The 144,179-nt window shown below is 46.2% G+C and overlaps 1 protein-coding gene across 2 annotated transcripts; it reads right to left on the bottom strand.

The window, feature by feature from the left end:
• Window positions 1–35,328: 35,328 nt before the first annotated feature.
• On the bottom strand, window positions 35,329–115,751 carry TCF20 (transcription factor 20). Of its 2 annotated transcripts, none has more exons than XM_066596211.1 (6): window positions 115,551–115,751; window positions 69,521–74,921; window positions 47,209–47,302; window positions 45,495–45,544; window positions 42,926–43,015; window positions 35,329–36,354 (listed from the first exon to the last, which is right to left on the bottom strand). In XM_066596211.1, exons 2-5 carry the CDS (start codon window positions 74,900–74,902, stop codon window positions 42,968–42,970), a joined length of 5,574 nt encoding a protein of 1,857 aa, XP_066452308.1. In that variant the 5' UTR covers window positions 74,903–74,921; window positions 115,551–115,751; the 3' UTR covers window positions 35,329–36,354; window positions 42,926–42,967. The 2 variants fall into 2 exon arrangements, with proteins under 2 accessions (XP_066452308.1, XP_066452309.1); XM_066596212.1 differs by lacking the exon at window positions 115,551–115,751 and adding an exon at window positions 84,149–84,205.
• Window positions 115,752–144,179: the final 28,428 nt, after the last annotated feature.

Here is a 144,179-nt window from a genome sequence, read left to right as displayed (position 1 = left end):
TTATATAAGGCACTTTTCAGGCCTCACATGGAATACTGCGTACAGTTCTGGTCACCGGTGCTCAGGAAAGATGTCACAGTGCTTGAGGGGATTCAAAGAAGGGCAACTAAACTAATACATGGAATGACGGGACTGGAATACCCAGAGAGGCTATCCAAATTGGGATTATTCACCCTGGAAAAAACACGGCTAAGAGGTGATCAAATAACCATGTATAAGTACATGAGGGGACAATACAAGGATCTCTCCCAAGATCTGTTTACACCCAGGACCGCGATGGTAACAAGAGGACATCCGCTACGATTAGAGGAAAGTAGGTTTCATCACCAACATAGAAGGGGATTCTTTACTGTAAGAGCAGTTAGACTGTGGAACTCTCTGCCGGAGGAAGTGGTGATGGCAAAATCCATAGAAGAGTTTAAAAGGGGAGTTGATGTCTTTCTGGAGAGGAAGGACATTTTAGGATACAAGTCTTAGGTTAATTGTCAATCCGGGTATACAGGCAGGTAGGAACTATTAGGGGTTGATCCAGGGAACAGTCTGACTGCCATTAGGGAGTCGGGAAGGAATTTTTTCCCCAAAAGGGCTAAATTGGTTTCTGCCCTTGGGGTTTTTTGCCTTCCTCTTGATCAACACAGGAGGATAGACAGGCTGGACTAGATGGACATTGTCTTCATTCAGCTTTACATACTATGTTACTATGTTACTATGGTTTGGCTTTGGACCAGATCCTGAGGAAATACCTGAGGATTCCCATTCTTCCCCCTTTAACCTTACTAATCGGTAAGTGGGCATTACTTAGGAAGTAGTTCCAGTACTGTGGCAACTAATGCTACTAGAGGCTTATAGTGCAGTACCCATACTGCTCAGGAACCGGCGTCAGGCTCTCACACAGGAACACAATGTAGAGATACATCAAGAAATGACTTTTCCCACAAAGAACTGTGTAGTACGCACTCAGAATCCTCTTGGATGGAGATAAAGAAGTGTTTTTGTGAAGTAGAAATGGAGAGTGGTGGTTGTGGGGGATTCCCTATTGAGAGGAACAGGGGCTGCTGTCCGCAGACCTGACACTTCACGAGAGTTGTGCTGTCTTCCAGATGCACAAATCAAAGATATGTCCGATAGGCTATCAAGACTCTTCAGTTCTACTGACAACTTCTCATTCCTACTAATACATGTAAGGACAAATGTACTGCAAAAAAGGACCATGAAACCATCTGCAAAGACTTTGAAGACCTCGGCAGGAAAGTGAAAGAACTAGGAGCACAAGTATTTTTCTAATCCATCCTCCCAGTGGATGACCAAGGAATAAGGAGATGATACAGGATTCTAGAGGTGAACAACCAGCTACATCAATGGTGCCGTCAGCAAAGATTTGTATTTCTAGACCATGGAGTGAATTACCTATTAGATGGACTCCTCGCTAGAGACGGGTTGTACTTTACAAAGACAGATAAGCAAATATTTGGCAGGCGCCTTACTACACTCAACAGGAGAGCTTTAAACTACATCAATCTAGGAAGGGAAGTGAAAGGCCAGGTAAAATATGCAGCTAATGAATATAATTGAGAACCTTGCTATTAGAAGTGAAAAGGAAGAACAAAGTAAAAAAAATCAGAAGGAAAGTAAAGTAGAGGAGCAAAAGACACCGATCACAAACTAAAATGTTCTTACACAAATGCACAGAACATGGGAAACAAACAAGGGAAATTGGATCTCCTAACACAGGAAGAGAAATAATAATAAACTTTATTTATATAGTGCCAACATATTCCACAGAGCTTACAAAATAGGGGGAAAAGAAACAAAACCACGGTTACATGTAGTCATTAATTGATGGAAACATTAGGGGTGAGGGGCCGGCTCCAATGAGCTTACATACTACAAATAATCGTGTGATACAGAAGGTAAAGGGGCTTGAGATGTGCAAGGTATGGTGAGGGGGAGAGTTTGACAATGGTCAAATTGAGCCGAATAGTCGCCAAATTGGTTTGACTGCAGGGGATGGTTGCTTGCAGCTAGCAGAGATTGCAATCAGTGGGACAGGGAGCATGTTGTCAGGCGGAATGAAGAGGGGTTTGGTTTAGGAGATATGGTATGCATCCCTGAAGAGGTGCTTTTTTAGAATACGCCTGAAATTTTGTGTGACAGGGATTGCCCAGATAGTTTGAGGTAGTGTGTTCCAGAGAACTAGTGCTACTCTGGAGTAGTCTTGGCGGCGGGAATGAGAGGTTTGAATTCAAAGAACACTTAATCTGATTACATAAGTGGAGCGGAGGGCACGGGCTGGGTGGTAGATTGAGATGGGGGATGCAATATTAGGTGGCGTGGTGCTATTGTGAGCTTTGTGGATGAGGGTAGTGAGTTTGAATAGAATTCTGTATTTGACGAGCAGAAATATGATGTCATAGGCATAACAGAAACTTGGTCGGATGATAAACATGATTGGAATACAAGGCTTGAAGGATACAACCTTTTTATAAGAAACATACCTACTAAAAGAGGCGGAGGTGTTGCATTGTATGGTAGGAAAGCATACATTTTCACAGAGATTCAAGCTTTAGAGAATGGTAGTTCTGTAGAAACTCTTTGGGTAAGAATACAAGGAGAGAACAACTGAAATGACACCATTATAGGCATTTACTATAGGCTGCTTGGACAAGCAGAAGATATTGATGAACTCTTTCTGCACCAGATGGTTAAAGGAGATGTCTCGAGGAAGCAGTAAATTTTTTTTTTTGCCCAGTCCCCCCCATTAAACACACATTACTAAGCCCCCCTGTAAATGACATTTCTAGCTGGTTCGTACTTACCGTTCCAGCGTTTCAGCAAGTTATAAAAGTTTCCTCAAGATGGCCGCCGGCTCTTTCCCCGTCGCTCGCTGCAGCCCGACGTGCGCGCTCCCGAGACGCCGCCAGCTGTGTCTCCATGGCAACCGGACGCATCGCAGCCGCCGACCAGACGCCCCGCAGCCGCCGACCAGACAGCAGGTAACCGGCGCTAGCCCCCGGCTCCCCAGCGCTAGCTCCCCCGGCGCAGCGACAGCTCCCCCGGCGCAGCGACAGCCCCCCCCGGCCTAGCGCTAGCTCCCCCGGCGCAGCGACAGCCCCCCCCATCGCAGCGACAGCCCCCCCCGGCCTAGCGCTAGCTCCCCCGGCCTAGCGACAGCCCCCCCGGCCTAGCGACAGCCCCCCCCATCGCAGCGACAGCCCCCCCCATCGCAGCGACAGCCCCCCCGGCCTAGCGCTAGCTCCCCCGGCGCAGCGACAGCCCCCCCGGCCTAGCGACAGCCCCCCCCATCGCAGCGACAGCCCCCCCGGCCTAGCGCTAGCTCCCCCGGCGCAGCGACAGCCCCCCCCGGCCTAGCGACAGCCCCCCCCATCGCAGCGACAGCCCCCCCCGGCCTAGCGCTAGCTCCCCCGGCGCAGCGACAGCCCCCCCGGCCTAGCGCTAGCTCCCCCGGCGCAGCGACAGCCCCCCCGGCCTAGCGACAGCCCCCCCCGGCGCAGCGGCAGCCCCCCCCCGACCCATCACTTACCTGGGACGCTTCTCGGGGCTGCTGGGCTGGGCTGGTCTTCTCCGCTGGGCAGCTCCAGTTTCTGCACCTTCCTCTAACAGAGGATGGTGCAGAATGGCCGCTTCAGCGCGCTCCCGAGCAGTGACAGCTCGTCTGCGCATGCGCAGAAGAGCTGTAGCGGGGAGCACACTGAAGCGGCTCGTGCTGAATGGAGAAGACCGGACTGCGCAAGCGCGTCTAAAAAAGCAAGCTGCCAGCGAATTTAGACGGAACCATGGAGACGAGGACGCTAGCAACGGAGCAGGTAAGTGGAATAACTTCTGTATGGCTCATATTTAATGCACAATGTACATTACAAAGTGCATTAATATGGCCATACGGAAGTGTATAACCCCACTTGGTTTCGCGAGACCACCCCTTTAAGCTCTCAAAAAAACATGACAGTGATCATGGGAGATTTTACCTATCCAGACATTTGTTGGGAATCTCTCTCAGGCAAAGGTAATGGATAAAACAAATTCTAATCTCTTGCTGAAAGGGGGTAGGAAGGATCCAGTGGATGGATATTATTAAGAAAGAAATGTCCAAGAAGGTTGGGAAATATTGCAAAATGAGATTGTCAAAACACAATCATTAACAATCCCTAAAAGAAGGTAGGATGGGAATTATTTAAAGAGACCAGGATGGATGAACACAGAATGTACACACATGCTAAAAACGAGAGAAAAAAATATGTTTAGCAAATGGAAATAGGCGGGAAATATCTAAGGAATATAATGCAGTCTGCAGAAACTGTAGGGCAAGTGTCAGAAAAGCTAAAGCTAATAATGAATTGAGGCTTGCAAGAGAGGCCAAAAGCAATAAAAAAAATTGGGGGTATATCAAAAGCAAAAGAAAAGTCAAAGATGCTATAGGATTATATTATATATTACTGCATGAAAATGGTGAATTGGTTAAAAATGATGTTGATACAGCCGACTTTTAAATTCCTATTTTGTATCTGATTTCCCTCAGAAAGTAAATGTAACATCAACTGATTTTCCCTGTGCTATTGGGAAAATAAAAGAATGCAGGCTATCTATAAGTAGAGAGATGGTGCGGGAACACTTTGATAGCTTAAATGAATTCAAGTCTCCAGGTTCAGATAAATTACATCCTAGGATACTGAAGAAAGCAGCGGAGGTAATTGCTCAACCACTCAGCATAATCTTTGAAAATTCAAGGAGAACAGGAGAAGTCCCAGTAGATTGGAAATGGACAAATGTTGTCCCTATTTTCAAAAAAGGGAAGAAGGTGGACCCAGGCAACTACAGGCCTTTGAGCCTGACTTCTATAATCAGGAAATGTCCTTGAACAAACTATTAAACAGCATGTATGCAAGTACTTGGATTAGAATGGAGTAATTAACCAGAGCCAGCATGGGTTTTTAACAAACAGTCATGCGAGACTAATGTAATTTCCTTCTATGACAGAATCACCGACTGGGTTGATCAGGAAAATGTGGTAGATATAGTGTATTTTGACTTTAATAAAGTATTTGACAAAGTATCTCATACCATACTTTTTGAAAAAAATGACCAAATATGGGATTGACAAGTCATTGGTTAGGTGGATTAATAACTGGCTGAGTGATCATACTCAGAGTGGTCATAAACGACTGCACTTCCAATTGGAAGAATGTGTCAAGTGGGGTACCACAGGGCTCTGTCCTGGGCCTAGTGTTGGTGAACAATTTTATAAATGATCTGGAGGGGGGAATTGAGGGGAATGTGATCAAATTTGCCAATGACACAAAAGCTAGGAGGGATAGCTAACACTTAAAGAGAGAGAGAGGATTCAAAAAGATCTAGACAAGCTTGAACAATGAGCGGTGACTAACAGAATGGTAGTTAGCATGGAGAAATGTAAGGTCCTACATCTGGGCAGGAAAAATCAAAAAAATAACATACTGAATGGGAGGAATTGAGCTAAGCAGCACATGTGAAAAAGACTTGGGTATACTAATAGATCACAGACTAAACATGAGTCCGCAGTGTGATGCAGCAGTAAAAAAGGCAAACAAAATTCTGGGATGTGTTAAGTAAAGCATAGAGTCTAGATCACGTGAGGTAATTATGCCCTGTATTGTTCCTTAGTCAGACCTAATCTGGGCACCCCAATTTCAAAAAGACATAGACAAACTAAAGCAAGATCAGAGAATAGCTACCAGGTTTGTGAGCAGTTTGCAAATCATGTCCTATGAGGAACAGTTAAAGAATCTGGGAATGTGTAGCTTGCAAAAAAAAAAGAAGACTGAGAGAAGACTTCATAGCTGTCTACAAATATCTGAAGGGCTGTCACAATGCAGAGGGATCAGCCCTATTCTGAAAGAGAAGAGATACAGATTAGATATTATAAACAACTTTTTGACAGTGAGAGTGATCAATAAGTGGAACAGGTTGCCATGGGAGGTGGTGAGTTCTCCTTCAATGGAAGTCTTCAAACAGAGGCTAGACAGACATCCACCTGGGATGTTTTAGGGAATCCTGCATTGAGCAGGGGGTTGGATTCTTTGATTCTAGGAACAGGAGTGTAGTCTGACAATTCGGGTCAGGGCAAGCAACAAACTTTATTATGAGGAACATGTCAGAGGTCAGGCCAAAGAACAGGTTCAGCACAGTGAATCAGGCCAGATGTTAGGGCAGGAAGCAGACAGAAACATGGTCAGTATAATGAGCCAGGGTCAGGAGCGGAGACAGGAATGTAGTCAGAATAAGTCAAATTTCAAGAACCAGAGCATCAAAACAAACATGTAAGTGCACCTTGAGCAGCTAAAAATACTAAAACACCTTGATAAAAGTCAGAGATGTCCTGGGATTGGCAGAGGAGTGAGATGTTGAGTGGCCCTTTAGGCCTCCTGCACACAGGCAGAAATTTAGCAGCAGGATTCTCCACAAATATTTCCGCCCGTTCCCGCCTGCATAGGATTGCATTGCAAAACACAATCCTGTGCACACAGTCGCGATTTGTCTGCGTGAAAACTCGCACGGAAAACAAATGGCGGCATGTTCTATTTCTGTGCGGGTCTCGCAGAGGCGTCTCTGCGCATGCCCCAGCTGGCCAGCAGCCGGCGCATAGCAGGATACGGAAGACGCCGGGAGCGGGTGAGCCGCAGGCCTCTGCAGGGGCACGGGTCCGCATCCCGCTGCAAAATTCTCACAGCAGAATCCGACCCGGCCATCTGCAGGCGGCCATAAAGAGAACAATCAGGAGCACATGTGCCCTTCAGACTGCTGTTATAACAGCCACATATTGTAACAGCACCCCCTCCTTATGCCTCTTCTTGGATCCATAGCCGCTGAAACTTCTTCAGTAGTAAGGGGGCATTGAAGTTTTCAAAGTGTTCTCAACAATTCTCCTTAGCTGAAATCCCTCCATTCCACCAAATAAAATGCTTTTCTGCTCACCTTTTTTTACATCCAGAATTCATTTTACCTCATATTCTTAATCAGTTTCAACAGATACAGCAGGAGATGGCAACTGCTTTTAGAAGCAACTCAGGATGGAAGCTTGAGTAGAGATAAATGGAATGATTTGGGTATCCTCCAAGATGTTGGTAGTTGGAGGTTATGTTTTATTGGCTTTATCTGCTTTACTATCTGGAATTGGCCCAGGAATAGAGGTGCAAACTTGATGAGGGTAGCCATAAGTGAAAACCAGACTCTCTCTGGTAGACAAGTTGATATCTGCATCTCTCTTCAGCCAATCTTCTCATGTGGGATAAAGCTTGGGTAAAAGAATCCTTAGTCTTCTCCTATATATGAAGAAATTTACAGACAGTGGACATTGCGGCAATAAACTAAAGATGCTGAGGATGGTATCCAGGGGTGCTAACAGTATACAATGTAAAATGGAGAAAGTGTGGTAGCTTCATTAGTGTAGTTGTTCATATAGAACGCAGCAGAGAGTATGAAAGTTGCCCAATTGTCTTGTCGAGAGGTAGCAAGATATCTGAGGAAGGTTTCCAGATTTTGATTTGCTCCCTCCACTTGAACATTTATTTACAGATGATAAACAGAAGAAAATTCTTGTTTTACCTCAAGTAGGCCTGATACAGTCCTCCAAAATCCTGAGGTAATTGAATACATCGAACGAACACAATGTGTAGAAATAAACTATGGTATTTGAAATGTGTTCAATGAATAATTGTGCCAGGTGAAAAGCAGAAGGCAAACCTGTGAAAAGTATAAAATGCGTCATCTTAGAAAACCTGTCAGCCATGACTCAAATCACCAAACATCCTAAAGAGGGAAATCCATTTAAAAAATCTATGAGTATATGAAGCCAGGGAGATTCTTAAACAGGTAGAAGTATGAGAAGACTGACAAGTTGTTGCGGTGAAGGTTTATTGCCAGCATATACTTGGCAAGAAGACACAAAATCCTTGGCATATTGGGTTAAGGTAGGCCTTCAGTACCGGCATGAAACAAGGTTTGCAGTTCTGCAAACCCCAGGATGACTAGCAAGCTTGGTACAATGTCTCCAAGTTAAAATTCTACGTCTCTGTTTGGAGGAAACAAAATGTTTTGCCAGGCATGAGGTCTCACAGTCGAAGAGTGTTAGCAGCTACAAGCTTGTTAGACTCAGTGAAAAAGTGTGGCTATTAGTAGGGAATTGATAACATTAAAAGACCTTGACAATGTGTCAGCTGTGATATTTCTTTTGACACACTGGAAATGTAGGCAGAAATCAAATCTGGTGAAGTGCGTATTGCATTGTGAAGCAATGAGCTGTTTGAAGATACGCAAGATTCTTGTGGTTGCTATAAATGTGTATGGGAAAAGCAGATCCCTCTAGCAGGTGGCACCATTCTTCAAGGGCCAGTTTCACGGCTAGTAACTCCCGAATGGTGATAGAATAATTATTTTTTGACAGAGAGAACAGCTTAGAGAATAAAAGCACAAGGGATATTTTTCCCTTTGCAAGATCTTTTCATAAGAATGCGTTCACCTCAAGATGAAAGGGCTTGGATGTATTTCGTCGATGGACTACTGATGTAGAACAAAATGTTGTCTTAAGATCTTGAAAAGCCCTCTCTGCCTCCTGCGACCAGACCTTAGGGTTGGCGTCACTTTCAGTTAGAGCAGATATGGGAGCTGTAAGAGTGGAGAAGAAGGGTATAAAATGCTGATAGTAATTTGCAAAACCTAGAAATCATTGTATGTCTTTCACACATTGGGGTTTGGGCCAATCTAGGACTGCGGACAACTCAGGATCCATACTTAGGCTAGTAGTAGAAATTATATAAATCAAGAATGAAAGAGAGGACTTTTCAAAGAGGCATTTCTGCAACGACCTTTGAAAGGTTGAAACGTCGCAGCGTTTTTACTTTTGGAGGAAGGAAAGGAGTTTTCACTTTTTTCTATGAAAAGTTCCGGTGTGCTGATTTCACCTTATTGGACTATATGGTAACTATATCTATGGGTCATTAATAGAGATGAGCGAGCACCAAAATACTCGGGTGCTCGTTACTCGGAACGAACTTTTCGCGATGCTCGAGGGTTCGTTTCGAATAACGAACCCCATTGAAGTCAATGGGCGACCCGAGCATTTTTGTATTTCGCCGATGCTCGCTAAGGTTTTCATGTGTGAAAATCTGGGCAATTCAAGAAAGTGATGGGAACGACACAGCAACGGATAGGGCAGACGAGGGGCTACGTGTTGGGCTGCATCTCAAGTTCACAGGTCCCACTATTAAGCCACAATAGCGGCAAGAGTGGGCCCCCCCCCCCCTCCCAACAATTTTTACTTCTGAAAAGCCCTCATTAGCAATGCATACCTTAGCTAAGCACCACACTACCTCCAACAAAGCACAATCACTGCCTGCATGACACTCCACTGCCACTTCTCCTGGGTTACATGCTGACCAACCGCCCCCCCCCCCCCCCCACAGCGCACACCAAAGTGTCCCTGCGCAGTCTTCAGCTGCCCTCATGCCACACCACCCTCATGTCTATTTAGAAGTGCGTCTGCCATGACGAGGAACCGCAGGCACACACTGCAGAGGGGTTGGCACGGCTAGGCAGCGACCCTCTTTAAAAGTGGTGGGGCGATAGCCCACAATGCTGTACAGAAGCAATGAGAAATAGAATCCTGTGCCACCGCCATCAGGAGCTGCACACGTGGGCATAGCAATGGGGAACCTATGTGCCACACACTATTCATTCTGTCAAGGTGTCTCTGCATGCCCCAGTCAGACGTCAGACTGGTAATATGTACCTTAACAGTAACCGCGTTGGTGGTAATGTGGTGGTGACTGTGGACCTAGTAGCGCGGTTTTATTTTGTTGGTTTTCGGAATGTGGCCAGGATTAAGTGGGCCGTGGCGGGGGGGGGGGGGGGGCTCTCTTGTAGTGTCGGTAAAGGTGAAATTCTTGGACTGCCACCAGACGAACCAATGCAAAGGCATTTGCCAAGAATGTTTTCCCTGTTGGAGGAGGAGGGGGATGTTTTTGAGGCACTACGTGTCCTCTCCACGTGTCCGTGGTTATATGCACCTTAACAGTAACCGCGTTGGTGGTAATGTGGTGGTGACTGCGGACCTAGTAGCGCGGTTTTATTTTGTTGGTTTTCGGAATGTGGCCAGGATTAAGTGGGCCGTGGCGGGGGGATGGTGGGGGGGCTCTCTTGTAGTGTCGGTAAAGGTGAAATTCTTGGACTGCCACCAGACGAACCAATGCAAAGGCATTTGCCAAGAATGTTTTCCCTGTTGGAGGAGGAGGGGGATGTTTTTGAGGCACTACGTGTCCTCTCCACGTGTCCGTGGTTATATGCACCTTAACAGTAACCGCGTTGGTGGGAAATGGCCTCGCCGCCATCATGTCTTTGGGAAGCCTCTGTTTCCACACCCCAGAGACATACCATTAGCAGCGGTATAGGCAGAGCCCAGAATTCGTAACATTTCTGCCGTAGCATTAGGACAGGCCCCACTAACATATCACTAGCAGCATTATAGCGGGAGCGCAGTCTTCGTTCCATGTCAGCAATAGTAGCACTCAAGACAGGCCCCAGTAACAATTCCGAAGCAGCATTATAGCGGGAGCGCAGTCTTCGTTCCATGTCAGCAATAGTAGCACTCAACACAGGCCCCAGTAACAATTCCGAAGCAGCGGTATAGCGGGAGCGCAGTCTTCGTTCCATGTCAGCAATAGTAGCACTCAAGACAGGCCCCAGTAACAATTCCGAAGCAGCAGTATAGCGGGAGCGCAGTCTTCGTTCCATGTCAGCAATAGTAGCACTCAAGACAGGCCCCAGTAATAATTCCGAAGCAGCAGTATAGTGGGAGCGCAGTCTTAGTTCCATTTCAGTAGCTGCAGTATAGCCAAGGCCCAAGTTACATTTATGTAGCTAAAGTGTAGGCCAACCACACACACACTTCTGTACCATGAGTGCAGGCGAAGAACATACAAATTGCTATGATTACACTGTAGGTGAGGGCCCCAAAAAATTGGTGTACCAACAGTACTAATGTACCTCAGTAAAAATTGGCCATGCTCAACCAAGATGGCAGGTGAAACCCATTAATCGCTTTGGTTAATGTGGCTTAAGTGGTAACTAGGCCTGGAGGCAGCCCAGTTTAACGAAAAATTGGTTCAAGTTAAAGGGGTTGTCCCGAGGCAGCAAGTGGGTCTATACACTTCTGTATGGCCATAATAATGCACTTTGTAATATACATTGTGCATTAATTATGAGCCATACAGAAGTTATAAAAAGTTTTTTACTTACCTGCTCCGTTGCTAGCGTCCTCGTCTCCATGGTGCCGACTAATTTTTGGCCTCCGATGGCCAAATTAGCCGCGCTTGCGCAGTCCGGGTCTTCTGCAGTCTTCTATGGGGCCGCTCGTGCCAGAGAGCGGCTCCGTGTAGCTCCGCCCCGTCACGTGCCGATTCCAGCCAATCAGGAGGCTGGAATCGGCAGTGGACCGCACAGAAGAGCTGCGGTCCACGAAGACAGAGGATCCCGGCGGCCATCTTCAGCGGTAAGTATTGAAGTCACCGGAGCGCGGGGATTAAGGTAAGCGCTCCGGTAAGCTTCCTTTACTTCCCTGCATCGGGGTTGTCTCGCGCCTCGGGGGGGGGGGTTGAAAAAAAAAAAAACCCGTTTCGGCGCGGGACATCTCCTTTAAAGTTTCAACGCTTTTAAGAGCATTGAAACATATAAAAATTGTTTAGAAAAATTAGATGAGTGAGCCTTGTGGCCCTAAGAAAAATTGCCCGTTCAGCGTGATTACGTGAGGTTTCAGGAGGAGGAGCAGGAGGAGGAGGAGGAATATTAGACACAGATTGATGAAGCAGAAATGTCCCCGTTTTGGATGGTGAGAGAGAACGTAGCTTTCATCCGCGGGTGCAGCCTACGTATTGCTTAGGTATCGCTGCTGTCCGCTGGTGGAGAAGAGAAGTCTGGGGAAATCCAGGCTTTGTTCATCTTGATGAGTGTTAGCCTGTCGGCACTGTCGGTTGACAGGCGGGTACGCTTATCTGTGATGATTCCCCCAGCCGCACTAAACACCCTCTCCGACAAGACGCTAGCCGCAGGACAAGCAAGCACCTCCAGGGCATACAGCGCTAGTTCAGGCCACGTGTCCAGCTTCGACACCCAGTAGTTGTAGGGGGCAGAGGCGTCACCGAGGATGGTCGTGCGATCGGCTACGTACTCCCTCACCATCCTTTTACAGTGCTCCCGCCGACTCAGCCTTGACTGGGGAGCGGTGACACAGTCTTGCTGGGGAGCCATAAAGCTGGCCAGGCCCTTAAAGACTGTTGCACTGTCTGGGCTGTACATGCTGCTCGATCTACGCACCTCCCCTGCTACCTGGCCCTCGGAACTGCGCCTTCTGCCACTAGCGCTGTCGGATGGGAATTTTACCATCAGCTTGTCCGCCAGGGTCCTGTGGTATAGCAACACTCTCGAACCCCTTTCCTCTTCGGGAATGAGACTGGGAAGGTTCTCCTTATAGCGTGGGTCGAGCAGTGTGTACACCCAGTAATCCGTAGTGGCCAGAATGCGTTGAATGCGAGGGTCACGAGAAAGGCATCCTAACATGAAGTCAGCCATGTGTGCCAGGGTACCTGTACGCAACACATGGCTGTCCGCACTAGGAAGATCACTTTCAGGATCCTCCTCCTCCTCCTCCTCCTCCTCCTCAGGCCATACACGCTGAAATGATGACAGGCAAGCAGCATGGGTACCGTCAGCAGTGGGCCAAGCTGTCTCTTCCCCCTCATCCTCCTCATCCTCCTCCTCCTCCTCCTCCTGAACGCGCTGAGATATAGACAGGAGGGTGCTCTGACTATCCAGCGACATACTGTCTTCCCCCGGCTCTGTTTCCGAGCGCAAATCGGCTGCCTTTATGGTTTGCAGGGAACTTCTCAAGATGCATAGCAGAGGAATGGTGACGCTAATGATTGCAGCATCGCCGCTCACCACCTGGGTAGACTGATCAAAGTTTCGAAGGACCTGGCAGATGTCTGCCAACCAGGCCCACTCTTCTGAAAAGAATTGAGGAGGCTGACTCCCACTGCGCCGCCCATGTTGGAGTTGGTATTCCACTATAGCTCTACGCTGCTCATAGAGCCTAGCCAACATGTGGAGCGTAGAGTTCCACCGTGTGGGCACGTCGCACAGCAGTCGGTGCACTGGCAGATTAAAGCGATGTTGCAGGGTGGCAGCGTCCGTGTGGGACTTGCGGAAATGTGCGCAGAGCCGGCGCACCTTTACGAGCAGGTCTGACAAGCGTGGGTAGCTTTTCAGAAAGCGCTGAACCACCAAATTAAAGATGTGGGCCAGGCATGGCACGTGCGTGAGGCTGCCGAGCTGCAGAGCCGCCACCAGGTTACGGCCGTTGTCACACACGACCATGCCCGGTTGGAGGCTCAGCGGCGCAAGCCAACGGTCGGTCTGCTCTGTCAGACCCTGCAGCAGTTCGTGGGCCGTGTGCCTCCTATCTCCTAAGCTGAGTAGTTTCAGCACGGCCTGCTGACGCTTGCCCACCGCTGTGCTGCCACGCCGCGCGACACCGACTGCTGGCGACGTCCTGCTGCTGCTGACACATCTAGATTGCGAGACAGAGGTTGAGGAGGAGGAGGAGGAGGGTGCTTTAGTGGACGAAGGATACACCGCCGAACATACCACCACCGAGCTGGGGCCCGCAATTCTGGGGGTGGGTAGGACGTGAGCGGTTCCAGGCTCTGACTCTGTCCCAGCCTCCTCTAAATTCACCCAATGTGCCGTCAGGGAGATGTAGTGGCCCTGCCCGCCTGTGCTTGTCCACGTGTCCGTAGTTAAGTGGACCTTGCCACTAACCGCATTGGTGAGGGCGCGTACAATGTTGCGGGAGACGTGGTCGTGCAGGGCTGGGACGGCACATCGGGAAAAGTAGTGGCGACTGGGAACTGAGTAGCGCGGGGCCGCCGCCGCCATCATAGCTTTGAAGGACTCCGTTTCCACAACCCTATACGACAGCATCTCAAGGCTGATAAATTTGGCTATGTGGACGGTTAACGATTGAGCGTGTGGGTGCGTGGCGGCGTACTTGCGCTTGCGCTCCAACACTTGCGCTAGCGACGGCTGGACTGTGCGGTGCGAGACATTGCTGGATGGGGCCGAGGACAGCGGAGGTGAGGGTGTGGGTGCAGGCCATGAGACGGTTGTGCCTGTGTCCTGAGAGGGAGGTTGGATCTCAGTGGCAGGTTGGGGCACAGGGGGAGAGGCAGCGGTGCAAACCGGAGGCGGTGAACGGCCTTCGTCCCTACTTGTGGGATGCTTGGCCATCATATGTCTGCGCATGCTGGTGGTGGTGAGGCTGTTGGTGGTGGCTCCCCGGCTGATCTTGGCGCGACAAAGGTTGCACACCACTGTTCGTCGGTCGTCAGGCGTCTCTGTGAAAAACTGCCAGACCTTAGAGCACCTCGGCCTCTGCAGGGTGGCATGGCGTGAGGGTGTGCTTTGGGAAACACTTGGTGGATTAGTCGGTCTGGCCCTGCCTCTACCCCTGGCCACCGCACTGCCTCTTGCAACCTGCCCTGCTGATGCCCTTGCCTCCCCCTCTGAAGACCTGTCCTGAGTAGGCGTTGCACACCAGGTGGGGTCAGTCACCTCATCGTCCTGCTGCTCTTCCTCCGAATCCTCTGTGCGCTGCTCCCTTGGACTTACTGCCCTTACTACTACCTCACTGCAAGACAACTGTGTCTCATCGTCATCGTCCTCCTCACCCACAGAAAGTTCTTGAGACAGTTGGCGGAAGTCCCCAGCCTCTTCCCCCGGACCCCGGGAACTTTCGAATGGTTGGGCATCAGTGACGATAAACTCCTCTGGTGGGAGAGGAACCACTGCTGCCCAATCTGAGCAGGGGCCCGAGAACAGTTCCTGGGAGTGTTCCCGCTCCTGAGCATGTGTCATTGTAGTGGAGTGAGGAGGCTGGGAGGAAGGAGGAGCAGCGACAGAGGATTCGGATTTGCAGCAGTGGACGGCGCAGAACTGTGGCTGGACGATAGGTTGCTCGAAGCACTTTCTGCCATCCAGGACAGGACCTGCTCACACTGCTCATTTTCTAATAAAGGTCTCCCGCGTGGACCCATTAATTGGGCGATGAATGTGGGGACGCCAGAAACGTGCCTCTCTCCTAATCGCGCAGCAGTCGGCTGCGACACACCTGGATCAGGAGCTCGGCCTGTGCCCACACCCTCACTTGGGCCTACGCGTCCTCGGCCACGTCCACGTCCACGTCCTCTAGGCTTACCCCTACCCCTCAGCATGCTGTATTACCAGTGATTTGATTTCCCAGGCAGGAAATAAATTGGCGCAAGCCTGCAGGCCAAATATAATGTTTTCGCTTTTTTGCAAAGGGAAGGCCCCACTGCGTATATTCAATGAACAATAACTTTTAGAACTGTAGTGTGGCCCTGAAAAAGTCACACACAACTTTAGTGTAGCAGAGTTATTAACTCTAGCAGAGCAGGTATTTGCCAGTCAGGAAAGACAATGGCGCAAGCCTGCAGTAAACCGTAGCTGGTTGCGTCTGATTTTTGTACGTTGTCCACGCAGCACACACGTACACGGAGACCTTAGGACTGACACAGGCAGGCCAAATATAATTTCTTTTCCTTTTTTGCAAAGGGAAGGACCCACTGCGTATATTCAATGAACAATAATTTTTAGAACTGTAGTGTGGCCCTGAAAAAGTCACACACAACTTTAGTGTAGCAGAGTTATTAACTCTAGCAGAGCAGGTATTTGCCAGTCAGGAAAGACAATGGCGCAAGCCTGCAGTAAACCGTAGCTGGTTGCGTCTGATTTTTGTACGTTGTCCACGCAGCACACACGTACACGGAGACCTTAGGACTGACACAGGCAGGCCAAATATAATTTCTTTTCCTTTTTGCAAAGGGAAGGACCCACTGTGTATATTCAATGAACAATAACTTTTAGAACTGTAGTGTGGCCCTGAAAAAGTCACACACAACTTTAGTGTAGCAGAGTTATTAACTCTAGCAGAGCAGGTATTTGCCAGTCAGGAAAGACAATGGCGCAAGCCTGCAGTAAACCGTAGCTGGTTGCGTCTGATTTTTGTACGTTGTCCACGCAGCACACACGTACACGGAGACCTTAGGACTGACACAGGCAGGCCAAATATAATTTCTTTTCCTTTTTTGCAAAGGGAAGGACCCACTGCGTATATTCAATGAACAATAACTTTTAGAACTGTAGTGTGGCCCTGAAAAAGTCACACACAACTTTAGTGTAGCAGAGTTATTAACTCTAGCAGAGCAGGTATTTGCCAGTCAGGAAAGACAATGGCGCAAGCCTGCAGTAAACCGTAGCTGGTTGCGTCTGATTTTTGTACGTTGTCCACGCAGCACACACGTACACGGAGACCTTAGGACTGACACAGGCAGGCCAAATATAATTTCTTTTCCTTTTTTGCAAAGGGAAGGACCCACTGCGTATATTCAATGAACAATAACTGTGTTGTGGCCCTGCCTACACAATTCTGTCCCTGTAGTATCAATGGAGGGTGCAATGCTCTGCACAGACGATTTTTAGAAAAAAAAATTATGCAACACTACTAACAGCAGCCAGCACAGTACTGCACACGCTTAAATTTGGCCCTAGAAAGGACCGTTGAGGTTCTTGAAGGCTACACTCACTCCTAACACTCTCCCTGCCTATGCACCACTTCTGTCCCTAATGCCGGGTGCAATGCTCTGCACTGCCAATTTTGAGGAAAAAAAACAAAAAAACACTGCTAGCAGCAGCCTGCACACAGGTAGATGTGGCCCTAAGAAGGACCTTTGGGGTTCTTGAAGCCTACACTGACTCCTAACGCTCTCCCTACAGCAGCTCCAGCACGATAGTACTTTCCCTCAGCTAACTCACAAGGCATGTGTGGCGAGCCGCGGGAGGGGCCGACTTTTATACTCGGGTGACATCTGATCGCCCCAGCCACTCACAGCAGGGGGGTGGTATAGGGCTTGAACGTCACAGGGGGAAGTTGTAATGCCTTCCCTGTCTTTCAATTGGCCAGAAAAGCGCGCTAACGTCTCAGAGAGGAAACTGAAAGTAACCAGAACACCGCGTGGTGCTCGTTACGAGTAACGAGCATCCCGAACACCCTAATATTCGCACGAATATCAAGCTCGGACGAGTACGTTTGCTCATCTCTAGTCATTAAGTCCAGACCTGATTGATTGAAACTTGCACCACGTTTTAAGGCTCCCCCGCACGGTGGTTATATTGGTTGTACTGCTGCCCATCATCTTCTCATCTGCATTTCTGCAACTAATAAGTTGCATACAGTTGGCATACAGTTCTTTGGCACGTAATCACTGTAACACTTCTCTAACATGCTTTCAGTGGGAAAGCAGATGAGAAGAGAAAACTAGGATATCATCTAGACAATCATTAAAGAGACCTAGGTGAGCAGCAAAACCGCCATAGATATGTGCGCCACACATACAGAGGTATAAGCCGCACTGACTAAGCAGTGGATTGCCCTGCATTAAAAGTGTGCCACACTGGCATGTCAGCCTGGACTCCTCCAGCATCGATAGCAAACCGCATGCATAAAAAACAACACACACTGATAAATGCGGGTGTTAGTTAATACTTTAGGCCCAAAACCCGTAAGATGGTGTGCCACGGCAAGGCCATCGCGCATACACCGTAACCAACACTCTCCCACAATAAACTACAAAACGCTCAAATCACAAAGGTGAGAAAAAAATGCTTAAAGACATAAGTGCGGGTTATACCCCTGTTTGTGTGGAGCACATATCTATGGCTGTCTTCCTCATATCAGTTCTTATGGTGCAAGCTGGGTCTGTTGGCAGCCACCCCTCCCCCACCATGGGTTGAGTTGAGTGACTGATCAATCAGCAGCCACCTGAACATTTTTGCTCCTCTACATAGCAATCTTGCTTGCTGCATGCTACCAGGTTAAACGGCGGTTGAGCCTTTCCTGCAGTGTATCTCTTGTATCTGGCCTCTTTTTCTGTGAGTTATGTACTGTGGTCAAGATAAACCAAATTTCAAGAACTGAAGAATTAGAACAAATGTGTAAGCACACCTTGAGCAGACCAAATAGACTAAAATACTCAGGCACCCACAATAGTTAGTGGATGTCTAATATAGCCAGAGATGTTGGAGCTGAACAGCTGCATATTGTAACACATGTTCATTGTCTTGTTGTCATTTTTAACTCTGATCTTTCCTTTGCACCCTACATTCAATCACTTGCACGATCATGTCACATTTCCAGAATCTGCCCTTTTCTTACTGGATACATCAAAATCCTCATTGTTGCCCCGATTTATTTTTGGCTTGATTACTGCAACTCGCTACTGATAGATCTTCCCCCTCACTGAACTCTCCCCTCTCCAACAATGCCTTCACCCAGCGCCCATCACTTTATTGGTTGCTCATCCACTATAGAATACAATTGAAACTCATTACTGTCTTCCATAAAGCTCTCCTGTAATGAAATTGGAATGCTCGGAATCCTTGGAATGCTAAGGTGGGTAGTCACATGACACCTGAGATCACAGGCAAGCATGGTCTGGGACAACAAAATGAAGCGGGACATAGGCTGATAGAATTTTGCCAGGACAACTCACGTGCATAACAAACACTCTCTTTCAAAAAACAACCTAAAAGACAGTTTTATACATGGACTTCACCACATGGTCAACATCGAAATCAGATTGACTAAATCCTTTGCAGCCAAAGGTTGCGGACATTCATTCACTCGGTGAAAACAAGACTTGGAGCTGACTGTAGTTCAGATCACGCACTTTTTCTTGCACAGTTTAGAATCAGGCTAAAGAGAATAAGGAAGACACACTGATCAGTTAGATATGATCTCACTAACATTCCTAATGAATATGCAGTGGGGCTGAGGAATAGATTTAGTTGGCTAGATTTAACAGATAGGGTCCCAGAAGAACTTTGGACAGGAGTTTGCAACATTGCTTAGGAGGCAACAAAGAACATCCCAAAGAAAAAGAAAACCAAGAAGGCAAGATGGTTGTCTGCTGAGACACTGGAAGTAGCCCAAGAAAGAAGGAAAGCAAAAGGAAACCGTGATAGACGGAGATATGCCAAATTAAACGTACAATTCCAAAGGTTATAGAAGGAATAAGGAACTATTTCTAAACAAGCAACGCATGGAAGTGGAAGAAGACAATAGAATAGGAAGGACAAAAAAATTCTTTCTGAAAATTAGAAACCTAGAAGGTAAATTTCAGGCAAAAATGGGTATGATCAAAAACAAAGATGGCAAGGAAGATCTGTATAGGAAGGATAATATCGAGGATAGCTTTGACAGTGTGGTGAATTAGAACCAGAAATCCTAACGAGTGAGGTTGAATGGGCCTTAAGAAGCATTGCTAATAACAAGGCAACAGGAGACAAAGGCATCCCAGTTGAACTGTTTAAAATCTTGAAAGATGATGCTGTCAAGGTAATGCATGCCATATGCCAACAAATATGGAAAACACAAGAATGGCCATCAGATTGGAAAAAATCAACTTATATCCCCATACCAAAGAAAAGGAAACACTAAAGAATGCTCCAACTATTGCACAGTGGCCCTTCCCTCACATGCCAGTATAGTAATGCTCATGATCCTGGAAGGTAGACTCTAGCAATTCATGGAGCGAGAGTTGCCAGATGTACAAGCCAGGTTCAGAAAAGGCAGAGGAACTAGAGACCAAATTGCCAATATTCAAGGGATAATGGAGGCAGGCAGGGAATTTCAGAAAATCATCCATTTCCGTTTTATTGATTAATCTAAAGCCTAACTGTGTGGATCATAATAAACTGTGGCAAGTTCTTGATGGTATGGGGATACCGAGTCATGCCTCCTGAGGGATCTGTATAACGACCAAGTAGCAACGATAAGAACAGACCAAGGAACAAAAGATAGGTTTAAGATTGGGAAAGGAGTCCGGCAGGGGTGTATTCTCTCACCCTACCTATTCAGCTTGTATGCAGAGCATATCATGCGACGAGCGGGGCTTGATGAATCCAGGGCTGGAGTTAAAATCACTGGAAGAATCATTAAAGGGGTTGTCCCGCGCCGAACCGTTTTTTTTTTTTTTCAACCCCCCCCCCGTTCGGCGCGAGACAACCCCGATGCAGGGACGTACAGAAAGCTCACCGGAGCGCTTACCTTAATCCCCGCGCTCCGGTGACTTCTATACTTACCTGTGAAGATGGCCGCCGGGATCCTCTGCCTCCGTGGACCGCAGCTCTTCTGTGCGGTCCATTGCCGATTCCAGCCTCCTGATTGGCTGGAATCGGCACGTGACGGGGCGGAGCTACACGGAGCTACACGGAGCCCCATAGAGAACAGGAGAAGACCTGGACTGCGCAAGCGCGGCTAATTTGGCCATCGGAGGGCGAAAATTAGTCGGCACCATGGAGACGAGGACGCTAGCAACGGAGCAGGTAAGTAAAAAACTTTTTATAACTTCTGTATGGCTCATAATTAATGCACAATGTATATTACAAAGTGCATTAATATGGCCATACAGAAGTGTATAGACCCACTTGCTGCCGCGGGACAACCCCTTTAACAATCTTAGATATGCAGATGATACATCTTTCATGGTTGAAAGTGAGGAGGAGCTGAGGAGCCTTATTACCAAGGTGAAAGAAGAAAGTGCAAAAGCTGGGTTGCAGTTAAACATTAAAAAAAACAAGATTATCACAAGCAGATTGATTGACAACTGGCAAGTACAGGGAGAAAGTGTGGGAGCAGTGACAGACTTCATATTTCTAGGCGCAAAGATTACTGCAGACACGGACTGCAGCCAGGAAATCAGAAGACGTTTACTTCTTGGGAAGGGAGCAATGACCAATCTCAATAAAATAGTTAAGAGCAGAGACATCACACTGACAACGAAGGTCCGCATGGTATTCCGCATAGTAACCTATGGATGTGAGAGCTGGACCATAAGGAAGGCTGAGCGTAGGAAAATAGACGCTTTTGTACTGTGATGTTGGAGGAAAATGCTGAGAGTGCCTTGGACCGCAAGAAGATGAAACCAGTCCATAGTCCGGTAAAAAAGCCAGACTGCTCACTGAAAGGAAAGATATTAATGGCAAAACTAAAGTACTTTGGCCACATAATGAGAAGACAGGATACCTTGGAGAAGATGCTGATGTTGGGGAAAGTGGAAGGCAAAAAGAAAAGGGGACAACCAAGGGGAAGATGGATGGATGATATCCTTCAGGTGATGGACTGGACCGTGGTGGAGTTGGGGGTGGCGACAGCCAACAGGAGGCTCTGGTGTGGGCTGGTCCACGAGGTCACGAAGAGTCGGAAGTGACTGATCAGGAAGCCATCTTGTATAACTCTTTCATTTACATTCATTTCTCCTTTAAATAAAATGAGACTAATTACTAATATTAGATAGTTACTTAAAAAGCCTTGAGTGAACAGCCAAGGCCAGAGCTGTAGCTAATAGCTATGAAGCATCCAGACCCTCCAGCATGTCAAGAGGATTTGTTTCTTGCTGCTCACGAATGTTTCTAAATATTCATACTAAACATTTTATTGTTATACATTCCTGTACGCGTGTTCCAAGAATCTAATCATATATGTTCCCACTAAGCCGGCGTGCATTTGTTTGGGATTTTAGATGTTAAATTCTTTACCTTGCATCTTCATATTAGTGTTTATGTTATATGAATCAATGGTAATAAATGAATTATAATAAATTTGAATTGTTGTAATTGAGGCAAGTGCCCCTATAAAAACTGCTGCCTGTCAATAAAAGATGGATAACTTTTGATCACATCAAGTCGTGTTTGTGGCTTATCAGTTATTTCCGGGCCCGAATATACTTCTAACTGAATTTGGAGGCCAGAGGCATACCACATAGCAAATAGATTTATTTGCACTAACAACCTTAAACCCTTCCAATCCAATTTGTATCCTGGTTTTCCTAGGGGGCTTACTCTTTTTCTGACGTTAACAATGGCGCTATCAGCTGGTTAAAGCCAGTACTGCATGAGGTGACAGATTGGGTAGGCTCCGACAGCAGAGAGGCTGGCAATATACAGTAAGAGAACCCCGACGGACGTATTCCAACATCGGAGCTGTACAGCCTTAAATCATAATGTCTTTAGACGTCAGACAGTGGATTGGAAAGGGTTAAAGGGGTTGTCTCACGGCAGCAAGTGGGCTTATACACTTCTGTATGGCCATATTAATGCACTTTGTAATGTACATCGTGCATTAAATATGAGCCATACAGAAGTTATTCACTTACCTGCTCCGTTGCTAGCGTCCCCGTCGCCATGGATCCGTCTAATTCTGATGTCTTCTTGCTTTTTTAGACGCGCTTGCGCTGTGCGGTCTTCTCCCCTTCTGCGTGGTCCAGGTACGAGCGGCGTTCTGGCTCCGCCCCCTTCTACGCATCATCGCGTAGCTCCGCCCGGTCACGTGTGCCGATTCCAGCCAATCAGGAGGCTGGAATCGGCAATGGAACGCACAGAGCCCATGGGAGAAAACCGCAGTGCATCCCTGGGAAAGGACCGGTGGCCATCTTGGGAGAAGATTTTTTAAAGTCCTTATTTCGTCGGATCGGTAAGTAGCAAGCGGCTTAAAAACCGCTTTACTTTGCTATTTTATGCCAGGGGGGTGACAGGGGGAATGGGGTAAGGTAAAATTTTGAGGTTTGCCGTGAGACAACCCCTTTAATGCACTCTATATATGTACTTTTATAGATATTGGATGGTTAATGGCTAATACATCTTTCTATATAGAACCCTATTTACATGGACTATTATGTAGAACAAGCACTTGTACCTTCGTCTCACCAGTATATTCTCATAGATTGTAAGCTCTTGCGAGCAGAGCCCTCACCCTTATTCAAATTGTTTATTGGTCTAATACTGTATGTAATGTCTTATTTTATCTGTTCATGTTCCCTCTGATTTGTAAAGTGCAGCAGAATATGTTGACACTATATAAACATTATCATCATCATCACCTCTTTCTACCAGGTTTTCGCTACCTATGTTTGTCTAGGTCACGTAAAAAAATATATTAGGCTGCTTTCACACCTCCATTCAGGCTCAATTCAGGGTTTCTTTCTCTGCTCCGTTTTTATAGGAGAGAAACAAATAAAACATCATTTTTTTCCCAATTGATTTCACTGGGCTTCTAAAAAAAGGAAGCAAAGTGAAAGGTTTCAGTTTACTTCCATTCCATTAGATTTTCGTTTTTGGATGAGAAAATAGCGCAGTTATTTTTACACCCCAAAAAGCGGAAACCATCAACACCTGTATTACATTGCTGGACTTCGTATTCCAAAATAATGTGTTAATATGGAGCAGGGATCTCTATTGCAGCTATAATAGCCTCCACTCTTCTGGGAAGATTTTCTACATGAATTTGGAGTATATAGCCGAAAAAAACATTTTAGGTCCAACAAGGCGGTATGGGTTGCAATAGGTGTTCTAATTCATCCCAAAGGTTTTTGATGGGGTTGAAATCAGGACACTGTGTAAGCCACGTGAGTTCCTCCACACTAGACTAGTCACACCATGTGTTTAAGGACTTCCCTTTGGTCACAAGCACAATCATGCTAGAACAGAAAAACTCTTGCAAAACTGGAAAATCTTGCAAGTCCAAAATTTCACAAACTGACTCATGGCAAAAGTAATCTGATCAGAGCAGAACTACATTGTGCCTGGCTATGCTGTGTTTATGTTTGTAATCTATCCATAATTTGGTCGGGAGACCTTGGAGCATCACTAGATTTGGTTATTTTTGGTAGTATGCATCTGATTGCTAGCTCCTGTTGGTAAGTGATGGGATGACACAACTGGCAGCTCCTGTTCAAATTGCTGAACTCCATCTGGTATTTCATTTCCAGCTTATTTAGAATGGTGCTCTGTCTGCACAATCCAGCCAGATGAGAGTTCGTAGCCACATTAAATGCTTTTTGTTTCCACGTAGTCCAGTCGTAACAGCAAGCAGGTTGCCGTCTGACCTCTGTAGGGACAAGAAGAAGGAGAGATTAAAAGCACCTTCCCCAACGATGTACCTCCAGTGTTTTTCCTATCGTACTGTAGGTCCCTTAGCGTGATCCCGCTCTACATTGAGTGGTAAAGCAAGCAGAAGAACGCTAATCCGATGCAGGATCGCTCAGAGAACACGTGACAAGTTAAACGCTGTGCTCAAACGTTTGCTTCTGCGCACATTCCAGTGAGTGTGCGCCACATGAAGCGTGAGCTTCAGTAAATGAAGATACTACTTGCTGTAATCTTGTATCCTGGAGGCAGTATTCAACCATGCCCAGGTATCATATTTAAGCATGCTTGTTCTTAGGAATCTGGTGCTGCTACTCCTAGCCTACAACTGAACCTCCTTCATGGTCAGCTATGGCTAACCAATCTCAATAAGAGCCATAGATGGCTATGAAGGTGATTCAGAAACCCAGCAAACCGTGAGTAGTCCTTCTGGATGAGTGCTAAAACGTATTCGTTAGTATAGTAATACATGAGTTTGCCATTTCAGGGTGACAAAGAAACTGAGAGGTCCAAACCTGACACCAAGAGGAAAGATAGGAAATGTGTTCTGTGTGCCAAAAAACTTGAGTAAAACTATAAAAAGCAGTTATGTGTAGCATGTACTGTCAACATAGTAGAAGAGGAACAGACTAGCCTGATGAATAAGGTGCATGATCAGAGAGGACGTACAGGCTTCAATCTCAAAACTTTCCTCTACTCTCACTCGAGCCCCTCCAGACCAGCTAAAAGCCCCCATGTGCTAGAACCTTCTAGTTAGGATTCGGAGGATTCCTTTTAAGATCTATTGGATGGGGAACCAACGGGCAGAGAGGGTCCACCGATTATTGATGAGGATAAGAAATATCACTTTTTCTCAGATGACATGGAGGAAAAGTAAAGCAGTGAGAGAAACCATGAGAGTGGAAGAAGTTCAGCAGCCGAGATCCATTCAGGATGAAGTGTTCGGGGGCCTTATATCCTGTTGCAGAAAGGTGTTTCTTGTGAATGAAACAGCTATTATTGATAGGTAAGATGAGGCAGGAAAAAGGCTGTCTATCTTTCGGGAGTTTAAAGATGGACTTCTTTTTTCTCCAGAGGATGTCAAGATGTGGGAGAAGATCCCTAAAAATCGATATTCAGATATTACAAGGTTGTTAGAAAACCTCCCTGCCATTTGAAGACTCCTCACAACTTAGAAAGCCCATGGATAGGAAGATTGATATCCTATTGGTAGGAACTTTCCCCTGAATCCTAAACCAAAATCCAGACAATGGGTCCCCGTCCCTGAGGTTATTTAGATAGGGAAAGAGTTCTCATGTTTTATTATTGTTTTGACACAGTTTGTGTGTTTATGTGCAAAATCTGCGGGTTCTGGTTCCAGCACATCCTGGGTGGACATGACAACCAGATCCACAATTCCACTAATTAACATAAATTATGTCAGATCTACAAATGACTTAAAGGATGCTTATTATCACATTCCCATAGATCTAATATACTGAAAGTACCTGAGATTCGCAGTCACATTGGGCTCAGAAATCCTCCCCTTTTAGTTTGTATGTCTACCCTTTGGTAAATACTCTAGGGGGAGTGGAAATACCAAAGTAGTAATGGAAATGGTGGCCCATCTAAGAGAAACAGGAATAAATATTACTGCTTATCCTGATTACTTCCTCCAAGTGGTGGCAAGCACTTTTTACGAGTATATACCTAGACCAAATAATGAGCCTCTTCTATAAACTAGGCTGGATAGTTAATTTTCAAAACCCTAACCTTTTCTCCACTACCCAGAAAATGTTCACGGGGGTCATCTTGTACTCAGAATCTGGGTACTCCTTTCTTCCTCATAGCAAGAGAAAGGAATATTATTCACTCTATAGCGGCCTTCGCTGCAGAAAGAAACGTGACAGTAAGAGGGGCGAAGAACATCCTGGGACTGATGACCTCTTGCATGCAAATGGTTGCATGGGTGCAGTTCAGTCGTAGGCCCCTACAGAATTCTATTCTGTCCATATGGATTAGGAACTCATCTTCACTAAATATGAAATTCATTCTATCCCATCAGGTCAAAATATCTCTTTCCTGGTGGTTGTCACATGCTAATCTTAGCAAAGTGGTATAGTAATTCCTCTCCCATTTTGTATCAATAATGACAGATGCAAGTCGGACAGGCTGGGAAGCTTAGGTAGCGGAACACCTGGGAATCAAATATCAGTTCCCAGTCCTCCAATTACAGAGAATTAAGAGCAATTTGGGAGGCACTTTTTCAAGCAAAATAGTTGCTTTAGGGAAAACACATTTAAAATTTTCTCTTACAATATAATGGGCAATGTTGTTTATTTGCCATCAGGCGGCAACAGACATCCAGATATATGCCCTTAGTGCCTTCTTTGCTATCCGTTTGGCAGAACATAGATGGACTCAAAGATTTATGAAAGAAGCGAATAGGCTTCCTTAGGTAATATATTCCCTCCTGGGACTTAAACCTAGCACTAGTCTCTGCAGTTCCCCTTTCGAGCCTTTGGAGACCTTATCAATCAAAATGCTCACTCTGAAAGTCATATTTCTGGTAGCAGTGACATCAACTAGAAGGGTTAAGGGCCATTTACATGGGCCGATTAGTGAGCAAAATTCATTCAAACGAACGAAAATGTGATAATAGTTATGTCTAAATGCAAAGCCATTGTGCACTATTTGTTGCCTGTTAATTTGTCACTCATGGTCAACCAGCATAAAAGTCACCACTGGTTCGCTCACTTACATCATTTAAACGCTCCTTGCTTAGTGTTTCACATAGAATGTGAAGCACTGAGTGAGAAGTTAGCGACAAGTGAGCAAATTCTAGCAATTCACCCGCCTTTAACCCCTTGAGTGGCACGCCCGGAAATTTTCCGGGACGAGCTCCACTGCTCATAGTGACATAGCCCGGAAGATTTCCGGGCTATGTATCACTATGGGAGCTGCAGAGCACATTGCCACAAGCTGTGGCAGTGTGCTCTGCCTGCACAGACCCACACAGAACAGTGCAAGGGCTTTGAAAAACCAGCAGAAGATATTGCCGATATGTCGGCAACCTCCTGCTTTGTTTACAGGTTGCCATAGAGACCATCGGCTTGTCAGAAGCAAGCCGATGGTCTCTGTGGCAGGGAGAGCTTGGTGCTTGGCTGTCAGAGGACAGCTAAGTACTAGCTCTTACAGCAGAGATCAGAGAAAACCTCCGATCTCTGCTGTGTTAACCCTTTACATGCTGCAGTCTATGTGACTGCAGCATGTAAAGGGCTGTCACTGCAGCATGTAAAGGGCTGTCACCATCAGACCCCTGGAATGTGATCAGGGGTCCTGATGGGTCCCTGTGGAAGTCCCCTAAAGGGACAAAAAAAAAAAAAAAAAAAAAAGGTTAAAAAATTATAAAAAAAAATAATAAAAACACTTGTCTCCCTTTACTTTGTAAAAAAATCAAAAATACAATCACACATGTGGTATCCATGCGTCGTAATGACCCAGAGAAGGAAGTTAATACATTATTTAACCCCTTAATGACATGGCCCCTTTTTTTCTTTTTTCCCCATTTCTTTTTTTCCTCCCCCCTGTTTAAAAAAATCACAACTTGTCCCGCAAAAAACAAGCCCTTATATGGCCATGTCAATGGAAAAATGAAAAAGTTATGGCTCTTGAGACGCAACTGCAAAATTAGTTGAAATTCAATGATTAGACCATTTTAAAAACCTGCCCTGGTGGGCACGACAGGGTGGTAGGAAACCCGCCACTCAAGGGGTTAAAGATCATTTAGATGACAGTTGTCCAGTGTAAATGAGGCACAAGTGAGACCCAGGCCCTTTCTTGTAAGAATCGCTATGTATCAGTTAGATGACAGGATAGTCCATAGGTTACATTCCTCCTTTCTTCCTTAAGTTGTTTGCACCTTGCATAGGGAGCAGGACATAATTCTTCCTTCCTTTTATCAAAATCCTAGGAATAACAGAAGACTTTCATAAATTAAATGTGAAAAGAGCCATGCTAGCCTATTTACTGGCATCAAAACTGTCCAAAAGGGATAACTTGTTATTCAATTCCAAGGTCATAATAAAGGGAAAGTGGCCTCAAAGGACTCCCATCACCAGATGGATGAAAATGGCAATCCAGGATGCTTATAGAGCTCAAGAAGTATCTCCTCCAGAAGGTCTTAAAAGCTCATTTGACAAGGGCCCTTTTATCATCTTGGGCTGAAAGAGCCAAAGCCTCTGCAGAGCACATATGCAGGGCAGTCACTTGGACTAACATCCATACCTTCACAAGACATTATCAAGTAGATTTACATGCCAGTAGAAAACCGGCCTTTGGACGGAAAGTCTTTGAAGCTATAATGCCCCCTGGAGACTGTTATATGGTAGTGCTCCATGTGTGCCGTCATGGACAACATGGAATGTAGGAAGTATGTCCTACAGTTAATTCAATTTCCACAAGTCCATCATGACACCAGTTCTACTAACCCATCCTTAAAATTGTTGTCTTATAATACATGTGACATAACATGGTATGAACTATTTCTGTTACTAAATGAAGTCTATATCAGTTTTAGTTATTAGAAGTCACAGGACGGGTACTGTTGTAGCTTGTCTCCACAGGAACTAGGGGTGGAGACATAGGTTGGCCTGGCTCACTGACAGGGGGTGCCCTGACATGTGAATTGGCTGCATCGCTCCTGGCTGACAGGGGAGCGTTCGCAGCAGTTCACAGAGAATGATATCATGCCGTGTGAGTGTTCTGCCCCGGCACACACCCCCACCCCATACATCTGCTGCTGATCCTGTGCCCCCCGATCAGCCGGCCCCACTGTCAGTTTCCGCCCCGCCCAACACTTGCTGCTCCTGTCCCCCCTGATCAGCCAGTCCCGCTGGCAGTATCACCCCCAGGCAACACCTGCTGCTCCTGTCTGCCCTTAATCAGGGGGCACCGCTGGCAATCTCACCCCGCCAGCACCTGCTGCTCCTGTCCGCCCTCGATCAGCCGGACCCTCTGGCAGTGTCCTGAGTGTGCTCTGTCCAATGCTGTGACTGTGCGCTCGGCCTCATCGGCAATGCAGGCGGCCGGCAGCACAGCACTTTAGCCACTACGCTGCAAGGGAGCTGGCAGTGGAACACTTACACGAACCAGGAGGGTAACGCAGCCAGAGACCTGCATCTGTCAATCCACTGCTTGGGCCATCTCCTGGCTCTTCCCTGCATCAGCCAATCAACATGTGTCGGCGGTCCCCTGTCAGTGAGCCAGGCCAACCCATGTCTCCACCCCTAGTCCCGGTGGAGACTAGATACAACAGTACCCGCTGGAGGTGGGTGAGGGAGGTGCTTTTAATCTCTCCTTCTTCCTGCCCCTACAGAGGTCAGAGGGCAACCTTCATGTGTGCAGTAATGATGGACTCGTGGAAATTGAGTTAACGGTAGAACATAATTCCTATATTCTCAGTGTTGTGGATTTACTGCACCAAGAAAAGGCCCAGTCTCTCTCCTGCTTTTTCCACTCTATTCATTATTTTCTTTAGTCCAAGACAATAATACATGTAAAGTTACTGAGCTCTTCAGTAGTACACATACTGCTAACGATGTTTGTCTATGGAGAGTGCATAGGCTGTGTGCTTTATTTTATGCACCTGGCAGTAATAGATGTGGCTGAAACACCTGAACTCAATTAGTATATAACCTATGTGGACAGGCCTACTAAGTGGATAAAGGTTATATACTAAGTGAATAAAACTAAGTGTCTAGATATATTTTGGAATCTAAAATCTTTCGCTATTTGCTTTAACAGCTAAAAATATTAACAGGATGGAACATAGGTTCTTATTGGACTACACCTCACCAGAGCTTAGATACGTGGGGGAGTTACACAAAAAGTAGATTTTTTTAATACACATTTATAACCTCTGGATTATCCCCTGGAAGCTGAATTGTAGCAGCTGCTATCATATAGGAAATCAGTCATTTTGAGCATAACAGTGTGGTCTGGTTTGCTTTGGGACTAAAAAGGTAAACGCCAATCAAATAAAGATTTACAGGTTAAGGCCCATTTAGACACAACGATTATCGCTCAAAAGGTGTCTTGAGCGATAATCGTTGAGTGCATTGCACAGCAAGATGATCGCTCCAACGTTGAAACAATAGTACCAGCTGTATCATACTTTGCATTCCTGATAAGGCTGATCGTTGTCATTCAGCATGCTGAAAGATCAGCGATGGCTTAACGAAAACTGCACGATGTCAGTGCAGTTAGACACAACGATTATCGCACAAAAGACGGCTTTCAAGCGAATTTTGAACGATAATCGCATCTAAATGGGCCTTTGCGCACTGAAAATAATCCAGTGAACTAAATTACTGGTTGCTCATCTCCCTTGTCTTAACCCTCCTACATATTCAATATATTCCCCAAGGATTCCTTCCTATTTGGTCTCCTCTTATCACCTGGACAGTGATTGACATTTGGGAAATAAATGACCCTCATTGACATGTTTAGGGTCTTTCACAGAGTCCAGAATTTGGCTACAACATGCACCGCAAAATGCAGCAGAAATGCACACAGAAATCTACATGCAGATGGATGTTGATCCGGAATTACTAGTAGAATAAAGCAATTTTAAATTCTGCTTTAAAATCCACAAAGATGCTGCAGGATTTTGGTGCAGAATTTGCCGAGTGATGTGGACATATTCTGCCCGTGTGAAAAGACCCTTTGTGTTTAGTATTATTCAGTCCCTTCTCATCTCACTTTAGAAAAGCAAGTAAAGACTAATAGACTCAAAAATATCAGAAGGGAAAATTTTTTGTGCAAAGGCAAGGCCATGCAAAGATACAGCTGTAGAATACTGAAAGCGTGTCCAGTATGGAGACCATTTATCAATATACAGTTTTTCCACCCTAGCTGTCAAACATAATAATATGGATGTAAACAATCTGAGGGAGTATTCACACTGCCGATTGAGATGTGCTCAGATATAAAGCATGAAAAGAACACACTGCTTTCATAATGTGTTCATTCACATGAGCAATTTTTCTCTCAGAAAGAGGATTGAGATTGAAAAATTGTTACATATCCTGTCAAAGAATCACGCAGTAATTCCTATGGCTGCTAAAAAAATAAATAAATCACATCGCACTTGCATGTGATTCTTCTGTTTTTTCTATTAAAAGAACACATGAAAATTGCATGTTGCAGAGATGCGATGCAAGGCATTCCTCTTGCAAAACATATACTTGCAGCAGGATTGCAAGTACGATATCAGTCAGAGTTTCTTGAACTGATATTGCATGCACTCGTGTAAATGCCCCCTTAACAGTCTTGGTTCTGTATGCTGCTCACAGAAGAGCTCTTTTGTTGATATTTGCTGACCTCTGGTGGTCATTTTATTCTCATATACAGCTATATGGTTTAAAAAAAAAAAAAATGGTGAGAACTGCTAAAAAATACATTTGTGACTAGTGTTTGCCAGTATAAGGAAAATTGTATTCTTGATCTAACATTCAAGCCCTGGAAATTGTTTATTTACCATAAGAAATCTAACGGATCTGCAAAATGTATTTAATATATTCCCAAGTAACAAAAAATGGAATTACTTCTAGCTAATTGGATTTGCGAGAAGTCTCCACAACATCACACCCGAGATGGCTCCACTTCTGCAAGGGACAGGAAAACCACTTACAGAAGGGCTTTTAATCTCTGGATCACCCACCTTCAGTGAATTACAAAAGAACCAAATGCTAATGAATACAAATAAAATGTAAAGTCTTAGGCCGCCTGCACACGAACGGATTTGCTTTGCGGAATACGTGGTCAGCGCTGGCACCGTTTCCGTAGCAAATATCGCTCATAGCATCCTATGGAGAAAAAAAATAAATCGCTTTTTCCTGCACACTTGCGGAAATGAATTGCGATTTCCGCTAGCGGAGGAAAAATCGTAGCATTCTGTATTCTAGTGAGGTGTCCGCACAGGTGGCTTCTAGAGATGAGCGAACGTACTCGGTAAGGCCGATTTCGCAATCGAGCACCGCGATTTTTGAGTACTTCACTACTCGGGTGAAAAGTACTCAGGGGCGCTGTGTGGCGGGGCGTGGCGTGGTGGAGCGGGGGGTAGCAGCGCGGAGCAGGGGGGAGCTCTTTCTCTCTCCCTCTCCCCCCTGCAACCCCCCGCTCACCCACAGCGCCCCCGAGTACTTTTCACCTTAGTGAAGTACTCGAAAATCGCGATGCTCGATTGCGAAATCGGCCTTACCGAGTACGTTCGCTCATCTCTAGTGGCTTCCACTGAAGTCAATGCAAGCTGTCCAACCCGCAATTAAGATAGCAGTAAGGTTGTGGATTCCGTGTCATCGCCTATCGACAGCGCGGGGGGAAAAAAATACCTGTGTTGTGCATGTTCAATGCTGCCAGGTCCATCTGCAGTGCAGATGAAGAAGAAAGGTACAGAGATGGATTCCACTACGGGCTCCCGCATGCAGAATCTGACCCGTTCGTGTGCAGGTGGCCTTCATATGAAGGTTAAACAAACACAAAAACATAGAAGGGGGTGGCAATTTACGTGCCGTTGGAGACTTTTTGGAAAACCAATTCTTAAAGTGTAATTTCACTTTTCCCCCAGTCATCTGAGAACAAGATCAAACCAGGAAACAATTAAAAAAGAAAAACGGATAGGGAGTAGAGATGAGCGAGCGTACTCACTAAGAACAAATACTCGAGCGAGTATTGCTTTTTGCGAGTACCTGCCCGCTCGTCTCAAAAGATTCGGATGCCGGCGGGGGTGAGCGACGAGTTGCGGAAGTGAGCAAGGGGAGAGAGAGCCCCCTGCCGGCACGCGAATCTTTTGAGACGAGCGGGCAGGTACTCGCAAAAGGCAATACTCGCTTGAGTATTTGCCCTTAGCAGGTACGCTCGCTCATCTCTAATAGGGAGGCTTGATGGAATTTACAGCCAAATGCCAAATCCTGGTTAACAGAAATGTCAACAGTGCTTTGCGAATGCATAGATCCTTCTCCATGTTGCGACTCTGCATTTCTGTTTCGTGTAAGCTGGATCCCTTTTCTTTTGCCAACATGTCACCATAGCACTACGAGCAAACATTTAAACCCTTAAGATACTAGAGCTCAGACCTTTTCTTTTCCCTCTAAGTACATTAGCAGTAAAATACTAAATGTGCTTTTCCTCTGAAGGATTATCGCTTAGATTCCTGCGATCCAGCGAGAAACTGAACAATAATCGTTCAATGTAAATGCATGCCGACTGAACAAAAAGAGAAGACGTTCACGTCTCGTTCAGTTTATGCATGCAGAAAACTAAGCAACATATTGTAATCAGGCAGCACACTTGTGAAGGACTGCCTGTTTACTGTGAATGCAGACGGGCGGCCCAGAACCATCTCCGGCTGCCCCACCTCCATTCATTAGCGATGCTCGTTCCTGTGTAAAAGCCCAGGAACAGTTATAGTTCGAATGAGCTGTCAGGTGTAAAAGTACCCCAACGTCCTCCTCACCAAATCTGGGACACCTGGCTTAGGCTGCCTGTCCACGGGCGCTGCGGTATCCCACGACGGATCTCCGCAGCCTGGGAGGAGGAGTCGGCAGACGGATCTCCGCTGTCAGCCTATCGCTATGATTCTCTGCTCGTGGACAGGGGGGGAAGCGCTTTCCATAGCAATGCTATGAAAAGCTTTAACTGCGTTCCCCACGGACGGATTATTGCCGCGGGGAACACAATGAAAATACGCCCATGGACAGGCAGCCTTAATCTTGTTGAAAACCATCGGATTCATTTTTGCTTTTAGAAGGCCTGAAGCTTTTCATTAATGTGTCAGTTACCTTTTGTGGAGATCATTTTTTTCCTGAATGATCGCATTTCAGCATCCAAGCAGGTGGATGAAGCTTCTCTAGCTATGAAGTTCTGGTTTCTGGAATAGGAGATTTGGGCGCAAATGCAACTGCAGTGAATCCTAGTTGCTCAGTCACATCAATACTGCAAATCAGACCCTTTTTATTGCACCATTGAACTTCTAGAATAATATTGGCTGCATGTCTTATTTTTTTTATATCTCTGGATCATTTTTGCAATCAGGGAATATGAAGAAAGGCATATGCTAGAAGGGATGACCACTTGATTGAAAGAGCATCCACACCAAGGGAGCAGATTTTCCTTTTCTCTTGTTATTTCTAGAGCTCCCTAAGTGATGGATAGAAGAGTGAAGGCCTCTTGTGAGAGAATCCATTCCCTTAAAGTATTGGCCTCAGACTTAGGAAGTATGCTAGTTGATTTTCAGTCTCTGGCTCATAGGGACAGAAGTTCTGCCTTCCTGAATAGTTCTTTGGCTAGGACCTGAAGCAGGAAGTGCCTTTATTTCTCCTACACCTTCAATGAGAGCTACTGCTGTTACCTTGTCTGAGCAGATCTTCAGAAATGTTCCTAATATTTTGCTTTCTTTTGAGCCTCCCAAATTGTTGTCAGCATCCGGAAGTTGGATGATCTGGCTCGTATGTGGAGCCAGGATTCCTGGAAGGAAAGAATCGATGTGGGCTCCCCAGCCCGTGGCACTCGCTTGTGTCATCATTAACACTACTGGATCTGGAACCCACATTATTAATTTGAGACTGTCTGTTAGTTCACCATTGTATAGAAAGCTTGCCTTCTAGGGAGAGAGCCAGAGGCTAATCTAGAAATAGGGACTATTTATCCCAAGCTTTTATAGTAAGTTTCTGTGAATGGGCCTGAGCCCATGGAACAGCTGGAATACATGCAGTTATATACCCTACAAATTGCATGCCTTTTAATTTTCTTGATTTTAAAATCTGTAATTTCTAAAACATGGACTTCTAAGATTTTTCTTCTTCTGGAAATCCTTTAGTCAACACATCCTCTTTTTCACTAATCAGCAAGGCAGTGGAGACTTTTTGTGCATTTGCTTCGTAAGTAGGTCTAAAACAGCCAGAAGGGGGGCAGGGCAGTTCAGGAGATTTCTCTCCTCGCACTCCCCCACCCCTCTCCATTGAGATAACACAGTGGTCATTCACTACTGAACAGCTGTTGTTTAAACTGAGCAATGAGCTCATCGGTGATCTTTTATGCTGTGTAAACGAGCCGCACCTCAGCAAAATGGTGACTAAATCAAATTTGAATAATTGTCCGGCCCTACTTTCATGAAAATCAAATACCTGATTCAAACGTTTTTCTGTCCATACTGACAACGTGTATGCAACACACAGAAAACTGAGAATGTCAAATGATAAAACAACCTTTATTTTTTTGATTAGTTTTTCTTTCTTTTTCTAGAAAAAAAAGTTGACTTCCTCTGTGAAACACCCACCTTCAAATACTAAAGGTTTCATGAAGTGAAACGCACTTGAAGGCACCTCCCACCCCCTCCCTCTCATTTGATCGTATGGTTCAACATACACGAAATATAAAAAAAATATATATATATTTATATAGTCCATAAGTGGTTTATTTTACTTTAAAAATGAAAACGCTCATTGACCAACATGTTTTGCATTCTTACGATTCTAGAACTGTTCAAGAAGTTGTCTAAAATGTATTTTTTAATGTTAAAAAAAATATGAAGTATATACAGCTGTAAAGCAGAGAGAAGGTGTGGTGGGAAACAAATACAATAGTCTGACGTCACTGCATTTGCATATTAAATTCTGGCCAGTTTGTTATATTTTATACAAGATTTACATAAAAGGGCTGCGAACACCGCATCCCACGCAGTTTACATTTGCTGCACAGATTACACAGGCTGTGTACAAACTTTCGATTCATATGTGCATTTGATAGCTGAAAATCCTGCTTTGAAAGAATAGAGCTTAACTGGGTAAAGAAAACAACTTTGTAGAATGTTGAGCAACGGTCAAAGAGTGAACAAAATATTTTTAAAACTGTTTTTCAAAAGTCTTTGTTTAACCATACATCGTTTTTAAAATGATATTTAATCTGAACCATACAAAGATTTTGCGCCTTTCCTCTTCAGATTAAAAATATATTTATATATTTATATACTTTTGTTTAATACTTCCCCCATTAAATTACAGATCCTCTTTCCCGTAACATAGGATGAAGATTGTTGTGGACTGCGAGATCATATTCCTTGATACCACTTGTGTTCTGTATCGTCGGGTCCGTGACAGAAATGCTTTAACTAAATGGGATGAATCCCAAGAGAAGGCAATGTCCACCCATAGAACTGGAACAGATAGTTTTAGTGGACTATGGTGGCAATGATCCCCATTATTTAAAAAGCTTTACCTGAAAGACAAAACAACATTAATTACTAGAAGTCGGTCAATAAATGGAAAATGCAACTGAATAACTTGTTGGCAGGTAATAAACAAGTCTAATGCTGGGTTCCCACGGGTCTGTTACACCGCGGAAATCTCGAGGTTTAGTCGCAGCAAAAAACAGCAAGATTTCTGCAGGATGAGCACAGCTTCAAAACCCGTGGCACTTAGTCGTGTGCTTTGGAGTGGCTTCGCCGCATGCTTTTCTGCTGCGGCCGACTCGCTCAGAGGACAGCGAGGCCGCAACGGGAAAAAAAAAAAGAAATGACATGCTGCGTCACGGGTATACGCGCTGCAGCGCTGGCTTTACCGCAACGATTGGCCACCCCGTGCGGACAAGATGTTTGACAAACCCCGGGATTAGCGGCCGCAGGCAGATCTCCCGCAGGGAAACCCCGTGGCAAATCCGTCCTGTGTGAACCCAGCTTAACAATTGTGGAAGCATTACACATGTACTCATAGGGTTACATCCAACTCTACCAGGAATCCCCAGTCTAAGGTGTGCTGCAACAAAAGCCACATTTGCTGCTGTACCAGGAGGCACATCATTAGTTAAAAACAGCAGGGCGTCCTGGGAAATAAATTTGATCCTCAAATAAAATAAATAGTAAAGCTCTACTAACGGATGTGTTAACCCCCGAACACTCACATGAAAACTGGCAATGCCCATCTCGGGTAAATATAGTTGGCACGTAACTTCATGCCAGAAATGCATTTAACCCACTAGTGATGCAACTAATTTTAGTCTTAAGAACCGCTAGAATCCAGACTAAATGAAATCTATACATTAATGCTAAGTAATCTAAATACAAAGAGGAAATAAAACACATATCCAGACAAATGTATATCAAATCAATAGGATGATTTAATCCCTTAGGTTGAGCTCAGACTGCCTTGAGCGTAAAACCTTGAATGAGTAATGCAGCGTTTTTCTGCTGTGGAGCCGCTGGTGACCCGGCTGATCGCGGGGTATGGCAGCGAAACTGTATATATGAGCCATAGAGAACAATGGGCTCTCACAAAAACAACAGGTGAACTGCACATGGGAGTGTACGTGAGATATGCTGTCATGTGCAGTACAATTTTGCTACCAGACGCAGCGTTAGGCCGGTCTCTGGCGGCTCCTTGGTAAAATGCTGAATGACACACCGACAGCTGTGTGAGCCCGGTCTTTACTGTGGAAGTAGGTTGTTCAGCTGCTGCTGTCTCGTCCTGGTACCAAATATTGCTGTGATCCGGTTTAAAAGGTGCAGTACCATACCCACGCTGCATCACTCTACAGTCGTGCACTCTGCTTCAGAGGCAGATGAACACCGTTGGGGGGCTCTGGTGTATGCTCCAATGCGAAATTCCTGATGGCATCTGCCATATACCGTGATTAGACAAGCATGGCTTGATCGGCGCTCTCTGCGATGGCAGCCCTAGTGGCTTTTTTAGATGGACCCTGGCTGCCATGACAACCGCACAGCAACATGCAATGTTACCGCAGGGGGCCGTACGGTACCCCCGAACATCAGTTTGGGCATTTAAATGCTGCTGTCAGAATCGACGTTGGCATTTAAAGAGTTAACAGCTCCAATGAGCGGCGCGGCTTACAGGAGGTGTTGTTGCAGGTAGGTGCCGGCTGTAAGAAACCCGCGATCCCCCTCCATACACATCCCGAAGCTGCAGGACATAACTCTACGTCCTGTAGAGTTAAGGGGTTAATACAGAATGTGACCAAAAAATGATAAAATGGCACTGAAAAATTCTTAAAAATCTGTTCAACACAAAAATGTGATTTATAAAGAGGATCATTTTCTGACAACATAAAAAATATATAAAATATGAAAACAAAAATCCTATTATTAAAAAAAAAAAAACAATCGGAGTGGTTAGGTCCATTAGAGCAGCCTGATCACAGTACAAGCAAAAACTGTGCAGAGATCATGTTTGCTGTGGTTTCAAAATTGATTGTTAGTTGGCTACATCATTTTGCAAAACTGCACAACCAATAATCAATTTACAAGCTACGTCAACAAGCTGTTCAGCACATTTTATAGCTGTATCGCGGAGGGCCAGAAGCCACGTTGTGCCGTCTTCTCAGATCTGGACTTCACAATGCAGGGGAAAAAAATAAATTAAAAAGTTATGTGAAATTAATTCATTAACTGGACACGGAGAGATGCGAAAACTGTAACTTGCCCCGGGGTGTAGGAAAACCTCACTATACCTCTTCATAGATTTACAGGCAGATTGCTTAGCTGAACAGAATTTCTTTTGGATGGAACTTTTCCACTATTTTTGATATTCATTGCTGAGCTGCCACCTAGTGGTTTTACCCACACTTGGATCTTTTTTGCTAAATGGATCTTTGTTTTCACATTTTTTATTTTACCAATTTAAAGTTAAATGGAACCTGCCACATCCCCACAGCGCTATAAACTAAATTAGGTTCTTTTAGGGGACGGGACAAGGAGCCAGGTGATGTATATTTTATACTCACCTGCTCCATGGATTTAGAGGTGTCCTCCTCTGAGGTCCTAGTGTGCATGGAAATCTGACCCTATACAGAGTCCCGTGCATATGCTCACCCTTGTATAGTGTGCACATAGGACTCTGGAAAGGGTCAGATTTTAGTGCACTGCCGAGACTTCAGAGGGGGACACTGCTGGATTGTGGGAGTGTGTGAGAAACTTACCTCAACCAGCTCCCTGTCACCTCCAACACCAGAAAAGTGTTGACAGAAAAATGTTAAAAGCTATAATTCTTCAGTCAGAAATGACAAATAATCAAGAAGGAAAAAAACTAAAAAAAATTTGTCTGCACGGTGTTAAAAGTTTTCTTATGTTTTGATTCTATAGAAAACCTATGCAATTCCATGGTAAAAAAAACTACAAATAAACCCTGATCCTGCAGTTGTACTCCCATTTGTTCCCAATGTTATGCTAGCATGCATTCAGTGGGTTAGGAAGTAGTAGGGGACACAGCAAAGAATGCAGAATCAGACTACAGCAAAAGGCTTGCTGACTGTTACCATATAGAGACAGAATTCTGCAAAGAGATGTAGAAACAAAAAACTGTAGAAGTTTCCTCTTAACCTATTGCAAAGCTGCTTCATAGATGCATTAAGATAATAAAAAAGGTTTCCAAGTGTAGACATGGCCTTTAGACTAACACACTGGCGAGCGCGATATGGGGGCGTGAATCCCCCCTCCATATCGCACTACCCACCATGTGAAATCCCCATGAATGTGAGGCATTTTCATGGCAAAATAGATTTGCATCACTTTAGGGATAAAGCAAACCTCCTGCCGCGGCTGTCACAACTGCAGCAGAGGATCGCGGAGCTTCTCCCATTGCTTTCAATTGGGCCCAGCATCACGGTGCCATGCAGGAAAACATTGCCAATGTGTAAGACCTCATTCAAAAGAACAGGGTTCATATTTTTGCATCTCGCAATGTACAAATCTCACGCAATTTTGATGCGCGTGTAAAGCTGGCCATAACAGAGATTCAACAGAAAACACTGGGGGTAGGAAAAGCGTGAGGAATCCTTAAGTTATTGTTTGACCTGGCATGCCTCTTACAGTAAATACTTGTATTCCATAAAACAACAACGCTGGAGCATCTGATTTTTAGAACTCTGCATAAGGAGTTATTCCTCTTGAAAAGTTATGAATAAATTGACAACTGGGTGTTACAATTCCCCTTGTCAACAGTCTAGTAGGGTTAGGAGTGATTCAACAGTTTCAGAGTTTATATGGAGATAGCCCACTGACAACAAATTGTCAAATCCAGCGGACAATTACTCATATACACAAAATCCTAAGAAGAGATGCTCCAGCACTGTTATACTATGGGGGAATACAGACATGTACTAAGACAAACATGTCTGAACGCCCCCCCGTTCGGCGCGAAACAACCCCGATGCAGGGGTTAAAAAAGAACACCGGACAGCGCTTACCTTAATCCCCGCGCTCCGGTGACTTCTTACTTACCCGGTGAAGATGGCCGCCGGGATCTTCTACCTTCGTGGACCGCAGCTCTTCTGTGCGGTCCATTGCCGATTCCAGCCTCCTGATTGGCTGGAATCGGCACGTGACGGGGCGGAGCTACACCGAGCCCCATTGAGAAGAGAAGAAGACCCGGACTGCGCAAGCGCGGCTAATTTGGCCATTAGACGGCGAAAATTAGTCGGCTCCATGGGAACGAGGACGCTAGCAACGGAGCAGGTAAGTGAAAAACTTCTTATAACTTCTGTATGGCTCATAATTAATGCACAATGTACATTACAAAGTGCATTAATATGGCCATACAGAAGTGTATAGACCCACTTGCTGCCGCGGGACAACCCCTTTAATAGCTGTCTACAAATATCTTAGGGGCCGTCACAGTGCAGAGGAATCAGTCCTATTCTTATTTGCACAAAGAAAAACTAGAAGCAATGGGCTGAAACTGAAAGGGAGGAGACACAAATTAGATATTAGACAGGGAGGGTGATAAATGAGTGGAACAGGTTGCCACGGGAGGTGGCGAGTTCTCCTTCAATGGAAGTCTTCAGATTCTAGACAGACATCTGTCTGGGATGATTTAGTGATCCTGCATTGAGCAGGGGGTTGGTCCCTTCCAACTCTACCATTCTATGATTCTATCTATGAATTTACAACTGTCATTTTTTAGTGTCTCAGACAGAGATGGAGAGGGAGAAGAGACCAGAGGGCAGAAGAGATTATCTGTGATGCTTCTGTATATATTTCTGCCCCAGCAACAACACAAAAAAAAAAAAAAGTTTTTCAATACATTTTATGTACCCCAAATTAGTTCCTATAAAAACTAGAACTCAGCCCGCGCAATAAAAGCTACAAAAAGTGAAACCAGAAAATTACCGACTGGTAAGTCTTCCTTCTATTGCGATTAGCTTCTATGAGGAGGTAAGTTCTAGACTGAACCAGGGAGAGTCACTGGATCTTATGTATCTAGACTTTTCCTAAGTGTTTGATGCTGCGCCACATAAAAGGTTGGTATATAAAATGAGAATGCTTGGTCTGGGCGAGGATGTGGGTAAGTGGGTAAGTAACTGGTCAGTGATAGGAAGCAGAGGGGCTTATAAATGGTACATACTCTGATTGGGTCACCATAACCACAGGGGCAGTACTGGTCCCTATTCTTTTTAATATATTAATGACCTGGTAGAAGGATTGTGGAGTAAAATATCAATATTTACAGAGGATACAAAACTATGTAAAGAAATTACCACAAGGGAGGACGTGAGGAAATTGCAAGAGGATCTGGATAAGATGGGGGCAGAAAAGTGGCAAATGAGGTTTAACATTGATAAATGTAAGGTTCTGCACATGGGCAGGAACTATATCTCATCATTACACACCAAATGGGAAACACTGGAGAACACTGACATGGGAAAGGACTTGGGATTTTAGTTAACTATAAGCTTAACTGGAGCAACCAGTGTCAGGCAGCTGCTGCCAAGGCAAACCAGATCATGGGATGCATCAAAAGAGGTCTAGGAAAACATGACGAGAACATTGTTCTTCCTCTTTGCAAATCAATGATCAGACCACACATGGGATATTGTGGACAGTTTTGGGCACCGGTACTCAAGAAGGACATATCAGACCTTGAGCGGGTACAAAGGCGGGCAACTAAAGTAATACATAGAATGGGTAGACTACAATACCCAGAGAGATTATCAAAATTATGGTTATTTAGTTTTGGAAAAAATGATGTTTGAGGAACAATCTAATAGCTATATATAAATATATCAGGAGACAATACAGAGATCTATCCCTACTTATAGCCACTTTGTCACGATTCTTAAAATCCTGGCAAAATTTTATTTTTTTTTTAAAACAAAATGGCAGCTTTTCAGTAATTTAAAAACAAAAAATTTAGATCTATCTCTCCATCTCCATCCACCACAAAAATAGGTCATGAAAATGTGCCCTGAAAACCCTATCTTGGTTAACTACCTCCATGCACAGGAGCCAATGTCTACATGAAGTCAGAGTGACTTCTATATTTGGTGGGATCTTAATCGGAATTTTTCTTTTTTAATAACTGGCCCATCTGCATGTCTTGTATATGTAACTCCAGTCTATAGGTAAGAAATCTTGTGAATAAGTAAAAGGTGCAACCACGCTGCCGTATTTAGCCTCGAGTTTTATGTACGGAATACGGAAGCGTGTCACGGCCTGACCGAGTGTATGATGCTCGGAGTTCAGTGGACACACGTCCATATTCTGTTCATAAAAACGTACGCAAAATATGGCAGTGTGGTTATTACCTTAGCACAAAATAATGGCTTCCTATGTGGCAGACATGTAGTTGGGTAAATCCCATATAATAGACATTGAGATTTACAGACAGATCATAGGGCATGGAGATTGGCAAAAAATAGCTGAAATATTAAAAACAATCATTTACTTCATACAGCCACAACAGCAGGATAAAATAAGTGAGAAAAGGGCAAACATTGCATTTGAAATTCTCAAAATTATCAAGTATCCCCTTGCAGAACAGAACACCAACTCACTACCTACCTGTGCTTGAATTGTCTTTTCAACTGTAGGCCACACTTCCCGTCAGCCCTGCTCAGGCTGTTCCGATGACACGGCCTTTATGGTCTTGGTCTAAGAGAAGTAAGGAGAGCAGGTAAGAGGAAACAAGAGCAAAGTCCAACGTGCAGCGACTGCCAGAGGAAATAGTCCTCAAAAACTACGTCAGAAAACACTTCCTTACCAGCAGAACATATAAGGGAAAGACACTAGTAGCACTCCTATACTACACATCACTGGCCTAAGTATAGGGGATGGAGTTTTAGGGAGCCCGTAAGGCCTCTCCTCTCCATATAGGGAGCCCAGTACTATGAATAAAGCATTATAGTTGAGGGCCCCGTTACAGATTTTGCATTGGGGCCCAGAAGCTTCACGTTACGCCTCTGCTACACACCTTCTCAACAGCTTTCCATCAGGCAAATGTTGAGAAGACTTAAAACATTTAAGATTGGATACGCTTTCTTCTTTGCCATGATATTCAATAATTAAAAGCTACTCAGTTTTTTACCCGCACAGGGCTATACTTGTTCATATTACACACTAATAGAACTCAAAATGACTGTGCTACCCTGCACAAGTGTCACATACTACACGGTACCGGTCACTAGAGGGAAGCATTTCATCCCTGCAGCGTGTTCTTGTCTACCAATATGTGCGGGCATGTCCTGTAACCGAGCATCCCTTCATTGTGGCACACAACCTGACTTGTACTCCTACTAGACCCAAGTTAATTTGGGCAGCACCAAGGATCCAAAGTGCACCCCAGTGATGTAAAGCCAAGTTGCTTCTTCTTACTACTAAAAGCCCATTTACACGCAATAATTATTGCTCAAATTTTGCTCAAACAAGCGATCGTTATGTGTAAACGTGAAGCCATTGTGTGTTATTCGTTCACTTGTCCTTTATCACAGAGTTTTAGCCTGCAAAAAAATTGGTTGTTCGTTCGCTAGACAGTAGGTTTAAACAGCAGTCATTCAGTATATAAAACGACTTGCCGGGAGATGAAGGGGATTGTTCGCCCAGCTGAAAACAATGATTCATGCCAGGGTAGACAATGACTTTTTCTTCTAAGTAAAGACCTCCCCCCTAGAGATTCTTCACATAAACACACGCTCACCTGAGCAAAGAACATATACACTGTTTATATAGCTAATGAGGGAAATGACGAGGATTTCAAACGATCATCTTTACATGTAAACGCTCATCACTTCAGAAAAAAACGGCAATTGCATGTAAATGGGCCTTTAGTAACACTTCTAGATCTTCCAGCGACTTAAGCTACAAGGAAAGTTTTGCAAAAACATGAAAAAAATTGTAAATTGGGATGTTAGAGGATAACTAGCCAGTAACCCCTCAATATACATATACTGTGAGGTGCAGAAGGAAGTCCTCTTATCCTCCTGGCAGAACACAACAGCACCCGTGTAGTATTATGTAGTATACGGCTGACACAGTAAGCGGTTGTGTGTCCTGACATAGCAGTATTTACGTTTCAGCAATTGGTAATGCTGTAGTTCTTCTGTATGATTGGACGCACTAGAATTTGGTCCCCAAATACAACAATTAAACTAGCCCTGTGGTTAGTCTAGCTATCCTTGCCTGAGCACTGCATGCTGGGATCACTACACGAGTCCTACTGTCCTGGAGGAGCTCTGACCCAGCCATTACAATTTTCTTCCACTAAAACAGCTTCAAGAACTGTTGTTCACTTTCTGCCCAATATCCCAACTCTACAGAGGTTTATATTGTAGATTTTCAATTTATGTTTTGTGTAAATATACGGTAGATGGTGCTTAACTCAGTGCATTTTAACCCCTTAGTGACATAATTTAAGCCTTAAAGCGACACACTGGTCCTGGATAAACAAAGATGGCTGCATCGCTTTTCTAACTGTGTGTTAGTTGTCTAAGGCCACTTTTATACATCAGTTTTCAGCATTTTGAACGCCACAGTAATCATGGTATAACGCTCCCATTGATTTTCAAGCGCTGTCTGCTCTATTTTTCTGCGTTTAGCGCACCTCATCACATAAAACCTGCTGTCATTTTCACTGTAGCGGAAAACAAAAGTAAAATCGCATGTGTGAGAGCGGCCTAAGACAATGCATGCTGCTCACATGGGCAGTGTCCGTGCAAAACCGCTGACAGTACAGTGTAGGGACAGAATAGCGCAGCTGAAACATACCTTTGTGAAGCGCGTTACTCAGCAGCAGTGATCAGTTGCTCGGATGCGGGTTTCTCCTCAGCTCGGACTGACAACTGCGGCCATCTCCCGGGTGGACACTACAGCAGTCAATCAGAGCTGTGGAGTAGCTCAATAAGAAAGTCCACATCACAGCGCTTGCAAGGGAAAACAGTTACCAGACGTCTTTCAAATGCAAGGATTCATTTACTTTTTCTCTCTGTACTATTGGGTTTTACACATTTTGTTAAGTAAAAGCCATGAGCTGTACAATACTTTAGGTGTTATTAGTTTAGTTATATTGTGTTTGCCACATTGCTAAAGCAGTCTTTCGCAACTGTAATTCACAAAGTGAGGTGGAGCGTTTCCTTACCTTGTGCTTTGGGCACCGTACAGAAAAGTTTTCCTCATTTAGTAAACATTCTGTAAAAGAAAAAAAAAAGTGAACAAAATCAAGATTGCCAGTCATCTGCACTTTTTATTTTCTGAAAACCAGTGTTTTAAATCATGTAGTTATTTTGTAAAAATTGGTGTCTAAAACTGAATATCTGCATCATCGGAATACACTCTTAGGCCCCGTCCACGGGCGTGATTCCGCCGGCGGCAAATCGCTGGCGAATCAAGCTGTCTGAAGCGTTGCTATGGAAAGGGATGGCGCCCTATCCATGAGAGGAGAATCATCGCAATTCTCCGCTCGCGGCCGGCAATTCGCAGCATGCTGCGAATTGCCGTGATTCTCTGCTGTCAGCCTACCTGTCAGATAGGCTGACAGCGGAGATCAGTCTGCCAGCTCCTCCTCCCGGGCAGCAGCTCCCGCAGGGGAGATCCACTACGGGATGCCGCAACGCCTGTGGACAGGCAGCCTTAGGCCGCCTGCATGCAGGTGGGTCGGACCCCAGCTTACCTCTCTGCCGTTGTTCGTTTCTGCTGCAAATGGCGATGCAAATGCACAGTACAGAGGACGCCGCACCGTTGCTATGGCAATGACGCAGCTGCCGTGACCATTCTGCAATGATAATTGCAAAATGGCCACGGGACGGACAGATTCCATTGACTTCAATGGAAGCCGGCTGTGCGTAGCCCGCACAAAATTGCAGCATGCTGTGATTTCTCCCCCGCAATAGATTTCCACTCGCGGGACAGGAGATCGCATATTCACATAGAATGCTATGGGCTGGATTTTCTGCAGAATCCAGAGGTGGAATCCCACTCTGGATTTTGCAATGCAAATCGCCCATGTGGAGGGGGGCTTACTTGCTTGAAAATAACTCTAATAAGGATCTGGTCACTGCGTTAACTATTGGCATACTTTTACTGTGCTACTTCACTCATTTGGATATACTGAGTGCCCTGTATTTAGGATAAGCCCATAAAAGATAGAAAAATGCATTTAGCAAAATCCACAGAACACAGAAAAAACGTGCACGTGCTTCATGCTGATTTTGATGCATTTTCAGAGAAGATTTCATCCCTGCTACATTGATGTGAAATCTGCATATTAATTTACATGCTGCAGATTTTAAAAGGCCTGCACTGCATGTCAATTTCTGTGCATAAACAATTTTGCAGCTTGTGAATGGGATTGCCTGGTATTGTAATTGGCTACAACTGTTACCTGCACACATCCACAGCAAATCCCAGGTGTCAGTGATGCAAAAATATTCACCATGTGTCTAACAATAATGATGCACAGTGGTGGTCTCCGGCCCCCCGCAAGGCTATTCAGGGCTGCATAAAGAATTCAATTATATCACAGATGGAAAAAACTGATTTCAAGCTATAAATGACCCTTCACACGACAGACACCAACAGTGCAGACAAAAGCCACATTGACTTATAAGGTCAATGTGGATTGCAAAAGAAAAACATGACCGTGGAGTCAACGGGGCTGTGCCTGTCAAGCTAAGCATTCAGCCCCGCTGATTTTACAAATTTACAGGTCCTCTTTGCAGTCTGAGCTTGAGCCTTTAGTTCTAACTCCCTCTGCAATGGAAGCTGGTAGGAGGTTGACGATAATATGATTAGCACCGAGTGTATGCTGAATATTAAAACGACTGTTATCTGGCAGTCAGTAATTCTGCCCTTACCTGAGTCCATGGCACATGGGAAGTGATAGCAGCAGACACAACCCTTATTGAAGCAGCCTAGGGTAGCTCCAGGCGCCTGGCAGTGAGCACAGATCTAGGCAACAAGGTAGAAATATGGCACGTTAGCAGGAAATAAATTCCACCAAATAAAAACAAAAAGCATATAGACATCTCATTTTAGCATTGTGTACCACATATCCATTCCCAATAAACTGATATTGGATTTAATTGAATCCAATCTACAAACTGGAAAGAAAAATAAAAAACGTATTCCAGTTCACATAATGCACTTTCTAGAATAGATCTGCTGATCGGTACTCCATCTATGTGTCCTTAGGTTCATAGAGCGGAGTATCTGCCACAAACTGCCTGATCTCTCTCCACTTCATTTGTTGCTGATCATTGTGCAACACAATTGTAACCGATCAGCAGATAGGCGGCTCGCAGTAGCTTTAGTGTGCTGAATTCAAATAGGATATCTTTTTTTTCTGCCATGTAAAGTTTTCCAGTTATGGGGCAAAATGTAATCCAATTGCCGTTGTACTTTATTTTTTGGAAATCTGCCTGTACAATTAATCCAGTCGGCTCGCTATTAACCTTGCTTAATAAAAACAACAAAAGTGTTTGCACAAATATTTCTCAATCACTATTACCCTTACAGTGTTCAGTCAGCGCGCAGGGTGTATGTAAATTTATGTAACACATAGGGTATGTTTCCACGTGGCAGAAATGCTGCGGGTCATCCACCAGTAAGTTGTAATTAATGAACTGTGTTCGTACAGGTCATTGGTTAGACTGGGACTATTTTTCAAAATGTAATAACAATATGGCTGAGCGGTGCAAATGTCTGAGGGACCCAGACAATTTCTGCTATGTCTGCAGACAGTTCACAACGAAGATACAGCGGAGGAAAATTACATCTTTGGTAAAGTGTGCCTATCACAAGTATTTGGGAATAAAGCTCGGTGACCAAGATAAGAAGTGGCACCGCACATCATCTGTGTGTCATGTAACACTCATCTCACACAGGGGCTGGCAGGCAAGAGAACGCCATTCGCCATCCCGATGGAATGGCGAGTACAAGGAGACCACCATACTGACTGGTATTTCTGTAGGACAAATACTAAAGGCTTCTCCAGTAAACAAAAAGATAACATTTTGTATCCAGATATACCTTCTGCAATATAATCTGTGCCTCACGACGCCAGATTACCTATTCCCGATCCAATGGGAGGGTTGCTATTGGCCTCTGGCTGGACAGCATCCCTGGGACTACTATGGTGGTCACTATTACTACTTGGGCCAATATTAGGGACGCTGTTACTACTGGGGACACTATGGGGGTCACTTTTACTAGTCCGACCAATATAGGGTACACTGTTACTACTGTGGCCACTATAGGGTACACTGTTACTACTAGGGCCACAAACTACTGTGGTAGTCACTATTACTACTGTGGCCATTGTGGGGGTCACTATTACTAATGAGGCCACTGTGGAGGTCACTTACTATTGGGGCGCATTCCCATGGACGGAAGCACATTCGTCGTGCAAATGTGATATGCATTTGCACAACCAAAAATCACTTACACCCGCATTTTTCACCTGCTCTGACATGTTTTTAAGAGCACAAACACACAGCATATTTGCAAATGAAAAAAACGTAAATGGGCTCATTGAAATGGCATGCAAAAAAGCCGGTTTCCCGCGTACTCGCTGCATATTTGTGCCGCCCATTAATTTCAATGGCTTATTGCAGTACTACGCCCCAACAAGGTCATGCTGCGTATTTTCTCACACGATTGTACATCATACAAAAAAATACACTCATGTGAACGAACCAATTGAAATTATGCATACACGACATCTCCATAATTTAAGACCATTACAAAGGGAGATACAATCCCAACATGATGGGCGACTTTTGCTGGTTCTTACAGAGGGAAAGTAATAATAATAATCATCATCTTTATTTGTATAGCACCAACTTGTTCCACAGCGCTTTCAAGCATGGGATAAATGCAAACAATACGACAATTACATTGTGAGGTACAATCAGTTTGAAACAAATGGGGTGGGGGAGGTACAGGGGGGGGGGGAGCGAGGCATGCAAACACAGACAGTAGGGGATTTTAGAAAGCAAACGGGGTGGGGCGGTAAAGAGGTATTATGTGATAGGCAGTAGAGGTAGAGGTCGTATGTGATAGGCAGGTTGGAGGGTGTGGGAAGCCATAGGGAGAAGCAGGGAACTAGGTCAGGAGATTTGGTATGCCTCCCTGAAGAGGTGCGTTTTTAAGGCGCGTCTGAAGTTTCGTGCATCGGGAATTGTCCGGATGCCTTGGGGTAGAGTGTTCCAGAGGATGGGTGCTGCTCTGATGAAGTCGAGTAGGCGAGTATGTGAGGTTCATACTAGAGGGGTGTTTAGTTTGAGTGTGTTAGCGGATCAGAGTGAGCGGGTTGGGTGGTGTACTGACAGGAGGGAGGCGATGTATGCTGGCGCAGCGCCATGCAGAGCTTTGTGGGTGAGGTTGAGGAGTTTAAGTTTAGTTCTGCAATGGATGGGCAGCCAATGCAGTCACTGGCATAATGCAGAGGCGTCTGAATAACGACTGGATAGAAAAATGGGCCTAGCTGCTGCATTTAGTATGGATTGGAGTGGAGCGAGTCTGGTGCGGTGGAGGAAGATGAATAGCAAGTTGCAGTAGTTGAGTCGGGAGTGGATGAGGGCAACCACGGCTGTCTTTAGCGTGTCCGTGGTGAGAAACGGATGTTTTTTAGCAATATTTTTGAGGTGCGTGTGGCATGTTTGGGCTATAACTGGCTTTAAAGTTCTGGCTACAAGACTTCAGCTGGGATGGCTTGTTACATTTTACAGCCGGCGCTCGATCATTTACAGCCATTCAGTGAATGACATCACTGAATGGCTGCAATTGGTTTATCGAGCGCCGGTTGTGATTGGCTGGCGCTCCATTCAATCACAGCGCTAACTTACAAAGCGCTGACGGTGGGAGAATTCAAAGCTGAGCAGGGAGATGACAGCGGGGAAAATTCTCAAGCAGCTTGCGGCACCCCATCACGCTGGGGACACAGACGCCGGCTGGGAGGGGAGTATTGAGGGTTTTGGTTTTTTTAACCTAGTATATACTCGAGTCAATAAGTTTTACCAGTTTTTTTGCTTATACTCGGGTCGGCTAATACTCGAGTATATACGGTAATTCTTTGGGTATAAAGGAGGATGACATTTTGGAGGCATTTTTTCTCTATTTTAAAAACCTGCATGCATCTAAATTAAGTGTGGATTGTGAAAATCTCTATGATTATTTGGCTTGGGTATAATTGCCAACTTTGTCTGATAATCAGAGAGTGATATTAGAGGTTCCTCTGACACTGAATGAGTCAAGGGATGCAGTAGCGACACTTCCTACTGATAAGTCAATCAGGTTGGATGGTCTTCCAAATAAATTTGTGAATTGTTACCAGGATATGCTTCTGCCACATTTATTGATGGTGTTTCACGAATCATTGTATGAAGGTATACTACCACCATTAATGAGAGATGCTAGGATTGTCCTAATTCCTAACCTGGGAAGGGATTTGTCTCTTCTCGATTCCTATTGCCCAATATCTCTGACCAGGTGAATAGATTACTTTTAGTAATGACTCATTTAATACATGAGGATCAATCTCGCTTCATGCCAAACAAACCAACTGCTATTAATTTGAGGTTATGCCTGAATCTTCAGGCGGATCATCCAATTTATGGGAGCAGGAATGTTTAATTTTCACTTGATGCTACCAAAGCTTTTAATAACGTTGAATGGAATTATTTGTGGGCTGTTCCTCATAGGATGGGTCCTGGCGAGAAAATTGTGGCAGGGGTTAAACTGCTCTACTCAATGCCAGGGGCAAGAGTGAGGGTAAATGGTCATATTTCGGGACATGTAGTGTTGGAGAGAAGAACAAGGCAGAGGTGTTTATTGTCTTCTCTTTGTCCGTGCAATCGAGCCCCTGGTTGGTTTGGACAATTACCCAGTATAGTTGGATTGCAGTATGGGGAAATTGAGTAATGTATCTCATTATATGCAGATGATCTGTTGCATATGGGGGATGTGAGTAAATCAATGAGCCCTATTATGTCAATTTTTGATATATTTGGTAAAAATGTTGGACTTCACTATTAAAGGCCCATTTAGACACATCGATTATCGATCAAAAGATATCGCTCAAGCAAGTTTTGAACGATAATCGGGTCATTTACAGTGCAAGATGATCGCTCAAGATGAGCGATCACCTTGTGCTGCAAGCGTAGGATGCAGAAGACAAACAGGGTGTCCCCGCTTGTTTTCTGCATCCAGCTGTTTTCTACACGGAGCACCCGTCTGTTATACAGCCGAGTACTCCGTGCGGGGTATGGAGAACTCAGCTGGAACGCTCTGTTCTTCATACCCAGCCTGCGATCAGGGACCGGGATACAGCCTGCGATCAGAGAGCGGGATACAGCTAAAACAATAGTATCAGCTGTATCCCGCTGTGAATCCCTGATAAGGCTCATTGCTGTCTTTCAGCACACTGAAAGACAACTATGAGAGACAGCATAACGAAAACTACACGATGTCAGTGCAGTTACACACAACGTTTATAGCTCAAAAGATGGCTTTTGAGCAAATTTTGAGCATTAATCTTTGTGTCTAAATGAGCCTTAACTGGGGTAAATCTTCCTTTAGATCCCTTGCCGGTGGACTATTCAATGGAACATTGGAAACTACAAATAGTGAAGGAATTCAAATATCTGGGCGTTGTGGTTTCTTCCAAGCCGCAAGACTTTACGTCTGCTAATCTGCTTCCATGGGTACAAAAGTTTGAGAACTAGGTGACGGTCTCCTACAGTCCATAAGTTACAGGAAAACCTTATTGTTAATAATAAACATCTTTATTTGTATAGCGTCAACTTATTCAGCAGCTCTTATTAAAATGGTTCTGATGCCACAACTCCTTTATTTATACACTGCAAAACTCTCTGGTTTGCATTCCACCCCAGTTTTTTTTTTTTTTTTACCCCATATGCTATTTAGGAATTCATTGTGGAATACGAAATCTGCTAGAATTAAATTGGAGACCTTTCAAAGGAATAAATGGTCTGGAGGGTTGGCAATTCCAAATATATGGATATATTTTCTGATGTCTTAATTCCAACAGTTCAAAAGGGTGGAGAGAAATAAATGCGCTGAGGTTGAATGGTACATTAGTTTCTAAAATGACAGGTTGTAGCAGTGAGAAAGGGATGAAAGGAGAAGGAAAGGGATTATATCCGACTATTACATTAAAACTTAAATTAAGCAATAAATTTAAGCAGATATTGCAAATAGATTTATTTAATACTAGCTGATATACCCAGCTTCCCCCGAGTTAATTTGGTACAGGTGTTTACGCGTTTGCACAGAAAATTTTATGAAGTTTATGAATAAAATATATATACACATAGAGGAGCGTTAGATTCTCTTCAGACTGCATGTACCGATGTACCTCTGCAGAATGTGCCACTCCTCACTTTTAAACCTTAAAAGGTAACACCTATTTTTAAACAAATTAAACCCCAGGCTGGAGGTTGCAGCCCCTTCTTAGCCTTGAAGGCATGCTCCATTCCTGCAGTCCACGGCCGCTTCCTTACGTACTTTACAGCCTTTCAGCATATGCACAGAGAGGAGAGGTAGCTTCTCCCCAGCATATGCACGGAGGGGAGAGGTAGCTTCTCCCCAGCATATGCACGGAGGGGAGAGGTAGCTTCTCCCCAGCATATGCACGGAGGGGAGAGGTAGCTTCTCCCCAGCATATGCACGGAGGGGAGAGGTAGCTTCTCCCCAGCATATGCACGGAGGGGAGAGGTAGCTTCTCCCCAGCATATGCACGGAGGGGAGAGGTAGCTTCTCCCCAGCATATGCACGGAGGGGAGAGGTAGCTTCTCCCCAGCATATGCACGGAGGGGAGAGGTAGCTTCTCCCCAGCATATGCACGGAGGGGAGAGGTAGCTTCTCCCCAGCATATGCACGGAGGGGAGAGGTAGCTTCTCCCCAGCATATGCACGGAGGGGAGAGGTAGCTTCTCCCCAGCATATGCACGGAGGGGAGAGGTAGCTTCTCCCCAGCATATGCACGGAGGGGAGAGGTAGCTTCTCCCCAGCATATGCACGGAGGGGAGAGGTAGCTTCTCCCCAGCATATGCACGGAGGGGAGAGGTAGCTTCTCCCCAGCATATGCACGGAGGGGAGAGGTAGCTTCTCCCCAGCATATGCACGGAGGGGAGAGGTAGCTTCTCCCCAGCATATGCACGGAGGGGAGAGGTAGCTTCTCCCCAGCATATGCACGGAGGGGAGAGGTAGCTTCTCCCCAGCATATGCACGGAGGGGAGAGGTAGCTTCTCCCCAGCATATGCACGGAGGGGAGAGGTAGCTTCTCCCCAGCATATGCACGGAGGGGAAAGGTAGCTTCTCCCCAGCATATGCACGGAGGGGAAAGGTAGCTTTAAGTTGGAGGAATTTTCCCCATGAGGGGAGTAATCCTTTTAGAAAAGATACGTTTTGGAGGGTCCTTTTTAGTTTTGAATCATTTTTGAGAGTGTTATGATGTACCCCAGTTACTTTTTCCAGTTCCTTCAGTTATGACACACGTTTGCAGCTCAAGCCGGTCAGTATCTGTGCTTGCAATCTACACTTTGGTGAATGTTCTTGGCTGTTCTGGAGCCACGACGGGTGTAATATCTTATTTATATAGACAGATACTTTCTCACCATTTACAGCAATTCCTAATAAAGGTAATAGAAAAGTGGGAAGATTTCATCCGTATTAATGAAGATAAATGGGCTGCAGTGATGTGTACGATTCCAATGATATTATTTGAAAGTCAATGAATATCACAATTGTATTTTAGGGCATAGAGTTTATCGTACTTCATTTAAGTTTTTTTAACATGGATGTTAGATTTAATGGATATTAAGATTGTGTAAAATTGTGTGAATTTTGGAATGGGGTAGTAGAGATAATTAAAAAATATGTATCTTCTTGATATTGGTCTTAATCCCAGAAATTGTATAATGGTTGATGGGCTTGATGGACATACTCTTTTGGGAATCATTGGTACATTTTGATGGTTGACCCTTGTTTGGCATTAGAACTTCAGGAAGAGCAAACCGTTGGGTAATATTCTGGCACCTTAACGTCCCCACCAATTCAAATCTAAATTTAAAAAGAACAATTGTACTTCCCTTTTATCTACATTAGGATCCTATAAATGCGGCAAAATAAATTGTAAATGCTGTTTGAATATTTGTCATAAAAGAAAATATACTAGACAAGATACTAGACGAGACTAGACAAGATGTCCCACCATTTCACATTAAGCAAATCCCCCCCCCCCCCCCCAAAAAAAAATGCCAATTTAGGGTTCCTCCAGAGGGCTGTGTGTGTATATGTTTTCAATTGCAGATCCGAAAATGTGATTTACCTGCTTGAATGCCCATGCAACCTGCGTTATATTGGATGCACTATCAAATTCATTACGCAATCGTATCAACCATCATAGATTTATTAAAAATCAATTTTTAAAGCACACTGTTTCAAAACACTTTTACACGCATCACAACTCAGATTTTTCACTTCTCAAAATTACCCCAATAGAACAGGTCCCTAGTGGCGAATTTTCTTAACTAAAGGCAAAGGAAAGGTTTTTTATTTTTCATTTTAACACACTAAATCCACATGGTCTCAACGAGATCCTTGAAAAAATGTGAATAAATTTATCATGCGACATAATTTTAAATATAATCTTTTAATTTGTTGTATTATTAGATGCATTTAAATTTGATGCATTGATAAGTTTTGATCTATATTTATAACCATTATTTAAATTATAATTATTCAAATCGATCAGGATCTAGACCTTTCGGTCTTCATCCTGAATAACAAGCTAATTTTAAAATGACGTGAATTATTTTTTATTGACATGCCTCTTAATTTTGATGCATCTAGACAATTGCCCCTTTATATATGTCACTTCATGATACAATGGCTCAATTCATGTAAGGGGGGCACACTAATTCCTTGTTATCATGATAAGCGGAACTATGTGAATATAAGCCTCCAAACTGTGGATCATGTGATAGTCATGTTACCATTTACAAGTCATGTGTCACTATGATAGGTATGGCCACGAGGCTATGCGCTACGCGTCACACATTATGACGCGAGACACAGATCACATGACCATTGCGTCATCACGCCACGCTGTCATGTGATCACGTATCATACGGACCCTCGTAGGATTGCGTCATTATGTTGTCGTCACGTGACCTGAAAGAGCTCCACGATGTGGAGTGCCCCACGTCATCACTTCATCTCCGGCGTGGCCGGATATGACATGGTTGACCCGGAACAGTTTCCATGATGTGGAGCATTCCACCACGTTTTCCTTATGGATCTAATGGTGAACCCCACCTTTAATCACCACAGGCCGGAAATCCGTTTGGCGGCTAACGATCAGGAGAGGATAGGGAATTACCATTATATTTTTTAGTATAGATATACCTTTGTGTGTTAATGTTTTATTGTACTTGAAAAAGGCCTACCTGTGTAAAGGCCGAAACACGTACTGAATTAAAATTGTGGAAACTTTTCTGCTGCCTACTACTATTTACACGCCTACTGGGATTTGGGGTGCCCAAGCAGAGGCACCCCCGTGAAGTAAGTTACGTGCCTATCTCTTATTCCGGGATCAGTAACACCGCCTGAGCACTGAGATTTTCTTTTTGTTTCTTTTGGGAATTCAGAGAGTTTGCATCAGGCAGGGAAGCCAATTACTGACTGTCTGTTGCAGCCTCCCCTTCCCCTTAACTTGTACACCTTACATCATAGAGGAGACCTGGAGCTGACGGAGGAGGACTTGCAGGGAGACCTGTTAAAGGGTCAATCCATTCCAAATTATCACTTTCCATGTCAGATTTTTATGAAATTTGGTAGGATGTAGAGGGCAAAAGTAACTTACAAAGGTTACCATTTTAGCCCTCAGTGGTACACTGTATTCATTCAGTAAAATAAACAGGAGACTAGTTTTCACCTGGACAAACCCTTTAGCTACCACCGTTGTCCCACAGATGTGACCTTCTACAGCCAATGACTGGTTGTAGCAGTCCCATGTCCTGAAACACAGCAACCAGGAGGGACACAGGGATTGTGAAAAAACTTGGGACAACAATCTGTGTGTTATATGTCTCCCCCTCAAAACAAAATTTAATGTACACTTCAGATATTTAAGTTCAAAAGTTTACATCAAGTGACCTTGAAATGACAAATGTAATCAGGAAAGTGTGTGCGCGCCATTAGCTTCAAAACAAGCTCAAGATAAAAATTCTAACAATTGGAAGTTATGATTTTTTTTGTTGACCTGGTAAGCTTAACTTTCACATTTTCTCTGACGTCTGCAACCTGCTGTATGAATACAGGATATCACTGAGGGCTAAAATATTACATCTGTAAGTTACTTTATGTCCTCTACCATCCTACCGAGTTTCATGAAAAACTGAGATTGTTGGGAGCTGTAATGATTTGGCATGGCCCACAAAACTTCTCAGACAACCCCTCTACGTACAAGATATCCTATGGGGCATAATTACCCAAGTGATCTCTATTAAATTATTGTTTATGTACTGTATTTATTGCAAATTCAACTGATAACACTGGCCAACAAAAAATATATTTTGGAATGTTTCCTTAACTTCATGAGTCAAATCTTACTAATTTTGGGGTGAGAAAAACAAATATGACAAAGAAAATTCTTTATTAGTTCTAGTTTCTGTGATATACAAGAGGTGGAAGTATGTAATTTTAACGGATTAAGAGAAAATGATACATTTTAAAATTAGATATAATAACATTGAAAGTGCATGTCAATTTTTTTTTTAATGACCGTGACATTCTAAGAGTTCTAAATTGATGGAAGAATTCCTGGCAGGTGATTTGGTGTGAAGAGAATCATGTGGTGACTTCATGAGATCGTTTTTTTTTTGGCTTGCTTCTTGTGAGTGAGTTCCGGAGCATATCTACACACAGATCAGCAGTAATCCGCAAGCATTGCTTTATTCCAACGGCCCTGATATCTATGTTCCATTATAGAAATATCCTGGTAGAATTTTTCTCCGTGTTCATCACTGACAGCTCCACAACTAGGAGGGAAAAAGTCTAGGTGGGAGTGGAGAAAATGGATTTTAAGGGACATGTTGCATCAGAGTTGATGTTTTTCCAGAAGTACTGTCACCAACTGAGTGTAGTTATCTCTCTTGTTGCCCAAGAATCTATGAATAACTCCCTTTAAGGCTTGCCAAACTTCCTTTTTTCCCCAAAAAAACTTGGTCAAATGCAGGATCCTTTATAAGTTGTTGCATTTGTGGCCCAACAAAAATCCCTTCCTTAACCTTTGCATCACTCAATCTAGGAAATCTGTCTCTTAAGTACTTAAATGCCTGTCCTTCCTGGTCCATATCTTTGATAAGATTTTTCACTTAACCCAGCTTTGTATGAAGGGGTGGAAGAAGAACATCTTTTGGGTCCACGAGAGGCTCAGCAATAACAAGATTTCTTGCAGGCCAGTCCGCTTGAATGTAATGTGATTTCCTATCCCTACTGTCCTACATACATAAAAAGCCACAGTATTTAGTGTACCCCAGTTACATTCCTAAGAGTACAGCGATGACTTTTAGATCGCCACAGATTTTCCACTTGTGTACAGCATATTTGATTGAGTCAAGGAGGGCTGTCATGTTTGCATAAGTCTCCTTCATGTGAACTGTGTGACCAACAGGAACAGAAGGAAGACGGTTGCCATTGTGAAGTAATACAGCCTTCAAACTAAGCTTGAAGGAGTCTATGAATAGCCTCCATTCAGTTCGATCATGGTTCAAATTCAAACATTTCATCAAGCCATTAACGTTGCAGCAAACAACCAAATGGTTTTTCTTAAAAAAAGGAAGCAGATCCCTCTGACGTTCTCTGTACTGTCAGACCCTGCCATCACATTGGAGAAGATTCCATTGCTGTAGTCTTGGCCCTAGAAGTTCCGCCTTCTCCTTTGACAAGTCAAGGTCTTGAATGAGATCACTCAATTCCACTTGACTTAGTCTGTGCGGTGTATCATGTGTTACCTCAAAGTCGGGGTCATGGGATGTGGAAGGCTTGTTGGGTTCTTATTTTTCCACACTTTCTTCATTTTCTACTTCAAGCTCATAATGCTGGGGTGAAGTAGGAACTGGTAAACTATCCCAATGTGGAATACGTCGAATAGCAGATGGAAGATTCGGGTAGTGAACTGCTCCTGTTTTCTTCATTGAAAATCCTGCCTTTATAGGCGGAGTCAAGCAGAAATAGTCATCTGTAGGCTCCCACTAAACCATAGGCACAGCAAAAGCCATAGATCATTTTTTTATTTTTCAGCCATTCTTGTAGTTTAACTGAACAAGAGTTGCAACAAATATGTGGAGCCCATGACTTATCCTGGTCCCCTACCTTCATACCAAAATAATGATGATAGGGAATCTTCACAGGAGGCATCAGATTGCATTTCTGTGACTAAAATGTTATTTCACCACAAATGTAACAAAAATTATTCACTAAATTTACACATTTTCGTGGTATTTTGACATAGCAAATTTTACACTTCAAAAGCACTCCAATACCAGAAATTCTGAAAAAAGTAAAAAAACAGGAACAATATGAAACTCAGTCATAGCAACATTTATTAAAGGGGTTGTCCCGCGAAACAAAGTTGGGGTATACACTTCTGTATGGCCATAATAATGCACTTTGTAATGTACATTGTGCATTAATTATGAGCCATACAGAAGTTATTCACTTACCTGTTCCGTTGCTAGCGTCCTCGTCTCCATGGTGCCGTCTAATTTTCAGCATCTAATCGCCCGATTAGACGCGCTTGCGCAGTCCGGTCTTCTCCGTGTTGAATGGGGCTGCTCGTGCTGGAGAGCGCTCCTGGTAGCTCCGCCCCGTCACGTGTGCCGATTCCAGCCAATCAGGAGGCTGGAATCGGCAATGGACCGCACAGAAGACCTGCGGTCCACCGAGGGTGAAGATCCCGGCGGCCATCTTCGCAAGGTAAGTAAGAAGTCACCGGAGCGCGGGGATTCGGGTAAGTACTATCCGGGTTTTTTTTTCAACACATGCATCGGGTTTGTCTCGCGCCGAACAGGGGGGGGCTATTGAAAAAAAAACGTTTCGGCGCGGGACAACCCCTTTAAGTTTATAACCTACAAACATATGGAGAACGTTGTGTTATGTGAGTTGAGAGGTGTGACAATGCCCTCCAAAAACAATTCCCACAAAATAAAAATGTAAACTCTAAAAAATGACATGTCACCGTATCTCCAAAGCAAGAGCTAATCGGCCATTTTTATGGTGATTTTCGAATACAGCAGATGGAAATACATAAACATACACTAATTTTGAGCCCGAAACAAAATCATCGTTGAGCAGTGTAATCTGTGAAGGCCATCCAACCTGTGCTGTTTTAACTGGCTGGCTATGGTTTTAATATTGCTTGAGTTTACTTTCAGACGGGTGAGCTGACTATACACATCTTTTTTATTTGAAGAGATTAGTAAAAAGTAGTCCCCAAAATTATAGTCACTTTTTTTCAATATGCCATATAATGTGCTGAAAAACATTTAAAAATGCTTAAGTGGTGGGAAAAGGGATAAAATACAATTGCTTCATTGTTCTTTAGGTTTAGTTTTTAGAGGGGCACTAACTTTTTTAGAGAACTTCTGCTCATCTACTAGGTTTGTGTTAGTCTCATCATTTCTGTAATATACTTGCATGAAAATGATTTACGGCGGTAAAGCAACAAGCTTTTAAAGTGGCAGCCATTAAGGGGTTCCTCCCAGCTTCTCTGCAATCCACTGTAGTTAAGAAAAGAGCTTCTGTAGTAAGAAGGAAACAAAGCAGTTTCCTTAGCAACAGAGGGAACCCCACGGCTCCCCAGGCACGCTTTGGGAAGGGTGGAGATTGTAGGGAGGGGTGGGGGGGTTAGTGAAGGGGTCACACCTGTGCTCACAGTCGCCAGGTCGCTGTTGATGTGACAGGAGTAGAGGGGCACCTGGCTGCTATTGATGTATGACGTAATAAGGTGCACATGGTGCTGTTAATTGGGAGTGGGGAGCACAACTCCCGTTTGACTGTGTGGGTCTGCTCTGAATGAAATTATTCCACTGTACATAGGTAATTTAGGGCGGGCTCACATGAGCGTATTTGACTTCCATATTACGCACGTATAATACGTGGTAAATCGTGGCAATTTAAATACATTCATTTTCAGTGTTCCACTCATACTTGCAGATATTTATGTGTGTGTAAAATAATTTTTTTTTTTTAAAAAAAAACGAACGCAGCATGTTCTATTTTACAGCATATTAGGTGTAAACTGTCGCAGAGCCCTATTGTACTTCCTGGGGGTGTACAAAATCACGTTGCGGATGTGCGTCTTTTTTACGCAACGTTACTGAGAGACAATAGAAGGAAAGGAAGAGAAACCAGTGAGCTGCTGTAGGATGGCGTGCGTCAGATACGCTGTCATGCGTAGGCAAAAAATGCGGAAATATGCAGTTACACACCCAGTTAAAACGCTGCGTTTTACCATACGTTCGTGTGAGGCCGACCTAGTATAGTACAGCAAGTCGTATTTCAGTATTATATATTTGTAAAGGAAGTTTCATTTTTGTCTTCTAAATGTTTAGTTTTAGGAGCGTACAGTTAGTTCGTTTTTTTTAATCTGGAGCACCGTACACACCTGGCCTCCTCAGCGCCGTACACACCTGGCGCACTTTCCCGCCCCACCAGAGCACCGTACACCCCTGGCCTCCCTCCTCCCCCCGTCCCTCCAAAGCACCGTACACCCCTGACCTCCTCAGCACAGTACACAGCTGGCCTACTCCCCAGTTCCTCCAGAGCACCGTACACACCCGACCTCCTCAGCACAGTCCACACCTGACCCACTCTCCTCGTCCCTCCAGGAGGACCGTCCACACCTGACCCACTCTACCCGTCCCTCCAGAGGACCGTACACACCTGACCCTCTCTACCCGTCCCTCCAGAGGACCGTACACACCTGACCCTCTCTACCCGTCCCTCCAGAGGACCGTACACACCCGACCCTCTCTACCCGTCCCTCCAGAGGACCGTACACACCTGACCCTCTCTACCCGTCCCTCCAGAGGACCGTACACACCTGACCCTCTACCCGTCCCTCCAGAGGACCGTACACACCTGACCCTCTCTACCCGTCCCTCCAGAGGACCGTACACACCTGACCCTCTCTACCCGTCCCTCCAGAGGACCGTACACACCTGACCCTCTCTACCCGTCCCTCCAGAGGACCGTACACACCTGACCCTCTCTACCCGTCCCTCCAGAGGACCGTACACACCTGACCCTCTCTACCCGTCCCTCCAGAGGACCGTACACACCTGACCCTCTCTACCCGTCCCTCCAGAGGACCGTACACACCTGACCCTCTCTACCCGTCCCTCCAGAGGACCGTACACACCTGACCCACTCTCCCCGTCCCTCCAGAGGACCGTACACACTGGCCCACTCTCCCCGTCCCTCCAGAGGAACGTACACACCTGGCCCACTCTCCCAGTCCCTCCAGAGGAACGTACACACCTGGCCTACTCTTCCTGTCCCTCCAGAGCTCCGTACACACCTGGCCTACTCTTCCCGTACTTCCAGAATGCCATACCCACCCGGCCTACTCTCCCAGTCCCTCCAGAGCGCTGTACCCACCTGACCTACTTTCCAAGTCCCTCAAGAGCGCGGTACCCACCTGTTTTACTTTCCAAGTCCTTTCAGAGCGCGGTACCCACCTGACCTACTCTCCCAGTCCCTTTGATTACAAAAGCATGGCTAAAGACCTGAAGTTGCATCAGTTCATGGTCAGCTTAAATACAAAATCGAGAAAATTCCAAGTAGTTACTACAGTCTTTCCCTGAAAATACGACCTACTCCAATAATAAGCCCTACCCTGATTTTCAGGATGGGGGAGGCTCATATTTCAAGCTTGAAATATAAGCCCTTCCCCAAAAAATAAGCCCTAGCCACACAGCCGCAGTGTTCGGGTCCCTCATGCTTGACTGCGGCGCTCCAGCAGTCATCGGCGCTGAGAGAGCATTCTTTTCCTGGTAATGGGGCTTGAATACCCCACCTCCAGCAAGAGATTACTGTGATTGGATCATGAGCACCATGGCACAGCCAAAACAGAGAAAGTGCTTGTTGAACCAATCAAAGCCATTCAGTGAATAACATTGAATGGCTGCGATTGGTTCATCGAGCGCCGGCTCTGATTGGCTGCGCTCGAGATCCAATCACAGCAATCTTTTGCTGGAAGCGGGGTATTCAAGCCCCATTACCAGGAAGAGAATGCTCTCTCAGCGCTGAGGACTACACGGAGGCCTGTCAGAGCACCGCTGCCCAGGGAGAGGGACCCGTACGGCGCATGCTAGGTGAGTATTAAAAGGGTTCTGTCAGCAAAATAAAAAAAAATTATACCTCACCTCCATCCTGCCTGCATCACTTTACAGTGTAAGCTGTAGAAACAGAAAAGTTGAAAAAACAAAGCATACGCACCTAATTCCAATGTTTTTGATCCCTTCGTTGCTTAGGTGCCTGATGCCCGCATCCTCTTCAGCGGCTCCTGCGCGCTCCCACCGTCCTGGCCACATCTAATCTCTGCCGTCCACGGAGTTGATGGCGAGTGCGCATGTCCGCCGGGAAGGGGGGGACACATGCGCACTCATGTCGACTCTCCCAAGGACGGCAGACGTTAGATGCGGCCAGACCATTCATTGGGCGATGAGTCACTTGTGACGCATCAACCCGACCCGGGTGGCAGTACTTGCCGTCCGGCAGTGGTCGGAGCAGAGGCGGAAGCTGGCACTTTGCCAGCTTCTGCCCTGCGATCGAACAGCTGCCAGAGTGAGAGAAGACCTGCAGGATCCCAGTGACTGGCCCCGTACGGCACAAGAGTATAGTTTTTTTATTTTTCTGACAGAACCCCTTTAAGAGACCCCCTGAAAATAAAACACTGGTCTTTTTTGTGGCAAAAAATAATATAAGACCGTTTATTCTTTTTAGGAAAACACAGTACTCTGCCTAGGATAGGGTATGCTGCCAACATCACTCCAACAATGCTGAAATAGATGAGAAAGAACTCAAGGGAGCAGCAAAAGACCTACAGAAGACTCTAGAAACTGAAAAACCACCATTCATGCGTTCACAATTAGAAAAACAATGAACAAGAACGGTGTTGATGGAGGGACACTGCGAAGGAAGCCACAACTATCCTTAATCATTGCAGCCCATCTCAGTTTGCCTGAAACCACCTGGATTTTTCACAATGCTTCTGGGAAAACAAACATTCTATGGATGGATAAGAGAAAAGTGGAACTTTTTAGTACAAATGCACAGTACTATGTTTGGAGGTAAAAGATAACTGAACACTAAAACCTAATTCCAACTGTGAGGCATGGTGAAGGAAGCATGACGGGGTTAGGACCGCTTAGCGGCCTCAGAGCCTGGATGTCTTGTGATCATTGAGGCAACAATGAATTCTAATGTATATCAAAACATTTACAGAGAAATGTAAGCAGTCCATGATCTCTGGAAGAAATACTAGGCGATGCAACAATACAATGACACAACACACACAAAAAACGTATTTTGCTGACTATAAGGCTGCCTGTCCATGGGCGTTGCAGTATCCAGCAGCGGATCTCTGCCGCGGGAGCTGCCGCCTGAGAGCAGGAGCCAGCAGATGGATCTCCACTGTCAGCCTATCTGACAGATAGGCTGATCACAGAGAATCACGGCAATTCGCAGCACGCTGCGAATTCCTGGCCACAAGCGGAGAATCGCAACGATTTTCCGCTCATGGTCAGGGAAGCAGCGCTTTCCATAGCAACACTAGCTCCAGACAGCGTGATTTGCCGGCGATTTACCACCAGCGAATCATCGCCCGTGGACAGGGGTCCTAAGGCCGCCTGGCAAACAAACTGGTCAGATTCCGCATGGCGGAGCTCGCAGCAGATTTAGACCCCGACCGCTACCAGCGTCTGTGTGTACCTGTCACTTTTCTTTATAATCTGTACTGTGGATGGACCCATTGGTTCGACATCAAGACATACGCAGTGCAGGTTTTTTATGTTTCTTTTTCCAGTGTCCTCGCTAGGCGATGACGCAGAATCCGCGACATGTTAATAGCGGACGACTTCCATTGACTTCAAAAGAAGCCATCCGTGTGGACACCGCACAAAAATAGAGCGTGCTGTGATTTTTCCTCTCTTCACGGAATCGCAAATTAATTATTGCAAGTGTGCAGGAAGCAGTGATTTTCCATAGCATGCTATGAACTGTATTTGCTGCGAAAACCACGGTGCGGACCCCCTATCCGGATTCCGCAATGCATTTTTTTTTAATTAGTCTCCCAAAAAACAGAATAAAACAAACCTACAAGCATCCTGCATTGCCATTGCCGATGATGGCTAACACAAGTGATAAGGCATTGCAGGACAAAAGTCCTGCAATGCCTTATCATAACGATCATAGGTCCTATTGTACAAGTCCCCTATAGGCACACAAGTATAAAAAAAAACAAAAAAAAAACCTTTTTTGTGCTTTTCCCCCATATTCGCATTAAAAAACAAAATTTGTAAAAATTAAAATCCCACATATTTGGCATCGTCGTATCCGTAAGGACACTTACGGATACAATAAGTTGAACATGCTTTTTATCCTGCACGGCATTTTGAGTCCTAAAAAAAAAACAATAAAAGTGATCAAAAAAATCTGTATGTACCCCAAAATGGTACCAATAAAAACTACAGATCATCACGCAAAAAATAAGCCCTCTACAGAGCTCTGTCCATGGAAAAATAAAAAAAAGTTATAGGACTTTGAATGCAGCAATTTAGGGGGAAAAAAAATTCCAAAAGGGGTTTTGCTGCGGAAAAAATAATAAATAAATAAAAGAATCTTGGTATCGTAATCGTACCGACCTGCAGTAAATATGTATTGTATAATTTATGCTTCATGACAGGTTTTTAAAAAAAAAAAAAAAAAAAAAAAAGAAATCTATGGCAGAATTTATGCATTTTGTCTCCCTGCCATCATAAAAAATTAATAAAGTTTTACCATATAGTCCTATGTACCCAAAAATGGCACCAATAAAAACTACAGTTCGCCACATAAAAAACAAGCCCTTATATGGCTGCGTCATCTAAAAAATAAAGTTATGGCTTTTGAAAAATGGAGATGAAAATCGGCCAAAAATCGTTGCTGCCTTATGTCCAAAATAGGCCATGTCCTTAAGGGGTTAATGATCTATCTGCAACATCTTGCCCCATTTAGCAGTGCGACATAACAGAAAAGGAAATTACAAGGCCCCCACCCAGAGAATAAAACCTCTCTTGCTTCAGTGCTTCATGGCTGGTATACATCAGACAAGGAGTGCCACCTTATTGTTTTGCACTGCATTTTGCTGCAAAAGCTCAACACAATTGATTCAACATATTTTAAAATATATGGCGTATGTCCTGAAACCTCTGTGGGTTTTATTCTCTATATGTGCTTGGGATTTTCAAAAGCCTATCCGCATGTACAGTTCGGTACATTGGGCAAATTCACGTGTTTCAGATTAGCCCATCTAAAAGGTGGTGAGGTCATTTGGTATACTTTCAGACACTATCTCTCTTCTAAGGCCTCATGTCCACTGGGTAAATGGAATCCGCAGAGGATTTTGCCCATAGGGAATCATTGCCACCCGCGGGTCCATTAAATTGATTTTTGCACCCGCGGATGGCATTTTAAATAATTTGCGTTTTTCATGCACGGGAGAAAAAACGCGGCATGCTCCATTTGCCGCGGATCGGCAACATTGCTATCACATTGATAGCAATGTGTGCGGATATCTGCATGTAAAAAAAATGCCATTTAAAGCAAATCCGCGGCAGATTCTGCGCAGATTGTATTTTTTGAGTGGACATGAGGCCTTAATCCATGTTCATGTGCAGGAAACAGAAGTGTTGGGGGTGCCATAGATTGCAACATATTACTAAACAGCTAATAAAGTCCAATCGGTTCATGCTTCCTCTGATATGCTTCCATAGGTTCTTCTGGAAATGCCCAACTGCTATCCTCATGCCATTTACTTTGTTCAGTAGGTTATACCACCCCATCGCCTTCCATCTAAACCCACTTATTGCCAGACTGATGGACTGTGGCACATGTGGAACATTCTAGCAAACTGCACCTTCCCGTTTTCCACTCTTTGGCATAAACCCATACTGGTCACCGCCCCGTGACAACTCCCAAGCTTTCCACTGGAGGAGATCCAACTGAATTATATTACCTATCGAACTCTCTCTCCATTTTTGTGTTTATGTTCTTTGAGGACTTTTGCTCAAAATATAATGCTACCCTTGGGCTGAAGCACTGGACCCGAGGTCATAGAGCAGGTGTAAGCCAACCGTACTCCAATATTAATCACCCAGCCTACCACATTGTCAATCACTATATCATTAGATGGGAATACATTCTGAGCTCCTATAATGAAGTGCTGGGCCTTGAACCTGCTGCGACAACTGGGGGATTAGTCCCTCATTGGAATCTTCATCTTCAATCATAAGGCACCTGGCACACACATATATTCACCTCCACACCGAAGTTTCTTTTTAAGTCTTGCTTCTGCCAGCTTCACAGCAAACAGTTCTCCACAGCATTTACATCAACACAGTGAATACAGGGCAAAAATAAATCCTGGTTGTCTGACTTTTCCATACAACACCCCACTCATCAGGCCTAGCACCAAAAAGATCCTAAGCTGTAGAACTGCACAGCGTGCAGCCCTTACGCTGTTGTGCACCACGGTCTTTGCCATACATCTTTCATGGGCCTTTTTGCACAGCCGGTCTCTTCCTACAGCCAGGAGTCTGTCGCTCTTTCAGAATAGGTAACACAACGGAGAGTCTCACAGCTCTATTAAGGAACATAATGGGCCAAAGAAAGCAGAGAAAATCCCTTCTCTACCAACCATTCTCCTGAAATCTGGCACCTTAGTGGCTCAAACACACTACTACAGTGGCTCCTCTGCCACACTGCATATAAGTAGTGACAAGATGGTACATGGTTTTTCCCACTTATTGTCAATGCAGTCACTGGATACTCCAGGGTAATCCCCATCAGTAGGGATTATAATTGTCAAAAGGATATGCTGAAGGGAAAAATGTCAAACTGGCAAAGGCTTCCTCAAGCAAAATCAGCCGCCTGCCAGGGGTGCCAAAATGGAAAGGAGTTTTACATTATGTCACAATCCCTTTAAGATGGACTGCTTCACATCTACTCATTCTAAAACTTTACACGGTCTTCACTCTGGCCACAAAAACAAATAGTAGCAAAGTCCTTTAAAAAAAAGAGACTAGTGTTCCATTTGTGAAGTTCATTTTAGGCCATGTTCACACGTTTAGTTTTACACAGGTTACAATAGCCGGACAGAGGTTCAAAAACAGACAAAACAAAACACTGTCCTTTTGGCTGCCTGCACACGGCCGTATTTGCATTGCGGAATCTGGGGCCAGCACCCACCCCCGGATTCCACAGCAAATACCTTACATAGAATGCTATTGCAAAATACGATTTGGTGTCCACGAGCAGAAATAGATTGCGAGGAGAAATCACAGCATGCTGCAATTCTGTGGCCGCTTCTGCTCGGACAACTTCCATTGAATTCAGTGGAAGCAATCTATCCTGCAGCCCTTCATCAGTGAGCGCTGCAGAAGGGTCGCGGGATCTGCGTCACTGCCTAGCGGCGATGCTTAATGCGCATGTATGACAGCTGGCACATCCACAACACAGTGGCCGCCTGCACACGAAGACACCGGACAGATACACAGGGGCCACCGCCCGGGCACAGGGTTGAATTACGCTGCAGGATGCCACAGACGAAATCCGACCCATTCGTGTGCAGGAGGCCTATAGCTTCCAGTCAGTCAGTATGTAACAACAAAGTATGAAATGGCATTGTAGACTGCACTTATGTGTTTTTAAAGCTTGCATACAGCTGTATTGATTAAAAGTATTTTCTTCTTTTAAACAATGGATCCCAATGAGCAGCAGATGCCACCATATGGCATCTATTTATTGTATATGTTACACACAGGCCATGAAGGTGACATGAACAGAATTTTTAATTAATAGCTCACTAATGTGTTGCAGGATTCCCATACAAGGTTTCTGAAAGGATGGGCTCTTAGCTCTCTAGAAGGTGTAGGCAGAGGTTCTCCATTTAACTGCTATCCCAATTCCTTCATTGCTGCTCACAGCCACAAAACAGTTTCACGTCTTGCCATTTAAAGGGAATCTGTCACCTACTTTTAGACCTGTAAGCTCAGCTTCTGACCGGATAGTAGGCGACCCGTGGAGTGCAGGGATGTGCTATACTCTCCTCTGTCTTGAGCACTGAAAGATGCCACTGCTAAGTGGTACACCTATTACAGAATTAGGGTGAAGTCACACGAACGTATATCGGCTCGGTTTTTACGCTGAGCCGATATACGAAGTCCTAGTGTGCAGGGGGGGGGGGGGGGGGAGGATGGAAGAGCCAAGTGCAGGACTGAGCTCCCGGCCCCCTCTCCGCCCCTCTGCACTATTGTAATGGGAAGAGGTGGGGCAGGGGCGGGGCTAAGTTCCAAGAATTAGCCCCACCCCCGTCCCACCTTTCCCCATTGCAAATAGCGCAGAGGGCCGGAGAGGAGGCAGAGAGGGGGGCGGGAGCTCAGTTCCTGCACTTGGCTCTTCCATCCTCCTCCCCCTGCACAGGAGGACAACGTATTTCGGCTCGGCGTGAAAACCGAGCCGATATACGTTCGTGTGACTTCACCCTTAGAATGGACGAATTACTCAATGCGCTGTGCAACGACAAGAGACAAAAGTATAACACTTATATGCCCGCCCCGGACTCAGTGGTTCACCTACCTTCAGTCCATAAGCTTAGCTTATAAGGCTACAATTATGTGACAGTCTCTTAAAATTTCATAGTTTTATTTCTGTACATGACCATATAGGTGCGTTCAAACACCGCCAATTCGCTGCAGATATGTTGCAAGTTTCACCCCCTCAATTGAATTCAAATTGAAGCGCTGAAATCTGCAACAAAATTTCTAGCAAATAAAATATTGAAACCAAAAACAGTGACTTACTTATTCAGTTCACTTACCATTTCTCTGGCAAGATCAAAAGCCTCCTGCAATCCATACAATCGTCCACAAACAAAGTAGACACCATTGGCCCAAAGGACACATGCCTCATGCATCCAGAATTCATTGCTGTCAAGAGGTAGTTGGGGGATCTGAAATCCTTGATCAGGGACTCCATCTGCATTGACAGACCCACTCGAGTCCAAAGAGACTAGTTCACAAGAATCAGTGGTCTTTCTACGGGAAGGTACAGCATGTCTTGATGAAGTACAGTCTCCTGAACGATTTCGGCGTTTGTAACGGGGGTGTGCAGACAAGCTTCGTTGTTCCCTGGCTTCCTGTGGTTCCTCCTCCTCTTCATCAGAGTCACTCTTAGAGCCATCCAATGTATCTTTATGTCGAACCTTCACTTTTTGGGGGGTTTCTGATGACTTTTTGGGTGGTGGGTTTTTGGATAGAGTTAATGCATATTCCTGCGTATAGAAAGGACCAAATAGGTCTCCAAGATTCTTGTAGTTTGCCCATTTTCCACAGAAACAGCAGACAAGGTGTCCAACTGATGCAGATTCTGTGACAGCTGGGCCCTGTACCATAAAGCTTGAGATTGGAAGAGCTTTACTCTCAGAAGGTTGTGGTGATGTGTTTCTTTGATCTTTTCGTACAGAAGTTACTTTTCTCCATCGCTGTTCTTCCTCTTCAGCATTGATAATGACACAAGCCAAGCCTAACTCCTCCTTGTTTTCTACATGGATATAGGGGTAAAAGGATTTGGTTTTGGTCTCAGTTTTATCAAGTGTTTGACTGGCATACTTTAATTTGATCTCTGGTTCTATGGGAGCCACGATAGGAGCAGCTTGCTTTCCCCTCCTCCTCCTAGTAGTTCCAGGTTGCTTCCTCCTTTCCCTTCGTCTCCTTTTTGGTTTAGGCTCAGACTCTAATCCCTGCTCTGATATGGACTCTGTCTGTTGAGGAGGAAGAGGAGGGGGAAGAGGTTCCAGGCCGGTTTCAATCGGAGACTGAAGCTGCTGCGGGTCCGGCACTGGTTGCTGAATATTCTGCTGCTGAAGCTGCTTTTTCTGTTTGTTGACACTACCAATAGGACGGCCTTTCTTTTTACCAGATGGAAAGTATCCTTTTGGAGGTATTATAGTTTGCTTAGGGGTAACAGCACATGGTGCATTAACTATCTTCTCTTTATCAGGCATTTCACTAGGTTGAAGCGGCGGCAAAGAGCATTTCTGTTCCAAAGCTGGAGAGCTGACCCTAGTCTCCAGATAATGGTTGGACGCTGGCTGTATTAGAGGTCCAGATTCTGAGAGGTCTTTGGTTTCCATAAATTGTTCGTCAATTTCTTTTTTAATCTGTTTGTCATCATTAACAGGCCATGCTTCAAAAGACTTTGGTGAAAGGCTTTGAATTTTTAAATCCTCACTATTAGAAATATCTGGCACAGCATCTACTGCTCTTTCAGCGGTCTCTTCCATGGGACCACCACCGGCTTCACAGCCCCTACCCTTCAAAGATAATATGTCATCAAGTGTTACCGGTTCAACCACACTCTCAGAGCTGCTTGGAGCTACAGTTCGACGAACATTAGGAGATGTTATTTTTTGCACTATGGCTTCCAACTTAAGACCTCTACCTTTGCGGGGAGGGAGAATTTTTGTCTTGGTTGGACTTGAAAGAGTCACTGCTGTAGGGCTCCTCTGCTCATGAGTGGATTTAGATTGTTCCTCTGTAATAGATAGAAATTCATTTTCATTTCTCCTTGGTGATCGAATGTGTGATGTGAGTGCTCTATCAGAACCTTCTTTTGAAGAGGCAATAACAGGACGTGCTTTGTCATCAGACGATTGCCTCTTACTTGGAATGGGTGAGATGAAAGATCGTACTTTCCTTCTCATTATTAAAGGGTTATGGTGTGATCCTTCCTCAGGTCCTGAAGGACGATGAGCATTACACCCAGATTTGGAAAGTTCAGTTGCTTCACTTGGCCTAGGACCATGTGTTTCAGAATCCTTAATTGGGCTGAAAGGCTTTTGATTTGCACTAGCTGGAGATCCAGCTTTCTTTACAGGAGAAGACTGTCGTCCTATGTGCCAACCTGCTGAATCTCCTGGAGGAGCTTTCTGACTATTTCGTTTGAAGTCCCCAACTGTTAGAGTGGAAGTAGTACCTTCACTCATACGTATCTGGCGACTGAAGTCTATATTGCTGGGTTCATGAAATGAACCTGACTGGCTATATGCTAACACTTCACTTTCACTCCTACCAGGACTTCTAACATGATAACTCTCTTGTCTTGGGCTTTTTCTCTGTAAATCCTGACGATGTTGTGATGCTGAAAGTATAGCTTGAGCAGAGCTTCCCAACCACTCTTTGTATTCCTCTTGTTGGTACATATGTCTTTTGTAATGCAACGTAGATGCAAATGATGGATGAGGCTCCCCATAAGAACTTGATCGTGAGTTAGTATGGTAGCCAAGTGCAGAGTTATCAGCATTCTGAAAAAAAGCAGAGTACAGGGCCTCTCTACTTGCTCGCTCTGAAAGACTCATTGTAGGAGTCATGTGATGAATCTCAGATGAGCCACGACTTCTTCCTGGAGACAATTTTAACTTATCACCAATATCTTGAGATTGTGCAGGTGATCTTCCTCGTGATCCTACTCTCCCTGTACCTCTTTTGGGATTAGATGAACGGCCATGTGAGCTGTATTCTTGGTTAGAATCAAATGTCATAGATCGCGGACTAGCATTTCCCCTGGGGGACTCTTTGGAGCTGTATGGAACACACTGCTCTCCTGTTCGTTTTCTGACCATCTTTGTAGATTCCATTTCTTCTCCCTTAGCGACTCCAGTTTGGCTGTTCGACTTTTCCAAAGACAACATTCCACTAGGCAAAATAACAGACTGTCCAGCTCTGCCATCCTGTAATCTTTCTTGACTAGATGCAAGATGATGAGAGCTAGCTGGATCACGTACAAGCTGCCTAAGTGGGGAGATGTCGCAGATAACAGACCTCCTTTCCGAAGGACAACCAATGGGTTCATGGCAGGAAGCTGGAGGTTCTCCCTCAAACTTTCTACTGCTAGGATAATCTGCCAAATTGATTTGTTTTATTTCTGATGTGGGTTTCCTATCCCACTGTCCCCAATGTGAGGATTCTAAATGTGGGGCTAAAGTCTTTCCAAGCATGCTCCGATTAGTTTGGTCATTGACTTGGGTCATGAGAACATTTGGCCTCAACGGTATATCAGGACTTTCAGTAACTGGAGTTTGCTCTTGTGCGTTTCTTATGTATCTTCTTTCTTGTTGATGGTGCCCTTGAAGGACTTCCTGCAAAAGGCTTGGATACTTATCACTTCTTCCTGTCTTCCGCTCACTGTGGCCCCCAAAAGTTCCAGTATCTACATTTTTAGGTTGTTGTGGTAAACTGGATGTATTTCGGGAATTAGATGGTGTTTCCTTGAATCCAAATCCAGCTCCAACAGGAGATTTATCAGGTTCTGTTAGGGGTACATTACCTATTGTAGTAGAGCCAGCATCATTTGCATTAGGTTCTCCATTCTGGGCATTTGGACAAGACTTTGTATCCTCCCCCTTTGCAGTTCCAGGTAATTCAGGCTCTGGTGTTGGATCATCATCAGTAGTAATCAGTGTTGGAGCCTCTTCAACTACTTTCTCGGATCGATTTGCCACAGTTTCTGTTGAAACAATAACTCCAACTGATTTTTCACTTGGCTTAGAAATTTCCTGAAAGGTTTCTGTTGGCTCTGGCGTCGTATTAATATCTTGAATGGTTGTCTTTTCTGAAAGTTCATTCTGCCAAGCATGTACAGGAGAAGACTGTTTTTCTGAAGGAGGTCCCTTATAACCAGCTTCTGAGCTGGTGCTCTGACCACTTAGCTGTCTTACCCGTTCACCTGGATCACCTGAACTACTAGAACAGCTGCCATCCAATGATTCTGCCAATGGCGATTTTAGCTGTTCTTCAGCTTGGGATGAAGTTTCAGAGTTGGCACAGCTGTCAGTTTTTCGAGAAGTCCGTTTACCCCCCTTTTTGTGAGGCGCTAAAGCATCAGAAAGCAACATATGTTGAACTGTATTCGGCAAGTTAGCTACCTGGCTGCTGAGTGCACTAAGACTACTCAGACCTGGATCTGTTAAACGCTTTTCATGTGGACTTTCTACACTATAACCTTTAAAACTTGTGATTTGCGTGTTAGGACTTAACTGTGGCATCATTGGCAATATGCGGTTTCTGGATTGAAGTGAAACATTTCCTTGACCACACTGAATGTTTTCGCCACTGGTCATCAGTGGTGATGGTGTGGAGCTGCAACTTGGAGACTGTACTACAGAAGCAGCTGGAGAAGGATTGGAGATGGGACTAAAGTTCTGCTGGAACTGCATAGGTGACCGTACAGAAACTTCAGATTGATTATATTGTCCAGTCTGGTTTTGAGTAAGTAATTTAGAGGAATTTGAGTACTGCATTAAATGAGAAGGATTCTGCTGCTGCGGTCCCTGACTCCCGCCTTGAGGTATCTTAGCGGCCTCAAAGTTTTTTAAGTGCTGGCTGGTATAACTACTATATGCTTGTTGTGTCCCAAAGGAGGATCCAGACATATGACTCTCAAATGGAGAGCTAGTACCTCCAGGGCTGTAGGCTTCATAGTTTGTTCCCGATTGTCCAAACCTTTGAGGAGGATAGGAACTAGATGATGAACCCGGTGAAGACGGATAATGTTGACCAAACTGCGCCATTCGAAGGGAATATCCAGATGGAGAGTTTAGATTGGCAGAACGTGGAATTTGCTGTAGATGTGAGGTTCCTGTGGATGCAGGTGAACTACCAGGTTGAGAAATAGGCTGATGAGACTGATAAAGTTGATGTCTCAGCTGACTAGGAATATGTGATGAATACTGTCCACCACCTGGAGAGAAGGACCCAGGAAACTCCTGGGAGAATTGAGAAAGACTCGCTGAAGAAGAATGCTGTCCAGCAAATTGGCTGTGGTGACCCTCTCTCCCAAAGTGACTGCTAAAGCCTGTGCTGCTGGTACTGCTATTTCCTTGGGGTGGTCCATAACTTTGTACTGAGCCAGTTATTCGACGTTGCTGCGTCTGACCCCCAGGGGTGCCCGCTTCTTTGTTGCCTAGGTAATAGAAGTCACCTGATTCTTTGCGGAAAGTTTGGTAATTTTGCAGAGTAGAGGTTTCTCCAGGAGGTATAGCAGTTGGAGTAGCTGCCCCACTTCGGCGTCCTCCATAGTTGCCTTGGAAAATTTGAGTCTGCTGTCGGGGGCTGAACTCTTCCACCCTTGAGGTTCCATGAGCTTCTGGTGGATAAGTTGGGGGATTTCCATGGTAGTTACTCTGCTCTCGGAAGGACTGCATGATGCCAAGCTCTCCCTTCCTACAAAAGAAATAAAAGATAAAATATACTTTAGTTACAGCGGCTCATAAAATACATGCCAATACTATTGCAGATTAAAGGTTGCAACAAAATAAGTCAACTACTCAGTATACCACACCCTCACCTCCTGAAACATAGTACTACATTATAAAAACTGCTATGCCCAGAGTTATAAATGTAGTTGTGTGAATGCCATGACATCCATAACCTCGTTATCCAGTCTGAAACGACAAATATTCTCAGTTTTAGTGCTCACTCATAACAGGCATATTGGGGTGCGTATTACATGTGTATTTTTCACGCTCTGAACACAGTTAATTTAAAGGAGATGTCTCGAGGAAGCAGTGAATTTTTTTTTTGCCCAGTCCCCCTAATTAAACATACATTACTAATTACCCCTGTAAATTACTTTCCTAGCTGGTTTCTACTTACCGTTCCAGCGTTTCAGCAACTTATAAAACTTTTTCCCAAGATGGCCGCCAGCTCTTTTCGCATCGCTTGCTGTAGCCCGACGTGCGCGCTCCCGAGACGCTACCAGCTGTGTCTCCATGGCAACCAGACGCCCCGCAGCCGCCAACCGGACCCCTGGAGTGAACACCGCCGACCTGTCACCCACCGCCAGGCACAAGGTAACCGGCGCAGTCCCCCCCCCCCCCATCACAGCCCCCCCGGCCCAGCGACAGCCCCCCCCCCCCCCCCGGCCCAGCGCTAGTTCCCCCATCACAGCGGCAGCCCCCCCGGCCCAGCGCTAGTTCCCTCGGCGCAGCGGCAGCCCCCCCGGCCTAGCGACAGCCTCCCCGGCCTAGCGACAGCCCCCCCCATCGCAGCGGCAGCCCCCCGGCCTAGCGACAGCCCCCCCCCCCCCATCACAGCGGCAGCCCCCCCCGGCCTAGCGCTAGTTCCCCCCCCCCCCCCCCCCGGCGCAGCCCGGCGCAGCGGCAGCCCCCCCGGCCCATCACTTACCAGGACAGCTGGACGGCGGGACAGCTGGGCGGCTTCTCCGGACAGCTCGGCAGCTCTGCACCTTCCTCTAACAGAGGAAGGTACAGAATGGCCGCTCCAGTGCGCTCCCGAGCAGTGACAGCTCGTCTGCGCATGCGCAGAAGAGCTGTAGCGGGGAGCACACTGAAGCGGCTCGTGCTGAATGGAGAAGACCGGACTGCGCAAGCGCGTCTAAAAAAGCAAGCTGCCGGCGAATTTAGACGGAACCATGGAGACGAGGACGCTAGCAACGGAGCAGGTAAGTGGAATAACTTCTGTATGGCTCATATTTAATGCACGATGTATATTACAAAGTGCATTAATATGGCCATACGGAAGTGTATAACCCCACTTTGTTTCGCGAGACCACCCCTTTAACATGCTTATTTTAATCCCCCATTGCTTAAAATGGGCATAATATGCACCAAAATAGGACACTGCTTTTTTTTCTCTCCATGCACATAATACACATGTAAAATAATGCATCTCTGAGTGGCCCAATGTAAATCAACAGGTTTTTCGGAACGCGTATCACACACATGAAAAATACACGTGTAATACGCAGCCCGCATACTGTGTGAGCCCTTAGCTCTCCCTTATTGTCAAGTCTCCACATCACCATAGACTTAAGTTATGGTGGAGTTAAAGGATGCAACAGGGAGCCGGGGATGTATTTTTTTCATACGCTCTCACTCCCACAATCCAGCGCTGTCACCCTCTGAACTGTGCCCGGCATTACAGTCTGCTTCTTTTCAGAGCCCAGTGTGCATGTTCTCCCATAGAAGTCTACAGGAAGGCACGTGCATGTAAGTCTGAAAAGTCCAGAGGGTGCCAGGGCTGGATTGCAGGAGTGAAGGAGTATAAAAATATACATCACGCCGCCTCCCGGTCACGTCCCCTAACAGCAGAACGTAAAGCTATCAGCATTTCCCCTGGAGAACGACTGATAAAATTGATTGTTAAAATCAAGTCAGCTGGATTTTAACGATCAGCAAAAAGTGCCCGAAATGCGGGTGCCCCGCACCCATTTACACGCACCAATTATCACTAAAACGACCGCCAATTAGCAAATTTTTAGTGGTAATCTTCCAGTGTAAATGAGCCTTAACTGCATTCAGGGAAGTCTTAATTTGTACACCTAATTGGTACTTAAGTAGCTGAATTGCTACTTAATGCTTTATGCAAAATGATCGCTCAAAGCTGTCAAACTGTCGTTTGAGCGATTTTTGAGAGATCATCTGCTGGTGTAAATGGGCCCATTAAAAGCCATGGTTTTAGGCTCTGTTCACACTTGCAATTTACATTTCTAAAGCCATTCATGGTACAAGGCATTGCCAGTTGGGGTGCCTCACACCCCCCTCCAACTTATAATAGGGTTGGTCTTGTGCCAGCAGAGATGTGAAAAGCATTGTACTGGGGATGAGGTCCAGCCAACTGCCAGGGTAAACAGATCCAGCAATCAACCAACAAATGGGACCTTTTACGAGGCCATGAAAATCATCATTTGCTGGCAGCACGGGTCTAAACAAGGTAAGTGCTGCCTACAGATGCACACTGAGGACTAGTAACTGTGCTGCCAGCATACGGTGATCTTGGGGTGATTTACACAGGTGATTTTCTCGCACGATTTCTGTGTGTTGTGAGATGCACAGAAATCCCACGGGTAAATAATCCATTACATTAAATAGGCAGCAATGCTGCAAGATGGAAACAGTACAACAGTTCCGGTTTTTGCGTGATTCTGTTTAAGAATTGACCATTCTTCAAAATGGGAGCAAAAGATAACAAAAACACACTGTGTTCGCATGTACATGCAAACATGATGTAATTTTCCTTTTTTACTATTTGAGTAATTAATAAAACACAGTTAATAGGACCATTTCAATGCGTTTAATTCACATAAGACTATTTTGCGCACGCATTTTGTCCACGCAAAAAAATGCTCTACTAAAGCACATATTGAATTAATTACACTAATTACTAGAGATGAGCGAGCCTACTCGCCACGCCCCTTTTTCGCCCGAGTACCGCGATTTTCGAGTACTTTCGTACTCGGGCGAAAAGATTCGGGGGGCGCTGTGGGTGAGTGGGGGGTTGCAGCGGGGAGTGGGGGGGGGGGAGGGAGAGAGAGGGCTCCCCCCTGTTCCCCGCTGCTACCCCCTGCGCCTCCCCCCAAATCTTTTCACTCGAGTACGGAAGTACTCGAAAATCGCGGTGCTCGATCGAGTAAATACTCGAAACGAGTAGGTTCACTCATCTCTACTAATTACCCATTTCAATGAATGGGAGCATGGCTGCATGTTCTTTTTTGCACACGTGCAAAAAAATATAGTAAAACATGCAAATGCACGCAAGTACAAAACGCCCATTGCGCAAATGTGAACGTCAATGCTCTTACGCCCATATACCATGGACCTAAATAAAACTATATATGAACTCACGGCAAAGAGTACAGTCTACACCCCGAGGCTCTGCCTGAACCTATGAGCACGAGCCTCGGATGGAACCATTGGCTTGCTTTGCCATATCATTATGGAAACTAACAGACATGGATGGTTGGTCTTCATTTAAGCAACAGAAGCCAATGGGATCAACAGAGAATCCTTAGAGGGAGGCTGGGATGTTTGGCCCTCGCACTTCACACCAGCGTTCATCCTCGTTCTGGCTTCCCATCCTTCTGTCTCAGATTAGGAGCAGAGACCGAACTTAAAACTGAATTTAACTCTTCCATTGAAATTAACCCTTTAGTGACCACCCTATAGTGTTTCTACGTCCTGCCCTTGCAGGACGTGCATGGAATGAGATCGTGTGGCTATTTCCATGTATACACTGCGGGCTGACTATTTCTTACAGCTGACACCCCAGGGCAACAGCTCCGCCGAGCGGCTCATCGGGGCTGTTAACCCTTTAAATGCCGCTGTCAATTCTGACGGCGGCATTTAAATCCCCCGACCAAAGCTCGGAGGTTCCGTACAGCCTCCTGCGATGAAATCGCCAGGAGCTGTGCGGGTGTCATAGCAGCTGGGGGCCTTCTGAAAGGCCCCAGAGCTGTCATGGCAGATTGCCTATCAAGCTATTCCCGTGTAGTGGCCTGATAGACTGCCTATCAGATTGCAGTATGATGTAATGCTATGGCATTACATCACACTGCAGAAGCAATCAAAGCGTCGCAAGTTGTTGTCCCCTAGGGGGACTAAAAAAAAAAAAAGGAAAAATAATAAAGTTTTACTAATTATTAAATAAAAAGTAATAAAAGTTTTAAAAAATAATAGTCTAAATAATAAAACAAAAATACTCAATGAAAGAATGCAATAAAAAAAAAACGACCAAAAAGTCCTACATATTCCACAATAGTACCAATGCAAACTACAGGACATCACGCAAAAAATGAGCCCTCGCACTACTAGGTCGATGGAAAACTAAAAAAGTTATTGCGCACAGAAGATGGCAGCATAATCGAAAAAATTAAATATCTTTGAAAAAATACAAGTAATACAGCAACAAAAAAAAAAAATCTATATAAGTTTGGTATCGTAGTAATCCTACTGACCAATAGAATGGATAAATAAAGGAGGGACAATTTTTTAAAGCGGAAAGAGGAAGGTGGGCGGCAGAAGACAAGCATGGAAAAAAATAAAGCTTGGTCACTACGGTGTTATAAAATAAATAAAAAAAGCTAAATGGAATGCTTTCAGTTTGCCTTAGGTTTCCGCGTTTTTTAAATTAAATAAATAGTGCTGCAGACTGCGCTATTCCGTTAAAAAGGAAACCTAAACTAATGGAAGTAAAGCGAAAGCCTTCCATTTTTTCTTTTTAAAACCCGTTGAAATCAATGAGGAAAAACTGAAGGTTTTAGTTGTTTTAGGGCTCGTTCACATCAGTGTTAGGGGATTAGGCAATCAGCACCCCCTGGCTCTTATAAGCCCTCTTATGACCCCATTATAGTCAAACAGTCTGTTCGGTTCCAGTTTCTAGCCAGCAGCATTTCAAGGTTGAAATAGCGCAGCTTGCTGCACTACTTTGTTCTGATCGGCCGCCTGCAATCCTATGCAACTGGCGTGAAAACACACGGAAAACAAATCGCGGCATGTTCTATTTCTGTGCGGGTCTTGCAGAGGCCTGCACAGAAATGTCACTCCCAGCGCGCAGGCTCCGCTCTGTGCATGCGCCGGCTGGGCAGCAGCCGGCGCGTGACAGGGCTGTAGCCGCGGGAGCAGGTGAGTGCCGCGCTGGTCCCTGCAGGGACGCGGGTCGGATCCCGCTGCTAGAATTCTCGCAGGGGATCCGACCCGGCCGTCTGCAGGCGGCCTTATCTAGCAGAAATCTGCGATGGAGGTTCTGAATGTAACATCCGATGCTGATGCAAACGAGTCTTTCAGGGCGGCCTCACACTACCATAATTTCCTGGCATATTACGTGTGCATAGTACGGGGTAAATGGAGTCAATGAAAGCATATTGATCACTAATCCATTCCCACTTGCATTGTAGAATTTGTTTTCTTAAATTAAACAAGTGTTCTATTTTAACGCATATAACGCACAATCAAGCCCATTGTTCTCTATGGGAGTATACAAAAACACTGTGCGCATGCAATTACATTACATCTATGCTGAATTATACACAACGTCGCTCAGCAACAGAGCGGGACAATTCAGGGAGAAAAAAAAAAAACAGGAGGACTGCGCATGACAGCGAGTGTGAGACACGCTTTCACGCACATCAAAAATTGCCCCGATATAGGATGAATAGTGCTGTGAAAGAGCCCTAAAAGTACACAGGGCCCATGCACCGGAAGGTGCTCACAGACCACAATTCACCTAGAGTGCTTTGAATATAGAGTACTAGACGTGCTCGGCTGTGGAGTGCTATGGGTGTGGAGTGCAGGGGGTCACATAAGTGCTTGACTGTGGATGTAGAGTGCTGCAGATTATGAAGGTGCTCGGCTGTGGGTGTAGAGTGCGGCGCGTCATGTGGCTCCCGCGGGTGTAGAGTGCGGCGCGTCATGTGGCTCCCGCGGGTGTAGAGTGCGGCGCGTCATGTGGCTCCCGCGGGTGTAGAGTGCGGCGCGTCATGAGGCTCCCGCGGGTGTAGAGTGCGGCGCGTCATGAGGCTCCCGCGGGTGTAGAGTGCGGCGCGTCATGAGGCTCCCGCGGGTGTAGAGTGCGGCGCGTCATGAGGCTCCCGCGGGTGTAGAGTGCGGCGCGTCATGAGGCTCCCGCGGGTGTAGAGTGCGGCGCGTCATGAGGCTCCCGCGGGTGTAGAGTGCGGCGCGTCATGAGGCTCCCGCGGGTGTAGAGTGCGGCGCGTCATGAGGCTCCCGCGGGTGTAGAGTGCGGCGCGTCATGAGGCTCCCGCGGGTGTAGAGTGCGGCGCGTCATGAGGCTCCCGCGGGTGTAGAGTGCGGCGCGTCATGAGGCTCCCGCGGGTGTAGAGTGCGGCGCGTCATGAGGCTCCCGCGGGTGTAGAGTGCGGCGCGTCATGAGGCTCCCGCGGGTGTAGAGTGCGGCGCGTCATGAGGCTCCCGCGGGTGTAGAGTGCGGCGCGTCATGAGGCTCCCGCGGGTGTAGAGTGCGGCGCGTCATGAGGCTCCCGCGGGTGTAGAGTGCGGCGCGTCATGAGGCTCCCGCGGGTGTAGAGTGCGGCGCGTCATGAGGCTCCCGCGGGTGTAGAGTGCGGCGCGTCATGAGGCTCCCGCGGGTGTAGAGTGCGGCGCGTCATGAGGCTCCCGCGGGTGTAGAGTGCGGCGCGTCATGAGGCTCCCGCGGGTGTAGAGTGCGGCGCGTCATGAGGCTCCCGCGGGTGTAGAGTGCGGCGCGTCATGAGGCTCCCGCGGGTGTAGAGTGCGGCACGTCATGAGGCTCCCGCGGGTGTAGAGTGCGGCACGTCATGAGGCTCCCGCGGGTGTAGAGTGCGGCACGTCATGAGGCTCCCGCGGGTGTAGAGTGCGGCACGTCATGAGGCTCCCGCGGGTGTAGAGTGCGGCACGTCATGAGGCTCCCGCGGGTGTAGAGTGCGGCACGTCATGAGGCTCCCGCGGGTGTAGAGTGCGGCACGTCATGAGGCTCCCGCGGGTGTAGAGTGCGGCACGTCATGAGGCTCCCGCGGGTGTAGAGTACGGCACGTCATGAGGCTCCCGCGGGTGTAGAGTGCGGCACGTCATGAGGCTCCCGCGGGTGTAGAGTGCGGCACGTCATGTGGCTCCTCGGGTGTAGAGTGCGGCACGTCATGTGGCTCCTCGGGTGTAGAGTGCGGCACGTCATGTGGCTCCCCGGGTGTAGAGTGCGGCACGTCATGTGGCTCCCCGGGTGTAGAGTGCTGCGGGTCGTATAGAGTGCTCAGGTGTAGAGTGCTGCGGGTGATGTAGAGCAGGGGTCCCCAACTCCAGTCCTCGGGGACCACCAACAGGTCATGTTTTCAGAATATCCTATGGTAAGAACACCTGTGGCAATGTCTGAGGCACCGGCAATAATTACATCACCTGTGCAATACTGAGGAAATCCTGAAAACATGATCTGTTGGGGTCCCTGAGGACTGGAGTTGGGGAACACTGATGTAAAGTGCTGGGGTGTAGAGTGCTGCGGGGGGGGGGGGGGGGGGTCATGCAGGTGCTCGGGTGTAGAGTGCTGCGGGGGGGGGGGGGGGGTCATGCAGGTGCTCGGGTGTAGAGTGCTGCGGGGGTCATGCAGGTGCTCGGGTGTAGAGTGCTGGGGGGGGGCATGCAGGTGCTCGGGTGTAGAGTGCTGCGGGGGTCATGCAGGTGCTCGGGTGTAGAGTGCTGCGGGGTCATGCAGGTGCTCGGGTGTAGAGTGCTGCGGGGGTCATGCAGGTGCTCGGGTGTAGAGTGCTGCGGGGGTCATGCAGGTGCTCGGGTGTAGAGTGCTGCGGGGGTCATGCAGGTGCTCGGGTGTAGAGTGCTGCGGGGGTCATGCAGGTGCTCGGGTGTAGAGTGCTGCGGGGGTCATGCAGGTGCCCGGGGTGTAGAGTGCTGCGGGGGTCATGCAGGTGCCCGGGGTGTAGAGTGCTGCGGGGGTCATGCAGGTGCCCGGGGTGTAGAGTGCTGCGGGGGTCATGCAGGTGCTCGGGTGTAGAGTGCTGCGGGGGTCATGCAGGTGCTCGGGTGTAGAGTGCTGCGGGGGTCATGCAGGTGCTCGGGTGTAGAGTGCTGCGGGGGTCATGCAGGTGCTCGGGTGTAGAGTGCTGCGGGGGTCATGCAGGTGCTCGGGTGTAGAGTGCTGCGGGGGTCATGCAGGTGCCCGGGGTGTAGAGTGCTGCGGGGGTCATGCAGGTGCCCGGGGTGTAGAGTGCTGCGGGGGTCATGCAGGTGCCCGGGGTGTAGAGTGCTGCGGGGTCATGCAGGTGCCCGGGGTGTAGAGTTCTGTGGGGTCATGCAGGTGCCCGGGGTGTAGAGTGCTGCGGGGGTCATGCAGGTGCTCGGGTGTAGAGTGCTGCGGGGGTCATGCAGGTGCCCGGGGTGTAGAGTGCTGCGGGGGTCATGCAGGTGCCCGGGGTGTAGAGTGCTGCGGGGTCATGCAGGTGCCCGGGGTGTAGAGTGCTGCGGGGTCATGCAGGTGCCCGGGGTGTAGAGTTCTGTGGGGTCATGCAGGTGCCCGGGGTGTAGAGTGCTGCGGGGGTCATGCAGGTGCTCGGGTGTAGAGTGCTGCGGGGGTCATGCAGGTGCCCGGGGTGTAGAGTGCTGCGGGGGTCATGCAGGTGCCCGGGGTGTAGAGTGCTGCGGGGGTCATGCAGGTGCCCGGGGTGTAGAGTGCTGCGGGGTCATGCAGGTGCCCGGGGTGTAGAGTTCTGTGGGGTCATGCAGGCGCTCGGGTGTAGAGTGCTGCGGGGTCATGCAGGTGCTCGGGTGTAGAGTGCTGCGGGGTCATGCAGGTGCTCGGGTGTAGAGTGCTGCGGGGTCATGCAGGTGCTCGGGTGTAGAGTGCTGCGGGGTTATGCAGGGCTCCCCACGGTAGGTCTGCACACCACCGGCCGCCCTCACACGGACATCTCCTCACAGACTCGTCTCTCCCGCTCTTTCCGCTTAAATAGAAAGTAAGAGCTGGCCGCTCGGCGCGTCACGTTGTCAGTAAAAATGGATGCGTAGAGCTGAGGGATCCGACGTGCTGCTCCGCAGCAACAGCGCCGAGAGCGGCAGCCATGACTACACGGACGGTAGCAGCTCGGCTGCCGCGGCGGCCCCTCCGTGTAGGCTGAGTGCAGCCGTCCGTGTCCGCGGCCCCTCCAGCAGTACCTGCCAGTCCTCCTCGGCTCTCAGCTCCCTCTCATCAGTTGCTCACACATCACGGCATCCTCTGACATCACTTCCTGTATCTTCTACAGTCGCACTTTTTTCCTTTTGTCTAGCTTTATTGAACAAGCAGTGTGGACGCCATGGCGTGCGGCTACAGTGTGCCGGGCTGTAGACACAATGCGGCAGCGGGCGCTGGAGGGAACGGGTCGTCCCTGGGCTACAGCGCCGACCGCGCTCACGCAGGGTGTTTGTTCCAGCGTTTAGCGCCGCGCTGAAGGCTGTGAAACGCTTCCATTGATTTCCGTGGTCTTGTCGGGCAAGCGTTTCAACGCTGCGATTTTCATAGGCTGTCTGCTCTATTGTAGTGCGTTTCCGTGCCTAGGCAGCTCCTCACGCTGTTTTTGGTTTGTTTATTTTAACATACGCTTGTCTGAGCGCAGCCTAACCAGCGATTAAGATATGGTAAATGTACAGAATAGGCGATTTGGGGCCCCCACACACTGCGTTTTTTCACTCGACTGTCAGTGACTTTCTAATGCTAACGACGCATCGCAAGTTTGTGATTTTTGTGCGATGCCTTTTTAGCATTAGAAATACCCCCTGACCTTCATGTTAAAAAAAACCACAAGTGCGTGGGAGCCCTTAGGCGCATAGGACCATATCCGTAATGTTTTAGCGCGGTGGAGCCATCGGTGCTCCAGCCCATCACTACGTATGACAACGTATATCTCACGCTCGCTCTCATGCTTTTTTTATTTCCCACTCACTCCCGTCACTTAGCAACCATGCATATAAACGCCACACATACATAATTAAATTGCGTATGTACTGCGTTGATTACACGCCTGTAGAGAACAATGAGCTCTATCGAGCGTAATGCCCAGCAAAATAGAACATGCTTACTTTTTTGCACGTGTAGGATACACAATGAATATTTGCCAATGCGAATGAATCAATTAACTTTATTGACTATTAACCACATATCACACATTTAATATGTGGTGAAAATAAGTTCGCATGGGCCCGGCCTTAAACATTTTTCCAATATGTTTTATTAGCTATATTTTGTATACTTTTTCCTTATAATTCCCCCTTCTGCTATACAGCATAACAGCATAGCAGAAGCGGACGCCCCGCTGTGCCTGCACCGTTCTCTCCAGTGCAGCTGCAGGCACAACTATCCCCATATAAAACACTGTAATAAGTGTCTGTTTTATATTTTATTGCATATTTAACCCTACTTGGTCCTCTTGAGCCCACTGCACTGGTGTTAATCCTCCTAGGTCTCAGCAGCTCTATCCATGACACTGTGAAGGTCAAGCTGCTTTTCGCTGCAGACAGTTTCTCCCCTTGAAAGCGCACACTCCCTGCTGAACTGGATACACTGTTAGTCTGCAGAGTACTGTATGCCATCACCTGAGACATGGACCATGCATGGGATCCGACTGGGAGCAGGCGCTGTCAAAGGGTGAAGCCGTCTGCAGTACAGAACAGCTTCTCCTTCACACCAAGTCGCCAAGAAGAAAGAGGAAAAACACCAGCACGGGAGATAGAGCAGCGGGGGCACAGGAGGACGGTATTATTGTATCTTGACGCCACCGGAAGGGTGGGTGGCGACAAGATACAGTGTTTTTGAAATGCTGGCCACTCCCCCGTCAGGTCCTGGCACTCAGTAACAGCGCCTTTGGAGTACCCTGCGTATCCAGACAGTGAGGGAGCGGCCGTCTGTCAGCATTCTGCAGCAGTGGGGGAGACAGAGTGAGCGGCGGGGCCGGCAGCGGCACAGGCGCTTCCCCGTCACCATCCCCTACACTGACCAGTGGCACAGGATTTTGCTGGAACACTGGCGGCATCAGCAGCAGCAGGAGTAGCAGCGGCACCTGCACTACTGCGATATCTCACACAGAGTAACGTAGGGAGGCGTGGGTGGAGGTCAGCGGCGGACACAGAGGGAGCGTCGGGGACGGCTGAGTAGCTTCCCCGCCAACCTCCCTGTACTGTAGCGGCTGGGGAAGCACACAGGGAGTCGGGTAGCTGCGGGGCTGACAGGAGGCTGCAGGATGAAAATGAAAATAAAAGGACCTTGCAGCCTTGAGCCAATCGGGAGCTAGGGGTGTGACAGGGGCGTTCCTCCTGTCAAACCCCTAGCTTCCGGTGGCGTCAAGAAACACTAATACCTAGGAAGACAAAGTAGGGTTAAAAGTTACTATAAAACAAACAAATACAGCATTGTATAGAAACAGCTGTGCCTGCAGCTACACTAGAGAGAACAGTGCAGGCACAGCGGCGGCATCCTCTTCTGCTACGCTTTTAGTTGACTATAGACTTTGCCAGCCCACCTGGCTGTATAGCAAAACAGGTTGTCTTTTTTTTTTTTAAAAGAAAATTAAAATGAAAATTACTTTAGGCCTCTTTCACACGGGTGACAGCAATATCGCTGTGAGAAAATCGCTGTGTTTTGTGCAATATTACTGCGTTTTCTAACAGCTATACGGTAATTTGGTAGCGCTCTTTTGCCAGGATTTTCAGGGGGCTTAAAATATAAGCACTACCCCGAAAATAGGAAACATTACCTAACGGGCCCTGTCCGCTCCGCCGCACTTCTCCTCCAGCAGTTCTGCGGCACTTGTTCGTAGTCTTTAACCACCACTTCCTGGATGAAGACTAAATCCTGCCTTTAGGAAGCACTGGCTCTGATTGGTTCTTGAGTGCCACGGCTCAGCCAATCACTGCAGCACTTGATGAACTAATCACAACCATTGCATTGAATGCTAATAAAACAAATTGCAAAAATGCTTAGAATCACCTATATTTTTTTTTTTGCTTTATTTTTTAAAATGCAGCTAGGTCTTATTTTAGGCACAAACAGTCCCTACTGTAAAAGTTGTCGCACCGCATGAAAAGCGCGATTTCGTGCAATGCGATGCAACACAAAGGAAGGCGCCATGGGAAAACATGGGCTACAAAACATCGCAAATCGTGGTTGTATAGAACATGCGACAATTTTATATTCTCGCAATGTAGCAGGCTACAAAACATCGCTAATGTGAAGGAACCCATTGGAAAGCATGGACTTCACATACACGCGATTTGTAGCATTGTCCCAACACAAGAAAAATCGCACGATTTTGTCGCCCCTGTGGAAGTGGCCTAACACATTATTTACCCCGCACAGTGAACGTTGTCAAAAAAAAAAAAAAAAAACAACACTCCAGAATTGCACTTTTTTGGTCACCCTGTCTCAAAAAAATTTTTTTTTTATAAAAAGCGATCAAAAAGTCGTATGCATTTCAAAATAGTACCAATAGAAACTACAGGATGGCCAAAAAATGAGCCCTCGCACAAATACGTCGACGGAACAATAAAAAGTTATGGCTGTCAGAAGATGGCAACGGAAAATTAAAAAAATAGAGATATATATATATATATATCTCTATCTTTGAGCAAAAATAAAAGTACACTACAGCAAAAAATATATATATAAAATGTATCATAGTAAATCATACTGACCCATAGAATATCAATTTTGTTGCAGTGCATACGCTGTAGAAACACCACTAAGAATTTTTTTTTAAACATTTTTTCAGTACATTCATACATACATTAGTACTAGAGATGAGCGAACGTACTCGGATAAGCACTACTCGTCCGAGTAATGTGCTTTATCCGAGTACCGCTGTACTCGTGCTGAAAGATTCGGGACGCGCTGCGGAGCGGGGAGCTGCAGGGGAGAGCGGGGAGGAACGGAGGGGAGATCTCTCTCTCCTTCTCTCCTGCCCGCTCTGCCCCGCTCCCCGCTGCGACTCACCTGTCAGCAGCGGCGCTCCCCGAATCTTTCAGCACGAGTACAGCGGTACTCGGATAAGGCACATTACTCGGACGAGTAGTGCTTATCCGAGTACGTTCGCTCATCTCTAATTAGTACCATTGAAAAATACAATTCATCCCAAAAAAAAGCCCTCGTAGCTACATCGATGGATAAATAAAAGAGTTACGATTTTTTAAAAAAACGTAAAAGAACGAACGAAAATGGGAAGAAAAAAAAATTTTTTTTTCCAATATGTGTAATAAAATCAAAACGGAACATTTGGTATTGCTGTGTCTGCAGAAGTGTGATCTATCAAAATAACACATTATTTATCTCACATGGTGAATGTAGTTAAAAAAAAAAAAACAATTACAAAAATGTCAGAATTGTGCTTTTTTTTGTCAACCTCTCAAGTAAAAAAAAAGCTATCAAAAAAATCGCATGTGGTCCACAATAGTACCAGTAGAAACTACAGGACGTCCTGCAAAAGAGGAGCCATTATACAACTTTGCCGCCCTCCCCAAAAAAAAGTCATTTTCATGCCGTAGAAACAAGACCCCGCCCCCCCCTAAGATGGCACAATTGGTTTTTTTCCCCCATTTCTCTCCACTTAAAATTTTTTATACATTTTTCGGTATATTATATGGTACATTAATAGCACTATTCAAAAATTCCCACAAAAATAAACAAGCCCTCCAACAATTACACTGATGGACAAATAAGATTTTTTTGAAAGTGGAGTGGGGAGGAGAAATTAAAATGCAAAAAGCTTTCTTGTACCACTAGAGGCCTAGTTAGGATAGTAACACTATACATGTGTATGCTGTACACACGGCTGGCTTTAGAAAAATGGAGCCCTGAGTGGAACCTTCTTTTTGGCACCCCTTGAGAACACCATTCAGTCTGCTGCTAAACACCCGGCCTGCTCACGGTTCCAATGAGCAAAATTGTGATTAGTTTGGTTTCTTCAGAACCAGACTGCACCATTTTCTTACCACTCATCACCTTTAGGCACTGCTGCACTAGTTCCTGAGGTAGTCGGACATCTAAAACCCTTTGTTCAGTATATAAGGACCTACCAGAGCAGTACTTAGAGAGGAAGAGAAGTGAGGTAAGTGATGACATTATCATGTATTGGATTTGATATGCATTACACAACCAATCCCTTTTAAGTGAGACAAGCTGCAATTCCAGGCACAGCCAGTATGAAATGTATGGCGCTGTGCCTGGTATGGACTGAAGTGACAGCGATGGCTCACTGGAGCGTGGTTATCATTTTAATCAGGTGATCAGTGACGATCACAAATGGCAGACACCTGCCAATCATATATTAATGTGCTATCCATGAAATGCCATGAACAGCCCCACTGCAATAAGATCGCAAGGGGCCGCCTGCATGCCATGGCAGCCGTGGGCCTTCCTAACAGTTTTTCAATACATTAAATAGTTCTATTAATAAAAACAAATACAACTTGCCCCGCAATAAGCAACAAGCGCTCAGACAGCGATGTTGATGGAAAAACAAAAGTGATGATTTTTTTGAAAGTAGCAGGTAACGCCAAAAATGGGGAAAAGGGACCACGTCCTTAAGGCTGCCTTCACACTTGCAAGAAAATTGCACGTTTTTTTGAGCACTGCAAGAGTGCGTGAAAATGCAGAATTATGAAACCAATGATTTTCAATGGCTTTATTCACATTTGAGATGTTTTCACTCATTTGATGTGGAGTGAAAAAAAAAAATTCGAAACATGTCCTAGCTTTCTGCGTTTAGTGATTTTTTTTCTTTTATCTCCCAGGTTACCCTATGGAACCTCCTTTTTATCGCATCGCAAAGCACAAACTTGCGATTTTCGTACAATGTGATTCGGTGCATTTTTAACATTAGAAACTTCGCGAGAAAAATGTGCAATAAAAATGCATGAGAAAAAATAAAATTGCAAGAAGCAGTGATGTGTTTGCTAGAAAATGCATCGCTGACGCTCATACATCTCATGAACATAATTGCTATTTTGAAGCAATAGCAACCAATTGCAGCTCAGCTTTCATTTCTAATACTGATATAACATGAGAGCTGCGCTGTGATTGGTTACTATGGGCAACATAGGCTTTCTTTTGGGCAGTTTCAATAACAGTGTGGTGCTGGGCTCATTGTTGTGCCCCGCTTTGTATATTCCAGGACGGCTATTCATAAAATCACCGTGCAACGCACCGGTATATCGCTTAGTTAAAGTATAAGACATTTTGGGAAAATTTGTTATTTTCTCCTGCCATCTTCTGAAGGCAAAAACTTTATTGTTCCATCGAAATTGTTTTGCGAGGGCTTATTTTTTTGTGGGACGTCCTGTAGATTCTATTGGTACCATTTAGGAGTCCATATGATTTCTTTGATTGCTTTTTATTAAACCTTTTTCTGGGAGATGGGGTGACCATAAGGGTGCATTCAGACGACCGTATATCGGCTGCGTTTTCACGCCCAGCTGATATACGGCGTCTCTCTCTGCAGGGGGAGGAGGCTGGAAGAGCCGGGAGCAGTGCTCTGAGCTCCCACCCCCTCTCTGCCTCCTCTGCACCCCCTCTCCACTATTTGCAATGATTGGAGGCAGAACTGGGGCGGGGCTAAATTCCAGGAATTAGCTCTGCCCCTGTCCCGCCTCTCCTCATTAAAAATAGTGCAGGGGGGTGGAGAGGAGGCAGACAGGGGGCGGGAGCTCAGAGCACTGCTCCCAGCTCTTCCAGCCTCCTCCCCCTGCAGAGAGAGACGCCGTATATCGGCTGGGCGTGAAAACCCAGCCGATATACGGTCGTCTGAATGCACCCTAAAGGTGCAATTGGCAGCATTTAAAGGGTTAACAACTCCGATCAGCGGTGGTGCTGATCGGAGCTGCTGTTGACAGGTGCAGGCTGTAAGAAACAGCTGGCACCCGCATTCTAAGGAGCGGAATAGACACCAGATCTTCCTCCATAGAAGCTCTGAACCTCCATAATGTAAATCTATGCCTTGTAGCGTTAGGGGGTTAAAGAAATTAATTCAGCCTTATAGGAGTTCATTTTAGTTTCATCAATTGTATTTATATACACAAGGCCTGTGGATCTGTCCTCAGACTAGCTTGCTACATTAGGGCAACTATTTATCCCGCATGCCAAACACAGATGGGAGGAAAACAGCATTATCATCTTTTGGTCACTTTGGTGCCCCCAAAAAATAAAACTAATCAAAAAGGTGTGTGTACCCCACAAATGGTACCAATGAAAAGTGCAGCTCACACCACAAAAACAGAAGGCCTATAAAAGTTCTGTTGATGAAAAAACTAGAATGGAGTATCAGAATCTGGCGAATCTGAGGGCTCTGGCCGTCCTTCTTGATTGTTACAATATTACAGGTTATACCACTGATTAATCAGAAGGGTCGGAGGTCCGGAGATTATTCCATCTACCAGACAGGAGTCAGGAAGGAATTCTTTTCCCCCTAAAGTTCGGAAATTTTTTTGTCTTCCTGTAGATAAACGTTACAGGATAACAGGCTGCATTGGATGCACTTGTGTCTTTTCCAACCTTAGGCCTGCAGACGGCCGGGTCAGAGAATTCACGCAGCGGGACCCGACCCGAGCCCCTGCAGGGACCAGTGCAGCGCTCACCTCTCCCGTGGCTCCGGCTCTTTGATGTGCCGGCGCATGCGCAGAGCGGAGCCGGTGGCCGGGGGTAACATTTCCGTGCAGGCCTCTGCGATCCCCGCACAGAAATAGAGCATGCCGCGGATTCTTTTTCCGCGTGTGATTTCACGCGGACAAACCGCAGCCGTCTGCCTAGGATTGTGTTTTCTAACGCAATCCTATGGCAGCTTCCACGGGCAGAAATTCTGCGGGAAATCCCGCCGCAGAATTTCCGCCCATTGGCAGAGGGCCTTACACACTATGGCAATAGTGACAATGATAATGATTTTTTGCTTATGTAAGGTGCATTTTATTCCTACATTTCTACTTGTGGAAAATAAATGGTTAATGTTTGCAAAAAAAAAAAAAAACACAGCATACAAATATTATCAAGACTGGAAGTAGAGATTGAACAGACATGTGATTCAGAACGCCATCACGGGTGGCATTTCCTCCCGCAGGCTCTAAAGCTCCTTATTATATCTGAGCTATTTCAATCCAGGTTACCATAGAAACAGCAAGGCCGCAGCCTCAGCTCGCAGTGAAGCTCTACAGCATTTGTACCTTTATGTTATACCAATATTTAAGAAATAATGGTGAATATCCAGGAAACAATACATTTTACACATTAAGGGATACTATAAAAATGACATGACTTTGATAAATCGCACAAAATCAGGGCATAAAATGGGGTGTGGGGTCCCTCCTGCTAACAGAGAGGGGCGAACGCGGCACCCACAAGCCATAAGGTTGTTTCACCATCCTAAAGATACGACAATACATTGTGTATGTGCAGCATTATGCAACGCCACTATGGCGATGGACGGCCACATGATACGCGGTGCAATGGACTTTCAGTGATCCATGCATGTGCGTGTCCATACGCATGAAAAATAGATCCCAGCATGCTCTTCTTCTCCGCTTACCATGCAGTGTGAGCCCTACACATGTGTAGGCGACATATAAGACACTGTTCATACGCAATACATGGCGTATGGGCGGCGGTTTCCTACGCAACCCACTATGAAGCGAACCAGGGCATTGAATTAAGAAAAAAAAAGGTCACATGTGCATGACCGCATGCGTGAGATACGTGGGCATGCGCAGTGTGCACATAGCCATGCATGGTCTCCACCGGCAGACCCAGTATTTACAAACACCGGTAAAACGCTGTGGGATGACAAACAGCGTTTTATAGGCACAGCTGTGGACATGAGGCCTAAGGCCCACGGGTGGATCACATTGCACACGTGGAAGCCGCAGTGGAATCCGACCCTGCCTGTGGCAGAGGACACTGCTTACCCGTCCGGGTCTTCCATTTTCTTCACTGCAGATGTGTGTGGAGTTCAGTTTTTTTTTTAAACTCCTGCTTTCCTGCAGAATCCGCAGCCCATGCGCAATTGAACGAATGGGCCGCAGAACTAGTCACACTGCACATGGCAGCATGCGTGAGATACCAACGGTGTGTGTGATATAAGAGTGTGTGCATAGTGCACAATCGTTACCCTACACAGTGACAGACGGCTCACCGATGGTTCTCACAACGGTATAACACTGCGTAATACACGCAGCGTTTTACGCATGCGGCTGTGTGAATGAGCCCTACCTGTGTGTGTTAGAGGAGGAATTCAACAGCCTCAGTTCATTTTCGTCCTGTCAAGAAAACGCTGGAGAGCACCTTCCTCCTCAAGATCCTCTGTTTCTCTGGGTGGTCTTCCCAGTGATATTAATCTGCATGGACGTTTGCTTTCAATCACTGATAACTATGCCCATTGGACCTCTGTGGGAAATAAGTAGAACTTGTTTAACACTTTCCAATCCACTGTCTGATGTCTGAAGACATTCTGATTGAAGGCTGTACAGCTCCGATTGTCGGAAGACATCCGGCAGGGTATTCTTACTGTAGATTACTGGCCGCTCTGTTGTCGGGAGCCTCTCCAGCATGTCATACACGGCAGTACTGGCTCTAGCCAGCAGATGGCACCATTGTATAATGGCAGAAAGAGAAAGCCCCCTAGGAAACCCTGAATCCAAAATTGGATTGCAAAGGGTTAAGTCAAACTGTCAATCTGCTGGGCTCTTCCTACTGTATAACATGCTGCCAGCAGAATCCATCATATTTTCTGCATAACAGATTCCTTGATCGGAAATACCACAGCACTTTAACCTCTTAAACTTGTAAAAAATTCTAAATGGCGTGAAATGGGAAAAAAGGAAATTCCACCATCTTTGGGGGGTGGGGGTCTTGTCTCTACAGCAAAAGTGACATGATAATGTTATTCTGCGGATCAGTGCGATTGCGAGGATACCAAATTTACTTATACACACACTATCTCTATATCTATATCTTTTTTTTTTCTTTTTTTGATGCGCTACTTGTAAAATAACTGTGGAAAAATACAATTCTTTTCTGACGCTATTTTCTGACCACCGTAGCTTTTATTTTTCCGTTGACATCACAGGGTGCCGTTCGGGACCCCTGAACATTGATCGAGGGATTTAAATGCCACGGCCTGGATTGACATATAGTGTTAAGCCATCAAAAAGGATCCAGCAATGGGGAGAAAAGTCATCCGAGATACTTCCCTCCGAATTCTCTGATCCTGGCTTGACTAGACTGATTGGTCTATACACAAACTGGGAGAGACCTGTCGATCTAGCTGAGCAGGGTGGGGAGAAGCCGATAGGAAGCTGCCCCAATGACTCCTTCCCATTTCCTTTCTAACTTCCTAATAGTCACATTAAAGGAAAGGAGAAGGGAAAATGCAAGTGACAGCAGAAAGAAAGAGAACACTGTTATTATCAGCCTATCCTCTGTACCTCCTCTTGTGACCCCAAGGGGGTGATATAGGCCCTGTAATTCATGTTATCATCTCCCTACCAGTTAGAAAGGACATGAGCTGGCCTGACCACGCTAATATGGGAGAATCCTAATAGAAAAGGTTGTTGGGGTCCATCATAAATTACATTTAACCCCTTATTGACAAAGCCTGTTTGAGCTTTAATAACCAGGTTAAATTCTGGAAATCTGACATGTGTCACTATAACAGAATAACTCCGTAAAGGTTTTGCATATCCAAGTGATTCTAACACTTTTTTCACCAAATAATGTACTTCATTTATGTGGTAAAAATAGACCCATAGAATTTGTGGATCTGTATTAAAAGCACCAAAATTGGGAACATTTAAGAAAACAGATTTTTTTTTCACATTTTCAACTGCAGTATGTCAAATATGTACAAACATACTGTACATTATTTATTCTTGAAGCACATTGGCTGAAAAAACTAAAGTTTTTCCATTTTGGAGAAATTTGCCATTAATTACATTTTGAGGAACACTTTGCTTTCCTACACCAAGCCAAGTTTGCAAAGGCTCATGGGTGTCAGAATAATAGGTACCCCCACAAATGACCACATAAAAAGAAAAAAGACACACCCTTGAAGATATTTACTGAGGGGTGTCAGGAGTATTTTCACCCTACAGTTTTTTTAAAGAGTTAATGCAATTTAGAGGAGAAAGAATAAAATTTTTTAAAATATGTAATTTTAACCCCTTCCCGCTGCAGGGCGTAAGTTTACGTCCTGGCAACGGGGGACTTCCCGCAACAGGGCGTAAACTTACGTTCTGGGAATAGCGCGGGATCACAAATGATCCCGCGCTATCCCGCAGCGGGAGACGGCTGTCAGTCACAGCCGGCGTCCCGCTGCAACAGCGGGGGGCCCCCACTGTTAACCCCTTCCCTGCCGCAATCTAAGTAGATCGCGGCAATGAAAGAGTTCACAGAGGGAGCGCGCTCCCTCTGTGTCTCCGGCCGGCTCTGTCGCCATGGCAACAGGACGCCAGACACTGGCGTCCTGTTGCCAGTGCCTGAGATCGCTGTGTAAGCGATAAGGCATGGCAGGGCTGTAGCCCTGCCATGACTTATCACAGCGATGGGCAGTACTGTTGTCAAAGTCCCCCAGGGGGACACAAATGTTGTAAAATAAAAGGATTAAAAAAATGAATAAAAAAAAAAAAAATGTAAAAAAAAAAAAGTTTAAAAAACCCTTTTTTAAATGCTTTTTCTCAGATTAGCAGAAAAAAATTAAAACCCCCATATATTTGGTATTGTCGCATCCGTAACGATGCGTACAATACGTTGCACATGCTTTTGACTGTGCACGGTAAAAAACTGCTAAAAAACTGAGGCAAAATGCTAATTTTTAGCATTTTGCCTCACTAAAAACGCAATAAAAGTGATCAAAAAAGCCATATGTACCCCAAAATGGTACCAATAAAAACTACAGCTCGTCTCGCAAAAAATAAGATCTCACAGAGCTCCGTACATCAAAAAATAAAAAAGTTACAGGACTTTGAATGCAGCGATTTAGAAAAAAAAAAAAAAAAAAAGATTTCCAAAAAAAGGGTTTTTATTGCAGAAAAGTGGAAAAACCTAAAAAAAAAAAGGTAAGAATTTTGGTATCGTTGTAACCGTACCGACCCGCAGAAAAAATGGATTGTGTTGTTTATGCTGCATGATTAACGCTGTAAAAAAAAAATCTATGGCAGAATTGATGCATTTTCTCTCCCTGCTATCATTAAAAAAAAAAAGTTTTACAATATAGTCAAATGTACTCAAAAATGACGCCGATAAAAACAGTTCACCACACAAAAAACAAGCCCTTATACGGCCGCGTCGATGGAAAAATAAAAAAATTACGGCTTTTCATAAATGGAGAAGAAAATCCGCCAAAAATCGTTGCGTCCTTAAGCCCAAAATAGGCCATGTCATTAAGGGGTTAAAGACAGGTTTTGTTTCTATAATGCACATAATGAGGATTTACAACCTAAAATGGATCCCCTTGTTTGTCCCGTGTTCAGAAACATACCCATTGTGGCCCTAATATTATGTCTGTATGCACAACAGGGCCCAAAATGCAAGGAGCAGCCGGTGGCTTTCAGAACAGACATTTTGCTTGAAGGCGTTTTAGGCCCCATTGCCCACTTGTAGAGCTTTTAAGCTGCCAAAACGATAGAGAACCCCCATTAATGACCCTGTTTTGAAAACTAGACCCCTTGACAAATTTATCTAGGGGTCTACTGCGTATTTTGACCCCACCGTTTTTGAATGAATCTATGCAAAGCAGAAGGAAAAAAAATAGGATTTTCATTTTTTTGGCAATGGAGGACTTTCAGGGCACACCTGACAAGTTACCCCTGCTCAACAAGCTGCTCCTGGAATTTCAGGATGGTGAGCGTTCCCTGCGACTTCTTGTAAAGTACGAATTACAGGTAGAGATCTGAATAATGCTGGCCTCGCATGGCCATATGTGGAATCCATTTGCGGAGGCCTGCAGCAGATCTCAGATGTGTGCCCAGCCGTGGCGTTGCATACGGCCCCGTAATGTACTGCGCATAACTGTGGCTCACACAGGCGGACATGCACAGTGCACCTTCTTTTGTTTATGTAATGCATTTGCGTATGGGCTGCGGGTATATCCGCGAACATAGAGCACAATGGACCTTATGTTGCGGATATCCGCGGGAAAATAGAACATACTGCATTTTGTTTTCTGTAATTCCGAACCGCTAATGTGAGCGCAATTGTGTAATCAAACGCATTTGATTGATCTGCGTATTACCACGGATCAAACGCATGCAGAATCTGCAATTCCTATCCGATCCTGTAAGACCGGCCTAAGGTAGATTGCTAACTTTTCATACCATTGGATCACGTGACCAGGGACCACTTCATGAGGCCTTTGGTCACTGCTCCAGGCTCTTGGCTACCTTTGGTAGCCAGGAGCAACGAGATTTTAACTCTTCCTCGGCTTTGGCACTTACGTCCGCCATTTTGCCCATGGGTGCATGCGCAGAAGCTGGGTAAAGATCTGTGGATAAAGATCCTATCGTGGGACATCACCAGAGGGCTTATGTAACTAATTTAACTTTTTTTTTTTTTTACTTTTACATGATCACGTGACCAGGAACCACATATCTCAGCCTTCCCCGGTGAAATTTCCAGGCTCTCAGCTACCTTTGGTAGCCAGGATTAGGGAGATTTTAGATTTTCTGAGGCCTTCGCAGCTTCTGCGCATGTGGCCGCCATTTTGTCAATGGGCGCATGCGCAGAAGCTCGGGAGTGGTCTGCTGATAAAGATCCCGTTGGGTGACAAATCCAAGGGCCTAAGGGCTCATGTCCACGGGCAAAATGACATTTAAAATCCGCAGCGGATCTCCCGCGCGCGGATCCGCACCCCATAGGGATGCATTGACCACCCGCGGGTAGATAAATACCCGCGGATCGTCAATAAAAGTGATTTTAAAAAAAATGGAGCATGAAAAAATCTGGACCATGCTCCATTTTCATGCGGGTCTCCCGCGGGGACGGCTCCCGCGGGCTTCTATTGAAGCCTATGGAAGCCGTCCGGATCCGCGGGAGACCTAAAATAGGAATTTAAAGCATTTACTCACCCGCAGCGGGCCGCGAAGCTCTGCTCTTCCTCACGGCTGCATCTCCCTTGCTTCGGCTCGGCGGATGTGCCCGGCGCATGCGCGCGGCACGTCGACGACGTGCCGGCGATGTGCCGCCGGCGTCAGGAATTCATCCGCCGGCCGAAAATAAAGATCCGGCCGTGAGGAAGAGCAGAGCTTCGCCGCCCGCTACGGAAAGGTAAATGCTTTTAAATTGCTATTTTCAGCGCTCATGTCCGCGGGGCAGGAGGGACCCGCTGCAGATTCTACATGTAGAATCTGCAGCGGATCTGATTTTCCCCGTGGACATGAGGCCTTAGGCAAGTAATTTCATCTCCCCTCACGGATACAATCCATGGAGAGAGATGAAACTAACTTTTTTTTTTTTAACTTTACATGATCGCTGTTATCCAATAGATAACAGCAATCCCGTAATCAGGGACCACATACAGCAAACCCTGGTGACATCTCCCTGCTCTTGGCTATGTTTGACAGCCAGGAGCAGGGAGATTTTAAATTTCCTGGTCTCGCTGGCCTTCTGCGCATGTGCCCGACATTTTACCTTTGGCGCGCATGCTCAGAAGGCGGCGTCAGGTCCTTGCAGGACCAAATTGCCGTGGGACATCACGGGGTCCAGAGGGGAGTAGTTTCAGCTCCCATCACGGATTTGGGAAATGAAACTTTATTTAACTTTCTTTTAAAAACTTTTATGTGATCGCCATTATCGACTGAATAACGGCAATTACGTGACCAGGGGTCACACACTGCAGCCCCCGGATAACAGCAACCTCCGGCAGCTGATAGCAGGAAGATGTCACATGCAGAGACGCCGGGGCTTTAGTCTACAGGGCCAGTGTGCTTTTGCGGCCCTGTAGATTAAAGCCCAGACACCCAGAATGTGATAACATATATGGGTGGTCACTAAGGGGTTAACGTGTTGGCAGACAATATCTCCTCATTCTCTCCCAAACCCATCCTCTCTTCCTAGTCCCAAACAAGACTCATCTACCCTTGCCTCACAATACATCTAGATGAATCAGTGTCCCATAACATATCCCCTCCCCAGGAGGAACTTGATCTCTTGATCTACATCTTTTGCTGGACAGGGTCGTCGTCGTCTTCATCTTCACTCAGTATTCAACGAACTTCCCATTGCTCAGATTTTTATGCTGCCAAACATCCACCTTCATCTGGTCCCTCTAGGCTCTAATGGACTCCTGGAGGAGCCTACTTTGGGCATGTTCATGTAGTTATGATGACCTGGCATTCTAAATTACTAGAACTCCTTGGGGTTCTCCCTGTGTCCCTCCGGACTTTTGTCCATTGAAACACCCAGAGGGAAAAACACTTTTTTATTTAGGGTTTCTCTAGACAGAGAATTTCCAAATCTACATTACATACTCCCAAACTAGGCAATCACCGGTGTCTTACACTCTACCGCCTTCACCCCCTCTCAGTCCACCTGAAGCTTCCAAATGCTGACCCAATTCCCACCAATTCATTGCTCTGGATACCCCCCAAAGTCCAGACCTCCCCTACTCAGCCTTCCGAGTCACTCTCCCCATTTGGTACAAGGTCAAGTAGTCTGCTCATGCCACTTACACGTGTGGCACAATCCCAGCTCCCTGGCATAATGTGCCCAATTACCCTTCCTCATGTTTCAGAGCATGTGCAAACCAAGGTGCCATGTTTCACACTTGGTAGACATGTTCTTGCGAAGTCTACTTCTGGTCCAAAATCTATGGTCTAGCGGCTAGCCCATAGCCTGTTTAAAGTTATTCTTTGCCAAGATCTATGGATTTCCTTACTACAGCATGACACTCAAAACTCTCTAGCATCCAGTTCCATCTTTTTACTTTGCTTCACTGCCAAGAGAAGCAATCTATCAGCTCATTCTTGGAAAACAATGAATATTCCGCTACAAGAGGTTAAATCTAGGATTGACAGGTTTCTTATAGATGAAAAACTGTCTAGTATACTTCTAGACAACACGGTCAGTTTCTTAACAGTTCATTCACACATAGCAGAAAATAAAGACATTAAAAAGAAAAACCTTCTCTCACTCCTGTGTATAGCAATTCCAAATATGTGCAATCCAATTAACTTATCACTGAAAACCCTGGAACAACGGTCCCCATATTTAATTTATTTTTGTATCTCCTGTCATTAGTTGGTAACTCAGCGCACTTTGACCGCTATGTTTATCACTTCTCATTGGAGAAAGCTGATCGTTACAGCTCTCCGTCATTGAGGTTGGACTGACAAAGTGTCGGCCTATCTCTTTACCCAGTACCCAGCGTGCTGGGGGGGGGGGGGGGGGGTAATAAATTACCTGAAGGCGCTGCAGAATAAGAGGGCGCTATACAAAATAACAAGTCCCTTTTTACCTGCTGAGCTCTACAGACCGAGATTTACCACTATGTTGGAGGACTTCTATATAAAACCTACCTGCACGGTGCATCAACAATTTTGAGTTGTATCAAGATGGTGAACACAAAGGGGTTGTCATTAGAACAAAACCCCCTCCCCCAGCTGGGCCTGACTCAGGGCACCCAGGATATGAGCGCTGATGCCAAAAGCAGTGACAGTGAGTCCGATTGGCCACAGTAGTCACGTGCTTCTGTCAAGCAGTTTACCCAGAAGTCATCACTAATACCTGCTGTAGCTGTCAGCTGCGTCCCAGGGGTCTAGGAGAGGGGAGTATACCCTATTTTTTTATTTTAGGCAAAGCACAGCTGGGGGCAGTGTTTTTTGTTCGAATGACAAAGGCTTTGTAAAAACAGGTGACATATCATAGGCACGTGTCGAAAGTTTTGATCACTGGGGTCACAGATTGTCAGGAGGAGACAGCTGGTTGTCCAAGCTCTATTGCTGTTCGGAGGAGCACTTCAGCTGACTCGTTCTAACAATCAGTGGGGTCTCAGCTGCAGGAACCGCAGAAATCAAAACTTAACATGTCTCTATGACATATCAAAGGTTTTTAGAAAGTGCAGTTACATTTTAGGTTTAGGTGCACACTAGTAGATTTTGATACCATGTCATGTCCGTGTAATGTCAGGATCCACACACATGGACATTTATCCACATGGACTCATGCTTCCAGCCGTGCATCTAGCCTTAAAGCGTACCTAACTTTTCAGACGATTTATGCTCATTTTAAAGTCTGTGTCATATACTTTCATTAAAAATGGTTTTGTTTTACCACTGGAAATTAAGGCTGAAGGTGCAGCCTCTGTGCGATCCACGGCTTGTCGGCAGGCATTTAGCTTCCCTAGCAACCAGAATGTTGATTGAATTTTTTAGGCAGAAAGAACAAAAGCAGCATTTTGCCTCTGTTAAAAAAAAAAACAAAACTTATTATATATTCACCATGCAGGATAAATCACAAGTTTCTTTAAGTGTACAGGTGGTTACGAATGTGGTGATACCAATTAACATAATACACTGCAATATTTCCGTATTGCAGTCAATTACCTCCATGGACAGCCACAACAGCCACGGAGACCACTGTTAGGCCTCCAGTTGCCATAGTGACATAACAGCCCTTTGTGATTGCAAAGCGAATGGCCAATGGGCTTTAGATGATCTTTCAGCATTCACTGCAGCATCTAAAGCGTTAAAAGGCCAGGATTGGAGATATATCTGATCCCAGCCTTTTGTGCCAAGTGCCAGCTGTCAGCCACCAGTGATGGCACCAGCACAGCTCCTGAGCCCACACCCCATAGTGCCATAATAGTATAGAGGCTTGCATTGAGTGTGAGCCACAACGTACTATCACAGTGCTAGGCGGAAAAGGGTGCCAGTTTGTTTTAAGAAGACCTGTCACTGGATAAAGTCAGTGAGACTGACCGCAATGCTCAGCTCCACCGACTCCATCCCTGTTTTTTCTCTTCCCATACACACGTCTCTTCATACAGACTCTTCTTAGGTTGGCTCCTGGTGCGCTTAATGTGTCATGTGGGGTGGTCGCCACTGCTCACTCTCAATGGGCGATGTTGGACCTGACAGACAGTCAAAGTGGATTTTGCAAGATTTTCCACTAGGATGTCCTTTAAAGGGGTTGTCCAGTTCTAAACTATTGATGACCTTTCCCTATCCTCTGGACAAGTCATCAATAGTAGATTTGCAATAGACCCCCACCAGACACCCCCAGTGAGCAGCTGATAAAAGTGATTGGGGGGGGGGGGCTACAACTAAGGGTTCTTTTACACAGGAAAGTTGCCAGGCACTTAAGCGCCCAGCAGTCATCCCAGCGATCTCTCCTGTGCTTGGAGTGATTGCTCCGTGAATCCAGGTGGAGCACACCCGAAATAGCCTCCATTCACGGTAAACAGGCAGTCACTTACAGACTAACAACTGCCTGTTCACACGGGGCTGACCATCGTCTGACTTGTACACCTGCATAAAGTGAACAAATTATCTCTAGTTGCTCAGTCGCGGACCGTATTTACACTGAATGTATCCTTCACATTTGCACGATCCATCTAAGTGGTAATTGTTCCATGTAAAAGGGCCCCAAGACCTCATGTCCCCCCCATCATCCTGCAGGACTGTGTGGGCAGCGAGTATACACGGAGCCGCTTCCTTCATTTCCACCGGGCCTACAGGAGACCCCGAGTACAAGAACGCTGCTACTTCCGTCAGCCTCACTGAACATAAGGGGACAAAACTGCGCACCCCGCGACCTCCAGTGAGGAGGGGTGGTGGACACGGGACCCCCATTCTCAGGCTCTATGGGGTCTCAGCACCTCATCCTTCTGTGGACAGGCGATGATAAAACCTGATTGTAGAAGAAGCCCAGCAGGTAAATATGAAGAGTGATTGCTGGGAATTATCCCCCATTAACCCGATGCTGCCGAAAGAACATACAAAGAGCGGAGCGGTGATTTTATCATCACAGCAATTACTCTTCCTCCCCGAAGATGAAGCCCTACAAAAGGCGGCTTGTAGAAGCGGTGGGCTCTTTAGCAATCCCCTCTCCATGGCAACAAGGAGGCAGTTTTCAACGAGAGCAGCCATACATGCTAAAAGCAGGTGCTTATCTGTGCTAATTAGAGCTCTTTATACTGCAGCACACGCAGGCCGCTCTCTGCGTCACACAGAACAAGAGGCAGGATGCGAACCGCCGCCGCACGGACGCAGCTTACCGGCTCGCAGGGCGCACTACAACCAGTGGCTGATGCTCCAGAACCGAAAGACAAATGACATGTCAGTGTCTCTATTAATTACCTGCAGCGACCTCACTATTTTGTTAATTACAATACCGGCAGCCATGTTTACTTTTTGCATCCAGTAGACTGCAGGATCTCTAGTGACCTACCATGCAGGTAATGGCCCTTTTACATCGGCCGACAGTCTTTTAAACGACTGCACAAGCGCTGCTGTCACCGTTCAGGTTGGTGGCTAGAGATTCTAGCTTTTGGCATATATTATAGTACATCTAGCAATAGCCAATAATCGCAGCAGCCACGCACGTAACACTAAGCTTCATTCAACTTTTTTAGGAAGTGCCGGGGACATGCTCAAAAAGTCAATTTTGCCACAAAGATGATAATAGCTACACCCCAGCGTTTAAATAGGCAATCTTACTGAAAGTCCTAGTAGAAGCTGCAGTAGCACATCTGTGTAAGGCTGCATACACACACATGTACAAAACTCACACGGGTTTTGTGCGCTGCGAGACTTGCCTGAATATGAACTCTATTCTCTTGAATGGAATCATACACATAAGCAATGCTGCAAGGTAAAAATTGCTGCATATCCCATTTTCCCGCATCCCTCGGAATAGTTCGCCCGTTGTTTTCAATGGAACCTGAAAGACATCGCATGGTACTCTCGCGTCATGTGATGTGCATGGGAAAACACTTCTGATCCTCTATCACGTGTGAAACAGCCACCGGAGGATCAGAATTTCACAGAAGCGAAGTGTTTTTGCATGAAAACCGCCTCGCATCCACAGGTAAAACACAAGTTGACAAGCACAATATCTCAAGCCGATATCATCCTCGCCTGTGTGAATGTAGCCTAAATAATTTACTGTTTCACTGTGAGCGGAATCTCCTCTATTTTCTATCACTGTGCGCAGTGTATGAGAGCGACACAGCAGCTAGTCTCCACCCAACAGGTCAGAGCAATCTGAGAATTAGAGGTGGAGGCTGCACAGCAAGAAAAAGGTGAAAATGTCATACAATGGTCATATAATGGTCAGAAATAGCAGAATTTCTCATGGTAATACTAGAGCCTTCCTAAGTCCTTCATGTGCGCAGGTAGAGGCAGTTTATTAACAGCAGCATCTAGGTGGTTAGCTAGCTCCCACTCCATATGCTCTCAGTTGTGAAGGGGTTAATGGCAAATCACACTGCATAATGCTCTGCCACTTAAGAGCTCAGGTTCACAGTGTGTCAAATAACAGGCAGCCAATATAATCAGCTCCCTGTCACAAAATACGCTAAACAGAGCGCTCATGGTGAATGCTGATGGGGAAAGAGGACAAGATTCTTTCTTTACAGATCACAGCTAAAAGTGATCCATTGAGCAACAGGATCACACATGGGGATCGGTCGGCCTGGTTTCCTTCAGGCAGAAAAAAAAAAGTTTAAATAATGATTATAATTTGTCACTAGCACGGCCCCCCTATCCTGTACACAGCGACGATCATAGCCCTCCTAAAGGCAGCAGACACACTAGACTGAAAATGGGAACCTTGTTCTCGAGTGATACTCAAGTGGGGACATCGGACACATCGGCCATTGTTGCACCCAGGAGAGGCTGGGGATTATTTCGCGACATACATTTGTATACCACTTAAGGGCGCAGTCACAAACACGTAATATACACCGATTTACATCGGGCCATTCGAACTGGAGTTTTTGACATGAGCGTAAAAACCGCAGCATGTGCCATTTTGGAGCATAATATGCAGCATTAACGTAGTCTGGTACATAGAATACACTACGTAATACGCAGGATACGCTCATCTGCGCAAGCAGTAGTTACATTACAAAAGGAGAAAAAATTTAAAAAAAGGTTTACGTTTTCTACAGCAGAAATCCTGAAACTGCCAAATCTGTTCGGGTATATTAGAAGCCCCATCCGGGTTTAGAAGAGGAAAGAATATTTGACCAAAGTACAAAATAGAAATAATTTGCCCTTAGGCCGGGCTTATACGGGCGGATTTGTATTGCGGATTCCGCAATCGCAGTTCAAGTGGATGATCCAAGGTAAAATGCGGGCATTGAAAGGCACGCATCTTCGTTTTGTTTTTTTTTTGTTTGTAGTATCATGAGCTTTAAAAACTAAAATACTGTGGCTAGACGACTGCTGTAACGCCTTAAAGGGGTTTTCCCGCGAAAGCAAGTGGGGTTATACACTTCTGTATGGCCATATTAATGCACTTTGTAATGTACATCGTGCATTAATTATGAGCCATACAGAAGTTATGCACTTACCTGTTCCGTTGCTAGCGTCCTCGTCGCCATGGTGCCGTCTAATTTCAGCGTCTAATCGCCCGATTAGACGCGCTTGCGCAGTCCGGTCTTCTCCCTGGTAAATGGGGCCGCTCGTGCCGGAGAGCTGGTCCTCGTAGCTCCGCCCCGTCACGTGTGCCGATTCCAGCCAATCAGGAGGCTGGAATCGGCAATGGACCGCACAGAGCCCACGGTGCACCATGGGAGAAGACCCGCGGTGCATCGTGGGTGAAGATCCCGGCGGCCATCTTAGTAAGGTAAGGAAGAAGTCGCCGCAGCGCGGGGATTCGGGTAAGTACTAAACGGTTTGGTTTTTTTTTAACACATGCATTGGGTTTGTCTTGCGCCGAACGGGGGGCCTATTGAATAAAAAAAAAACCGTTTCGGCGCGGGACAACCCCTTTAAGGACACTTGCTTTTTCATCCTAGCTTTCCAAAAATTCTAAGTATTATCTTTCCTCCAACATAGCTGTACGAGGGTTGCTTTTTTGCAGGATGAGTTTTAATTTTTCTGTCAGTCATACCATTTAAAGCAACTGCATTTTGTAACAACTTGACAAGTCAAAACTTTTGATCACTGGGGTGCGGCTGCTGAGGCCCTACTGATGGCTAGAAGGAGCAACTGCTCACTGGCTAAAAACACTCAGTAGAAAGACTATAGGCCAGTCTTTAGCAAGCGAGCAGTGACAGCACTCGAACGCAGACTTTAGTTGACACACAAAAGAGATTGGTGGTGGTGGAGGGGGGGGTGCGGGTAATATGAGCAGCCGAATCCACAGCGATCAAAACTTGTGAGGTGAAGTTTTTAGAGACCAGAAACAAATGGAAGAAAGCAAGAATTTGAGAGCAGACAATGCAGGGTAGTCTGGGGAGCAGCACACCATCCAGACTGTCTGCCACCTCCATTGGTTCTTCCGGACTCTTCCTCCACAAGAAGTGGGTTGTACTACTTCCAGAATAAGAATAAGCCAGCTGAGCCCGGAGAGCCGTATCCCGTCACTGTGACAGCGCAAGGGAATGTCGCCTGGGTGATAGAGGGGGTTCCACAGGGTTTGGCTACTGTCTGATGTCATCCCCTGCTTACGATCTTTCTTCCGTGTGGATAATCTGCTGTCCATAAGCGTACATCCACGTGGAGGAGAGAAATTTTTTTAGAAAATTGCACGCATATGTGACCATAACCAATCCTTTACACAATCATTTTGCATGTGGAATCCAACCAGTATGTGTGAGCCCGGCATTAATTGGACTTTTATAGACTATTTGGATAATACCGAATAGGTTTAGTTAGCTAGAATAGTCGCCGGAAAAAAAGTCTGCACAGAATGAAGGCTGAGATAGGAATACCCTTTTAAGGCTCAGTGCATGCAACCAATATACGGCCTTGCACTGGAGTCATGTTTAGTGCAACTGATAGTTTTAGATCCCATACTGTGAAATCCGGGGTTAAAGGGGTTATCCTGGGAAAATTCCATGCTTTTTCTTCCAAATGTTGCCCACCATGCTGTACTAGCATAAAGGAAACCGCATTCACCGGAAGCCAGCAATGCCGACACTGACATCAGGGCCATGTCAGTAATGTAGCCAGTCACCGCTGCTCTTCGGCCAGTGATCGGCTGTAGTGATGACGTGCCATGTGTCAGGACAGAAGTGGGCACCAGCAGAACGGAAGCAACCAGGAGTTCAGTATGGCTTCTTTTATGTTGGTACAGCACGATAGGCAGCTTTTTTTTTTTTAATTGGCTGGATAACCCCTTGTGGAAAGGATGTGCACAGAATAGCCTGCAGGGGGCTGTAACCAGGCCTTCTATGTACTGGAGGTGTACTAATCAGCAGGGACAACTGTTTAGGTGTGTCTGGAGGAGTTAAAATCTCCAGCCACATTCAATTCCTTGCTGCAAGCTGGAAGCCAGAGCTGCTGCTCAGAGAGCAGTGCTGCCAGAAACCAGAGTAAGGCCAGGCTCTGAGAAGGAGCTGAAGTTACTCCCCAAGAGGACAGCTTTGGTATGTGTAGTGGCGCTAGTCTACGGTGAAGTAGTTGGTGAGGAACTACTGTTGAGTTAGTGCCTGGGTGGGCAAGTATTTATTATTTTCATAGAACCAAATGGATGTGCTGCCAGTGGATGATGCATTTGCACTGGATTTCCTTGCTACCGCTGAAAAGAAAGCACTTTTACATGGACTGAGTGTGCGGCTGTGTCCTCGCCGACCCCTCCCCCACGCAGACATTGCCACACCTTCTAAAGCCTCCAATACATTCTGCATCAATTCCTCATGGTTTCGAAGATTCCTTGGTAGCTGTCATTCAATAAGATGCTTCTTGTATAATTCAAGTGGTTTACAATCAGTCCTAATGAGTGCTGGGCGCTTGCAGGTGCAGGATGTGCTTATAAGTCACTGTGTGATACAGATAGCGGTCATGTGCTACGTGATCAGGAATAGTGCAGTTCTGTCAAATATTACAGCATTTTTGCAACAGGGTTTATGGCTGAAGATGTGTAAGAGCACATGCGGTACAACGCATGTATGCCCATGACATGACAAGAACAGGTTTTACCCACTTGAAGAAAAGGATGAAGATTTCTACTGAATGATGCGAGCAGAGAACATGAAAAGCACAATGAGTTGATACAGAAACTAGATTGTACACGGTTTAATGAAAAATTATAGTTTTCCTAGGGGCATAAATGCCATACAAGATGGCACACAATCCACATTCCCAGAAATCTCATCCTTAGGCCTCATGTCCACGGGGAAAATCAGGCCCGCTACGGATTCTCCATGGAGAATCTGCAGTGGGTCCCTCCTGCCCCGCGGACATGAGCGCTGAAAATAAGAATAAAGCAGAATAAACTTACCTCTCGCACGCTCCGGATCCTTCCTTCGCTGCCGCGTCATCTTCTCTGCGTCGCGGCCGGATCTTCTTTCTTCGGCCCGGCGGATGCGCAGGATGACGTCGGTGACGTGTCCCGCGCATTTGCCGGCCCGAAGCAAAATGATCCGGCCGCGACTGAGAGAAGATGGCGCCGCGGCGAAGAGAAGAAACGGAGCGGGTGAGTAAAATCTGATTTTTGTCTCCCGCGGATCCAGACGGCTTCCATAGGCTTCAATAGAAGCCCGCGGGAGACCCGCACGAAAATGGAGCATGGTCCAGATTTTTTTCATGCTCCATTTTTTTTTTTAAAATCACTTTTATTGACCATCCGCAGGTATTTATCTACCCGCGGGTGGTCAATGCATCCCTATGGGGTGCGGATCCGCGGGCAGGAGAAGAGTTAAAATCTGCTGCGGATTTTAATTCTTCTTTTGCCCGTGGACATGAGGCCTTACACTGAGGAATAAATCTATAGCATAAGTGGACCAGCAGGGCAGAAGTTACATCTATTCACACTATCCTACTATACCAAAAAGTAACTAGACTCCTGAGCAAGAATCACAAGTCGTATTTATTTCCATATGTTAATACGTAGTGGGGCTCCTTTGGCTCTAATGACATCAGATACTCTCCATGGCATATGGTCTACTGATATCTGATACACCTCAGCTGGTATTTCCCTCCATTCATCCTACAAAGATGGAAGCTGTTAATGTTTTCTGAGCCAACATTCCAGAGATGTTCAGTAGGGTTCAGGTCAGATTCTGCGCAGCCAGTCCAACCGTGGAACATCCACATCCTCAGACCAAAGTACAACAGCATTGGATGTGTGATAAGGTGTGCTGTCTTATTAGAAATGTGGCCAACCATTCCCAGAGTATTACCACATTGTCTGCAGTACATCATCATCTAGAGTGTCAAGGTATTGCTCACTGTTCATGGTTCTGGTCACTAAAACCAACGGACCGACACCATGCTACGTAACCTATCCCATAATGGAACCACCGCCATACTTACCTGTTGGCACAACACACACAGGTAAAAAGTGTTCTCCAGGCTCCTCCACATCCAGGCAAGTCCATCTGATTTGAAGATGGAGTAACATCATTCATCACTTCATAGAACGTTCTTCCAGGCTCAACTGTCCAATGACCATGCTCCTTACACAATTGTGGATGTGCCAACTCATTGTGCTTCGTGATGGATGGCTTGGGTGCACAAACCATGTACCCAATATCGTACAGTTCCGAAGTGCTGACATTGACTTGGCTTCCACTTGCATGCAGATTGTCAGCGTGTTCCTGGGTAGTGGAAAAGCGAGCTTTGTGAATAATCCTCCCCAGCTGCCGTTTGGCCCTCTCGGTTAGTATTTTAGGTTAGGCGGTTCTTGGTTTAGACGTGGTACGTCTCTCTCCTCCCCCTTGTGATCACATAACAGTTGATCCTGCGGCCTGGGTTTTAGTGGAAATGTCGCAAAATGATAGTCTACTAATATGGCAACCAACAATGATACCATGTGAAAACTCTTAAATTCCTTGGATTGAGGAATATTAAGTGAAGCAAAACAAACTATGGCAAACACCTCTTGTGGAGTATGGTTTAGGACACATGACATGCTAATAAGACATGATCCACTCTACTGCTGGGGTGGGGGTGGGGTCCAAATACTTTTGGTAGCATAGTTGTATGCTGACGATTTTCAGCGCATTCATCTCTTCAAACGAGAGGGTGAAATCCTCACCAAGACTCATGTGTTAGATGCGGTATTTCCACCGTGGAAAATCCACTATGAGTGAATGTAGCCCAATACCCCCCTTAAAATGTAAGGAGTCTTTCACACGGGCTACAAAATTGTAAGATGCTGTAGCGATGAGACATTACTACAAAATGCATGTATATGAAGCCCATTGTTTCCAATGGGTTCTTTCACATAAGAGATGTTTTGTAGCCTTAAAGAACCCATTGGAAACCATGGGCTTCACATACATGCGTTTTGTAGTAATGTCTCATCGCTACAGCATCTTACAATTTTGTAGCCTGTGTGAAACAGGCCTGAACTAGATGAAAAATGTATTGAGGTAAACACATGATTCTGGGTTCCATGATCTTTTGGGGGGACTAAAGCAGTAGAATAATAATCAACTCTCTCAAGTACTGTAATTTTAGGATTATAAAATGCACTTTTTATCAAGAAATAATTTAGCTAAAAAGAAGTGGTGTCCTATAGCTGACGTCAGTGGAGCCTGGCATTGCTAGACCCCCCTGACCGCTTCCATAATGATTGGGTAGAACACTTCTAAAGCGCCTGCCACATCACTGAGGATTATATTGCAGATCTTTGATCCACCTATTGAAAGTCCGATGGTGGAGACTGGAGGTCGTAAAGTAATCCCAACTAGTGGTGCAGCCCCAATGCGAGAAGCGTGACAGAGGTGCTGCCCACCTCTCTATGGGGAATCTGTTCATGCACAGCTAAAAAAATGGGCCTCCCGAAGCTTCCCAGCCATCTACTTGATCCAGCACTGGAAGGAAGCAGTCACCCACAATTCGGGCCTTGCGGAGTGCAGTATCCATAGCAACCGTTGCTTCACAGATTCCCCTGCTGTCAGGGAATGAGGGAGAGGTGCAATACTATAGTTTTTAGTAACTGCAGTACAGTGCGCCACTGACTGTAAAATACATATATGAGATATGCACATGTATATGTGAGATATATATCACAATCTGCATCTCACATATACGTTGTGTATCTCAGTATAAATATATACACACACACTAGATTGACCCAATGTTCGGGAGAGTGGTTTAATAAGTGTCGAGCCGGGGATTCGGCTTGAACTATTCACCGTCCACGGCTTGGTCTTCCACATTGACTCTCGCTAGCAGCGCTGTTGGCCGAAGCACAACTGCGCCACTAGACTTACCATAGGAACTTTGACCTGGCCTGACAGGTCACTCACATTTTATGATGTCACGGTGGTGGTTAGGATGTCACAAATCTAATGACACTAAAATCATCCACCAAAGGTGACGCAAAGGGGGCAAAATGTGGTGCAAGAAAAAGCCTGTAGGCTTTTTTATATTAATGTATACACTGCTGGGATGCATATGTATTCCGTATGAAGCAGCAGTGGACACACACGAGTCTCTATTCGTTGCATATTGATGGAAAGCCTTGTTGCTTACAATGGCTGCGGTGTGCCCTGTCTTTAGACAGGAAGAAGAAGGTGGCTGTCAAAAGGATATATGCTGATTGGGTCACCATTACCAGTAGCGTTGCATCAAAAGAGATCTACGGGCACATGATGAGAACATTGTTCTTCCTCTTTACTAGTCACTGGTCAGACCACACATGGAATACTGTGGACAGTTTTGGGCACCAAGGAGGACATATCAGAGCTTGAGTCGGTACAAAGGTGGGCAACTAAAGTAATAAACGGAAAGGGTGGACTACAATACCCAGAGAGGTTATTAAAATTGGGATAATTCAATGATGGGCCACTTACCCAGAACTGTACCAAGGGGGCACTCTAATACCTATGTATAGATATATCAGGGGACAATACAGAGATCTCTCCCATCATCTATTATACCCAGGACTTTAACAAGGGGGCGCTCTAATAACTATGTATAGATATATCAGGAGACAATACAGAGGTCTCTCCCACCATCTATTTATATCCAGGACTGTGAGGCCAGATTCACAGGAGCGTATTTGCATGCGAAACGTGTGTGGGTATAATACGCAGGAAACAGAACCCATTGATTTCAATGGGTTTGTTTGAATACGCGTGTGCAATTTGGTTGTGGAAAACAAAAAATACACAGCATGTTCTATTTTCCTGCAGGGAAAGAACATTTTGAATTCCAGAAACTATCGGCCATTTCTTCCCCATAAGAGCGGTGAGACTGTGGAACTCTCCTGAGGATGTGGCGATCATGACGAATATAAAAATGTGAGGAGTTTTCACATGGAAGCAGCCTTGCATCCCTGCGGGGCTGAAGGAATCCTCCGGCACGGCTGTCACAGCCGCGGCAGGGGATCGCAATGTTCTCCCATTGTTTTCAATGGGGCTGGTGCTGCAAGAAAGAACTGTGATTTATTCCGTGTATAGCATAGCAACGCGGGGCCATGCAGGGAAATGCCGCAGATTTAAATGAACCCATTTTATGTTTGCGTAGCATCGCGTTAATCTAGTTTGATAAGAGTACAAGAGGGGCCTGGATGCCTTTCCTGAGCAGTACAATATTACATGTTACATCACCGATTACTCAGAAGGGTCGCTGATCCAGGGGATTATTCCCATTTGGAGTCTGGAAGGAATTTATTTTTACTAAAATGAGGAAAACCTCCTATGGGTTTTTTGGCCTTCCTCTGGATAAATGTGTATTTTCAGTCTTACATGCTATGTTACTATGTAGAGGGGTATATTATAAGATATAGCATTGCATGAATTAGCTCTCAGGGGGCTTACAGTAATTCACTCTTAGCACCTTGGGCCAATTTTATTTTTTTGTATTTACTCTGCACGATTATCACTCACTTGAACGAATTTTGAGCAATAATTGTTGCGTGTAAATGGGCCATAAGCCGGGGTCTCGCGTTGACTAGATATTCTGATCCAATAACCAAAAGTGCTTGATGCCACCTAGTTTCTCCAGTGTGATGGAAAACCTGCACAATTACCCAATCCTTCACCTACACGGGTCGGAGCGCTCCTCTGCGGAGTTTCAGCTGGATCAACAAAAGAATGTGGAAAAGTGAAAAAATATTTTGTTGAATTGTTTTTTTTTCCTCAGCTGATAAAGTATAGCAAAAAAAATCTGAACTGCAGAATATGCGATACGTTGTGTGGTTGTACAAGACCTCTAAGGTCGGGCGTGCGTGAGCGTAATTTAATTGCGTAATACCCAGTGAATGGAGTCCATGAAAGTACGTTGATTTTTCATTGATCCATTCATAGATGTGTATATACATGGTGTACAATAAAAAGGGACGCAGCATGTTCTCTATGGGCGCATAATAAACATAGTATATACGTAATTACATTGTGCATTACAGCGTTTATACGTGATGTCACTAAGCAACAGCAGAAAATAAAAAAAAAAAATAGAAAATAAGAAACCAGGAAGACTGCACTTTATAGCGAGCATTACATACGTGTGTGAGATACACTATCATGCGCAGTCAAAAGTCGCTGTCATACACAGTGATACTCCGGCTCACACAGCGGTAAAACACGTTTTACCACACGCCTATATCTGTAGCGCTTGTTGTCTATCGTATTTGCACCGTAGATATGAGCTGCACGCGAGATTCTTGTACACAACTTGCACAGCACACGGACACCCCATCCGTGTGCGGGACAGCGCACAATACATGTCGTATTCTTGTGCCAGACTGGCACTAAAACAGAACACGCAGCGATTCTTCACTCGGCCCTCTCCAACGGATGGGTACTTTTTCTGTGCGAGTTCCATCCACATCGTAATCCCACAGGCCACGTAAATCCCCCTGACAAACCTCTGTGTCGCAGAACACGAGCGCCCGGCTTCTTCCGCATTATTAAAATAATGTTATTTATATAGCGCCAACTTATTCCACAGCACTTTCAGGTAATTTATTTATCGCCCCCCCCCCACCAAGCCGGGTACTCATTATACCAACCTCGGAAGGATGGTCAACCTCGAGCCGGCTACCTGAGTCATGCCAGGATTGAACCCGCAACCTTCAGGTCGTGAGCGAGAGCTTAGAACTGCATACTGCTGCTTTAACACTCTGCACCACACGAGGCATCATCATCTGTTTACACATCATCTCATTCCAAGAGAAAAGACCCCAATTTTTATTTCCCAGATTTGTTAAAATCACAGTGAGGAAGAAGTGGAGCGGTTGTGCATAGCAACCAGAGTCCATAGCAACCAGTACCCACTGCTCATTCCTCCAGAGCGCGGCCTGACCGTGTGCGTCGCGCTGCACTTCTTCCTGATGAACACATGTATTCCTCCAGGAACCGTGTAAGAACTAACGCTACCCATCCTGTATCCTTACTTCTTGATGTGTAGTCACCGGGATCATCGCTCCATCTTCCCAGTCGTTGTGAGGGGTTACTTCTGTTTTCCTGCCTGTCCACAGGCGTTGCGGTATCCTGCGGTGGATCTCCGCCACTGAAGCCACCGCCCAGGAGCCGGCAGACGGATCTCCACGGTCAGGCTATCTGACAGATAGGCTCACCGTGGAGAATCGCAGCGATTCGCAACATGCTGCGACTTGCCGTCCGCAAGCGGAGAATCGCAATGTATCGCAACACTATGGTAAGCTGGCAGTGCGATCACCGCGGGGAACGCAATGTAAAAACGCCCGTGGACAGGCAGCGTTAATGCCGATTATAGAGTGTTTGGGCCTCCGTATAACCACTCAACTTCAGTTACTTCTCAGAGCTCCCTAGTCACACATGGAGGGCCGGTCCTGACCGGGCCCCCTGCCGGAGAGCGCCCGGTCCTAACTGGACAACCACCCAGTCCCGGCCGCCGGTGGGCACCCAGTCCTGACCGGACGGCCGCCGGTGGGCACCCAGTCCTGACCGGACGGCCGCCGGTGGGCACCCAGTCCTGACCGGACGGCCGCCGGTGGGCACCCAGTCCTGACCGGACGGCCGCCGGTGGGCACCCAGTCCTGACCGGACGGCCGCCGGTGGGCATCCAGTCCTGACCGGACGGCCGCCGGTGGGCATCCAGTCCTGACCGGACGGCCGCCGGTGGGCACCCAGTCCTGACCGGACGGCCTTCAGTGGGCACCCAGTCCTGACCGGACGGCCTTCAGTGGGCACCCAGTCCTGACCGGACGGCCTTCAGTGGGCACCCAGTCCTAACTGGACAACCACAAGTCCTAACCAGACAGCCTTCAGTGGGCACCAAGTCCTGACAGCCACCAAGTCCTGACCGGACAGCCACCTGGTAATGACCGATCAGCCACATAGTCCTGACCGGACGGCCGTAGAACTGACGACGTAACACAAAACCCCGCGGTGCCGTCCTGAAGCAGAAGGAAGGTGTTGTCAGCCTTCACCCTCTCGGCAGACGACGGGCCGGTATCACGGAGGAGCTACACGCAGGTAACACAGACAACCCACCGCCGCCCCCTTACCTGCGCAGGTCACTTCCCCATGCCGCTCGCAGGAGGGTGGCTCCGGACCGGTGACCCCCGCCTCCCCGCCTCTCTCGTCTCGCTGCTTTCTTCAACAATCAGACGTAGAGGCAGGAGCGCCGCGGAGCGAGGATGCTGCGGGGGGCTGGGGGAGCCTGGGAGGGGGCGCGATCTGGGATCAGACACTCAGGTCTGTCGGGAGGGAGGGGGCGGGGCTGCTGCTCGCAGTTTCCTCCCACTGCTCCCTTCTTCCTCTCTCCCCTCCTCCTTTGCTATTTTCCGCCTCCTTTTCCTTTCATTGGCCGCCCTCCCCTTCGTAGAGGCCTAACCGCGTCCATCTTGGCTGTGGTCCTTCCTCTTACACAGCAGGGAGTGGGGAGAGGGCAGCGCGCCCTCCACTGGCAGCAGGAGAGAATGCGGAGAGCCGTCTGCCTGCTGCCTGACGAGACAAACTCGGGATTTGTGTGGAAAATGATAGCCTGAGCTCTTAAACGGTGGGGAATGTCGGAAGTGCAGCCATGTGTCAGCCGAGGGGCTGCTGGAAGCCCCCAATGTTGTCCTGGCCTGAGCATACAGTACTCGCAGATGTCCGGCGCCTTGTATTCGGTTATGGGATCAAGAAGCGCTGCCTGTGGTGACAGTTACCGCGGGATCAGCTGACCAGCAGGGATGTTAGCGGCGGACCCCGCGAATTAGCTATCAATAACCTGTCAGTCATTGATACAAACCAGTTCAAGTCCCACCGGATGCCACGTGTCCACGTATAGGGGACAGTCGGCGCCCCTAAACCATGGTTAATCCATGTGTTCCCTGCCACACCATTTCGCAATAGACATGGCACAAACCCGCCCCCTGCGCAGGTCCAAAGGAGCCGGCCTGCCTCACTAGGCGACAGCGCTGGACACGGGCAAGCCACCATATTTATTTTTACACTTTTTTTAGAGCAGGTCAAGGGCCGCAGACGTTCCAGGCAATATAGGGGTGCTAAATGAGACAAATTCTGCTTACGACGCTAGCTATAGAGGGCACAGCATGTGGCATCATCTGTAGGATGCAGTGTGTGGTACTGTCTTCGGGGGGCACAGGCTGTGGCACTACTTTTACGGTGGTATGGCTTGTATTCTTGGGGCACAGAATGTGGCACTACTTTAAGGGGGCATGGCTTGTATTCTTGAGGCACAGGCTGTGGCACTACTTTTAGGGGGCACGGCTTGTATTCTTGGGGCACAGGCTGTGGCACTACTTTTAGGGGGCATGGCTTGTATTATTGGGGCACAGGCTGTGGCACTACTTTTACGGTGGTATGGCTTGTATTCTTGGGGCACAGAATGTGGCACTACTTTTAGGGGGCACGGCTTGTATTCTTGGGGCACGGAATGTGGCACTATTAAAAGACTTTGGGACCTATTTTTTTAAATCACTGTCGGGGCACAGTCTACAAGCCCAAAAGTCACAGTTTTGGCAGTTGCGCCAAAATTGTGGCTATTGGACACCAGAATTCTGTGTTCATGACTTCTGAAATAGGCCCCACCATTTGGCACTGTATTTCATGGGGCACAGTAGGTGGCACTATTTTTTTGGACTCAGTGCATCATAGGATTGTATTCAGGAGGCACAACATGAGACACAATTATATTCGGGCACAGTTGAGGAGATTTACTAAGTTATATGCACCAGGATTCTGGCTCAGTCTGCACCAAAAAACTCCATGGTTCACCAAAACTCATATGGCTCTTGGAATGTGGCGACACAAAAGGAAAGTGTCACATGTGTGCAATAACTCCAAACCAAAATGCAAAAACTCTCTGGAAATGTTCACAGCACACTACCAGGAACCCCAAGCATGACAAAGAAAAAATAAAGAAGGGAAAAATCTTTCTGACTGGAACTTCAGGGTAACAACCCTTACCTACTAGTGGATGGGATGGCCTGCCCTGATAAGGACACATCCACCCTTGTGCCTGTGCCACTCACTAACCCCGATACATGACAAAGGAAAAACCACCATAAGAGAAAACCAAAAGCTACAAGAATAAATCTTAGTAATAAATCTCTTAACTTATCTGAAGTGCCACTGAAAGAACTAGGAAAACCAGATCCAGATATGTCCTCACTCCACAGCAGAAGGAGTCCAGTGAAATTGACCAGCACAGAACCCAGCCTACTAGGGAATAAAAAACCCTCCCTAATTTCCCCCAGGTGTACACCAACAGCTGACACACGCATCAAAGAAGACCAAATGCACCGTCAAGCTTAAACTGACACAATCGTACCTCCTTTTCTAGAAGGGGCCTCTAGATCTTTAGGCTCCAGTCTACCATGGTTATGTTTTTGATAGCTTTTATGAGATGGTCTGCATTGACATCCGCGGACAGGAGCCACGTCCTTTCCGCTGGCCCGTATCCCCGCTGGGCCAGAGGATGAACCAAATACTGTAGTATGTTTATCACATCTCAGAAGTCTATAATGTGACTGATCTCAAACTGAAGATCTGCATCCAATTTGACCTAGGCAGGAGGGGAACAACCAACCCCAGTATCAATATATTGTTTAGAGAGACTTGTGAAACACATTAGCTATCCTCAAGGAGACCAAAAGCTCCAACCTAAAAGAAACCGCATTGATCTTCTCAATGATTTTGAACGGTCCAATAAATCGTGAGCCTAGTTTGAAGGACTGTTGTTAAGTTTAATATTCTTCGTAGACAGACAGAATCTGTCTCCCACCACGAAATCAACCCCCACCGAATGTGTGCACTCAGCTACCAGCTTGTAATTACTTATGGTCTTCTTAAGACTTCTCTAGACCTCTTCCCAAATCGTCTTAATATCAGAGGAAAATTCCCATTCCAAAACAAGGGTGAAATCCATAGTTACAAAAAATGTCAAAGTGCCTGTAAATTCTAAAGATCTACTGTTCAGTGCAACCTCAGCCAAAGGCAAAAATTCGGTCCACTCCTCCTAATTATCCGAAACATAGCACCGCAAGCATTGCTCCAAATTTTGATTACACCTTTCTGTTTGGCCGTTAGTCTGAAGATGATATGCGGAGGAGTAGGAGAGTTGAATTCCCAACCGAGTACACAAACTGCCAGAATTTGGAAACCAACTGTACTTCCCAGTCAGAGACTATGTCAACCAGTAATCCATGTAATAATTTTGCCAATGTCCTAGCATTTGGGAGACTGGGTAGTGCAACAAAACAGCACATCTTACTAAAGCTTTTGACCACCACCCAGATGGTTGTATTCCCTTCAGAAAGTGGCAAATCCATAATAAAATCCGTGGACAAATGAGTCCAAAGTTTTTGAGAGACGGGCAGGGATAACAAACCTTTCTGCATGAAAAGTCCGAGGTGTTTTCGTTCTCGCACATATCTCACATGCAGAAACAAAACTAAAAACATCCCTATTTAACCCTGACCACCAAAAGGTTATAGTTAATAGTTTCCTAGTATTATTTACTCTGGGTGTCAGGATTTGACCTCCTGCACCTTAAACGGCAGCCCTTCATACTGATCTATTCAGCATGCTGGATAGCTCTCCGGATTTCTAGTCTTGTGTGCCTCGTTCCTTGTCTCCATGTTCTGGCTCCATGTTTTCCTGTATATTACACTCTGTGTCTGGTACCTTCCCCAATTAGTCCCCTATTTAAACCTGGCCCCGACACTCCCTCCTTGCGTGTTTGCTATGCCTTGTGCCCTCTAATCAAGCTATCTTCCCGCATACCTGCTCCTCTACAAACTGATCGTCCATCTCTTGTACCAGACTCCGGCTTCACCTCCTGACTTCACTACTGCTAAACCCTTTGTATTGCACTGATATCTCGTTTATTAGACCCAGACTGCCTCTTTGACCGCTTTTTCCACCATGTACTGGCATGAAAAGCTTCCTGTCAGGAAGAAGTGCCGTTGTGAAGAAGAAAAGAAAAGTGGTGGTTGTGGGGCATTCCCTATTGAGAGAAACAGAGGCCGCTGTCTGCAGACCTGACATGTCACGAGGGGTGTGCTGTCTTCCTGGTGCATAAATCAATGATGTATCTGAAAGCCTGTCAAGACGCTCCAGTCCTACAGAACACCACCCATTCCTACTAATACATGTAGGGACAAATAACACTGCAAAAAAGGACCTTGCAACCATCTGCAGAGACTTTGAAGACCTTGGAAAGAAGGTGAAGGAACTAGGAGCACAGGTGGTCTTCTCATCCATTCTCCCAGTGGATGGCCATAGAATAAGAAGATGGAATAGAATTCTAGAGGTGAACAACTGGCTACATCGATGGTGCCATCGGAAAAGATTTGGATTTCTAGACCATAGAGTGAATTACCTATACAATGGACTGCTTGCTAGAGACGGTTTGCACTTTACAAAAACAGGTAAGCATTTATTTGATGGGCGCCTTGCTTCACTCATTAGTAGAGCTTTTAACTAGAATGATATGGGAAGGGAAGTGAAAGGCCAGGTAAAAATATACAGCTAATACATTGGATAACTTTGCTATTAAAAGTAAAAAGAAAGCACAAAGACAAAAAATTCAGAAGGAAAGTAGAGGAGCAAGAGACACCGATCACAAACTAAAATGTTTCTACACAAATGCCAAGAGAATGGGAAACAAACAAGAAGAATTGGAGCTCCTAATACAAAAAGAGAAATATGATATCATAGGCATCACGGAAACTTGGTGGAATTATACACATGATTGGAATACAAGGCTTGAAGCATACAACTTATTTATAAGAAACAGACCTACAAAAAGGGGAGGAGGTATTGCGTTGTATGTTAGGAAAACATTAATCTCCACCAAGATTCAAGCTTCAGAGCATGGCAATTCTGTAGAAACTGTTTGGGTAAGAATACAAGGAGAGAACAACAGAAAGGATACCATTGTAGGCATTTACTATAGGCCACCTATACAAGGAGAAGATATTGATGAACTCTTTTTTTAGTTTAGATGGCCAAGCTCTCAAAAAAGCATGGCATAGTGATCATGGGAGATTTTAACTATCCAGACATTTGTTGGGAATCTCTCTCAGGTAGAAGTAATGAATCCAACAAATTCTTAACCACTCTTGCTGACAACTTTATCTTCCAAAAGGTAGAAGAGAAAACAAGGGGATCTGCTATCTTGGACCTAATTCTTACCAGCAGGGAGAAAATGGTTGAGGAAGTAAGAGTGACTGGGACCTTAGGAGGCAGTGATCATGCTATCCTTGAATTTTGAATAAAAAGAGGAGGAAGACCTGAGAAGACTCAAACCTCAAGGTTGGATTTCAGAAAGGCAGATTTTAATCAACTCAGAAAGAGGGTAGGGAGAATCCAATGGCTGGATGTTCTTAATGACAGAAATGTCCAAGAAGGTTGGGAAATATTGCGAAATGAGATTCTCAAAGCACAATTGCTAACAATCCCTAAAAGAAGGAAGAATGGGAAGCATTTAAAGAAACCAGGATGATGAACACAGAAGTTGCACACATGTTAAAAACAAAGAAAAATATGTTTATCAAATGGAAAGAGGGGGTATATCTAAAGAATAATATAATGCAGTCTGCAGAAACTGTAGGGCAAGTGTCAGAAAAGCTAAAGCTAATAATGAATTGAGGCTTGCAACAGAGGCCAAAAGCAATAAAAAATCATTTGGGGTGTATGTCAAAAGAAAAGTCAAAGATGCTATTGGATGCTTACAGGATGAAAATGGTGAAATGGTTAAAAATGATGTTCAGAAGGCCGAACTTTTAAATTCCTATTTTGTATCTGTTTTCTCTCAGAAAGTAGATGGAACATCAACTGAACTTCCCTGTGCTACTGGGGGAATAAAAGAATGCAGGCTATCTATAAGCAGAGAGATGGTGAGGGAACACTTAGCTTACTTAAAGGAATTCAAGTCTCAAGGTGCAGATGAATTATATCCTGGGATACTAAAGGAAGCAGTGGAGGTAATTGCTGAACCACTCTCCATAATCTTTTAAAATTCCTGGAGAACAGGAGAAGTCCCAGAAGATTGGAAAAGGGTAAATGTTGTTCCTATCTTCAAAAAAGGAAAGAAGGTGGATCCAGGAAACTACAGACCTGTGAGCCTGACTTCTATACCAGGAAAGATCTTTAACCAGAGCCAGCATGGGTTTGTAACAAACAAGTCATGCCAGACGAATCTAATTTCCTTCTATGACAGAATCACCGACTGGGTTGATCAGGGAAACGCGGTGGATATAGTATATCTTGACTTGAGTAAAGCATTTAACAAAGTATCTCATACCATACTTATTGAAAAAATGACCAAATATACGATTGACAAGGCAACTGTTAGGTAGATTGACAAGTGGCTGAGTGATCATACTCAGAGTGGTCATAGATGGCTGCACATACAAGTGGAAGAATGGATCAAGTGGGGTACCATAAAGCTCTGTCCTAGGCCCAGTGTTGTTCGACATTTTTATAAAAAATCTGGAAGAGGGAATTGATGGGAAAATTATCAAAAGTGACGACGACACGAAGCTAGGAGGGATAGCTAACACTAGGGAAGAGAGGTAGAGTATTCTAAAAGATCTAGAAAAGCTTAAACAGTGGGTGGCAACTAGCATAATGGTATTTAACCAGGAGAAATGCAAAGTCCTACATCTGGGCAAGAAAAATGAAAATAGCACATACAGAATGGGAGGAATTGGGCTAAGCAGCAACACATGTGAAAAAGACTTGGGTATACTAATAGATCATAGACTGAACATGAGTCAACAATGTGATGCAGCAGCCAAAAAGGCAAACACAATTCTGTGTATTAAGAGAAGCATAGAGCTTAGATCACGTGAGGTAATTATTCCCCTCTACTCTTCCTTAGTCTGACCTCATCTGCAATACTGTGTCCAGATCTGGGCACCCACTTTAAAAAAGACATAGGCAAACTGGAGCAAGTTCAGAGAAGAGTTACCAAGATGGTAAACAGTCTGCAAATCATGTCCTATGAAGAACGGTTAAAGGATCTGGGAATGTTTAGCTTGCATAAAAGAAGGCTGAGAGGAGACTTAATAAGGTGTCTACAAATATCTGAAGGGCTGTCACAGTGCAGAGGGATCAGCCTTATTCTCATTTGCACAAGGAAAGACTAGAAGCAATGGGATGAAACTGAAAGGGAGGAGACACAAATTAGATATTAGAAAAAACTTTCTGACACTGAGGGTGATCAATGAGTGGAACAGGTTACGACTGGAAGTGGTGAGTTCTCTTTCAATTGAAGTCTTCAATCAAAGGCTTGACAAATCTCTGTCTGGGATGATTAAGTGAATCCTGCACTGAGCAAATATCTGTCTGGGATGATTTAGTGAATCCTTTCTGACAAAACCATTCTATGATTCTGTTCTATGAAGATCCAATGTAGCCCAGTCCTGAGACTAATGAATTTGCTTCATCAAATCCAGTGACACCATTGATACTACTGCACCTTCAGTGAGAATCAGCACTTGAGGTCCATCTGGAACAGCTGGAGCCAAACTTCTGGACAAAGCATTTGACCTGTGTAGTAGAGTGAGAGGTGAAGTGTGGGACAGAAGGTATATATCACGGAGACTACTAGCATCCGTGATGTAAACCCGGTCCGTTCCTCACTCCAGTACTGAGTTCCACCTGGCCTAGACAGGTGAGGTGTATAAGTGGGTGCAGGTTGCAGTGTGAAGGAGAAGTTCAGAGCTGCCTTGTGTGAGAGACACAAGCTGCAAGTGAGCGGAACTGCAAACTTCACCACACACTGCAACAGAGGTTTGCTGGGCCTTTGCCACGCTTATTTAAAAAGGACTGGTCTTTTTGGTTTGCTGGACTGTTGACGTGAAAAAGGACGTCTTCTTCCTGTTTTCTGATATCTGGAGATTACCAGTGCATTTATGTTTATGTTCAGCCAGTAAATAAAAAGAGACACGGACAGTATTCTGGTTGTGGCCTGAAGTGTGTTATCCTGCGTTGCTACACCTAATATTTTCACTACCAGGATGGTATGTGAGCACAAAGTTGAAACGTGAAAAGAACAAGGACGAGTGGATCTGCTTGGATTAAGCCTTTTGGACGACTCATGCTAGATAGTGAACACTCACTTTATGTTTTGCCCTTTCAAGGAGATGATGCCACTCCTCAAAAGCCAAATTGATGGCCAACAGTTCTCTGTCCTCTATATCATAATTTTGTTAAGCAGCAGAGATGAAGGTTCCACAGTGTGTCCATGCCCTTAGAAAGAATAGCCTGCACCCTAATCTCTGAAGCATTCCCCTTACCACAAAAGGCTTGGACACCTCCAGCTGCGCCAAGACCGGAGCGGTCGCAAAACATCTTTTCAATGACTAGAAAGACTGTAATGCTTCCAGAGACCATTTTGATGAGAAGCAACCCTTCCTAGTCATGTCCATTAGGGGTTTAACCACCTCAGAAAAACGTTGAATTAACTGGCAATATTATTGGCGAATCCCAGAAACCTTTGAAGGACTTTAACATTTTCTGGCCTCACCCAGTCTTGAACTGCCGGAACCTAGTAGAGCTTAGTGTATGTACCTGCGTGTAGCAGAGTTGAGTGTATGTACCTGCGTGTAGCAGAGTTGAGTGTATGTACCTGCGTGTAGCAGAGTTGAGTGTATGTACCTGCGTGTAGCAGAGTTGAGTGTATGTACCTGCGTGTAGCAGAGTTGAGTGTATGTACCTGCGTGTAGCAGAGTTGAGTGTATGTACCTGCGTGTAGCAGAGCTGAGTGTATGTACCTGCGTGTAGCAGAGCTGAGTGTATATAGCTGTGTGTAGTAGAGCTGAGTGTATATAGCTGTGTGTAGTACAGCTGAGTGTATGTAGCTACATGTAGTAGAGCTGAGTGTATATACCTGCATGTAGTAGAACTGAGTGTATATACCTGCATGTGTAGTGGCTTGAAACACCTATTTCTGGCCCCTCCATGAATGGCATACATGTCATGTCTTCTAGGTGGATGCACTGTGCAAAGTGTCTTGTCTGCTGATATGTGTATTGCACAGCTGCAGTGTGTGAGAGGTCAATGAAAGTGGCTGGGATATGTCTGGAAAAGTATCAATATGTCTAGTCACGTGACGTCTGCATCCTATAAATATGAGTGATTGAGATATGTCTAGGTCTTTCATCATCTTCTACAGTTGAGAGTGGAGTGCCGGCCACATGGGAGTACCTTCAACCCTCATGTGGTGAAGTGATGGAAGAAAAGGAAAGGTATCCTGAGGCCTTCCATGCCAGGAGCCACCTCTGAAGAGAGAAAGGAGTGAACAGTCTGCCATGCAGAGTTGTCTTCAAATACCGAATGAGTGTCTGTAGAGTGTTCCTACCCCCATCCTCCTCCGGACTGTTACGCTTCCAGGAGTTATACCTTTCAGATAACTTAGCCTGTAGGACCTGCATCATCCTGTGTCTCCTCCCTGACCTCATCTCCTCTGTTTTGCCTGCACTGGTGTGTAAAACTGTACTTTGCAAAACTACAGTAAAGTTCCCTGGTCACTGCCCGTTCCCAGTGACTGAGTTAGCAAATTTCAACTGTGTGTGTAAACGCTCTTCATCTAACCGCCGGGTACAAGCTACGGTATGAAGGAACGGTGGCGTCACACGTGACAAATCTAAAGTCTACCACACGTAGACTTTCTTATATTAGATTCCCTGAAATCTAAACCAGGCAACCTCCCATACTTTATCTCCCCCCCCACCCCCCCCCCAAAAAAAAAAAACAGCAGAAAATGGAGAATGAGAAGAACAAATATGCTCCTTTTTTAGGCTGTCTCTTAAATACTCCCTAAGGGACTGTCTTTCAGCAACTGTTAAGTTGTACAAGCAACTTTTGGGTAGGATATAGCCTGGGACAAGCTCAATGGATCAATCCCCTTTTTGATGAGGTTGTAACCTGTCTGCTCCCTCTTCAGAAAAACATCCGCAAATTCCTGTACAAAATCAGGTACTTCACCCACCTGAAATGAGAATACTTCTGCAGACATACAAAGAAGAAACAGGAAGGATTCCTTTTCATTATATCACCCTTTTTCTAATCCACCCCTGGGTTGTGCAACCGCAACCAAGGTAAGCCTACCACCACTTGGAGGGACTACATGACATATAATGCGATAGTCTCGGTGTGAAACAGACCAATTTAAAGATGAATATCTGGGACAGCATACTCCAATACGGTACACCAGTGCTCTTACCTCTAAAGCCATGCATTTGACTGCTTCACAATAGATTAAGTTGACACCAACTCCACAATTCAAGAATGCTGTCGCAAAAAATTCCCAATGTGGTGCTAGCTAAAAATGGGGGTTTGTGGTGATGGCGGTTGTTTTGCCATCCCCATTGCAGACGGTGACCACCAGAAATCAATCGCATATGGAATGATGGTAATTGGTTATTTTCGTGGTGCCAGCTCATAGCCAGGCCTAAACCTGGGAAAGGGCAAAATTGAGATAATGGGGTTTGTTGTCCCTTCCCCTGCAGGATGTCATGGTACACAGTGCAGGTGGTACTTGGTGAGAAGGGGTTCCAGGAGACAGGGTAACAGCTGAACAATAAAATATAATTTATTTGGAGACTTCATCGGGTAGTTACAGGTAATCTTTCTTTTGTATAGGCAGTTACAGGTAAACACATCTGTACGCCTTTCTTTCTCTATCTTTCTTTTCCTAATAATATCTTCTTTCCATCTCTTTTTTTGTTACAATTTCTGTCTGTTATGTTCGTGTGGGCAAACAAACACCGGGGTTAGGGACCACCAGAACAGTGGCAGGAAACGGATTCAGACTGGACGTACTGGCAGAAGAGACAAACAGGAACCAACTGACGACACACTTGGCATGTATACCTGTACACATAAGCAGATGTTATAGCTATAAAAGTATGAGGTATTGGTTTATATATTGGCCAAAATACTTAAACCCGCAAGCCGCAATCAAGGCTCCTAGGCTTGCGGGTCCCTACACTAGCAAGACAACATGTACCAGAGGACCCTAAGGGCCACCCTAGCCCAGAAATGGCAAACAACTCAGCAGGACAAAGCAAAGACAAACTGACATAAAACTGACAGAAAATAAACGTAAGAACGGACATGAACCAACAAGACACCAAACACACTAGGGCTAGCATGCAAGACAGAACAACCACATAGAACAGGATGGTTCACTCCTCATGTCTAGCCACCAGCACAGACATACAGAACATGATGCTGTTCACACCATATACGCAGAACAGTACTGTCCACACCTGATGTCTGGCCACCTGCACAGACACTGCACAAGACACTGTTCATACATTACACAGAATGGGACTATCCACACCTAATGTCTGGCCACCTGCACAAACACTGGACAAGCCACAGTTCAAACATATATGAAGGACAACAAACCCTAGAGTGAAGGGGTATTATTGTATCTTGACGTCACCAGGAAGTCCTGGTGGAAACAAGACTGACGGGTGTGACGCCCCCTGTACCTCATTGGCTGCAGACAACACTCCCCTGCAGGTCCTGGCAGGCCACTAATCAACTGCTGTTCCGGCTTGCCTTGCTGATGGAAGTTCCCCGATGCTGCTGGGCTGCAATATACCCTAACTGCAGATTTTTATTTTTTTTTAAAGCATACATAACCTAGAAACTCTGTCCACTGCTCCACTGCAGCTTTTTCCTGGTCCCCGACACTTGTTTTCTTCATCTCTTCTGGGCGGGGATTGAAAATCCCCACCTCCTGGAAGCGCTGGTTGTGATTGGTTGACTCTTAGCCAATCACAGCCATTGCTCGATGAATGGCTGTGATTGGTTCATCGAGCGCTGGCTGTGATTAGCTAAGTGTTAGCCAATCACAGCCAGCGCTTCCAGGAGGCAGAGATTTTTCAATCCCTAGCCGGAAGAGATGAGGGAAAATAGTGCCAAGGACCCAGGGAGAAGATGTGGCCGGGCTGACAGCGCCAGAGAGTGATGCATGTGTTTTTTTTTCTTTTTTGCCAGGACTTGGATTAGGGTTTTGACAGTAGGATTTCCTACTGTCAAAGTTGCATCGCACCGCACGTAAATCGCTTTTTCGTGCGATGCGATGCAACAGAAAGGAAGGCTCCATAGAGAAACATGGGATACAAAACCTCACGTGTACATCGCCGGACCTGCGAGGTTTTTGTTTTGGGATGTTGCATGCTACAAAACATCGCATGTGTGAAGTAACCCATAGGAAAGCACGAGCTTCACATACATGCGCTTTGTAGCATTGCAACAACGCTACAAAATCGTGCAACTTTGTCGCCCATGTGAAGGAGGTCTGAATCTCAAACTTTCCTTTCTGTTCCAGTGTACCATACAACCATGTACCTAATTGTGTTTTTAGAGCTCATTATTCATAGAATAAACTTATCATGTCATGTGTGTTGCAGTTTGTGCGCAGTAGAAACAAGACGCACAAAAAATGGCAGAATTTTATTTTTTTCATTTCTCTCCATTTCAGTATATTATATTTTCAATAGGACGCCTTGAGGGTCCTATCCTTCCTTTGCCAGCTCCGTTTAAACCTTGGTCGCATGTGTCCATGGATTTCATTATGGATTTACCCCTGTCGCAGGGTTCTACTGTTATCTGGGTAGTGGCCTGTCAGGGTACTGTCAGGGTTGGCACCTCTCGGGGTCACCATGCCTGCGCTGCTAGTACTGTTGCTCCTGCGGCTGGTGTGCGGTGCAGGGGAACCCCGGCACTGGTTACTACTCCTGGCCGCACAGGTCCTATACGCCGCAGGGGTGCTAGGGACGCGGCGGCTGCCCCCCAGTGCCACGTTCCTGTCGTTATGACAGCCGACTGCACCTTCTTTGTCTTAGTTTGTTCTGCTAGTGCTGGGGGCGGTTCTCCCGACACTCTGTGATTACTTCTGCTACAGTCAGGTTCCCCGCCCCAATCAGCTTCTAGGGCAGGAGCTCTGATAGCATTTAAACCCCTCAGCTTCTTCCTGACACTGCCAGTATTTGATTAGGCTTCCTGTCACTCACCAGCGTTTCCCTGCAAATTCTGACTGATAGTGGTATTTGACCTTGGCTTTTCCCCAGACCTGACTCCGTTCTTCCCTTGCCTGTACTGCGCTTCTTGGACTGACTTCAGTGCTTTGGATCTTTGGCTTGCTCCTGGGCTGGTTTGTTGTATCCCTTGGTGCTACACTCTGGTTGTTTGTCTGTCTGTATTCTCGTTCTCTGTGTCCAGGGACTGTGGTGTCCTGCGTCATATTCCCTAGCTCAGAGTAGGAACCGTTGCCCAGTTGCCGCCCTGGGGCCTAGCCCAGGGGGAAAAGTAGGCAGGGACGGGTTGCGGGCTACGCTGCAGGGACCCGAGACTTCTGCTTTTCCAAGTCGCTTGACAGAACCAGGCCCACCGGTCCTCCCAGCGCCAACCAGCGCCAACTGGCAGCAGAAGTTATGCCTGTGCGGTCACTGGGACAGCTACTGAGTCTGTGTGGTGGAGCCGAGAATCCCAACTTGAGGAGGAATCTCTTGGAGGCCTTGAGAAGGGGAGAAAGGTCGGCCACCATATGGGGTAAACAGGTGGATTTAAAGTTTTGGATTCAGCGATGTGGGCTGGAAGCCTTCGGAGAAAACAGCGTGAATTGGCTTTTTCCTACAGGTGGGCCACAGGGTGCCCAGAGAAATGTAGTTCATCTTAAATAGAACTGCAGTGATACTTGACCAAAAAGATGCAAGGTAGTTAAGCTGTTGCTAGACATGGGTTTCAGGGCACACAGTGTATTTTCCCTGATCCATCCGTTTGGTACCCCGGAGTTTGATGTCAGCTTTGTTAGGCCAGAGGGCCTTGAGCTCTTTTGGTCGAACTATAAGCCTGGCAAGATTTTTGGGTCACCCCGATATCTCGCCAGAGTGACATTAAAACAGTGACCGTTTTGACCCGTAACAAATCGCTGGCTTACTTAGATATCATAACCTAGTTAAGTTGGTATGGGGACATCCAGGGCACCCCAAAAAAGAACAGAGACGAGTATGGTATCTGGTCTGGGGTCTAGACCTTCTTGGTTAAGCTGAGGAGGTCCATGCTTTGTGTGGGGGAGTTGGTCATATGGCTGCATCCTGTGGGGACATGTGCTGTGATCTGTGGGGTGTCTTGGGATACCCCTACAGCCGCTGTCCACATGCCCAGGCCAATGCGGTGCCCGACCCGGTAGAGGTAACTCAGGATGGTGAGGCCTCGGCTGGTGAGGGTACCAGTGGGCAAATTGGAACTGGAGGTCCAGTGATGGAGAGCAGCAAGAAAAACAAATCCACCAGCAAATTGAGCCATGAGGAAATCCGGTGGTTGTCAAGAGAAAGAGGGGAGTCTAGCAAGATAACCCCCAACTCTGCCTCAGGTGAACAGCCTGCTTTTGAGGACCCGAAGGGCAGTGATTTGGACAAGGAAGTCAGGAGATTAGAGAGAAAGGAAGGTGAGGAGAGAGTCGCCTCTTTGTCCTCCCACCCATAAGATAGTATAGGTGAGGAGGATAGGCGGTGGCTGAAAGAAAAAAAAAAGACCTCCCTCCACTTTCCCTGACCAGGTACTAAAGGAAGGACAGACCAGTTTCCCTCAGGTCGGTCTTTCAAACCACTTCCAACCTTGAATCTTCTTCATTAGAGGAGGAAAGCAGGAGGGTTAAAAGGGGCATTGCTCCATCTTCTTTAGGGGGATTAGAGCCCCCTGTAGGAAAGTTGTGCTTGGCTCCACTGGAAAAAGACAAGGAATCACAGAGTAAAATGGACACCTCAGGGTGCCTGAAACATGGTAGTAGGGGTGGTAGGCATTCTGGGGAGGAAGGTGGTGGGAAAATGAGGGTCATCCAAGTTGATCATTCTTGATGGCGGCACCCTACGCATTGACCTTGGCAACCATTAATGTTGCCAGCTAAAGTCAGATGCAGCAAGACTTACGGCCTTTGGGTTTTTTTTCAGCCATATTGAAGCTGATATTTTATTTTTGCAGGTGACCAGGCTAACTGATTTAGCCAGTATTTACAAAGCTAAGAGAGAGTGGAGACAGGGTCCCTCTTATTGGTCTGCTGCGGCCGAGCCATATAGCGGGGTGGCGGTACTTTTTAAAACAGCAACGGTAGAATGCAGACGCAAGATCAAGGTGGAAATAAGGAGGTGTCTGGTCTTGGATGTCCTTATGGGGAGTCTTGAGCACCTGCTCATTAATATATATGGTCCTCAAACCAAATGTGAGAGAAAAGACCTTTTCATAACGATCAAGCCCTTTTGTTTTACATGCAGTGATCTCCCAAAGGGAAGAAAAGAAGCTGGTTTGACGTGAGAAATATCTTTGCCTTTATATAACTTGTGCCGTATGTGTCAGGGTAATCTTTTCACAAGCCAGCTAGTAGTCTTTGGTGGAGACTTTAATTATGTCACAAGACCCTGTGATAGGGATGGTACCAGAGACAAGCTGTCTTATGACAGTGTCACTTTGAATAGTATAGCTAGTGAGGCTTGCCTGGTGGGTGTCCACGTTCGGCACACCCCAGGCATCACAAAATTCATATTTCATAGAGATAGATGCAGGTCTAGGATAGATAGGTTTTACTTAAAGGAGGAAACCATCTCCTCACCTTTATCGGTGGTGGAGGTGGAATTCTCCAATTACTGTATGATTTTGTTCTCTCTGAATGTTTCAGAAACCCCTCAGATGGGAAGAGGTTTGTGGAAACTGAATTCGGCACTCCTGGAAGAAATGGAAATAAGACAGTCCTTTGAGGATTTTTTTCAGAGCCAGATTCCACTTATGGGCCTTTGCAGCAGTATGTCAGAGTGGTGGGAGATCTTCAAGAAAAGGGTTGCAAAGTATTTCTGCAAGATCTCCAGCCTCAGATGTCTGACTAAGTACCGTTTGTTTCAGGATCTAAGGAGAAACCTCGAACAGCTTGTCTTGACTGGGGGCAGCCATGAGGAGGTCTCCAGAGTGAAGTCATTGTTAAAAGAATGTCAGTATTATAGACAGACATCTTTAGTTTTTGAGAAGGATTTTGGAAAATTCTGCTCGCCCCCCCCCCCCCGACAGAAACTGTAAGATGTCAGTAAATAGTAGGTTGGTGACAGGACTGATTGACAGTACAGGATCACTGAAGAGGTCCAGTTCGGGGATCCTGGAGGTTGTCCAATCTTACTACTCATAACTTTTGGCAAGAAAGGATCTAGATCGAAGCAAGGTAGCGGCTTTCCTGGCCAAAACCATCCCTGGGGAGGTTTTGGCCCTTAATCGTTGGACGTTTTGGCAGAACCTATTAGAGAAGAAGAAGTATGACTAGCCTTTGATGGGCTTAAGCCCAAGAAAATGCCAGGTCCGGTTGGCTTAACATCTTAGTTTTATAAGACTTTTAAAAAGCAATTGGCTCTCTTATTGACCCAGGTCTATGATGAGTGTCTTTCCTCGGGCAATCTACCAGGGTCAATGAGGAAGACAGCACTGATTTTTCTGTCAAATAGTAAGGATTTGTCTCGTATTGAGAATTGGCAGCCCATAGTACTTCTCAATACGGACCAGAAGGTTTGGGCCAAAATACTCTCTAGACGCTTGGTGCAGTTTTCATCCGAACTACTCTTGGGGAACCAGCATTGCTCTATTTGTGGCCGAAGCACTTTTAGTGCTGTACTAGGTGTCCTAGAGGCCGTGGAGTGGGCTAAGGCTGGAAACTAGAGAGGGTTTTTTCTGTCCTTGGATGAGGCAAAAGCATTTGATAGGGTTGATCACGAGTACGTCTGGTCCATCCCTTTGAGATATGGTCTACTGGGGGGGTGTAGTTTGGCTAAAGACTATATACAAAGGGGCTGAGAGTTTCCCACTGGTGAACTGTTGATTCGGGCGCTCCGTTGGATCGGATTCTGGTGTCCGTTTTCACAATAGACCCCTTTCTGAGGAGGTTAGGTCGTGGGCCTTTGGCTGGAGTCCGGATGGGCCTGGAGGGGACAGGGTTTGCTATGAAGGTGGTGGTTTATGCTGACAATGTCTCTGCTTTTCTCTCCGCTCTGGGGAAGGTGGTATGAGTGATGTCAGAGGTTAATGAGTATTTGGAAATTTCCGGATCTTGAGTTAACTAGGATAAGTGTGGAAGTCTCTGGCGATCCTTGCTTTGATCTCCCAGGTACTCTCCAATTTGCAATAGTGTTGGGCATCTATTTCGACCAGGGTGAGTACCCCAACAAAAATTGGGTAGGTAGACTCAAGCATGCCCGTCAGAAGGTGGCTCAATGGAAGGGATGGTCATTATTCCTGAGGGAAAGGGTGAGTCTTATTAAAACCTTCCTGCTCCCTTTGTTAATTTATTTGGGCAGTGTTTGTGTTTTGCCAGAGCCTGTTTTTCCAATTGTTATAGGGAAATAGGCTGAACTTAGTCAAACGTGAAGTTGCATACTGCATAAGGAAATTAGGTATGGTGAATCTTGTGGTATTCCTAGTGAATACCTGTTACATCTGTCCTGGACTGCCAACAGGAACCTGGTATGAGGGCAGTCAGTATGGATGTGTAAACTAGCTATATGGGTGGCTAGACACATGCCAGGCAGAAGAGTGAGGAAATGGACAGAGCGGGGCACTCTGAACCCCTCAGACTAAACTTACCTCACAGTGGAGCACTTGTCCTTAAAGGGACGACCCCACTTTATTCCATGAGGACAGGATGGGGTTTGAGGGAATCCAGAGTGTTGTCAACCAAGTAACAAGACAGACTGCTGCCTTCATCATTCTTTCTTGAAGTAACAAGACAGAGACAGACAATAAATAAAAGACAAGAACAATAGAATAGCAAACAAACAACAGAAACAAACAGGGAACAAACCCGAACACAGGAGCCAGACACACAGGAGCTCAGAGTAGGCTGACGACTCAGAGAACACTGAAAAATCACCAGTAATTCCCAGCCAAGAAGAGCTGGATTATATAGGAAAGAGGGAGAATCCAAGTGGCTGACAGAACTGTCAATCATCAGCCACACCTCCCTGACAGTTGCAGGACTAATTAACCAGAACTAGTAAGCACAGGAGATGTTAACCCTAACTAGTCAGGGTAAAACCCACAGAAACAAAAGTGTGCTGGCAAATAAACTTGACCGTGTGCTGACTGTCACATGACAATACCTTTATTAAGACCAACAAAGGAAACTTCTGGAATCCAGAAAAGGCTCCCTTTTGGGTAGTCTGCTCCAAGACATGGTTTCGGCCCTTCTTCCAGGAATGGGAGACAGGGGGACGAGTAAAAGACTTTTGTACAACTAATGGATATTACCCGGCTTATGTTGCACTGGTTCTAAAGGGTATTCGTCGATAGGGTTTGGGGATTGTGTGGATCAGGATCCAGTCAAGGAGATTTCTTGATAAAAGGGTTCTAGTCTCTCACTTCCATAAACCATTGGCTCTCAGGGACTACCCAAGCCAGGACTTGGACGGTGGGCTGGTGTTACTTAATTCAGCAAGGGTCCTATTGAAATTTTGGGATTTTGCTTGGCGTTCTTTCCACGGTAAGCTGTATGTGAGGGATAATCTGAAGTACAAGAACTTGGAGGAAAGAAATTGCTTTTGAGAAGAGTGTGGCTTCACGGTGGACCATGGAGCATTTTCTGCTTTATTGTCCCTTCAATACAGAGGTTTATAGAATGGTAGGGGTTTACATCGGCTGTCCTCTCCTATTCAGAGTGGGCGTATGGACATCTAGGTGGTCAGGATAAAAGCACTTTATATCTAGTTAGCCTAGTGGTTAGATACTACATGTGGTACACCAGGTGTTTAGTGTAGACACAACAGAAAATCCTTCCCATGGAGGTGGTATGTAGGGACATCATTGGTGACCTGGTAAAGGTGCGTTCCCTGAAGTGCAAAAGGCTAGGGACACCTAGAGCCTCTAGGTTATGGAGAGGTGTCTCTTTCTAGATGCCCTAGTCTGATGCCTCCATCCATGGTGATGGGTTGTGTGACACACCTTGGCTTTTTGTTTTGTTTTTAAGTAGGTACAATGAAAAGGGCTTGCAAACACCAAACTTGGACCTGAGTGATAAGGTAAAAGGGGTGGTGGTTATGGAATCATGATTTGAATCGGTATTATGGTACATTGCATTTAATATTATTCATTATTTTATTACTTTGTGTTTTTTCATATCACGTGTGTTACAGTATATTGACCCCTCAGTGGCCACCCGATAGTGTTTTTATGTCCTGGCTTGCTGGGTCTTAATCTCCAGGGATGTAAAAACATGCTTCCTACGGGGATGAACACCCTTCAAGCTGTGGACATGACAGCTTCATGCTGCTAGCTCCCCAAGATAGCCGACAACCTGGAGCTGTCATCCTGGGCTTGCTTGTTTTGTTTGATCATTTACCTTGTTATGGCATCTTTGGGGTATTTTTGCTAGTTTGTATATACTCTTTTTGTTTGGGTTGACTGTTAATTAGAAAAAGAGATTATGTGGTGAGATTATGTTCTGTTATTGTTAAAACTTGCTTTGTTATGTTTTGTACTTTTATAATCAAATAGAGTTACAGAGACCTCTCCTATCGTCTATTTATACACAGGACTGTAACAAGGGGGCGCTCTAATAACTATACTGACATAGGCCCCCTGCACACGGGTGGAAATTCTGCGGCAGGATTTCCTGCAAAATTTTCACCCCTGCCCGCCTGCATAGGATTGCATTACAAAACGCAATCCTGTGCAGATGGCCGCGATTTGTCCGCGTGAAAATACACGCGGAAAACAAATCGCGGCATGTTCTATTTCTGTGCAGGTCTCGCAGAGGCCCGCACAGAAATGTCACTCCCGGCGCCCCAGCTTTGCTCTGCGCACTGGTCCCTGCAGGGGTGCCGGTCTGGTCCCGCTGCAAGATTTCTCGCAGGGGATCCGACCCGGCCGTCTGTAGGCGGCCATAGAAAGGGGTTATTAACTGTAATAGCAGTGAGACTATGGAACTCTCTGCCTGGGAACATGGTGATGGCAAATTCAATAAAAGAGTACGAGAGAGGCCTGGATGTCTTCTTGAGCGATACAATATTATATGTTATAATCATTAATAATTTCAAAACAGTGTCTTGATCTATAGCTTGGAGCTGGGAAGGAATTTTTTTCACTTAAATAGGAAAATTGGCTTGTACCTCATTGTTTGTTTGGTTTTGGCTTCTTCTGGATCAACATGGGGTGGGGTAATAGGATGAACTGGAGGGACATATAATACGTTAGAAAGGACAGCACAAGTATCTTTCATGTTTATTACTTCTCCATCCTGGATGATCATTTGTCTTCTTTTGGCTTTACATACTGTTACTATGTTACAATGGAGAGAGCTGTATGCATATGCAATGCCTCAAACTCATTTACTTATTTCTGGAGAGCCAAATTGATTAAAGGGGTGGTCTCGCGAAACCAAGTGGGGTTATACACTTCCGTATGGCCATATTAATGCATTTTGTAATGTACATTGTGCATTAAATATGAGCCATACAGAAGTTATTCCACTTACCTGCTCCGTTGCTAGCGTCCTCGTCTCCATGGTTCCGTCTAAATTCGCTGGCAGCTTGCTTTTTTAGACGCGCTTGCGCAGTCCGGTCTTCTCCATTCAGCACGAGCCGCTTCAGTGTGCTCCCCGCTACAGCTCTTCTGCGCATGCGCAGACGAGCTGTCACTGCTCGGGAGCGCGCTGCAGCGGCCATTCTGTACCTTCCTCTGTTAGAGGAAGGTGCAGAAACTGGAGCTGCCCAGCGGAGAAGCCCAGCCCAGCAGCCCCGAGAAGCCTCCCAGGTAAGTGATTTGTCGGGGGGGGGGCTGTCGCTGCGCCGGGGGGGGGCTGCCGCTGCGCCGGGGGGGCTGTCGCTGCGCCGGGGGGGGCTGCCGCTGTGATGGGGGAACTAGCGCTAGGCCGGGGGGGCTGTCGCTGCGATGGGGGGGCTGTCGCTAGGCCGGGGGGGGCTGTCGCTGCGATGGGGGGGCTGTCGCTAGGGTGGGGGGGGCTGCCGCTAGGCCGGGGGGGCTGTCGCTGCGATGGGGGGGCTGTCGCTAGGCCGGGGGGGGCTGTCGCTGCGATGGGGGGGCTGTCGCTAGGCCGGGGGGGCTGTCGCTGCGATGGGGGGGCTGCCGCTAGGCCGGGGGGGGCTGTCGCTGCGATGGGGGGGCTGTCGCTAGGCCGGGGGGGGCTGCCGCTGCGATGGGGGGGCTGTCGCTAGGCCGGGGGGCTGTCGCTAGGCCGGGGGGGCTGTCGCTGCGATGGGGGGGCTGTCGCTAGGCCGGGGGGGGCTGTCGCTGCGATGGGGGGGCTGTCGCTAGGCCGGGGGGGGCTGCCGCTAGGCCGGGGGAACTAGCGCTGGGCTCCGGAACCTAGCGCTGGGCTCCGGGGCCTTCACCTGGGCTGAGGGTCTAGCGCTGGGGAGCCGGGGGCTAGCGCCGGTTACCTGCTGCCTGGCGGTGGGTGTCTGGTCGGCGGCTGCGGGGCGTCTGGTCGGCGGCTGCGATGCGTCCGGTTGCCATGGAGACACAGCTGGCGGCGTCTCGGGAGCGCGCACGTCGGGCTGCAGCGAGCGACGGGGAAAGAGCCGGCGGCCATCTTGAGGAAACTTTTATAAGTTGCTGAAACGCTGGAACGGTAAGTACGAACCAGCTAGAAATGTCATTTACAGGGGGGCTTAGTAATGTGTACTTAATGGGGGGGACTGGGCAAAAAAAAAATTTAACTGCTTCCTCGAGACATCTCCTTTAAGAGACTTTATTCTGCTAATGTATAGAGGACTCAGACATGGCTGCAGTGTTCATCCCTAGTGCTTATCTGTTCTTGTTGCCCTGCTATGTGCCACTCCTCTTCATCCTGACATGGAAACTACATGTGAGCAGCTACGCAGATATATTTGTGTCCAGATGATTGCGGTCGCACAGAATGGCATTGTGGGCTGCATGTTGTGCACTCCTGCTTTAGCCCTTTAGGGTAGCGCCTTATGGTATTAGTGTATCTTGATGCCACCACAAGCTAGGGGTTTGACAGGAGGAACGCCCCTGTCACACGCCTAGCTCCTGATAGGGTGAAAAGAGGAAGGTGCTAGCAGCACAGTGTGCATTGCTTTTTGCCGGCAGTGGTGGCTTTGGGCGAGGGGTTACTTTTCCATGTAGCCTTACAGTACCATCTGCAAACTAAAAAGTAACCCTCACCATAAGCTAGCAAGGCCGGCAAAAAGCAATGTAGAGGGTGCACGTCTGACTCACCGCTGCTTCTCTGTCATGGCTCCCGGCTGCAGGGAGAATGAGGACTGCTTGGCCGACGCTGGCTGTATCTTCCCTTCCGCCGGCCATCTACCTGTTGCCAACATCCTGGTCCCTTTGTGCTCCTTGAAGGCGGCTCCCCCCGCGCAGACCTACTGGCCATGTGTCGGCGCCCGGCTGTTACAGTGCCTTTCCACAGCCGCGGGGCCATCCCTGCTGCGCCCATCATCAGTCCGTGACATGATGCGCTCTGCTACTTGCCTGCAGGAGAAGCCGACTACAGGGAGAATCTGCCTGTGCCGCCGCTCACGATCCTGCTTTGGTGTGGCAGTGCACTCCCATCCGTCCGGGTCTGACAGTGCCTCCTGCTGCCGTGTTGCCCTCCCTGGGGGGCCAATAGGGGCCTGCAGGATAAGGCGCCTCACTGCTTAGTAGCACCAGCAGCAGCGGAAACTGGCTTTTTCACACCTTTCACCGCCTTCCAGGACCTACTGACTTGGCAGCTGTCCAGCCAATCAGGTACAGGGGGCGTCAACCCCCTGTCAATCTTGACTCCACCAGGACTTCCTGGTGGCGTCAAGATACACTAATACCGCGCTTTATATGTAGGTGGTTGGTCTTTGCATCATAATGCAGCAGAAACTCAACAGGATGCCACACCGTGATTTGAATTTGGAGATAGTGATCAGCAGATCCCAATGTGCATTGTCGTAGTGGGAATGGAGCACTGAGATTGCTGTCGTAGTAAACAGATCAACGCATTTGTAGTCATGCAATAGTAGCTCCTCAATCCACAGCCAGCAACATTCTGCAGTGTATGGACAGATATGGATGCTCTAATATCGACAACAGCTTTTGGAGAGTAGTTTAAGCAAGTCTGTAGTCAAGCCATCCATTGCAAAGACTACTTCTCACACCAGATCATCATTGTGAATGATTTCAGTAGTGTCGCTCCAGAGCTTCCTGGCATGATGAATGGCACCATGAGGTGTTCAGTGAAGAATAGAGATTTTGTCTCAGCTATGGTGATTGCAGAGCGAGCGGCTGGAGCTGACATGGTAATAGGACTGATCCTTCTGCCATTTTGGAGCACCACACCGCTCTTCAGTAAGGAGGAAATATTGATGGCACACCTTTATTTTGATGAAGTGTTGTAGCTCGAGGTACTACCATATCTTCAGGGCATACCCACAACTCCAAACAGCTGTGGGTGTCCAGGTTATTCCTTGGCCAGCACCATACTTGGATCTCTCTTTAATTGAGAATCTGTGGGACATGATTGGACGTCAAGTGAATTATAAAAAGTACAGGGGCATTTAAAAAAAAAAACAGGGAGGAAATTCCGCAGCATTTGTGTTTACAAAAAACGTTCAAAATCCGCACAGTTGGTGCAGATTCTGACTGGCAATCAGCTGATTTCATACTATGCGGCACTTCCCCTCACCTCCACCGAATACCCACGCTGTCAGCGTTCCCCAAATTTCGGTTCCCAGTTGCCTGTAGTGGCCTCACCTGATCAATGGCGCAGCACCTGATCAGCATCATCTGACCAGCGGCGCCACACCTTACCAGGTTGTTAGAAACCGAAAGCTGGAGAGCGCTGACAGCGGGAAGCCTACGGATGCGGTTAGGGGGAGCACCACATAGTATGAAATCAGCTGCGGATACGTGGTTAATTTCCAGTTAAAATCCACACCAATGGTATGGAATTTAAGGCCTCATGTCCACGGGGAAAATCAGGCCCGCCGCGGATTCTCCATGCAGAATCCGCAGCGGGTCCCTCCTGCCCCTCGGACATGAGGCTGAAAATAAGAATAAACTCACCTGTCCTGGACGCTGCGGTTCTCCCCTCCGTCCCGGCCGAAGAAAGAAGATCCGGCCGCGACGGAGGGAGGACCCGCAGCGTCCAGGACAGGGGAGTTTTAATTCACGTACGGGTGTTCCGCGAATCCGGATGGTTTTCATAGGCTTGAGTAGAAGCCTGCGGGAGCCGTCCCCGCGGGAGACCTGCACGAAAATGGAGCATGTCGCGGTTTTCTTCCCGCACGCGGATCCACGGCTGAAGGGAAAAATGACATCCGCAGGTATTTAACTACCTGCGGGTGTTCAATGCATCCCTATGGGGCGCGGATCTGCGTGCGGGAAAAACGCTGCGGATTTTAAATATTAATTATGCAGTGGACATGATGCCTAACTGTTTTTGAATGCAGAAATGCTGCATAATTTGCCACAGAAATTAGCTCTGTGGACATTCTGCAGCATTTCCACCACGTGTAAACATACCCTAAGTTAGTTTGAAGTATGCTGCCACGTGCAGAGTAGCCTCAGTAGTAATAGTGTCCCTCACAGTCACCTCAGTAGTAATAGTGACTGCCCACAGTGGCATCAGTAGAAATAGAGCCCTCCTGGAACTGTCAGTGTGTGCATCCCGAAGCAGCTTCACAGAATGATTGCCAGCCAGGGAGCCACTGCTCCCCAGTTGGTAATCACCTTCATAGAGACCCCGCATCCTGAAAGCAGGACAAAAGGCTGTCCTACTTAGGGACCCTGGGGGAAGCGGGACACAGGATCCCAAAGCAGACAATGAGATAAGAGAGAGAGGAGTCCTGGCAAAGAAACACTCAGAGGCTGGTGAGTCTTAGACAGTTGTAAGGGAAGCGGTCTACTGTCTGGATCGGGTTTAGGCCTCCACAAGTTCAGCAACAGGGCTGCTTGAGGAAGTGAAGAAAAGATCGTGTCAGCATGTGACTGCACCAAGGATTTACTGAAACAGGAATAAGTGTCTGTAGGTATCCTGCAAGTGATAAATGATGCAACTAGCGCTAGAGAAGATGAGGTATGAATATTGAGGTACTATTCATTTGCACTGCATGTAGTTATCCAAGTCAACATGGTACTCTTAAAGAGGCATTATTCTATGGGTTCAATCTGTGTAGACAAGGGATTGCTTCCTAGGAAGATCGCAAGTGGGTTCGGCATACAAGTTATGTGCAGGCAGCTGAAGCACGTTGAAATAATAATTCTGGAAAAAAGTGTTGCGCTAGCGGGCACAGACACTATTGGATTGGAGACACAAGGGCATTGTATGCAAGTGCAACTTGCGACAAGCGGGAAGAAGCCTGCACTCTGTGAGTGGGTGTCTAAGGGGTGACTGAGGGGCCGCGTGACAGAGGCGATGACTGCACCGTGCTCTATGTAATCTTGCACACAGATGAAGGTATACAACAGGATATGGACAACTAATGGAATTAGGTGAACGTGACACCAGTGCGTTACTTAAAAGATCTCCACTAACACCAATTCCCAACCTGAAAACACGATCTAAGATTCACCATTACTCAGTTAGTGACTGTCTGGAGATTCTGTGATCTTTGCAGATTACGACAAGGTGCCTAGCCAGGCTGTTTGGTGATGGAGAAAAGGATAGCACAGCTTTGAAGGATTTCAGGTCTAGTGGGTGATTGATTAGCTGCACACAGCTTTTCTTCTTGCAGTTGTCATTAAAGGAGTTGTCCGCCGGCGAAACTGATTTTTTTTTTTCCCAATGAATGCCCTGTAGTGGAGAAGCATCACACATTACAGCTTTAACCATGAAAAACGATATTTTGCTCACCTTTTTATTCCTTTTCTTACCTTATAAAGTTTGCCTGAAGGATTTTTCAAAGATGGCGCCGCTGGGTAGTTCCCATGATGCACTGCTGCCTCTCTCTCCTCAGTGCGCGCTCCCGATGACACCGGCCACATGACTGGAGGACCGGCATCATGCACGCTTCATTGCTTTGAATGGAGCCAGCAGCCGGCTGGCCCCATTCAAAGTAATGAGAGAGCAGGGAGAGCAGTGCGATCTGCTCCTACAGCTCTGACAGGTGTAGCAGTAGATTCCTTCATCTCCCCGGCATGTCCCCTCATCACTGGACACTGCAGTGTCACAGCCTCCAGTGATGAGGAGACATGCTGGGGAAGATGAAATAATCTACTGCTACACCTGTCAGAGCTGTAGGAGCAGATCCTGATCTCTAGCAGCACTTTCAATAGCTGACGATCGTCGGCTATTGAAAGTGAAAGTAGCACCAAGCATGCCCTACACACACATACACATGCCCCCCCCCCCCCTTCCCCCCCGGACTTCTGACAGCCCGGCCGACACCAGCAGCACACACACCCTCCCCCCCCCCCCCCCCCCCCTTCTGCGAGAGCCCGGCCGTCCACTTACCCCCCCGGGACTCCTGACTGCCCGGTCACCACCACCAGCAGCACACACACACACACCCCTCTGCCTCCTCCCCCCCCCCTGCGAGAGCCCGGCCGTCCACTTACCTTACAGATGCCAGCAGCCGCGCGCCCCCTGGGAGAGGTTCCCAGCAGCTGAAGTTCTACTGCACATGCGCAGTAGAGAGCAGAAGTGAGAAGCGCGTCCCCGACGTCCCGTCAAGACCTGGAGCCGGCCCGACAAGAAAAGAAGATTTCTTGTCGTAACCAGGGGCGACCGAGGAGCAACACAGGGGGGGGCACCCCTACAGGTAAGTCAATAACTTCTGTTTGCCTCATTTACCATGCACAATGTATATTACAAAGTGCATTGTATTGGGCAAACAGAAGTAATGAGATCTAATGTTTATGGCCGGACAACCCCTTTAAGTGTCTCTAGTTACAGGACAGGGGAGGGGAAGCCTGTCACACAGCGCTCTCTCTCTCTCTCTCTCTCTCTCTCTCTCTCTCTCCTTGTGGATGTTAGGTGGTGGTTCTTAGTTTCTTACAATGATACAGTTGACATTGTTCTTGGAACAGTTGTGATTCAAAAGTGGCACCTTACGTAAGGAATTAAGAAATTCTACCAAACCAGCTGGGCAGTGGTTTTCACAGTCAAGTCTTTCATGGGAACGGCAACGGTGTATTTCGTGTAGTAATCAATTGCGGTGAGAACATAGCTATAGCTGGTTCTGCTGGGCTCAATCTTTAAATGGTCCATGGTAAGAATCTCAAGGGGCCGTGTGGGTTCGATAGGATGTAGAGGAGTTCTTTGGTCTGCTTTGACTCATCTTCTGATGTTGCACACTGTACAATCTTGGCACCATTTCTTGATATTAGCTCTCATGCCAATCCAATAGAAACATCTATGAATAGTTAAATATGTGAGAGGAGAGCGCCAAGGAATAAAAAATAAAACAGTAATCAAATGTGGTGGAGTAAGGCAATCACTCACCGGGTGCTCAGGTGAGACCAAGCTGGAAACATGAGTCTCACCGGCACCGAAATCCTAGAAAGCGTGTATGGATATGAAGCTGTATCCCTTATCCGTAGAGAGCCGCACAGCAATTATTACGAGCAACACCAAAATTGTTGGGGCTCGTTATATAATCATTAACAGAAACAAAGAAAAAACAATGCTTGCGCTCACGGGAAAAACAGAAAAATAATCAATTGATTATATCTTAATCAATTTATTTAACATATATAATACATACGATCTACTGATCTACTGAATGGTCGCAGAAACGCGTAGCTCGGTAGATCGTATGTATTATATATGTTAAATAAATTGATTAAGATATAATCAATTGATTATTTTTCTGTTTTTCCCGTGAGCGCAAGCATTGTTTTTTCTTTGTTTCTGTTAATGATCTATGAATAGTTGCTTCAGTCTTTTGTACACCAAAGTGTCCTGATTAGACCTGGTAAGCGGTCAGAACCATACTTGCATCTTGCTGGGGAGTCAATATTTGTTGCACTCTTTGACCGGTAGCAGGATCAATAGAATTTCTACATAACAGATTTCTTCTAAGGAACAGTCTCTTTCTTTGCCACCATAGTTGCAGTAGTCCTAGATCTAGATGGCCTTGTCTAATCCTTCTGAGTGTGGTACCTGAAGAAAGGTAATCTAGGAGTTCACCGAAGATTCAATTTTCTGTTTGCAGAATGAACTACTGTTGATCTTTCTGTGTTGTGAATACGGGGTCTTTGGCTTGAAGAGCGTTCAGATGAGTAGTTCTATTTATTCCCATTGATCATTGTCGATATCTGCATTGTCTCTAGCATAGGGCAAACAGGATAATGCAACGGCGCTGGTGTTGGTCTTTCCAGCTTGGAACTTGATAGTAAAGTTGAAGTTTGCAAGATGGGAGACCCACCATTGCTCTAAGGCACCCAATTTGGCAGTGTTCATGTGAGCTAGGGGGTTGTTGTTGGTGAAGGCCACAAAGTTAGATGAAGAGATATAGTCTTTAAATCACTCAGAGATGGCCCAAACCAGTGCCAGGAATTCCAGCTTCAGGGTGGGTTCACACGAGCGTGTTTTTGTGCGTGCCTACGCACGCACAAAAACACACTTGCATTTACAACAATGCATTCCCTATGGTGTGTTTACATGTCCGTACTTTGCAGGTGCGTGCCTGCAAAGATAGGACATGCATGCACTATTGGAAATGCACGCATTGTTT

This window comes from Eleutherodactylus coqui, chromosome 3 (assembly GCF_035609145.1).
Source record: "Eleutherodactylus coqui strain aEleCoq1 chromosome 3, aEleCoq1.hap1, whole genome shotgun sequence".
Classification (NCBI taxonomy): domain Eukaryota; kingdom Metazoa; phylum Chordata; class Amphibia; order Anura; family Eleutherodactylidae; genus Eleutherodactylus; species Eleutherodactylus coqui.
The sequence above is the reverse complement of the archived record's forward strand: the minus strand, read 5'-3'. Positions and strand labels throughout refer to the sequence as shown.

Excerpts from the sequence above, each read along its gene's own strand:
- TCF20 (XM_066596211.1), bottom strand. The coding sequence starts at position 74,902 with ATGCAGTCCTTCCGAGAGCAGAGTAACTACCATGGAAATCCCCCAACT. Across the intron at positions 45,545-47,208 it reads CCCATGTGCCATGGACTCAG|AATGTTTACTAAATGAGGAA; the intron begins GTAAGGGCAGAA and ends TTTCTTTTACAG. Across the intron at positions 43,016-45,494 it reads TACGGTGCCCAAAGCACAAG|ACCAAGACCATAAAGGCCGT; the intron begins GTAAGGAAACGC and ends TACTTCTCTTAG.